This window comes from Microtus pennsylvanicus, chromosome 1, assembly GCF_037038515.1.
Source record: "Microtus pennsylvanicus isolate mMicPen1 chromosome 1, mMicPen1.hap1, whole genome shotgun sequence".
Lineage (NCBI taxonomy): Eukaryota > Metazoa > Chordata > Mammalia > Rodentia > Cricetidae > Microtus > Microtus pennsylvanicus.
Window position 1 is genome coordinate 175,196,367 of NC_134579.1, and position 144,179 is coordinate 175,340,545.

The 144,179-nt window shown below is 41.9% G+C and overlaps 1 protein-coding gene across 1 annotated transcript; it reads right to left on the reverse strand.

Annotated features, from left to right (window-relative positions):
* Positions 1–623: 623 nt before the first annotated feature.
* Positions 624–118,267, reverse strand: Ros1 (ROS proto-oncogene 1, receptor tyrosine kinase). The gene is made up of 44 exons (XM_075959247.1): positions 118,145–118,267; positions 106,985–107,029; positions 105,076–105,135; positions 103,489–103,515; positions 100,528–100,588; positions 97,105–97,253; positions 95,534–95,672; positions 89,899–90,100; positions 89,201–89,277; positions 87,745–87,867; positions 86,251–86,435; positions 85,098–85,195; positions 80,554–81,050; positions 78,750–78,962; positions 77,542–77,652; positions 76,167–76,345; positions 75,141–75,332; positions 70,430–70,530; positions 67,868–68,082; positions 66,913–67,073; positions 66,409–66,553; positions 63,640–63,902; positions 60,690–60,753; positions 60,163–60,365; positions 58,690–58,895; positions 57,206–57,489; positions 53,357–53,533; positions 45,701–45,900; positions 44,108–44,252; positions 43,159–43,391; positions 42,890–43,066; positions 37,813–37,981; positions 36,308–36,425; positions 32,399–32,589; positions 30,375–30,458; positions 26,385–26,520; positions 24,283–24,445; positions 21,514–21,578; positions 20,478–20,607; positions 13,451–13,548; positions 12,684–12,884; positions 11,579–11,713; positions 6,032–6,195; positions 624–1,015 (listed from the first exon to the last, which is right to left on the reverse strand). Exons 1-44 carry the CDS (start codon positions 118,265–118,267, stop codon positions 705–707), a joined length of 7,020 nt encoding a protein of 2,339 aa, XP_075815362.1. The 3' UTR covers positions 624–704.
* Positions 118,268–144,179: the final 25,912 nt, after the last annotated feature.

The window sequence follows — 144,179 nt, forward strand, 5'->3', positions numbered from 1 at the left end:
CTCATACACACAAAATAAAAAGTATATATAAAAATTTTTTTTAAATCACAAGATTACTTTTATGCCACCGAAGGGTCACAAAATGCTCAGCTTTGAGATTTAGAGGTTTCCACGGTCCTGTTTTCACTACACCTAAAGCTGCTCTTCTGAGTTTCCAAAACTAAAGAATATTTTACAGTGGTGATTAAAGAGATTATGTCAGTGGAATGACAGCCTGCGAGATGATTTCTCGTGGCTCGGGTGGCCCCCTCCTGTACGTGTTTCTCATCATCTCCTGCATCCTCTTTAAGGTCATCCGCAGGACAGTGGTTAGCAGACTCCCACCCACGCAGCCCCCATTCAGGTTCTTGAATGGACCTATTCCTGTCACTAACCATTTGACAGTGATGTTTGTACTGCATCCCAGACAGGGAAGCAGGCAGTACTTTAAAGGGAAGGGCTGCCCAGGAGACGGACCATGGTATTTTCTTCCCAGACTTCAAGAATTTTTCTGGGATTTCCAAAGACAGGAAGGTTCCTCTCATAACCCACTAAAGATTGGGCCACTGGTAAAGGAAATGCTATGAATGAAACCAAACGGCTCTTGGAACCAAGATCAGAATTCAGAAACATCGCTGTATCCATTCAGAGCCATAGACTACCGCCACACATTTATTCCTTTCTGCGAGTGTCTGTCTCAGGGCTGTTTCTCTTATGGGATGCTGTTAATCAGACACGTCTCTTTGTCCAGTGTGAGTGAGACGGGCATAGTTCAAGCCTCCAGACCTGCCAGGAGGGCAGGAAGCCACTTGCGGTTCTTGGCCGAAATCTTTGTCTGCATCTAGTTGCTCCTCATCTTGCTTCAGACCACAGGACCCAGATTCCTTCAGGCCTAGAGGACTCTCAGAATTGTCTTTACCTTGGCTACATTTTGTGGCGAGTACCATATAGCTTAATCCTTCTTGGTTCTTGGTTTCCATCAATGCAACTGGCATCGTGTCATCTGAATTCGAAGCAACCATTTTATCATCTTCACCTGTGAACAAATATGGAAGTTATGGCAGTATCCATCTCACACCTAATGTTTGTAATGATAATACAAAGGGACAACTTCAACTTTATATTGTTGCTTAACAAACTTTGAGGAGGACAGCTAAATGCTAGAAAGACAAAAGTAAATAGGACCAGCTTCCTGTCCTTCAATCTATGGCATTCTAGAAAAAAAAAGCAGACATGTCACTGTAAGTGGTTTGTCCAATTACGTAAAGGACTGGATAAAATACCACGACACCCCAGAAGTGAGACTCAACTGAAACGTGTACAACAGCTCACCGGCCTTATGATAAAAGTTCGGATCCCCAGGAAGCTCCTTGTCTACAATAGCCTTTGACCTTTTCACCGGACTTAACCCTACAGTTTCCTACCTACCTTTAAAAGCTTAGTCCTTTATATTTGGTGATTGACCTACTTGCTTTCAAACTCTATGCTCCTTTTCTCCTTTTGTAAGATGTGCTCCTGCTATGTAGACCAGATGAGCCAAGAACTGAAAGTGATCCTCCTGCATCAGCCTCACACGTGCTGGGATTCCAAATTGTATACCACCACGCCAGGTTACTGGCTGCTTGTTAAGATAAGAGATAGACAGTCTGCCAGAGGTAAGGCATGCACTGCTTAACCGTAACACAGAGTCATTGCTCTCCAGGGTTCACACTCTGAAGGAAGGAGACGGGCAGTTAACCGATAGGCCCAACCGCAGGTGACAGCAGTGACTGTGAAGAGCAATGGGCAGAGCAAAGGCCTAGAGCAGCGGTTTTCGACCTTCCTAGTGTTGTAACCCTTTATACAGCTCCTCATGCTGTGTTGACCCCCCCCAGCCATGAAACTCTCCGCATTGCTGCTTCCTAACTAATGTTGCTACTGTTATAAATTGCAATGGAAACATGTGGTATGCAGAGGGTTGTTCAACCTTCCCCAGGGGTCACAGGTTGAGGACAGCTGGCCTCGAGAGCCCCAGCATGGAAAGGAGCTGCCATTTTAAATAGTATTCACAAAGTATCCCTGAATGAGGTAAAAATCAGATTAAACAAGGGAACTTTCCGTGCGTCTCTTTCATCTTGTTTAGTGTTTTCTTGTTGTACACAGCAAAGGTGGTTGAGCCTAGGGTGTCAATCATGCTACCCAAGTCGTCCACACTGAACTACATCCCCGGCCTCCCGTAAGGGTTACCGTGAGTTTCCCAGGCAAACTTGAACTCTCAGCCCTTCTGCCTCAGCCCCCCAAGCGTGGGGGTTACAGGACTGTGCCACTAGGCCTGCCTCCTCCTTTCGCCCTCTGTAGGCTCAGCTGTGTGGTTACTCTAAGGGCACTGCCAGAGAGAGGAACGAGGCTTCCAAGGCAGGAGTATGCTAGATGAAACAGCAGCAGGGGGCCAACACAGCTGGTCATCTTCTGCAGTGCAGGCAAGGGAAAGATGCACACCTGGCCAAGTCGAGACGCCAGGTTGGAGGAGGAGGATGCCATGAAGTATACTAACAACATGGTTATTGTTCATGTTGACACTTACAGAGTCCTTATTATGCACTGAGCAACACTAAGTGATAGTCATGTGTTAACTTATTTTTGCCAATTCATTAGGCACAGCTATTGTCTACATTTAACAGGTCAGGGAGATGAGGCATGAAGAAACTCAATAATGTGCTCAAAGTCACACAGCTAGAATGAGCTTGTGTCCTGATGTGTCTCTCTGCATCTCCATGCAGTGTGAGAAGCAGTGAAGACAGTAATCCTTGAGAGGGATGTCAAGTTTGGCTGGTACCTACAGGCTGAATACCCAGAGACAACCCAATTTCTACTAACTGTGGCTATCACCAATTGTACTACAGACACTGAAAGCTTGCTGTTTATAATAATAGCAATAGAAAAATCAATGAATAGAGGAAATAAGATCCTTAACATTAAGTTGTTCAGTGGCCCCAACGGACTAAAAAGCAACTGCTCTTCATTAAGATGGTTTTCAGAGGCTTGGGGAAACCACACAACAACTCCTATGGGTCACACCTTTCAGCTCTTGCTAGCTGCTTCACTGACATCCACTTAATCCATCCAATAGTATATTGGAACACTTCCACCAAGCAGAAGTTTAATTATCTTTGTTTTGTTGATAGTGAGGGCAAAAATGATCATTTATATGAAGCAGATAAATTTCTTTTTGCAAATTATGCTTCTGTGTGCCTAAGAAAAACCATTAACCAACTTTGTTGGTTCAGAGTGCTGGCAGCAATATTTAGTAACTTGACCCTGGCAAGCTTTTAGCAATTAATACATCTTGTTGCATAAAGAGCTCGGGAGAAGTGGTGGTGATGGGAGAACGTGTTTTGATACTTTTGTTTAAAAAGTATTCACTATAAAATCTACAGATCAGAGCTAAGATGGATATTCTGAACAAAAGTGGTAGGCACTCGGCAACTTCTTTAGAGGGGAAATATTAAAATAAAGACTTCCGAGTAAGACAGGGCATTTAGAGGCGAGACATTCGCCGGCTGACTGGCTATGTTTAGAACAGCACAGGGGCATTGAGATTTCTTTCCTGTAGAACTCTCTGGGCTGGTGAGGTGATGTTTACACAAGCGTGGGGATGAAGTCACTGGGATATTTTTACTAGGTGCCCAGATATGTTACTAATATCTCTCTCTCTCTCTCTCTCTCTCTCTCTCTCTCTCTCTCTCCCTCCCTCCTTCCCTCCCTCCCTCCCTCCCTACCCCCCTCTTTCCTCATCCTTCTCTCTCCTTCCCTCTGTCCTTCCCTCCCTCCTCCCCTTCTACCTGCTCCCCCTTCTGACCTCCTTCTCCCCCCATTAGGTCAGTAGGACCAGAGGATAGGCATTATTGCTATTATTGCTGTAATCATATGTTGCTTCATTTAAAGATGGAAGAAGCTCTTCCAATGATTTTCTTGACTTATTATATATCTTCTACATTGACAACAAAGATGGACACTTCAATGCCATGTTAAATATGCTCATCAGTCTACAAAGCAGAAAACTATTATTTAATACATTTCTCTTGTACTTAAAAAATTACATTCAGCCAGGTGGTGGTGGCACACGCCTTTATGCCCAACACTCGGGAGACAGAGGCAGGCAGATCCTTGTGAGTTCGAGACCAACCCGGTTTACAGAGCGAGTTTCAGGACAGGCACCAAAGCTACAGAGAAACCCTGTCTCAAAAAGAAAAAAAAAAAGAATTACATTCAGGTCTTCAGGTTTGCCTTCCAAAAACTGCTCAAGGATTTACACTTTTGCAAATATGCAAAGCCCACTCTTCACTCTGTTTCTTCTCTCTCCCCTGCCTGTCTTCTTCACAGCCTTAAAATCACAGCTTTAGTGGCTCCCGTATTTCTTTCCCTTCCTTAACTTCAAAGAGAAGAATGCTGGTTCTCTTTCACTACAGTTAGACTTCTGTCAGCCCAGATTAGTCTCTGCATCATCATCGTTTATTTCCGGTTAAAGTTCTCTATCCCATCATACTGAATGAGCGTGTCCACCTCTCTGATTTTATTAATAACGATACTTGTTTCTTTTTGTTTCTTTGGACAAAGTCTTACTGTGTATCCCTAGTTTTCCTGGAATTCCCTACATAGAACCAGCTTGCCTTGAGTTTGTGATCATCTATGCCTCTGCCTACTAAGTCCTGGGATGGTAGGTATGTGCCACAACATTGGACTTTATTGCTAGTATTTATGATTCCCATTCTCTCTGCCAATACTTAGCATCTAAATCTATTTAGTATAACTGGACCAAAATGGTGCATCATTTCTAGAAAGCAGTCAAGGATAAGTTCTTTTGTTCGGCCTGGTTGTATAGCCTGTTAGTTGTAGTGTAATCCAGAAAGTATTGAAGCTGCCTTGATGTCAGCGTCATTTGCTACCTCCCTCAGCCTCTAATGAACCATTCATAGGTCTATGAAAACCTTTGGTAGAGCCTCAGGAAGAACTAACCTCTCAGGTCCATTGGGGCAGCCTCTGTGGTTTTTATAAAACACTCTTAAACACTGGAAAGGAATGATCCTATGAGCAAAAACCTGAATTTTTCAAACACAATGCAAGTAGAGCTCAATAGAAATTAAAAATAAATAACAATTGTAATCTTATCACTCTCAAGATAAGGCAAGAGGATCGTTTGTAATTCAAAGCCATCCTCAGTTACACAGGAGTGTGAGGACAGCTTGGGCTACGTAAGGCCCTATCTCAAAGTTAAAAGAAGAATTAAATAAACAATAAAATACAGGTCAACAATAAGATGCCCGTACTCTTCTGGAAGGCTGGCTATTTCTGTAACATTCACCCACTCCTTCCTTCACTGGCTACTCGCTGTTCCTTGGGTTTCTATGACAACACTCCATTGCGGTTTTCTTCTTCCTTTTCTGTCTTCTATCCATGCCCACCAACTTGTTATGCCAGTCCCTCATATTCATGCATACCAAACTACATATTTCAGCAAGACATACGAAAATGAAAGATATCCATCAAAGTAATTAGAATGCATAGTAATTGGCAGGGAGGAAAGGAAGTAGAGCCAGAGAGGAATATGGAGACAAACGGACTAAACAAATACACGAAATAACGGAGAAGCCCTGCAGAGGCCAATGATGATAATGTACCATAAACAGAGAGTCTCTAATTATCTAAAGTAAACTCTGCACTTGGAATACAACTGATGAAAGGCAGGGAGACCATGAATGGACTGGAGGGAGAGAGCCTAGCATGCAGGGAGGCCATGAATGGACTGGAGGGAGACAGCCAACATCAGGGAGGCCATGAACATGCTGAAGGGAAACAGCCTATCACGCACACCTTTTTGGCTACCTTAGATATGCATGATCTTCTTAAAATTTTAATATACAATACAAGGCATTTCAAAGAGGCTCACAACAAACAGGGTAATAATAGTGTCCACATATTATTATTCTTACCTACCCTACGGTGCTTTCTGTGTGCATTCCATTGTGATCTCGTTCAGTCACACTGGGGAAAAATTCTGAAGAATCAAGCTTACCTTCAAAGCCTTTATTGATGACTCCACTGGCATGTGCTTCTTCTCCACACTGAGAAGTATTATTTAAGGAAAAATTTCTGAATAACTGAAGCTGGTCTTGAATGTTATGGAAAGTCGGTCTTTGGTCAGGTTCTTGAGCCCAGCACTGGGACATTAAATTCCACCTGGACATGTGGGTAAAGATGGGAAAGGACATGATGCCAGGATGTCGTTACTAATATTCCAGGGAAGGACATGTTAGAGAGCCTGAGTTCTTTCCATTTCCCCATGTTTAATGCAAATGAACAGAGTGAAGAATTGTTTGTAAGAGTGGCTACAATACCCAGGACATTTCTTTTGAAAAGTTGACATTATCTCAGTACTGATAACTCAAGCTGAGAGATAAGTAAATGGATGATTGGAAATGTCTACTTAGCACATCAAGCAACTAACACCTTTAAAAACGATTAAAGAAGCAAAGATCACTTTTTTAAACTTCACAGATAGACATAACAGAGACATCCAATGGCAGAATGAGAGGTGGAAACCATATTTGAGTCTGGGGCTGTTCCTTATACACTGCCACGATTAAATCAGACCCTCTCAGTTCCCCAGACATTTGTAATAGGTTGGCTGAATTGCCTTTTTCTGAATGACTGCCGAAGAAAAGTCTGTAGCACTTGTAGCAGCATACATACATTGACTCATTATTAGACACTTATTTTACACCAGCAGAACATTAGGGGCTGGGGTTGCAGCGGTGTGGCTCCTGTCTTCATAGATGACATGGATAGCCAACGAAAAAGAGTGACATTTTATCACGCTGCAACTCAAATGAACAGGGAGGAAAAGGGTAACTCTCCAAATATTGTCTATTCTTAGATCTTTTTTCAGAGTTCCCACCTAAAAGAAGACAATTACTTCTTTTAAGACAGTGAGGTATATGATCTGCTTCAATCCATCATTTTAAACCATCTTTTTAAGTAATGGTCACATTTCTCTATAATAATACAGTTTGTCCTAGGTCTGGGCTATTCCCACTGCAAACAGTATCAGTGTATCTGGAAAGAAAGAGGCGCATTGCTGTGCAGTGGCACCATGAGGGATTCCCCCTAATCTTCAGGGTCAAACTGGAATTCAATCCAGAGTGACAGGCCTCATCCACCCTGTTTACAACCGCAACTAACAAGGAACCAAAGGACTCTAGCTAGCTCTATTACTTCCATTATTGGTTTTCTAACTGGCAAACTTTCTGGGTTTTTTTTTTTTTTGGGAATTTCATTTATGAGTATCATGTATCCACTATTTCCATCCTTTCCCCAGCTCCTTCCATGCTGCCCACTCCCTCTCAACAATTTTATAACCTTTTCTTTTGAAATTATTTTTGAGACAGGTGTAGTGTATCCCAGCACTTGGGAGGCAGAGGCAGGCAGATCTCTGTGAGTTCCAGGACAGCCAGGACTACGTAGAGACCCTATCTTAAAAATTATTATCATGGTTACACATGTGCATGCATGCACATGTACACACACACACATACACACACAGCTACTGGGTTCATTCAGCATTGCTCATGTGTACATGTGTTTAGAGCTGATCACTTGAGACTGGAGAACTCATCTCTGAAAAAAAAAATTTCTCTCCCCCTCTCTCAGCAGTCATTGATTGTCTGAGCTCTTTATCTAGTGATAGGACCTTAGAAACTTCCCCAGTCTGTGTTCACAAATCATCTGTTTGTGTTGCATTGGGCAGGCCCTGTTCAGACAACCGTCTTGTTAAGAGACCATGGGCACAGCTTCCCTGCCATGTCTAGAAGACACTATCTATAATTAACTACCTGCTTTTTTTCTTTGCAGACCTATGAAGCAGATTAGGAACGAACAAAGGAAGGGATTAGAAGACACACTAGTCATTGGAGCAGGGCGTGTTCCAAAGTCAGGGAATGCACTAGAAGGGGGAAAAGCATGTGCAAAGTCCTGCTTGTCGCAGTACGCAGAGACAGTGGCCGCCGAAGCAGAGAGGGGCCACATAAAACTGCGACAGCTAAAAGACTAGAGCCCCGCATAGCAATAAACTGGCAATGGGATGAAATGAAGAGGCTTTTAAGAATTTAATACTCCTAAGAAAGCTTTACTTAGGTCTTTCAAGTAAATTAACAATTACGGCTGTGGCTCAGGGGGTGGCTTCTTACCAACGCTCATGTCAGTGTTTAGGACTGTACATTACACACCTCGAATACCCAGGCCTAGATGCATCTTCTGTTTCACGGGTTCATTTAAATTTGTGGGGATGCTTGTTTTAATTCTAGGAAAGTATTCACTATACTTGGAGTAATTCATTTGGCTAAGAACTGGGCTTCAAATCCCTTCACTCACTATGTGGCCCTTTGATCTTCTTTCCGTCTTTGGCTTTGTTTTGCCCCCCCCCCCTTTTTTTTTTTTCTAAAAAAGCATGAGACTCATTAGCTGTGTTCGGTATTACTGTTCATGCATATTAAAGTCCTTGGATTCACGAAGCCATTGAAGTTCGACAGAGGAAAATGTCACAGCATCTTCTACTTTTAAGCGGTCAAGTGTCTGTATTTAAATAATACACCTAAAACACAAACTTCAAAAATCCCTCCTTTCATTGTGTCCAATCCCAGAGAGACTTAGAATCGAGCTGAACATTTTTAAGAGCAAAACGATATGTTATGATTCCTCAGCCTGCCATTGGTGTCCCCTACATTTGAGGGTCTCTCCAGTAAGGCTGTCACGGTGATGTGTCCATCACGGGGAGGGGAGGAGCGGGGGAGAGCGGGGAACGCGGTGGGGGGGGGTGCGGTGCAGGCAGCAGAAAGCTCTTACGTGCAGCAGCTTTCCCTTTGATCCTGTTTTTTCACAGGTGTGGTGGTCGGTCACAGTAAAAGCTAGAGAGAACACTGTTAGCCTTTGCTTTCCATCCCCCCCCCAGCCCATCCCTCACACCCCCGCCCCCTCCACCTTACACCTGAGCCTTCGAACAGATCCCTGGAATGCTCTGAACGCCACATTCCAGCCATAGCTGAGGAAAGCAGGCATCCCGAGCTCCCCCGACCCAGAAAGCAAGCAGTATTTAGGTGGTGGGCGGAGGTGCAACGTGGCTCAGCTCAGACTCTCAGCCTCTAAGCTGGGCCTGTGATCTCAGAGACGCGCTTCAAATAAAACTTAGTTGCCATAGACTCCAAGGAGAGTAGTTAATCTTTATCGTGACAGCTTAAGGCCATGGCCAGATTGAATGGCATGAGAGCTCCACTTCCCGGTACACCTCGTTTCCATGGCGGCTGTTAACTCTAGCCAGGGCTCTGCAGAGTCCTGCAGCTACAAGTATTGCTCGCCTTTTTATGATGCTCAAACGAACTTCAAAACCATCAGTGGACAGTCTCGGTTTCAAAGAAGGATATTTTTATAAAAAGCAGGTACTCGGTGATACTGCAGGGGGGTATTTATTTTTTGTGCTGTTATTTTGTTTTGTTTGTTTCTTTTGCTAATATGTTATGGTTGCTGACTTTGTATTTTTGCGAGGGTTTGTGTGAGTCTTTGCATCTGTGCTTTCCTCTGGATCTCTCTTTTTCTGTTCATTTGCGTCATACTATTTGGTTTTGTTTGTTTTTGTCTTATTTTATTACTACAGTTTTTAGATGCCCATTTGTTTCTTATGAGAGAAACCAAGAAGGGATGTGGACCTGGGTGGGTGAGGAGGTAGGGATGATCTGGGAGGAGTTAGGGGAGGGAGAACCTTAACCAGAGTATATCACATGAAAAAAAAAATCTATTTTCAGTTACAAAAAGGAAAACAATAAGGTCAATAATGTATTCAACCGAGAAGTTAACTTAAGATAAAAGTACACAAAATGTTATCCTTTCTCCACTCCTCATAAGAACATTCTAGTGCTTCCTTCCTCCTTGAGTATCTAGCACCTTTGAGGAGAGCAAAGCCTGAGACGCTTATGCTTTCTGTTTCATGGCACATCTGTTTATACTCCTCGCCATCGTCCCAAAGCAAAACATGGGAACAGAGTAAGACTGTATAATTCAACCATCCATCCCTTAAAGCCCATCCAAAACTACTGCGTGATTCTGATGACTCGTGGTGCCTACCTGGTGGAAAAGAATAACATAAAAGTTCTACCCTGGTGGAAATAAATAACATAAAAGACAAAAAAAAAAAAACAAAGAAAAAAACAAACTAGAAGGAACTTATGAGTGCTTGAGAGGTCAGTTTTTCAGCTGTGGAGTTAACATTTATTTGACGTTTAGACATCCTAGTTCCTCCCTCAAGCACTAAATAAAACGTTTCGTATAAATTCTTTAAGCTAAAGAATTTCCCTGTCTCCCCACAAAAGGCTCATGAATCGGTTTGAAGGTGCCACTATCAAATGTGACCACGTGTGTATTCACCTAAAAGGTTTAAAGGCTGAATCAGAAACGTGTGGTGATTTATATCTTCTGGCCAGAAGATTGAAATAATGCAGAAACATTCACCAGTGCAACGTCCAACCAAGGTGCCCAACTCTTAATCATTCTTTGGCTCAAGGCTAAATAGTCCTGGAAATAACACGGCACTGTCAAGGCAGTGCAACTGTGGTGTGCGTTTGCATACTGCTAATTCCTTCTGCATTTGTCTGGACCACACAGTTTAGCACTTTATTACATGCTGGCTGGCCATCTCACTGCCGCCTCTAACATCTCATTCGGAGTACATTCCAAGATGCGCAAGAGCTGTGGCCCTGATGTAGAGACATCTGTACACATGATGTTTGGCTTGGCAGCGTATGCAATGTTTATACTTGCTGGTTATTTGTTGTTGTTGTTGTTGTTGTTGTTGTTGTTTTTACAATCTTTTATGTAAAACACCTCTTGGACAAAGTTCCAAGATGATATTTCTGTTGACAATGTCCACGGGAAGTGAATTTGTATTCACCATAACTGAATGTTTTTTCTTCTTTAATTGAGCTCAAATCACTCAAATCACAGTTGAAGGTAACTATTAAAACTCAATAGTAGGCAGAATCGATTGAACCAAGTCACTCAGTAATTTTGTATTAACTGTATAAACAAATAAATTGGTAAATCAGTATAATTTTAGTAATAGTAAAATCTCATTGGTCAGTATATGCTATATCAAAAAGACAATCTAACTTTTAACTAATATATTTCTATTTAATAGAATATTTTAAGGCACAGATCAAGATGATAGTATCCAAATAAAGATTCTCAAAGTAAAATGAAGCACAAAGAGAGAGAGAGAGAGAGAGAGAGAGAGAGAGAGAGAGAGAAATCTTATATTTATGTATTTGTATTTACTATGACTACAAAAATATTATACTCGCCAAATTTTTCTATTGAAACAAAATACGACATGCAGACATAAGAACAAAGCCATGCTGTATTAAGTAAATTAAATCCCTGCCTTAGTTTATATTTTATGTGGGATGTACAAATATATAAATCCCAGGTTTTCTTTTAACAGGCCATGCCCGTGAGCCCTAAGACTGCGTGTGCACGTGTTTCTGTTTTGGGGGTGCTTATGCTAACATGATTAACTTACAGATCATCAGGACAATTTCTTGGTGGCTCCAGTCTCCCTCCTTCTTGCACATAGTTTAAAACATCAAGGTTGGAATGCGCTGGATAAGGTTGATGACCAAGAGTTAAAATCTCCCAAACCAGAATTCCAAAAGACCTAGGATGTTAAGGGGTTCTCTTTAATTATATTTATTATAAACATCAGGTTTACAGTAGCTTCTCCAGCATCACGATTCCTGGGGCTACAGGGCCTACTTTGTGATTGGCATTACTGGCCTTATAAAAAGCAAATAAGAGACTTAAAAGGAGGTTGGTATTAAGAAAAAGTAGAACAAGACACTGTGGATGAGCCACATTTCAAAGATGGTAGACAGGCTTAGTGTGGGGCACACACAGGAGACCCAGGCATACATGCCGGCACATGCACAAGCACGCATGTACACAGAGACAGAAGCACACCAGAACACATACAGACACATGTGGAGGTGAACAAGAAAGCTTATCACCATTTCCTCCCTCTGCCCTGAATCTGAAGAGGATAAAATGATGGCAAACATAGAGAAAAAAAGTCATGAATAAAAATGGATTGCTTAGGGCAAAGTTTCTTCTCCTATATGATTTTTTTCTCACTGAAAAAAATTTGTAAATTTTTAGTACCTCTAATCAAAAGTTAGGAATAGAGAGCAAAACTCAAATATCAAGGGACCCAATGTCTACATTTTTCTTAATCCATGACTTCAAATATATCTATAAACTACAGATGAAGCATTCCCTGTAGAGAGTACCAGGGCACTTTCCTGAACATTACTGATAAGTACAATTTCTGCTAGTCACAAGCAGACACACCTTTGGCGTATAGCAAAATGCTTTAAGTAAATGCATCTATTTCATGTAAAATTTTTAAATAAATGATAAAAAGTTATTGAGAGAGATATATAAGGAACTTGAGAGAAATAATAGTTCTCCTTGACTAGCAGCCTCAGGGGAATCATTAATCTCCCTGTACACACATCATACACACCAAGGTGGGGGAGAGAATAAACAAAATAATTTGTAAAAGAGCAGAATCATACATTCTGATATTTGACACTTTTGCCCCCATTTTTCTGTGGTTCTGTGTAGCTCACCATACATCAGACTGAGAAGTGAAAATTCCATCCATCAAGTTTTCTGGAGCCATCCACCGAACAGGAAGCAGGCCTTCCCCTCTCTTTCTGTAATAATCGTTTTTATAGATTTCCCTTGCCAGTCCAAAGTCGCCAATCTTGACTACTCGAGGGCTGGTGTAGTCTTTCACAGATACAAGGCAATTCCGAGCTGCCAGATCCCTATGGGAGAAGTTACATTTGATAAACAGCATTCTGGACGTCACACAAGTAATGCCAGGAGGTCTGAGAAGAAGGGAGACGTCTGATGACTAAAGCTGATTGACAAGTGGACAGGATCGAGAATTACTTAGAGACAGATCTCTGAGTGTGTCTGTAAGGAAATTTCCATATTTGGTTGCTGAAGTGTGAGAAACTTACCCTAACTGTGGACAACTAAGGTGTAGGGTCTCACATTAAATGAAAAGGAGAAACCGGGCTCAACACCAGTGTTCATCTCCCTCTGCTTTCTGAGCACAGACTCAACATGATTGGCTGCCTCACATTCCCGCTGCCATGGCAACCCCACCATGGTGCACTGTTTCCTCAAACTATAAGCAAAATAAACCCTTCCTGTCTTCTCTAAGTTTCATTTGTTGAGCATTTTGTAAGCAATGAGAAAAGTAACTAATACAGAGACTTTTTGCAGTAATGCTGGTCCTTTGAAGGAATGAAACTGTTTAAATCTCTAGAGTGAGCTACCCAAAAGTCACGATTGTCATAGCCTTGTATCTACAATATCATAGTACCTGTGAATGAAGTGCATTTGCTCCAAGTAGACACAGCCTTTAGAAATATCTACACACACTTCTACAAGGTCAACCAAGGTGAGTAGAGGGCCATGAAACTGGAAGAGATGAAGGAAACATTATCAGTACTTTCCCACTTGGCAGGAAATACATACACATTACACATATGCATGGATATCTATGAATATACATGTCTATATGAATGTATACTCTTGTATAAGATGTTCTAAAGAAATTTTTTTACGGTTTTAAGAACCCAAGAGGAAAACAAACAGCTACGTAACATGGAAGCAAACTGTATTTATAAATTTGAAATTTAGCTCTGCTATCAATTATGTGAAGTTGCTCATTAATTAAGCAATTTTCTTGCATGTGAAATGGGAATATTGTGACAAACTTTTCAAGATTCAAAATAAGACATATATACAATATTGTCAACATACAATAAGCACTTAATAAACAAATGGCATCTGATCACACAGTGGTAGCAATAGTCTATTGAAAATAATCTATGCTAGCTAGATTAATGATTGGTTCAATGACTTTGATTACATTAATCAGGACAATGGGCCTGTTCCATATAGGACCTCCCACCCTGTAAATTATTAGCAAAACTATCTTTCCAGATTACCTTTTTCATCTAAAAAGAGCCAGCAGAAATATAGATGAGGTTATACTTTTTGAAAGAAATTCTAGTGAGGGGAAAAAAGCCAGTCAAAATTTTTATTAGTAGCATATGGAGAAAATTCAAAGTTCCTGCCTGGAGGCGGCAGTCATACATTGAGCCTTTCCATATCCCTGCAATTACCTTGGTCCAGGCCTTTATCATCCCTAATCTGATGTATTCAAAGACTCCCCCGTGTGTCCAGCCTCTTGTCTTTTCATTAGCTCCTTTGTTGTGCCTAACTTCCTGTAGAACCCATTATCAGATGCTGGGCACAGCCTCATGGCAGCCCCAGGCTGCACCAGGCTCTCTATCTGCCCATTCATTTCCCCTTTGCTTCTCCTCTCAGAAGCTGGACTTCAGTTTCTCTGAACTATCTGTCCTTCCTTAGATCTGCTCTGTGTTTTCTAACCCTCGGCTAAATTTTCCCTGCTGTTACCTCACTAGAATAGACCCTTATTCTCGATATCGTCCACACCCTTCACATGCATCTCAAAGGACTCCCGAACTCAAACAACCTTACAGTTTGTCAGTGACTCATGCAGAGGTGCTGCCACGTGCTGTCCTGCTGCTTTGCTCGGGACATAAAAGTGGAGGTCGTCTTCATATTCTGGGACAGAACACCACCAAGGTGCCATGTAAGACTACCTATCTCTGATTGACCGGGCTCTGGCCTGCTGTTCTAAAGTAATCTTTATTAGGATTATAAGAACTCATGAGAAAAAATATACAAATACAAATAGTGATATACCACTATATCTGTAGATTTGAAATATAGTTCTACTGTTAATTCTTTGACTTTGCTTAAGTAGGCAATTTTCTTATATATAAAATGAACATTGTATGACTGACCTTTCAAGATCAAAAATAAGGTGTGTAACATTGCTTATATATAACAAGCACTTAATCATATCCCTTCCAAATCTGGCTTAGGTCCACCAGATACCTATGTCATGGCCTATGTCTGAATCCTGCAGGCATTCCTGACTGGCTAGTTAGCTGCTGTGTGAACAGAACTCTGTTTTGCTATAGGCAAACCCCACTTTACTTGTAAGCACTTTATGATTCTCTTAAACCTCATACTGGTGATTATTACCCTGTTCTCTTCTGATAAGATATCCATGATACACCTGCCCACCTGCCTGCCTGAATCCCCAACCATGCCTTTTATCCATTGTAAAAGTTGGGACACCCCACCATCCCATATTTGGCCTCCTTAACTTTAGATGTTGCCATTACCTGCCACTTGTTTTGTCTTTTTTTTTTAATTTATTTATTTATTAAGGATTTCTGCCTCCTCCCCGCAACCGCCTCCCATTTCCCTCCCCCTCCCCCGATCAAGTCCCCCTCCCTCATCTGCTCGAAGAGCAATCAGGGTTCCCTGTCTTGATAAACTCTTGTCATATTAAAACTTTACCAAGGTCTATCCCTGCAAGTGTTAATCATTCAATGAAAAAGTAGTTGTTCATCCTTAGCTATCAGGGAAATTTAAATCAAAAGGACTCTGAGATACCATTTTATACCTGTCAGAATGGCTAAGCTCAAAAATGCTAATGACAGCCTATGTTGGAGAAGACATAGAGTAAGGAGAACACCCCTCTGCTGCTGGTGGGAGCACAAACTTGTACAGCCACTTTGGAAATCAGTATGGCAGTTTCTCAGAAAACTGGGACTCAATCAATCTACCTCAAGACCCACCTATACCAATCTTGAGCATACATCCAAAGGATGCTCAATCATATCACAAGGGAATTTGCTCAACTATGTTCATACCAGCATTATTAATAATAGCCAGAAACTGAAAACAACCTAGATGTCCCTCAACCAAAGAATCAATAAAGAAAATGTGGTACATTTACACAATGGAAAATTGCTAAGCTGTACAAAATAACATCATGAAATTTGCAGGCAGATGCATGGAACTAGAAAAAAATCATCCTGAGTGAGGTAACCCAGACCCAAAAAGACATACAAGCCATGTACTCACTCATAAGTGGTTATCTGATGTGAAGTAAAGAATAACCAGGCTACAACCCACAGTCCCAGAGAAGCTAGATAACAAGGAGAACCCTAAGAGGGACACATGGATTTTGCTGGGAAGGGGAAATAGATGAGATTTCCTGGGCAAACTGGGGATGGGGGTGGAGAGGAGAAGATGGGGGTATGAAAACATGAGAAATTGGGTTGGTCAAGTTGGGGATGGTATGGAGAGGGAGAGTAATGAAAGAGATATCTTGATAGAGGGGGTCATTTTAGGGTTTGGGAGAAACCTGGTGTTAGGGAAACTCCCAGGAATCCACAGGATGACCCCAGCTAAGACTCCTAGCAATCATGAAGAGGGTACCTGAACTGGAATTCTCCTGTAATCAGATTGATGACTACCCTAATTGTGATCACAGAACCTTCATCCAGTAACTGATGGAAGCAGATGCAGCCATCCACAACCAAGCTCTAGGACAAGCACCTGGAGTCCAGCTGAAGAGAGGGAGGAGGGATTGTACAAGCCTGGGAAGGGGAGGTCAAGATCATGACTGGGGAACCCACAGAGACAGCTGACCTGAGCTCATGGAAGCTCATGGACTTTGGACCAACAGCTAGTGCACCTACATAGGACCTACCTAAGTCCTCTGCGTGTGAGTGACAGTTGTGTAGCTTGGTCTGTTTTTGGTACCATTAGCAGTGGGATCAGGACCTGTCCCTGGCGCATGAGCTGACTTTTTAAAAACCTATTCCCCATGCTGGGATGGCTTGCCCAAACTTGATGCTGGGGAAGGAGCTTGGTCCTGCCTCAACTTAACACATACTTTGTTGACTCCCTAGGGAGGCCTGTCCCTTTCTGAATAGAGATGGAGGAGGAGTGGATGGGAGCGGGGAGTAAAAGGGAGGTGAATGAGGGAACAGAAAGAGAGGAGGGAAGGCAAACTGCGGTTGGTATGTAAAATAAATGGAAAAAATAAGGGAAGAAATGAAAAAGATAGTTGTTAATGTTACATCACCTGCCTTGATTTTGTCCAAAACACACATTTACTTTGATATGATTTGTTTGTGATTTTCTACATTAATAAGATCCTAGGCTACCAAATTTTTTTTTTAAAAAAAGCAAAGACAAACTTAGAAAACGCTCGATTCAATGCCGCTGCTTCTATCATGATGTCTTTGAATACTCGTGTGTGGAGGTGACTGGTCACGAGGAAACCAGCACAAATGACAGAGTGACGGTAGTATTGTCATGTGGGACAGAGCACCCAACAGTGTCTTGTCTTCCATGGTGAGAGTAAGATATGCCCTGGAAGACATTCTGCTCAGTCAGAAAAAAAAAAGGTGGGGAAGAATTGCAGGACCCCTGAAAACCGGCGTTACAACTGATCACTGTGACATACCCCTCTAACCTCAGCCCTCAGGAGCCCCTGAAAAACATATAAGTCGCATCACACAAACTGAGCACGTTACACTTATGTGTTTAGGAATATATACATATACATAAATTATGTATATGCATGCAACAGCAATGAAAAAAAGAGACCATGAATTTGAAAGAGAGAAGGAAGAGATATATGAAAATTTTTATGTGGAGAAATGGGAAGGGAAAAATGTTATTGATTATATTATAATCTCAAAAATGAAAAGAAACAATTAAAAACAAATATGGGGCAAATGAAGAGATCAGTGGATAATAAATGCAGGTAGAAAAATGTTGTCCCAAAAAGTTAAAGACACAAAAAAGCAAACCTTTACCCCAAGTGCATGCTTTCCTGAGTCAGAAAAGAGCGGTCACATGATGGGTGGTAAAGAGCTCAGTATGGGCAAGAGAGAAGCGAGACACCAAGATGAACAGGAAGAATGTCTGAGATTGACAAACGTATGGCTAGCCTGGATCAAGCACCTGCATGGGCTCCTGGGAGGATGGGCCCAAGAAACAAGTGCTCAGATGCCTTTCTAGGAAGGGCACAATTCTGTCAGAGAGTAAATAGAAAAAGTAGATGGAGATGAAGGCAAAAGACAGTGCTTATGAATATTCCAAGATCGGAAAAAAATAAAATAAATGCCGCAGTCACAAGACTTGGCTGACTCAGCTGCACGTCAGGATGAGAAGTCATGCAAATGAAAATCTGTATGCTAGTAAGAACGGAAATGTGGTCCCCACGAGAGAGTGCTACAAGCTCTCCTGTGTGTGATGTGGGAACAGTGGGGCAGGGATGTGGGGAAGTCCTTGTTAAAGTTTCTTCTACTTTAGGAAGTGAATAGATGTCCCTTCAAGAAGAAGTCAGTGCGCCTCAGTATAAGCAGAGTATTTGAGACACCGGGTAAACACCAAAAGACATGAAGACGTGGAGTGTGTGTGAGATAGCACACAGCCTCCTGGTTCTCATGCTACCCACCTTGCTGTAGGCTTTGTTCAACCTCACACTGCTTAGTTCAATTAGGAAAAAAAAAGTGTTTTAAATCTATGAGCGCTTTGCCTCTTGTCTTCTCACCAGAGGTATAAAGCAGGATCCTGCAGGAAGATCACTTCCTGGTTCTGCCCAACATGCTAGAGTATTTCCAGGATCTGCCCTGTGCCAGGCACTGGGAACGGAAGGATGGATCAACCGGAACCACACTGGGAAGGCTGAACTATAGAGCAGGGGTTTTAGGAGTATCTAGGTGAGGGGAGCAAACAGGACACTGAGTAGATGGAATGAGCAAGGATGCATGAAGCCAAAAGTTTTGCTTCAGCCAAAATGTTGTGATGCCAAAGGAGAGTACCAAGGAAGCAAGGCCTCTAAATCAACAGGTGGATGCACATATGAAGTCACAGAGACCGAGACTGCAGTCAGAGGACCTGCAAGAGTCTGCACCAGATGGAGGTCCTAGAGTTGAAAGGGAAAGTAGACATCTGCCCCCATCCCTAATGGAGATGCTATCTCCAACTCGAACCACTGGAACATAAAAGTTTACTCTTCTTCAAGGGAGTCTCACTGGAAAGACAAACTACTCTAGGCTCCATGCCCAGCAGTAGATGGCCAACAGAAAACAGGGTCAACAGCATCTTTGAAGGTTCCTTGTCTTATAATGTCATCTCAGCACTTTAATTTATATGTTTTTCCTCTCTTTTACTCTACAGATCATTTGCTTATAGAGTGTGTTGGTGTGTGGGCCGCTGCATCTATATCTGGTTCTTATGCCTCTTTGGACTCTTTTTCCTCCTGTTTGTTTTGTCCAATTCTGACCTGTCAGTTTTTGTTTTATGTTATTTCATTTTAATTTTATCCCTTAGGAGTCTCTTTGTTTTCTAATGAGAGACAGAAAGGGGGTAGATTTGAATGAGGGGGAAGGTGGGAAGGAACTTGGAAAACATAAGGAGGAAAAACCATGATTAGGACATATTATATGCCAAAAAAAAATCTACTTTCAATAGAAGAGAAAAAATGAACAAATTTTTTAAAATCCAAATAGCTCTGTCATCCTGAAGAATAGCTCAGCCTACCAAGATCAAGGTCAGCAGATCCATCCAATTGGAAAATTTAGTATACATCAAGATTTGAAATAAAATCTGGAATGGACAGAGTAGATGAAGTTGAGAGATATGTGTTTCTATTTCCCCACAAACTTCATGGAGGGGGGTGTGCTTTTGTTTATAAGAGTACTAAAACAAGGCTCAATTCTCATTCAGTACTAAAACAAGGCTCAAATATTAGCTCAGGGTTCCAATTACCCTAATCCAAGATGAAGAAAAGATGTACTTTCTTTCATACCACCTGCAGAGCTTCTCCCACCAGCCAAAGCTACTGCACACTAAACTTGAAGAAAACCAACAAGAAAGTCTAGCACACTGCTTTAGAGACTGTTGACCTGAGTTAGTGGAGGCTCACTGACTCTGAACTGACAGCTGGGGACCTGCATAGGACCGAACTAGGCCCTCGGAATGTGGGTGATAGTTCTGGGCCTTGGGCAGTCTGTGGGGGCACTGGCAATTATCCCCAGTGCATGAACTAGCTTTTCAGAGCCGTTCCCTACAGTGGGATACCTTGCTCAGCCTCAATACCGGGAGAAAGGGGATTGGATCTGCCTTAACTTGATATGACAGACTTTGTAGACTCTTCATGGGGAGGCCTTATCCTTTCTGAAGAGTAGATGGGGAGTTGGGTGGGAGGGAGATTGAGGTGGGAGAAGCGGGAGGAGGGGAAGAAGGGAGAACTGTGGTTGGTATGTAAAATGAAAAGAAAACTTTTAAATTAAAAAGAAAATGAGTGAGAGGGAGGAAGGAAGAAACAAAGAAAGGCAGGCAGGCAGGCAGGAAGGAAGGAAGGAAGGAAGGAAGGAAGGAAGGAAGGAAGGAAGGAAGGAAGGAAGGAAGGCACTGTGGCACAGGCCACCACCTACCGTAGTCCCCCGGGCTTTCCGCAGATAGCTTAAAAGGTCTCCTCCTTCCATCAATTCCAGAATGATGTACTGGGGCTCACTCAGCAGACAGACTCCCAGCTGCTTCAGAATGTTGGGGTGATTAAATTTGCTGAGAGGTGAAAAGTCACAAACTGGATGACACGATCCTTACAACAGTCCCAAGCAGTTCACCCAAAGTGTCCTTTCGAAGCCCTCGCAGACTCCCTCTAACAAGCGAGAGCTTCCCTTGCCTGACTCCCCTTCTGTATGCTTGCCTTAAAGATGGACCGTGGCAACCTCTAGTGGCCAGAGCATCTGTGAAGACTAGAAGGAGTTTTAGAAGAAATAATGTTTCTTTCTCATTATGGGGGTTTTATGATTAGGAAAGAAAGCAATTTTGACTAATAGTCTTCTTCAAAAGATGTTTAGAAGCATGTCTGTGTCATCGCAGTTATGACAAATATCCTCTCCCTCTTAGGGACACAACCCAGTTCTTCAGGCTTGGGCCTCATTGGTTTGTGAAGACCCTAGAGTGAGAAAGCCCCAGCCTAGTTAGAGGACCCAGCTTGACTCCCCAGGAGTCTCTGCCTCCCGCTTCTCCTTAAGACGTCCTTGAGCACTTCTCATGAGTGCTGCAGGCTGAAACCTTCCCGACAAGTTTTCTGGGCAAGAGATATTCTTGCTAACACCAGAACTCATAAAGAAACATTCCTCCTTGGTCTACTTGACCCATTATCCCTCAGTAAGAATAGGTACATTTTAAAAGCAAAAGAACCTCAGAATTTGCATGCAAAACACAGTCCAAATTAAAGATAAGAGATGGGAGGATCTTTTGCCTGGGAACTACCTACCCAGGCTCTGAAGACTGGCTTCTAGAAAATACTTAATGAGTAAAGATTTATTTCCTTTTAAAGTCTTTGTTCATGTTTATTTTCAGAATGATCTGGTCATTGGATGTTAAAAATCCGACACAGAGAAACGAAAGCTTTGTATCCACACTAGTAAGAGAAATTTACTGCATTAACTACGCCAGTACCTCATCAGGTGCGCCTCCTTCAAGAACTCGATCTTCTCCTGGTCTGTTGAACCCTTCTTCAAGGTCTGTGAGAAACAAAGGTGAGCCAGAAATCAGACACTGGGAGCCCAGTGAATAGTGGAGACAACATTCTGTTGATTGTTTTGTCTGTTTTGTTGCATTAGCCGCTCTGATATCAGGAACTAAATCACAGATATAGCATTGCATATAATCTGTAAATCCCCTGTTGGTGCTGTGTGTGGTCTCTAAAACTTCTGTAACTGCTTCTGTTCAATCAAGTATTTCTCAGTCCGGGTTTTGTGGGAGCCTAGTCTGTTTGGATGCTCACCTTCCTAGAGCTGGTTGGAGGACAGAGGACCGTGGATTTCCAACAGGGCAGGGAACCCTGACTGCTCTTAGGACTGGAGAGCAAGGGGGAGGGTAGGTGAGAGTGGGAGAGAAATGGGAGGAGGGGAGGAGGTGGAAATTTTTAATAAATAAATAAAATAGATTTATCACAAAAAAAAATAATTTCTCAGTCCGCTAGATAAAAGATTGAGAAACAAATATTTAAAGTCCCAATAAAATATAAAATATTTTTTATTTTATGTTTTCAATTAATTTATTGTTTATTTTGTGTATATGGCTCTTTGCCCATATATATGTTGGTACATCACGTGTGTACAGTGCCTGTGGCAGCCAGAAGAGAGTATCAGATCTCCTGGGCCAAGAGTTCTAGATGGATGTGAGAGGCATATGAGTTCTGGGAATCTGAACTGGATATCCTAGAAGAGCAGCCAACACTCTTAAAGGGTTACCCCTCTTTCCATATATAGAAGAATTTAACACTAATTTGGGCATTCAATGGGTCGGCATCTTTTCAGATTTTCTTGTCAACTTTCCCACTTTACTTGCAATCGCACCCTGGTTCATTTTTTGGAGGCTTGTAGTTCTTTACTAGTCAATAGATGTAAATGAATCACGAAAAGCTAGTCTAACACTCTCCATGAGTCTCATGTTTTAGCTCCAGCTAACAAAACATAAGAGAAAAACTGGTGAGATGGAGATATTTTTAGGAAAATTTCCCCTTCCTAAACCATGTATGTAGACCATTCTACCTCATCGCCCTGGTCTGAGTGATGCCTTCCTAATTCTTGGCACTCACATTGGTATTATGGGGTAGCAAGGAAGAATAAAGTAGAAAGGATTTCAGAAATGGCATAAGTACACCCGGCCAGCAGTCATCTCAGCACGTGAGAAAATAAATAAATACGAGTTTAATGGGTCCAGACTAGAGAAACTTACAGGACTTTTCAACTCTATCATTTGGAAATGGAAAGAATTTTAGCAACATAGATTGGCCATCCTTAGAGCAAAAGTCTCCATAAAGTAGTGACCAAGATATTATTTAATTATATGAGATTGCTCAGTCTTCTATCAGAGAGAAATGTTACCAGAACGTAAGATCATATGTTGTATTTCTCTAAAATGCATCAACTACACAATGGCAAGCATAGCTTATAGGCAGATGCAGTCTGTCTTCTATACCTATAAAGGCTCTATATTCTATCTCCTGTGTCTATATGAGTCTCTGTGTCCTATCACCCGTGTCTATATGAGTCTCTGTGTTCAGTCACCCATGTCTATACAGCATAGAGTCTGAAATCAGCCTCCATCCTCCTAAATGGTGGGAATATTGGTAGAGAGTAGAATTTCATGACATAGAATATTCAGACGTCGGTGTTTGTAAGTAAAGTTTAGTGGAAATCCTTGTTTGTTTAGAGGTTACTAAAGTTCTGTGAGCTTCAGGGGCAGAATTCAAGAGTTAAAGCAGAAAGCACATGCGCAGTAAGTTTGAGAATGTATGCTAAGTGCTAATCTGGATCCTGAGGGATTTACTGTACAATTCTAGTGTACGTAAAGTATATTGTTATTGTTGTTTTGAGACAGTATCTCTCGTAGCTCATATTGGCCTCTGTCTCTGTGTGAAGCCAAGCATGACGGTGAACATAATTCTCCTACTTCTTCCTGCAGTATTGGGAATACAGGCACGCACATCACACCTTTTTTTGCTACAGTGCTGGAATCAAGTCAGGGCTTTTGAAGTACTAGACAAGGGCTCTCCAAATCAAGCTATTATCTCAAACCTCCTCTTAGAGTACTTTCAATGGGAAATAAATCTCTGTTAGGTCTTACCTAATTAATAGCTTTAATAGTAACATAAGCTCTGGATATATTCTTTTTTAAAATTCTGCTGAAAATGGGGGAAATGATGGGTGGCTTTTGTAGCTAGTAACAGACTTTCACATTCTGCCATTCTTAAAATTTAACTTACTTTTCAAATGTTTATTTATTTTATTTTTTGTGTTTTGCCTGCATATGTGTGAGTATGACATGTGTGCCTGTTGCCATTAGAGGTCAGAAGAGGTTGTTGGGATCTCTTGGTACTAGAGTTACGAATAGTTATGCTTGTGAACCACCATGTGGGTGCTGGGAGCCAAACCCAGGTCCTTTTCAAGAACAACAAGCATTCCTAAGCACTGAGCCAACTCACCAGTCCCAAATTTATCTTATGTGTAGTTGACGTACTATTTGTACATCATTTTGCTATGCAACATGATGTCTGGGGTTATATATCCATTGGATAATGGTCAAACCCAGTGTATTAGCATATTCATCGCCTTAAACTCTTATCGTTTCTTTATTAGTAAACAGACTGAGATTCTGCTTTGAGACATGCAGCGCATCATGTTACTGAACTGCCTGGCAGAGCACCGAGATGCACATTACCTTCACGGCCACTTTGATTTCGCCACTTCCCACTCCTAGGATGTCCACGGCTGTGCCTTCATACACCTCTCCAAAAGCTCCGCTCCCCAGCAAAAGGCGCAGGCTCAGCTTCTCCCGAGGGAAGGCAGGAAGATTTTCAATCTCTTCTTGGGTTGGAAGAGTACTGTAAAATAACAATATGTCTGTTCTCCCTAAGAACCTTGTATGCTCCCTAAGGTGTATACATTTGTATTTGAAAGAAATCGAGCTATCTCAGCACTTGGCAGCACTGTACATTCTAATTTGGTAATGAGAAATTTTGTGCTCCTATAACCTTCCTATTCTATCAGTTTTTACACAAAGTCTGTCACTTTACTTCTGAACACCATAGTTTCTATGTGAAAATGAAAGTGAAAGCTTCCCCGAGGCTTCTACTGCAGCAGCTTCGATCAAAATGAGGAGTTATGAAATTCTCTGGGTTGCAGATCTGTGTAAAACCTGCTGCAGAGGGGCTGGAGAGATGGTTCAGTGGTTAAGAGCACTGCCTGCTCTTCCAAAGGTCCTGAGTTCAATTCCTGGCAACCACATGGTGGCTCACAACCATCTGTAATAAGGTCTGGTGCCCTCTTCTGGCCTGGAGACATACAGACAAAATATTGTGTACATAATGAATAAATAAATAAATATTTTTTTAAAAAAAAACCTGCTGCAGATGAAGAAAATAGCACCAGAAGCAGCTGGTCCCTGGAGCTGTCCCTTCGCCTAGCTCACCTCCCTGCTTCCATGACAAAGAAGACTGACTCTGACCAAAAGGCCAGCTCATCTGCCCCCGCGTGGCCTCCCAAAGGCCAGTCCTCACCTTGGGATATTATGGCATTGCTACTTAATCTACATTAAGTGCACTTTGAGTTTTGTTTTGTTCTGTTTGCAAGAATATTTTTTAAAAGATGATTTATTTATTTTTATTTTATGTGCATTAATTGGTACTTTGCTTGCGTGTTTGTCTCTCTGTGAGTGAGTGAGGGTGTTAGATCACCTGGAACTGGAGTTACAGACAGTTGTAAGCTGCCAAGTGGGTGCTGGGAATTGAACCTGGGTCCTCAGGAAGAACAGTCAGTGCTTTTTACCACTAAGCCATTTCTCCAGCTTCAGCAAGAATCTTAATTATCAGATGCACAGTTTATTTAAAAAAAAAAACACCTCTCCTCTGAAGAGCTGGTTTGGTTCGTTTCTGTATTATGCATCTATTTTAAATCCTGTTTTGTAGATTTCAGCAAGCAAGGCCTATGACCATAGGATTCTTTTTACAAAGAGCATGGCATAGTGTCTTGTGCAAAGAAATATTTAATTTCCTTAATAATAATGAAAGTTTAGAACTCATTTTCTTACAGGGACACTATAGGCAATCATCATACAGCTTCCATAATAGAATAGGAAGATACATGCAAGACTTTTAGGACATTCTCCCTTCTCAGTCATTTAGTCTTTTCAAAGTGATACATTTCTCCTTTTTTTTTTTTTACATTTCTCCTTCTTAAGTTGGTTTTTTAATTACATGATTAAGCAATAGAAGGCAATGTGTTTGTATTTCTCTTAAGGGTAACCATAGATGATGTGGGATGCCCCTCTGTGTGCTGTGAATATGTTTTCTTTCCATTGGTTAATAAAGAAGCTGCTTTGGCCTATATCAGGGCAGAATACAGCTAGGTGGGAAATCCAAACAGAGATGCAGGAAGAAAGAAGGCTGTCAGGCAGATGCCAGCAGCCTCTAGAGAAGCAAGATGTGAGGTAACAAGCCACGGCCATCGTGGTAAAAATAGATTAATAGAAATGGGTTAATTTAAGATGTAAAAGCTAGTAAATAAAAAGTGTGAGCTAATAGGCCAAACAGTTTGTAATTAATATTAAGCTTCAGAGTGGTTATTCAGGAACTGGCAGGCAGGAAAGAGCTGTCTGTCTACAACATACGTCACCATTTGTCCCAAGCCACATATGAGATTAGAAGCAAATGTTACTGACAGTGATGCCCAAAGAACTCTGGGAAATGTGCGATGTGTGGACACCCTTGATCCTGGGTCCACACTCAACCTATGCAATCCAAGAAGATGGCATGAGTCACATACTGTACTGCATAGCAGGCATTGGCCAGTCCCACTCCAGCCGCCAGACCTCGCAGCTCCGCCAACTCTTTGTTGTCTTCGTTGAGAACTGACAGCCCTTCCTTGGAAGCTTTGTGATTTTTCAAGCTTCTATACCAGACTGTAAAGAAAACAGACAATTTGCCAAATAAATTATTGGGGTTTTCCCCCTTAAAAATGTTGGTATGTTTTAGGTGCACATATGTGTGTGAACACTGTTGAGAGAGAATAACAACGTTTGATTTTAAAATACTGCCATAACAATGTTTTTAAATTAAATTTTGGTAAAATTCCATATAAAACCTATACAATTTATAAACTTTTAATTGTAAAGCTTACTGTATGTCTTACTACTACAAATAAATTTTGAAGTATCTTATTAAAATGCATTTCTCAAAATTAACTGTAAGCTAGGAACAACGTTCCAAAGCTTGCAGAATAACTGTTAATGAAGCAAACTTACTTCTGCATCCAGACAATTCCCACCATTCATCATACACCAGCAGACTTGAAGGAATGCTTCCAATACATCGGCGCATTTAAAATGTATTCAGTTGATCTCTGCCCAGGCTTTCAACTGAGGTCAAGTGTAAAATGTTTCCAGTGTGATGCACACGGTACAAATGTATGTGCATGCGTGTGTGCGTGTGTGCGTGTGTGCATGTGTGTCCAAGCTGGGGAGAGACTCAGTGGACAAAGTGCCTGCCGCACAAGCATGAGGACCTGGGCTCAGATCCCCAGAACCCATGTAAAAGTTGGGTGTAGCACATACATGTAACCCCAGTGTTGCAGGTGGAGGTCCATGACAGGCAGCTCTTGGAGACCAGCTAGCCAGACAGCCTAGCTGATCAGTGAGCTCCAGGTTTAATGACAGACTGTCTCAAAAATTAAAATGTATCGGGATAGAAAAAGACTTCTGACAGTAACCCCTGCGCTCCACATATACACATGCTTGCGTAAGTACACACACACACAGGGAGAGAGAGAGAGAGAACACAGCTGTGCAATACTTAGATTCTAGAATCATGGGTTAAACTCTTAGACATCTTCTGAAATGTTTAGCTGCCCCAGAGTTGAAGAAGTTCCACGTGCTACCTGGTGGACTCCTTAAAACAAAAGTTCAACTCTATTCAAAGTGTTCTTGGATACCTTCCTCCTGCACTACAGAAACAGAAATACGTTCAAAGTAATGCATATCTGTTGTTCATATACGTCTGTAGAAAATTTGCTCCAACAAACAACAGCCTTGGTCCTATCTACTTGTAGAATCATGGGTGATTTGTACTCCCCCCCCCTTTCACATTTTATAATGTTCACAAGACATTCTGTGATAAAGATTAAAATATAATTATGTCAGTAAGATCACCTGTTTGTGGTGTATATTGGTACAGGGGTCAAAATCAGCAGAAATGCTGTGGAAATGATTAACAAAATTTAAACGTTTACACAATGGTTTACAACAATATCCTGCAAAGTTGGAGGCTGAGGCAGCAGGAGCAGCCTGTTCCACAATTAGTCAGCTCTGTCTCAAAACAAAACAAAAGCAGCCAATAAAGTTCCTTGCGTATCTAAGACATTGGAGTTTCACTCTGTGACATTCCATCCGAGGGACCGCACAGGAGCGTCTCCAGCCCCTTTACTGAAGCACTTCTCCCTAAGCCTCACTTGCTCTCACTCTTGCATCCTCAGTGATGGAACCACCTCATTCTCTACAGACTCTGCTCATCTCTCATCAGTGAGCCTGAAAGGCCAACTGTGACTACCAATGCTCTTTCCATGCCAGGGTCGCCGGCATTTCGGGTCACTTATAACATCCTGCTGCAACTTCTCATGCAGATATGTCTTCCCACCATTATTAAAGAACAGTCTCCTGAGGTCACTGATTACAGTTTACAACTTCCCCTTTCCCTGGCACAAGGTTCATGCTGCGGATCAGGTATGACCTCTTGCCAACCCACAGGCTGCCAGGACTTATTTTTAAGCCTTTGTTTCAATTTTACAGAGCCCTCAGAACAATGAAATTCCTAACTATGAAATTCCTAACAATGAAATCAATAACTTAGTCTTTTCTCATGCACTCGCCCATTCCTACTGCTACAACCACATGCACTACTAAGAGAAGCAAAAACTAAATTAGCTTAGCTACTCCCCCCAGATCACCACAAATTCCAAGCACAATAAAGACCTTTAAGTCCTGAGAAAGCCAGATATCCACAGGATGTCTCAAAAGCACACAAAACATTGAAATGTTCTCATGTTCATCCACTAGTGTCATGGGTTCATGTAGTGGTGATGGAGAAAGTAGGCAGGCAAAGGAGAGATGAAGGGTTCCTCATGTTACACACCCGCCAGCAGGAAGCAGACAGGAAATCAAGCCAATCTGCCAACTGCCGAATATACCACAGTCAGACGAGTGACTCTGGAGGGACTGGCTTAGCGGCACAAACATCAGCTGTGTGATAGGCAGACTCCCTGGAACCACAGGTTAAAACCCTGGCAGGCTCCGCTGAAATGTCTAGTTTCCCCACTTAGCTAGAGGCGTCGCATGTGTTATCTGGAAGGATAACCTCAGTTCAAGTTCAAAGTGTTGTCTGAGACCTTTTACCTTCAGTCACTCTGGAAAAAGAATAGTGATTGGGAAAACTGAATTACATCATAGCTTTATTTCCCCAGAGAGAACGCAACCTTGTCACTTTCTCTTGCTTTATAAACACAGTAAGTCGCAGCTTCCTGAATATGTGCTGGGATTTCTTTTCTGGGATCATGCTCTTCTTACCATCCTGGGTGGTGGTGGGGGGATGCTTTTGGTATCAGCAGTAGATGGAAAACTAAGATATCTTCTAACCCAAACCAAGATACGTGGGGAACCGAACAAATGTGATGTTAGCATGTATTATGCAACAAGAACAAGCAAGAGTGTATGATCATGGTGATAACCCTCCAGGCCCAACTTCTTACCATCTATTGTGGGTTTTCTGTGTTTTTAACCATAATTAAAATAAACATTAAAAAGTGGTAGATCTTTAAGGAATATCATATTAACATAAAATTAATAATGGGAAACAGCTATCTGACATAATCCTGCTGCTTTGGGGTCCTTAGTAAATGATCAGGGATTTTGACTAAGCCTATCAGTTGTCAGAAAGCAAGAGTGAAGTCTCACAGACGAGAAATGGGTCTCCTTGAGAGGCCCCGTTCATTCCAAACTGAGCTGTCTGCCGGGGAACCAAAGCTATTCCAACTAGTGACTGTCACTGGCTTCCCATTAATCCTGCACTGTTTTTGTATTTTTGGCTGCTTCTCTTTTATTTATATTCTAGCCTACAAGCCACAGAACACTTGCAATAACTAATCAGAGCCATGTGCTATTTTACAGAAAGCTAAAATAGAGTGTCTTCACAAACAGTTGCATCTCAAGGATTCTATCAAATGTACACACTGAAGTATTTTCCACGAGATAGCTAACCCATGCTGTGGTCTGTACCCAGGATATTCTTCAAAGGTGCATATGTTACAGCCTTCCTCTTCAGCTTGAAGTCCTTGGAACACAGAGGTTAGAGCCTAATGGGAAGTCTTGTCACTGGGGACATGTTTTTGAAGGTGATGTGGTACACCAGCTCCTTTCTCTTTCCCTTCATTTCCTAGCTATGAGATGAGGACATTACTACATCATACCCCTGCCATGAAGGGCTGCCACATACCCAGAGCAAAACACCACTTACTCATGAACAAACACCTTCAAAACTATGAGCCAAAATAAGCATTTATGTGAAAGAATACAAATGATCCCTTGGTTAAAAATAAAAAATCATAGGAGTAATTGTGAAAAGACAGTCAAGGGAAATGCTGTGAACTTTATTAACCTATTTTATCAGCTTGTGTTTCATGTAGGAAATGAGATAAACTGAAAAATAAATCAGTCAGCAAGATCTAATAAACAATTTAATACCTGCTTGTAAAGTCTAGAATACTCACCAAAGGTCAGTGGGACTGTAGTGACCAGAAGTATACCAACTAGGGCAGTAAGTATAAAACTTGTTTCTGTTATCCAAAAACCATCTAAGGATATAAATGGGAAAAGAAATTTATTCACACAAAAGAACTAAAGGATCCCACTTCTTCCCAAGCATGAACACACTGGTTAGCAGGAGCCAGTTCCTCTGAGGTTTTTACCAGCCAATGGTTTAGCAGTTGGCAGTTAGAAGTCAACTAGATGAAGATCATGTACCCAGAAAAAAGTTACTCTTCCTTTTGTTATTTTGTCATCATCTTGCTGAAGCAACCCACCCAATCTATTTTAAGACAACTAAGAAAACATGTGTGCTTCTTTATAAGGAATTCGGGACAAAGGAGTCTTTATCTTCATATATTAAAGAAATAACAATTTATTATTTTGCATTATATGTCCACACCCATTTAACTCCACAGACATTAATCTAAGGAATACCAACATGAAAGTATGGCAAAATGTCTTTCATACGCTGTCCACAGAGGAAACAAATGTGCAGACCACAGCTTGGCTAACCCCAGTCTGTGGGGCAAACCTGAACGCAGCTTTTTAAAACTTACCATGAGCTAAGAATAATTTTTACATTTTTAAGATATTTTAGAAAAAAGAAAAGAGAGGGAGTAAAAAAAAAAGCAGAGGAAGAGGAGGACGAAGGAGAGGAGGTAGCTACAGAGAGCAGACAGAAGCTGCAAAACCTACACCATTTACAACTTGACTCTTGTCAGGAACTGTCTTGGCAAGCACTAACTGACTGGCTATAATAAAACTAAGAACGATGGCAGTTTGTCTTTTAATTTTATGTGTATGAGTGGTTTGTTCTCATGCACATATGTGCACCACATGCATGAAGTTTCTGTGGAGGTCAGAAAAGAACATCAAATCCCTGGGGGATCTGGAGTTACAGAGAGCTGTGAGCCACCCTGTGGGTGCTGGGAATCAAATCCAGGTCCTCTGCACGAGTGAATGCGCTAAACTGCCGAGCCAGCTCTCCTGGACACTTTTGATTGCAGTTTTACTTATGCGATTATTTGTGTGTGTTGCATATATGTATATGTGCATGTATTTGCTTGCCCGGGCACAAATTTGGAGGTCAGGAACAGCTTGTGGGAAATGGTTTTCTTCTACTACCATGGGAATGCCAGGGAACAAACTTACAGACTTGGCAGCAAGTGCCATCTTAATGACCAAGAATGACTGATGCTTTGTGTGAAATGTAGGTGTAAAATGCAAATAATTCATTTTGCCTACTGTATAGCAATTCTACATGACAATGGGTTCATTTAAGTTAGGACTGAATGAAAGGATGGTGGTAGGAAGGGGATGAGCGAGGGTAATGGGTAACCATGATCAAGATACATTATTTATTTGTGTGAAAATATCACAATGAAGCCCATTAATATTTATAATTAACATACTCTAGTAAGAATCTAGAAATAAAAGAGATGAGTAAGATTAAATTTTCTGTCATTCGTGAAGATGTAATTCAGTCACAGAGTACTTACTTTACACCTGCAAAGTCCAAAGTTTGATTCTCAAGTGCATGCACACACATACACACATACACGCATACACACACACACACACACACACACACGAAGAGAAAAAGAAAACTCCCAGCAGGATACACACAGTGGAACAGATAGATAAGAAGGAAGACAGAGTAGTCCTAAGACTCTTATGTAAGAGAGCACTAGGAAACAAATATGATGGTTGAATAGATTAAAGGCCAGATTATGGACAGTCTTGAAAGTCTATGAAAGAGAATGGAATTGGGATCACAGACATTCAGAGTGGCTGCTTATTTACAGAGAAGCAAAGTAACAAGATAAGAATGATGCTTTAAGAATACACCAGATAAACTGAACCCTTCAATAGTCTGTATGAATAGCTATTCAGCCACTATATCTGTGACTAATATTAAGATTATATCAATCTTTGCTACTAAATGTTTATGTAACAAACTAGTACATAGACAGATATGTTAATATACCTTCCACTAACATAATATCCTCACTGATTCCACTGTATTCTCCAAACCCAATATTATTTGCAGCCACTGCTCGGAACTGGAATGGTCCACTCAGGTTTGTGGACTTCCACGTGCAGATGCTACTGCAGGAGCCATTAAACACCATCTTCCACGGTAAACTCTGGTTCTGGGAATCACTTGAAGCACCCTTTCTGCAAAAGAAACCAGTAGATTAACAGTTGTCTACAGCACACAGGACAACATGCTGTTCTTTCTAGTCTCTCACCACTTAGCACGCACTTGACCCTTGGCCTTATTTCTGTTGTTTGATTTTCTGCAGAAGAGAGCACATTTATCAAAGTCTTGGCAATTCACAAGCAAACCAACTCCGTCCATCAGAAGAGTAAGGAAGAATCAACAGCAAAAGCTGATGGCCCTGTTCCTGCTGTTTAAAATGCAGGAAACTGCTGAACTTCAAACACGTAATTACTTCTTTACCTTTCTTTAGCTAGAAAGTTTGCACTTTTTTTCCTTTTCTTTTTCTTTTTTGATCTTTTTGCTCCTGCATGTATGTGTGGTGCATATGGACATGTGTGTGCACAGCTCTCCATGTGTAGCAAAGGCGAGAGGAAAACATGGGGCATTCTGCCTTTGTCACTCTCTACCTTACTTTCTTGCAACAGGGTCTCTCACTAAACTGGAAGGGACACTGGTAGCCAGCAAGCCCCGGAGATCTTCCTGTCTCCACCTGTCATAGTACTGCTATTAAAAGCATGCACACAGCCACACCTGGCCTTTATATGGGTTCTGGGGATTAACACTCAGGTCCTCATGATTTCAGAGTAAGTATTCTTACCCACTGAGCTATCTCCTAGTCTTTTTGTTTGGTTGGTTGGTTGGCTGGGTTTTTGAAACAGAGATATTGATGCAGCTAGGATGGTCTTGAACATATGATCCTCCAGACCTTTTGTTCCTACACTTTTGGATTACAGGCATAAATACCATACTTGGCTTATATTTTTAAATTTTTAAGTCTCCTGTATCACTTATAATTGACTTATGCTATATGTGGCTAAAATACAGAATTTAAAATTGAAAGGATAATATTATAATACTTCAATAAGCTGATTATAAACATAGTTCAGCCACCAAAGTTATCAATATATATGAGATTCTAAGATTCATTATTTCCTTTTACACTGGCCGATACGCTCCTCAAAGTCAGCCCACACTGATCTTCCTATAAAACAATAGCTGAGTTCATAAAGAATAAACTAGAATGGCTTTTAATAGCATCATTGACCAAAGGCAAACTCATGGTCTTCCAATTGCGTCCTCTCTATCAAGGAAGAACACGGGGTCTGAACCTTCTCAGGTCACAGCATTATGCCATTCTGCTTTTAAGGTTTGTGAAGCATGGGGTAAGTTATGGCAATTACATTCATTGTCTAATAAAAATAGCTTTGATTTTAAGCCATAAAGCCCTCTAGGAAGGAGTGAAGCAGCTACTGGAGGACAAAGGCAATGGAAACATTGACATAAGTTGAGCACCTTCTATTTAGAATGCAACATAGTGGAGTTCACTGTGTCTTTGGTCTCATTGAGTCTTCACAACAGCCCAAAGAAACAGAGAGACATCAATATTCCCATTCCACAGGTAAGAAAACCTTTCCAGGAAAAGTAAACCAGTGAGGATCTAAATACAGTTAGTAACTGGAATTAGTGATATCCCTCTATTCTTGCAATCAATACCTAGTCAACCTATGCATGTGACCTTGACTAGAAATAAGGTCATGGCACATGTCACTTAAAGATGAAAACATGCTAAGTGAAGGTATGTCATATTTCAATGTCTAGTACCCTTTTAGAAAAGGGAAGGGTGAGCCCAGATACATAAAATAGAGTATGAGATGCTGGAGTGAGATACATATACAAGTCAAGCAACACCAAGGAAGTCAGGCCCAGTACAAGAAGCTGAGACAAGGTGGGAAAGGAGTCTTCACTAGAAAGTCAGAAGGGAGTGCTTCTCCTTACACCCTTATGTCGGACTTTTTCTATGTGTGTTTTGTTTTTTTGTTTGTTTGTTTGTTTTGCTTTCAAGACAGGGTTTCTCTATGTAGCCCTGGCTGTCCTGGAACTCACTCTATAGACCAGGTTCACCTCAAACTCAGAGATCTGTCTGCCTTTGCCTCCCCAGTGCTGGAATTAAATGTGTAAACCACCATCGCCCGACCCAAAGTAAGATTTCTAGTCAGCTGAACTGTAAGAGGAAATTTCTGTGGCTTAAGTTGCCAAACTGGTGTACTTTCCCCACTGCTCTAACAGCTGAGGCAAAAGGATCACAAGTCCACGTAATAACCAGGCTGTAGAGCAAGTTCAAGGTCAGTCTAGACAACTTAGTGAGACTCTGATCTCAAGAAGTTAAAGGGTAACTTTTCATGTGACTCAGTGTTAGAGTTCTTGATTAGTGTGCTCTAGGTTCAGTCTCCAATACTAGGTATGGGTGGGGATGAAAAATAGAGTTTAACTAGAATCAGACTAACTAATTAGACTAACTAGTCCAACTTTCTGAAGAGTTGACTCAGTGACAATACTTCTCCTGTCCTATCGTGATAATACTTTAGTGCCAATAGTTGAGATCCAGGACAAGGGGATGCCTAATTAAACACTTACGGTCTTACTCAGAGGAACACACTAAGGGTCCTAGCAAAAACAATCCTGTGGCCTGGATGTTCCACACTGTTATAGTCCCAGGCCACCAAGATACTTTTACTAAGGACATATTTTACTGCGCATTAGAAACAGTGACAAAGTATTTCCTGAAGGTTTCGACTGAAAACAAAGCCAAGAGAATTTTCTAATGTGAGCAGGAAATTTTCTGAGGTTCTGGGGATGCCAGAATGAGACGAGGCAAAAATAGACCTAAAGCTCAAGTTGCCAGGACTATAATTATGGAAGTGACTTTTGTCCTTGGAGCCTCTTAAAGGATGGCTTCATAGTCCCGTGAGGGGAGTGTCTTGGGTATTTGGAACTCTCCCCTCGAGCTGGCATGGAGTTGGTCCTTTTGGGCCAGTTCCCTTGCTGAGCTCCTCAAACTGGCTGGGTCTGAGGGGACGCGTGCTTCTCAGCTGCTGGTTTTAGTTGACAGCACTTTCTCAGCCTCTGGAAACACATTCAAACTGCTAACCTCAGAGAGATAGAGAAGCCCATAAACCTATTGACATGGAATGATGATTCCAGCCCTTTCCGTAGACTCTGATTCTGAAGACAGTATATAGCTTTTTGCCCATTTTCACCTGAGAGCATTTAACTTATATATTATAAGTTATTGTATATATAAAATTTAGATATATTATATGATAGATGATAGATAGATAGATAGATATATAGATAGATAGATAGATATAGATAGATAGATGATAGAGAGATAGAGAGATAGAGAGATAGAGAGATAGAGAGATAGAGAGATAGAGAGAGAGAGAGAGAGAGAGAGAGAGAGAGAGAGAGATAGATAGATAGATAGATAGATAGATAGATAGATAGATAGATAGATAGATGATAGATAGATAGATAGATTAGATAGATATACATCAGAAGTTTACAGGTATTTGTCATCTGACACCCAACATTGGCTCAGCTTTATAAGCAGAGTGGATAGTAAGTAAATATCGGTGGCATAAGCTATGATGGAGCGGTTTCTGTGAAGTTTGAATAAGCAGTGGCAGATTTCTGAGAATGATGTGGTGTGTTTCATGATTAGAAGATCAAAACTGATGCTAGGAATTGAGCAAAGAACATAGTGAAACATACAAAAGTCCTTAAAGATTCATTTTGAAATATAAATGTACTTCGACAAAATTATCCCTTTTGACCAGCTTGTCATTAACTGCTTATCTCTTTGTGGTACACAAAACATTGTTTGATACATACCTGATCTCAAGGATATGGTACATCAGTCTGCTGCCGTTATCTTCAGCTTTTTCCCACTGGATTGAATTTTTACTCCCTTCTAGTAATTTAGGAATGCCTGGTTTGCTTGGGACTCCAGCTTCATGGGGATAAAAAGAGAATTGACTGACATATCAGAAATAAAAGATATTTGGCATTGACTCTCTTTCTCTGGGATACATTGAAAAAAGAGAAATGTTTTAAAGAAATATTCAGATGCAAAGTGTGTGTGTGTGTGTGTGTGTGTGTGTGTGTGTGTGTGTGTGTACATGTGTTTATGTGTGTAGATAGCAGAGATCAACCTCAAGTTTTGGTTTTCAGGAACCACCCACACTGTGATCTGGTGCTCACCCACTGGGCTAGCCCCAGAGATCCACCTGTCTCCATCTGCACTAGGATCACAAACGCTCTGTCATATCCAGATTTTCGGTGTGGGCTCTGGGGACTGAACTTGGGCCCTTGGACTCACGTAGCAAGAACTCTACCTGCCAGAGCTATCTCCCCAGCTCTGAAGCACAGATTTTTCAGTGAGTATCTGAAGCTTTCATTAGTGATAGGTTAGCTAGTTAGTGGGAAGATTAATCATGGATCTCATCTTGATACAGAATAATCAATAAGTACAAATTAAAAAACCATCACAGTTTTGGAGCATTTTGCCTTCGACCCTTGCAGGAGTCAATCTGGAGTTATGGTATTCAGAATGTTAACTGAAGAGATGTGTGGGGTTCAGTTTTGCTTTTTTTTTTCATTTTAGCATTTGAACGACAAAAGTTACTTTGTGACTGTTTCTTGAGCAGTCAGCTACCCCATTTCATATAGCTCTTGCTACGAAACACAATATAACTAGAGAAGATAACAGAAAACTGAAGGAAGAAATTGTTTTGCCCATCTTAGAATCCTAAAAGACCAAACCAGAGCCAGGCAGCACGCCTTTAATCTCAGCACTGGGAAGGCAAAGGCAGGCCTGTGAGTTCGAGGCCAGCCTGCTCTACAAGCTAGCTCCAGGACAGGCTTCAAAGCCACAGAGACAACCTATCTCGAAAAAATAAATAAATAAACCAAACCAGGACATTCTTGGTCCTTCCTATAACTACTCCTGACTCTTCTATTCAGTCACTTACACTACAGACATAGTAATGACCCTGTAGGGAGAACATCTGAGAAGGCTCAGAGGCTAAGAACACTTGCTAGTCATGCAGAGGACCCGGGTTCTGTTTCCAGCACCCACATGGTGACTCATAGTCATGTGTAAATCCACTTACAGATCTGGGAGACCCAGCACCCTCATCTAACTTCAGTACTTAGTAACTGCACCAAGTACACAGGCCGTGTACATATATACACAAACAGTAACATACATAAATTAAAAGTAGATACAATTATTTTTTGAAGAAAGTATTGTGCTTCTAGACTTGGGCTGGTAGAATTTGGAGATAATGTATGGAGTAGAGATGTCTGCGCTGCTTGAGGAGGATACTGATACCCACCTTTTGTCTTGAAGCTCTCTGGACTCGAGGAGCTGTTTTCTCCTGTCATATAGACCACCACCACGCGTATGTTATAAGGAGTATAGGGCTGTAGGCCCGCGATATTACAGACATAGACTGGACCTGGGCTGCATGACGCTTCAACGTGGAAAAACTCATTATCTTTCCACTAGAAAAAGAAATATACCAAAGATTTTTATTCTTTTTAGAAAATTGTGGACACAGGACTTGATTAAAACTTAAATTTATTTATGTTAAAAGTAAGAACTTGTTTATGGTGTTGAACTCCAAACAGTACCCTCAAAATGCATGGCACCATTGCTGCTTATGTCCGGTTGTAATTGGATGAGCAACCTGTTTTAGCATAAGTGCAATGTGGAGCACCCCTGACTGCAATGGGGAGGACTCAGAGCTGAAGCATGCTGCTCTTCCTAAATGTACGTACTAATGCTAAGGCAGGATGGCTAGGAATGGAAGCCAGAGGATAGGAGCAAGGGTGATTGCCTTCATTGCAGGAATTTGCTTATTTTAAGATCATGCTCTTATGTGTTTTGATTTTTAGTTGAAATCTACAAACAAACCAAAACCATTTGGAATGTTCCTCTAATGCCATCTTCAGATAGTGCCAGTGTGCTGTACACGCGTTCCTGGGAACCCTCGGTCCTCCAAGGAGGGAAACTCTCACCCACCGTGCACAGATAGATCCTCTGCAGCAATGACGGGTGTTAAATGCAGGAGATCTTGCTTCCATCACATTTTACACATCTGATGGTCTTTAAGTTCAGGTAGGTGAAGCTTTTTATACCATGGAATTACTTTTTAAAAATCCTTTCTATTTAGGACCTTAAAATCATCACTTGAAAATGGCAAGTGATTTTTGTTCAAATAGGAAAGACAAAGGATGTGGCATTTTGTCAAGAGTTCATAGTGTCTTTTCCTTGGTAGCATTTCCTAAGAAGGTCAGTTTCCATAAATAAACTTTCCTCTGCATCTCCTTTTTCATTCAGCCCTCATGAGGTCGCATCATGTCATCAGATAGGCACTTTACATTAGTTTCTATTAAGTTAGGATTACCTTCTATTGCCATTTCAGGAGGCAGACCACCATGTTACAAAAAAGGGGGGAGGGGAAAAAACAGAAAGAATGGAAACAGTAAGAAGTAGACATGCTATTCAAGGCAATGCGGTACTAAACTCGTGACTATGTCAGTTCCACTGAGACATAATGAAATGGCTTAATTAAACAGATGATTCAATATGCATTATGTACTCAGACTGAATGTGTGTGTGTGTGTGTGTGTGTGTGTGTGTGTGTGTGTGTGTGTATAAAAGAGAGAGAGGAGAGAGAGAGAGAAAGAAAGAAGAAAGGAGTGAGGGAGAGAGAGATTATTCCCAACTCTACTATAAACTTTAGCCAGTCAAGTCCTGCCTGCTTAATGATATGGTATATAATTTACCTTTAGTGACTGGACCAGGGTAACCCCACACTCTAGGCATCTAGAAATCAGCAGAGCTCCTAAAATGCAGGAGAGATGTTTACCAAGAGGACTTGCTGGAAAACTGGCAGCAGATTGGCCTTCAAGCAGGAGTGAATGTTCTGGGCAGGCCACCAACTTGGCAGCTACAGTGGGCTATCCCAGAAAAATCACAGTGAGTTGGAACCTTCCACTTGCCAGAAGTTAGCAAGCACAGGGGAGCAGGCTACCCCCGAGAGACTGGCTAGTTATTTGCACAGTTTAGGAGAGTGATTAGCCTATGGTATTTTACAGATCAGAACTTCAGAAATACATAGTTGAAGTAGAGAAACAAAAATTAAGGGGAAGAATACAGTTTGATGGGTTTCGATGAAAACAAGCCAAAGTAAAATTATTTTCCCCTGAGTTTAAATTGAATATGTTCTGTTTCTATACACTTTTAAGATATTTTTAAATTTTTACGTAATTTGAGACATAAATTAAAAAATTAGCTTGAGGGCTGGGATGTACCTAAGTTGGTGAAGTATCTACCTATTATATTCAAAGCCCTGGGTTTGATCGTCAGAATCATAATCCAGGCGTGGTGGTGCACACCTTAATCTTAGCATTGAGAAGGTGAGACAGAAGAATCAGAAGTTCAAGGTCAAGGGTTGTCTTCAGCTATATAAAGAATTCAAGAGCAGTCTGGGCTATATAAGAAAGACCTTGCCTCAAAACAAACAAATAATAAAGAAATCCTTAGCTTATGTTCTGGTTTCTTGATTTTACAAGCAAGGAAATTATGTCAGAACAACAAATTTTACCATGATGTTTTTTTTCATTTATAAAGAAAAATTAATTAGAGGGAACATCTTCTAATTAATCTCCCCTCACTGTTCATCCTCCAAGCATCTCAATGTGGATTTATGGGGTCATTGTCAATAATCTTGTCATTAAGAGACAAGTCTGAGTCACTCAAAAAAGATGGAGCTTCCAGCTGAAGGTCATCTATCCACCATCCAGAGCCAGAGCCCTCCACTCTGCCCCTGCACCTTTACTACAGGTGGTCACAAATGCAGAAAGAACAGCTTCATGGTGCACTTTTCAAAAAGCGGGCTCTTACTGTGGAGAGCCCTGGATAGTCTCAGGCTCAGCATCCTGCCTCCTCCCACATGCTAGAATTAAGAGTGTATTATCACACACCCAGTAGTTTCATGGCTTTCTAAGTGGCCTATGAAAAACCTGTACTGGAAAAGTCCGGGAACAGAGGAAGTATACAATAAAAGCACCTCCTGGAAGTCAAGAGGACTGGACCAGGAGGGCCCTGTCTGCTGCCCTCTCTGGACTTTGAGGAATGGGATGACTTAATGACTCATGTTCCTTCCATGGAGAACACCCAACTGGGACTGTTCTAGAGATGTGTCAGCCCTGGGGTTCGTCTGTGCCGAACTGGTGGCATCCGACTCAGGATAGTGTCTATCCCAATCTCTGTCTCCTCATCAAGAAAGGAAGATGCCGGGTCATTACTACCCCTCACATCTTCCCCAGTCTGGGAAGCAACACTACCATCCTTCCCCTTGACGTTACATGAACTGCATTAAGCTTACTTAAGTAACTTGAAAAGCAAACCATCCTCCAATGTCTCCAATTTAGCCTTACTGCTGTGATGTCACCATTTTAAATAGATAACAAATCATTAAAACAGATTTGATGTGTTTTTTTTGAAAAAAAAGCTTTAAATTATGATCTTTCATTTGACCAACTCAATATTGGTTGCTCCATTTTCTGTCTTATCCAAAAAAAATATAAAAATCACAAAAGTATATCTTATATGGTAAAATTTTAAAACCTATGAAGAGAAAGAGACCATGAGATGGGAGGGAGGAACTTTAAAGAAATAGTGGAATGCATGTGACATATAAGTAGAAGGGGTTCCTGTTGGGAAAGGAGGGAGACAAAAGAAAGTCACTGGGGAAGAGCAGTAGAGGGGATGAATGAGAACAAGATAATTCTATCAACATTTCAGCACATATGGGGAAGGGCTACGTGAGGTCCTTCTCCCTGCTGGTGAGGTATCACTAATCAACGGTGCTAGGGTAAAAAAAAGCTCTTTTTCTCTGAGGGTAGAGGCACAGGTAAGTCACCATGATCCACTAAATAACTCCACACCCTATACATGTAAGAAATTCTGATTAAACTCAATGGGTTATTAAAACAGACATAAAAGGATGGAGAATATGTCAGGAGAGGAGTGGGGGATAAGGGAGAGGAACAGGAGGGGAATGTGATCAAAATACACAACATTCTTATATATTAAAGTGTCAAAGAATAAATTATAAATTTATTTTTAAAAATAAATGGGAACAATTTCACCTTTCAAGAGACAGTGAGATTGTGACAGTTCTAATTTGCTTTAAGCACCCCCCAAACAAGATATTTCTAACCAGTCTTTACTAAAGAGTCCACGTAAGCCCACACATATGTAGGCATGCACACCAATAGAGAACAGTAAGAACGGCAACGAGCAATCACAAAGAACTCACTGTTCTTGGTGCAACCGTGTGAAAGTCAGCTCGACCCTCCTTAACGGTGCCCAGTTAACTGACAACTTAAAAGTCAGTTTAGGTGCTGATTTAGCAAAGCACGAAGAATTTTGAGTAAAATAAACATTTAAACTTTATGAATTATCAGAAAACGAGTTTGGGGATAAAGCAGCTTTAAATGTTATTTCTCTTCTGTCGCTGCACTCTACTTAGATGCCGTAAGGACACATCTAAACAAGGCTTTGGCTTTTGTTCATCCATTTATTATATTGTTCACAGAAAACCCTAAATTGTGGATGTTTAAGCCTGAAAACATATAAACCAAGTTAACTTCATTAATAACTAATATTTTACTTGATATTTAAAATGAAGTTAGTAAGATAACTTACATAGTTTTACATAGGTTCTTGTACTTCTATGTGTATGGATACTTTGCCAGATCTATGTCTGTTGGCCATGTGTGTGCCTGATGCTCTTTGGATGTCAGAAGAGGGGGTCAGATCCCCTGGACAGTTGTGAGTCACTACGCGGGTACTGGAAATTGAACTCTGGCCTTCTGAAATAGTAGCCAGTGTTCTTAACTGATGAACTATCTCTCAAGACCCTAGGTGAATTTTTTGGGGGGTGGGGTGTTGACAGGGTTCCTCTGTGTAGCCTTGGCTTTCTTGGGATATATGAGTCTCCTTAAAGACATTTCTTCTCACATATATTTAGTGTGGAAGGAGATGTGAGAAGGTACACATGTGCCAAGAAGACTTGGGCGTGGAGACCAGAAGACAATTTGTGGGAACAGGTTCTCTCTGTCTACTTTCTGAGTCCCATGGATCAAACTCAAGTCTTGGTTCTTGACCATAAGCACCTTTACCCTTGAGCCACTTCGCCACCCCTTAAGAGCAAATTAAACTTTGGACACTGTTTTGGACAGAACTTTACCTGGATAGCTTAATGCTCTCATGCCAATCTAAGCCAAAGAATATTGGCAAGCCTTGTTGGTTTATACAAGAGAACACTCTGCTCATGAAAAAAAAATCCTTCCAGCCTATTGCACATCACAAAATAAGGATTTGCATCCAAAGTCTACCTTCTGGAGTTCAAACCAAAATCTGGTGAGGTTAACATTGGACGGAGCTTTCCAGTCTAACTGCAGACTAGTGTTGTCTGGAACCAAGGCAAACGGTTTCTCCGGTGTGTCAAACATGTTAACGGTGACAGCATGACTCTCGGTACACCACATTTCCTCCGAGTGGCAGGCCAGGACCTTTTTGTTTAAAAAATAAAATGTTAGTCTTTTCAGAACATGTGCATGACTGTGGCGACTAGAAGTTCCCAGGACACTCAATCTCTCAATACCTTCAACACATAGAGTTGTCCACCAGATAGCTTAGTGACAAGGAGAGCAAGCCTGCCATTTGGAAAATCACCCTGCCTTAGAGGTGTCTCAGGGATCGGAGCCAGGTGCGACATGAGCAGCTGATAGCGAACTGACTCTTTGGGTCCGTTTGACCTAGGCGATTCTGTCCATAGTATGTGGAGACTGGTGTCTGACAGCACAGTTGCGTTGATGTGACAAACTGCCCCCGGCACTGAAATAAACAGCAGCAAAGGATAAGGGACATGGCAACAGCACCAGGTGGTGGAAATGAGTGAGAGAGTCAGTTGAGGAACGGTGCTGTCATGTGAGCTGAACGAGCCACAGAGGTCCAGAGGAAAGTTGGCCTCTTACATAATGGGAAGTGAGCAGGCTGTCTGAAAAGATGTTGTCTATTTTTGCCTGGTGACCAAATCGTTCTCATTGACGCCAGCTCAAGTCTACAGCAAGTGATGAACTACGTAATTCGGGAAAGCTTTGTGACGATCAGCAGACACGGCTGAAAGAAAGGAGCGCCACCCTGCAGAATTTCGATCTCTTTTTAAGACCGTGGAGTTGTATTACCCTAAGCCTCAGGATGCTGAGCGCATGTCATGTTACATCTTGGTTTTCCTGTCTCGCCACATGTGCAGAGACCTAGGAATACATGGGAAGAGAGTGACACTCTGTGGTAAAACTAAAGAATGTGTTTTTGGTTGAACTGCATTTGATGCTTCACCTCCCGGTCACTTTGTGCTTTTCTTGGACATTACTCAGCCCTGTCAAGGGCTAGAGCCAGGGTCAAGTCACTGACGTGTTTTTCCCCGAGTTTACTGTTCTTGTTAAACTTTAAACACTCCCATAATGATCATTACTTGGTATTCAGATAAAAAATACAGACACATATCATGGAATTCCACACTATAAACCCACAACAGCCCATAAACTCACCTCCACTTTTAGTTTTTCCCTGAATCTCTTTTCCCAGAAGTAAATGTTCTAAAGGATCTGAATAGTAATTCTTCACAGCTACCTGAATCACATATGTTGAAAATGGCTGCAAACCTTCAATACGGGCTACATTCTCCTGTGATTCCTGTAATTGATTTTTTTAAAATAAGTATTTAATTCTTGTATGTCATAGAAATGACTGAAAACAGTTGTCCTGGCTGATTCATGATACTGCTGTCTCACTATTACAGGTTTGACATGTTTGCCACTTCCATGAACAGGTGACAAATGACTGGCAGTCAGCTCTCAGCAAACGTGAAATGACTCACTTCACACAGGCAGTGAGATCCAGAAGAGGGCAGTAGTTCCTTACGTTCTCATTGCACTGGGATGTGGGAACACACATTTGCAAACTTAAGTGACCACAGCAAAACATCAAAGAAAGGCAGTTAAACACTCTCAGAAATGAAGTCTAACGGGGTAAATAACATCCCTGGGGTGCTGGTTCTCAACCCTGGCTGTGCTTTAGAACCATCCAAGAAGGTTCTGAGCACACTGTGCTTTGGTGCTGCTCTCAGCGATTCTGATTGGGTTGTCTTGGTTGGGAGTCACTGACTTACACCTATCTTAATCAATTTACAGTCAAGAAACTAGAGTAAGTCTAATAACAGAAAGGTCCGGCATCACAACATAGTCTGGCCAGCCAAATGACCCAAAGAATGTTGTGTGCTTTATGATAACACATAGTATCTCATGCCCAAAGCTGATGATCAATTTCCCCTCTTTGAATTGATTAAATAAAGTGAGTAGAAAGCAAGCTATTGGACACAGATTATTCCATTACTCTGATCACCAACACCAGTATTGAAGTGAATAGTGACAGTTCATTCATCCAAAAAATAGCTAGATCAACGCACAGCGATATGTGCCTGCAATGCCATGACTACCGGCATGAGGCAAGGAATTCTGCAGCAAATTCAAGGTCATCCTTGGGCTTAGGGTTATGGGACTAGTGTCCATCCATCTAAGACTATACAGTAAGATGATGTCTCAGAGAGACAGAGAGAAACAGGGACAATGAGAGAGACTTAATGTATACTCTATTCCACAGCAACTAGGGAAACCATGACAAATTACAAGCAGATGTGTCCCTAGAGTGTGTGTCACAACACACAGGACAAACAGACAACAATATTCTATATATTTATGGTAGATAAATGCTGTGAACAGACACATAATAGTCATGTTCTCTCTGCCTAACTCACTCCTTGCTCTTCTGTTGGATAGCTAGGTCATGGGAACAATCAAGAAGGGGACCAAACAAGAAAGTTACCATGACAACTCATATCTAGTGTTAGTAAATATCCCTATGTTTAACTTACTTCCAGACAAGAAGACTAGATACTATATGCGTGTGTATGTATATATAATATGTATATAATATGTGTGCACATATATATGTATATATACATATTGATCAATTGTTGGCTGGAAGAGTTTTGAAATGGGCATCTTTGTCAGAACACATGGTTGAAAAGGCTACATAAGGAAAGCACATTTTATAAAAACAAAAGCAGCCAGTTCCAGACTTACCAGCATTCTGTGTTTCCTGCTGTGGTTGTTTGTCCTATCAGCTTCTGTATAGTAGACCAGGTATGTTGGTGTAGAGCTGGTGATGCCATGCCATGTAAGCTTTGTCTTGACTGGAGGTAATTTGAGTGTGAGGCTGGTGTTTGAGGCATTCAATATAGTTGCCTCTACCACGTCTGAAGCTAAAGACAGATACGCTTTATCTAAAATAATAAGAAAAAAGACACATGTAGAGAAAAAAATAAAAGTTTTATCTAACAGTGGTAACAGCAAGTGTTATAAACAAATTGGTAGAGTATACAAAACTTTGATTTGAAATGATAAATACGAAATGCTTTTAGTATCATATCCACTTTGAGAAAGCAAAAATGGCATGTCTCCTGACCCTGACAATGCAATCTATCCTGGATCCTCCTAGTTTTCTCCACGTTCACGTGTGTGATGCTGTTTAGGATAACACACCCAGAAGAAAACTTGTTTTCTGAAGTTCAGTTGCAGCTGGGACAATCATGAAACACAATCTTGGCAGATGTCTGTCCTGTGAACCTTCCAAAGTGGCGTTTGTCTCACTGATAAGGAAGGGCAAAATTGCTATAAGACATTCCTGTGCCTCACCTTCCTCCTGCAGAAGATGCAGCCAACATGTCACTGGGAGCAGGAGCAATCTTGTAGTAACTTATTAGAAGACATGCTAGCAAATTTGAGGCTGGCTGGCATGGTGGCACATGCTTGCAGTGTTAGCACTCAGGAGACAGAGGCAGAGGAGGTCAAGGGTTTGATGCAAACTTCTGTGTATGACATGCTATTACACTCTTAAACTCACTGTGGCGGTGACCACATGCACGAGATCATCACAAAATTTGACAAGTTGACCCTTTGTCACTAAAGTGGGAGAGGCACATAGGGTCTCTTTAAGGATTTGTATGCAAATAGTGGTTGATGAGAAAGACATTTTAGGCAGTGGTGGCGCATGCCTTTAATTCTAGCACTCAGGAGGCAGAAGCAGGCTGATCTCTGAGAGTTGGAAGCCAGCCTGATCTAGAGAGAAATTTTTTTGGTGATATGATCACTGATAAGTATACGTGCTTCTGTAAACAAATTCTTAACCCACACATCTGTAAATAATGCTAATGAAATTTATTATGTTACAAAAAACAAACAAACCAAGCTGGGCAGAAGTGGTACATGCCTTTCATCCCAGCACTTGGGAGGCAGAGGCAAGCAAATCTCTATGAGTTAGAGGCCAGCCTGGCCTACGGAGTGAATTTTAGGACAGACTCCAAAGCTACACAGAGGAAGCCAGTCTCAAAAAAGAAGGAAGAAGGAGAAAAAAAAGAAAGAAAACAAAGTAAAATAAAGAAAGGGAAAAAAAGAAAAACAAAACAAAGTAAAAAGACATGAAAGTAGAAAATAGGGGAGGGGGTCGGGCAAGATGGCATGCTGGGTAAAGGTATTTGCTACAAACCTGACAACCTGAGTTGGATCCCCAGAACCCACAATAGAAGAAGAGAAAAAAAAATCTCCTGAAAATTGTTCTCTGATCTCCACATACCCACCATGGCAAACATGCACCTGTATTTACATGTGTGTATGCATGTGCACACATGTGCACACACACAGCCACACGCACACAAATAGTATTAAATAAACAAACTTTTAAAAAAATTATATTAACTAGTAGAAGGTGATTAGGTGGAAGAAGAAGGGAAGAGTAGAACACTGGGAGAAGGAAATGGGTGAGTGTGATCAAAATATGTTATGCAGGGCTGGAGAGATGGCTCAGTGGTTAAGAGCATTGCCTGCTCTTCCAAAGGTCATGAGTTCAATTCCCGGCAACCACATGGTGGCTCACAACCATCTGTAATGAGGTCTGCTGCCCTCTTATGGTCTGCAGACATACACACAGACAAAATATTGTATACTGTATACATAATAAATAAATAAATATTTTTAAAAAAGAAAAACAAAACAAAATATAACATAACCCAAACCAACATTATTTATTTAAAAAAATATGTTATTCACATGTATGAAAATGCCACAATACAATCCATTGTTATATGCAATTAATATGTGCTAATAAAAACATTAAAATAAAAAATAGCTCTAGGTCAGTTTGGACTTCAAAATCCAAACAACTCAAACACTCTCAAAGGGAAGAACCAGGTCATAAAAACAATCATATCAAGCAAAACCCAATATCCAGCAGTGAATCAACTCCTACAGCTCAATCAAGGTCCAGCATCCAGGACTCACTCACTCATCCACCCAGTAAATCAACTTTTGTAGCTCAATGTCCAGCATCCAGGACTCACTCTTCTGGCTCCAAAGGGTTTGAATAGCCCTGCCTCTCTGTCTCTACCATCCATAGCACACACATAGGGTCAGGCCAGCTCCATCTTACGTCTGCCGCCATCCTTGGTGGTTTTACCAGTCCTGGCATCTCCAATACGCTAAAATCTCCACTGCAGCTAAGGCTGCACCTCCACCAGCAGCATCCCTGGTCTTTCTGTGTTACAAGGTACCATGCCTCAGCGGTTCGTGACCCCTTCAGTCCTGCAGTTCTGCAGCCAATGCCAGTACTGCATGGAAGTCACACATTGCCAAGCTTGATGGCAACTTGAGATGAAGACTTGGTCCCCACTGGACAACAGTTTCTGTGTGCTGACCCCAAGGAAATGCTCCCCAGATTCCATCTCAGTGATACTGGTCTCTTGTTAATCACAGTTGCCTATTCAGCACCAGCTGGCTAGCATCTGTTAGCCTAGAAAAGCTAAGACTCTGTTCCACAGATTCTTAACTCAAGAATATCACACGCTAGAGTCTTTGCTTCCCTTTGACACCCCACAAAGCGGCCTCCATCACCTGCACCTCTTATTAGGGTTCAGGCATTATGCTGGCCCGTGCCCCCGTCAGCTGGCAGGATGCTTTGCCAGCCCCCAGGCAAACACCTAGCCGACCTCAGAGTCTTACAGCTGCGCATGCTCTTGTCAGGCAAATACTTAAGTCAGCCTGGGGTCCTACATATCACTACGTCATGTGCTATGTGAGTACATCACGCGTTGCGAGGATGTGTAAGGTTCTATATGCACGCATTCTCGAAGCGTTCTTTATAAGCAAGCTCTGCCTTTGCCTTGCTCTCTTACACACGAGTGGACTGTCACGAATCCCCCTTTTATGCCGCTATCAATAGACTCCCATGTGGGTTTGTTGTATGCTGTGGTTCGTTCTCGCCTCTGCTAAACTACAACACCTCTCTTGCAGAACAGTACAATGCGAGCTGAGCATTCAATGGCCTTTTCTAGCCAAAATTCCAAAATACCCCAACAGTCCCTTCCAAAAAAAAAAAGAAAAACATGGCCAGGTGCATCAAAAACACATCTCACTCTCGGCTGCCAATTTCTGTGTTAGTCTGCTTCTCTGCTGCTGTGATATAACACTGGCCAAAACCAATTTGGAAGCAAAGTGGGGATTACCTCTGCTTCCACTTTGCCAGTGAGATTGGTCACTGAGGGAAGCCAGAGCAGGGACTGGAAACAGGAACCTGGAAGCAGGAACTTGAGCAGAGGCCATGGAAGAATACTGCTTAATGGCTTGCCCCTCATGGCTTTCTCGGCCTGCTTTCTTATACAGTCCAGGACTGCCTGCCCAAGAGTAGACTATCACCCATAGTAGACTGGGCCCTCCCACACAAATCATCAATCAAAAAAGTGCTCCCATAGACACATCCAAAAAGCCCGTCTGGTAGAGGCAATTTCCCAGTATTGAAGCTCCCTCCTCCCAGGTGACTCTGTCAAATTGACATAAACTAATCATCACATCATTGCGGCCTCTAAAATTATGTTTCTGCTATATACAGTTGGCTGTAATTTTTGATCTATTCACCTGGCAGGTATCATGTAAATGTCTTCTAAAACACAGCATCACTGTGCAACATGTCAAGCACTGCAAATGTGATTTTATCTGAAACCTAAACCGCCTTACACAATTCCATGGCCCGCTGTCTATCAGAGTTGGCAACATATCTCCTGTCTACTGTTCTATCTTGCCTTTTCACTCTGCAAAGTTATACTTCACTCTGGTCACATTGCACTGTCTGCAAGCTATCGTGGGGACTCCTTCAGCCAATAGCCTTTAAGATACCAACCCACTTCAAGTGTGGTCTCACGTGTTATAAAGGCAGACAAAAAGCATGTACAGCCCTCTTTGCTGCTGGATTCGGTTCCAGTTCCCAGCACACACGGAGGACTGCAGAACAGTACCCTTACAGTGAGTTTATCCCCAAATGAATAAACCTTCATTATACTCCATTCAGGGTTATTGTGAAACTCTTTGGTATGACTATACTGTGCTAGTTGTCACCTGTCTATTCTCTGATGCAGGCTCCCTCCACAGTCTCAGATGACATTCCCCATGCATTGTATCTCCTGGGAAGCCCTGTTTATCCCCTAATGCAGGTGAGAGCATTGCTTCTGTCCCCATCATACTCCCCGTTTCCTTCCACCATATTAGACACATTCAGTTTGACTTGAATGCTTTATTTCTTATCCACCAGCAGAATGTGAATCTTCTGATTCAATCCGGACTTGCCCCAGTGTTCCAGAAGGAAGCATGACACATTTTAGCTGCAATCTTTACTAATCAGTATTTTCAAACTATGAATGCATCCTTTGCATCTAAAAAAAAAAACTTGAGAAAAATGTCTACGCACTAAATATTTGATCAAACCCAGTCCTTCACTTCCTTGGGATGGTTACTCCAGCTCTTCTACAGAGAGAATTGCCTAGTTCACAAATGTTTGCCTACTGTTATATCTCCTCACACTCCACATTTCAAATAAATGTTATATATCATCGATCATAAGCTATTGGGAATGCTTATGGAAAACGATACTGCTGTGTCCGTTCTAGTTATGAATTCCAGAGCACAACAGACTGCTCAGTTAGATTCCTGGATTCCTGGGACATGTGAGTATAAGTTGAGGATACTGGGAAGGATTTGGAGGAGTTACATAATGCTGTTCACTTGTGCTGACTTCTGATCTAGATGAAAAATGGGATAGCCATATTAGGAAAATTGAGCGAAAATTGCCTCAATAATTTATGTCACTTATTTTTATTCATCTAATATGGAAGGCATATGGAAATGTTGGAAATGTCATTTGGTATAGAAGGAAAGATTCCCTCTCTCGTTTCCTCCCTTCCATTCTACCAGTTTTCAAATCCTATGCATTTTGAAGCCAATACCTCAGGAGCAAAGAAACTGGTAATTCCCTAAAATCTCCAGCAGATGGAGGTAAAGTACCCTTCCCAAAAGGACCTGCAGTGTGGTGAAGAGGATGTTTCTTCCCAAGCTGATGACTGCATCTAATACTGTGAAGAGTTTCTGTAATAAAAACTCATGCTACCCTTAGGACCTCTGCTGTTAGGGATGCGTTGGGGCTGTTATTTAGCATCAAACAGAGATTTCATGTTGTTTTTCCTAATCAGCATTATTTTCTAGTACTGTTTGGGGTTCACAGTGAAATTGATATAAAATTGGAAAGGCCTCTCACATATGTCCCAATGCATGCATAGAGTCCCCATTACCAATAGCTTATCAAAGCAACACCTGTTTTACAATCAACAAGCCTACAGGAACACAGTATTACCTAAAGGCCATAGCTTACATCAGACTTCTCTGCCGGGCTATTTGATGAGTTAGAAAATGTCTTAGGATATGAGCCCACTCTTACAGTCTCAGACGGAGGCATTGCACTGCCCTGTGTGCTCCGTCTCTTCATTCCTTCTTCCCTCCTCCCCTAGGCACCACTGATTCCATCACTGCCTGCCCCAGTTGTTTCTCAACTGTTGGGAAAAACCCTGACCCAGACCAACTTGGGAAAGAAAGGGTTTATTCGGCTTCGAGGTTACAGCCCATTATTTGGGAATAGCAAGTCCGAAACTGAAGCAAAAACTCGTCAAGGGACACAGCTTACTGCCTTCTTCTGGCTCACTGTCCTGCTTGCTTGCTTCTCGCTAGACCCACCTGCCTAGGGATGGCACCACGTAAAGGAGGCTGGGCCCACCTACATCAAATAGCAGCTAAGAAAATGCCCACAGACTGAAAAGGGGTGGTGGATACCGAGGGGAGCGGATGTGGGGAGCAGCTGAGAGGCATAGATGAAGGAGAAAGGGTCATCAGGAAATAGTATATGGGTGTGGGCAGGACTATTTTCAATAAAAGGAGGGGGGGGAAAAAGAAATGCCCCACGGGCCAGTCTGGTGGAAATAATTCCTCAGAGGAGGCTCCTTTCCAGGTGACTCCAGTTTGTGTCAAGTTGACAAAAACTAACCGCACAACCATGGCCGTAGTTTATACATTTGGGGAACATCATGCTGGCGGAATCGTTTAATAGGAGACCTGTTCAGTTTGGTTTCTTTTACTGCCTTCCATGCGTGTGTGTTCTCTCCACATCTTTTCATAACTTCACAGCTCCAAATATTTTACCTTTAGATTTGTACTCCACTGTTAGCTAACTTTTGTGATGATTATAAGGCTCTTTTCCCCCAACATTATTTGTTATAAGTATTACACTTTCAGCACTGTTTTACGTTTGTCTCTTTCCAAGGTCTCCAGCTGGGTTACTGCTTATCCGTCTCCCAATGCTGAACGGCCTAGATTGTGGTAACTTTGTGGAAGTCTTCAGGTCAACTCATGCTTGTAACTTTATTCTTTCCCTTTGATATTATGTCAGCATCTTTTGTGAATTTGTTTGTCAATGCCCATAAGATCGTTTCCTGGGTTCTGAGGAGACTGCTTTGAATCTATGGGTCAAACTGGGGAAAATGGCATCTCAACTACATATTCATCTCTACATTTATTTCACTTTTCTTCAGGCACTCCCACCAGAATTTTGTAGAATTTTTCATACAGGTCTTGAACATATTTTGTTAGACTTACACACAAGTATTTCATTGGGGAAATGATAATACATTATCATATATTGGGAGACCTTTGCCAGCTCTTCCAGATTCTTTCTGGAACAGTGGTCATGCTGCCTCTAGATGAACCAACCCATTGTTGTTTCTCTCTTCCCAGTCAATATGCTCTTTATTTTCTATACAAGATGAAAGACAAGTGAAGTAGATATAAAACATATACACACATGCACAAGCACACATACACAACATGAGCAATGAAATTGCCTGTTGCTATCATTGTGAACTAAGAACGACATTCATTCTTGTTTTCCCTCAACTACTTCCCTCATTACATAGGACTGAGTTTCTGACCCAAGCCATTTTCCTTCTTTCAAAACAGCTACTTTTAATATGTCTTACAAGTCCAGTCTACTTACCATATTGAATGCATAATACAGGATAGTTCAAAAACACAACACTTGCCTTGAAAGATAGCAGAGGCTTTATGCAATGCTTTTGACACCACCCAAAGACCTAAAACAGACAGAAGAGATGAAGGACAGGAGGAGAGAACAGGTCACGGAGTCCCACATCTAATGCTGCCTACTGCAGACCAAGCTGTCCTCATTTGTGTGCCCAGGTAAACAGAAGGCATGCTGACAGAGTGTGGAGCTGAAGCAAGAGCTTAACACAGACACTGAAGGGACAGACAGCCTTGGCGAAGGAGATGAGCGTGTTGTCAGGACGACTCTGTTACCTGGAAAAGGCTGCAGAACTGAGCTGTAAGCCAAGATATGCTTGCTCCCAGGAGCCTTAACCTGAGAGATCACAGCTCCACTTCCCTTCTCTGCTTGATAAATCTGTGTGTTGTCCTTTGTTGTAATGATCCAATACACAAATTCTCCGTCCACTGTTAAGCTAACAATTCTTTTTCCTGTTGATTCAAACCAAAGCAAAAAATTAAAGGATAAAGGAATCACATGACATAAAATTAGATCTCTTAAGTTTTCTCCTCTAAATAATATATAAAGTTATTTTTCTACAAGAAAACTGCTAAATGTTAAATATTACAATATGAAAGTGCCTATTACATGGCACTTGGCTCACTAATGTTTCCTCACTTTGTTTCTGGACCCAGTGAAGTCAAAGTAAACACTGTCATTACCAGTTCTATCTGAATACACTGCTCACAGCCACAGGTTAATTAAGAGCAGAGTGAGTGTAAAAATCTGCCTCCGACATGAGACACCTTTCTACAAGTTAGTGAACACCCAAAAATAACACAGGCAATTCCCGTTGTTCTTGATTGTATACCAGGACCAGATAGTAAGACCCTGCTGTTGAAGACAACAGACACATAGGTTAGGAAATACAGAGGAATCCACTAGGGTTAAGGGAGAGCCTTTCATGGTACTGCCCAGGAGGACACCCTGAACGCTCTAATGTTGACCTACAGCTAAGTACACCCACTGCTACAACAGTGGCACAGAGGTTATGGGGTAATCAACCGCTTTCTGAGTGGATCTGAGGCCTGCTCCAGAGGAAGGAATCCATGCCTGGTACTGTTAGCCTGGTCAAAGCCCACCGCCAGAAATTCTTAGGCCTCTGTGAGGAAATGTCTTCCTTTGTGTGGGAGCCCACAGTGACTCTATTTACATCTTGGCTTAAGGTCAGAGTTCAAGCTTGTCAAGGCCAAATAATAAGATGTTTGACCAAAGGTGTGGCTACTAGACATCTTGTTCCTCAAGACCAAATAACAGGATTTTTAACTAAGGGTGTGGTTACTAGATGTTTTTAATATTAAGGAAGTAATTATACTTGTTTGTTCCTTGTATCACTGGTGAGGAAGTCTTTTGCCCTCCCCTTTTTGCTTTGGGTATAAAAGGACAATGAGAAATAAACTAACGGCCACTACAGTACTCACTGAGAGCCCTCCCAACTCTGTCTGCTGTCTTTTGTCTCTTTCTTTTCTCAGTCCTCACCCCCTTTTCTGGCATGTTTGACAGGTTGGCTGGTTCCGACATCTTTGTTTTGCTAAATAGATATGTTATCAAACTGCTTCTAAATAAATTTCTGTTTATACCCATAGGTTAGTGCTTCCCTCAGCCTTTGCTAGGGAAGTCTCTATATGCAGTGGGCAGCAGTTAATGCAGAGACTTAACAACTGTCAAAGTGCTAAGAATGAGTCATTATTGAATGCTTTGATATCTAATTGGGAAATCCAGTACAGGACCCCTAATACACACACACACACACACACACACTCAGCTCGGGGAACATCAAGTGTTGACAGGTTTCTGTCCCACATGGTCCCACAGCCATTCAGTCCCAAAGAAATACACAGAGGCCTACATTAATTATAAACTGGTTGGCCTATTAGCTTAGGCTTCTTATTAACTAACTCTTACATCTTAAATTAATCCATAATTCTTGTCTGTATTAGTCAAGTGGCTTGGTACCTTTTAACTTGCTTCCTCTGGGTCTGGGTGATGACTGCAGACTAAACCTTTCTTCTTCCCAGAATTCTCCTATTCTGGTCACCCTGCCTATACTTCCTGCCTGGCTACTGGCGAATCAGCATTTTATTAAACTAATACAAGTAACAAATCTTTACAGGGAACAAGACCATTGTCCCACAGTAATCAAGAAAGAGGGGAAAATGACACTGTTTATACACACAAAATTATACTAAATGGGAAAAAGTAAATCTGTCTCTGTGACTCCAAATTAAACAGCAGAAAGCCATCAACAACAGATGGCACATACAGGATTCATGGCCTGGCTCAACATTTGCATCAATGGCTTGGGACAAATGCATAACACAAATCCTCATCACATTATAGATTATATAGGATTTTTCACTTTCACTAATGGGTTTAGATACAGGCTTGAAATTCAAAGCTATCACCACCACATCAAGAAAAAAAGTGGTCACATAATGAAACAAAACTCCTAAATTCAAATTGAAGAATCAGTTCTATAAAGTCAACAGATGAAAGCCATCTGGCTTAGCTATGTGTGCAGAACAAACTGCGGGCTTCTGATGTGGTAAGCACTGCAAATATATGATACTAGTTTCAAGGGCCATCATCCTTCAGGCGTTTTCCAACTTTGCAATAGAGTTCATTTTTTTTTTGTATTTTGGAGATTTTATTTTTTATCACATAATCCTTTATCTTGTCACTAACATCCTTTTCCTACAGGTATTTTGCTTGCAACTTAAAGCTTCTGATTTTGCCTTTTTAGGGAATTTCTCTGGGTGTCAATGTGTGTGTTTCTAGGTCTTTGTATGATTCTTGTGATTTTTTCTTTGTCACTTTGGTTCTTTTTTGTTTGTTTGTTTGTTTATTTATTTATTAAAAACTTTCACCTCCTCCCCTCCTGTCTGTAACCTGACCAAATAGGTTATAGTAGCTGACAAGTGGCCTTTGAGTGACTCACCTGTGTCTGTCATCATCACGCCATTGTGGCATTACAGATGTGTGTTGCCATGCACTAGCAACCCAAACTCAGGTCCTCACAGTTTCAAGGAAAGCGTTTCACTGATTGGTCAATGTATCCAAACTGTGTGTGTGTGTGTGTGTGTGTGTGTGTGTGTGTGTGTGTGTGTGTGTAAATGCTCATGTATGTACATTGTATGTACATGATTCACTCAATAGCCAAGGATTCCCTTGAACTTTTGATCTTCTTTATTCTACCTCCTAAGTACCTCCAAGCACCTCCTAAGTGCTTGGATTACAGGTATGTCAACAGGTTTGGTTTTATGAAGTGCTGGCTTCATGTATGTATACATGAGCATGCACTTTTGTGTATACGTAGAGGCCCAAGCTCAATTCACTATGGGTTTTCTTCTAGTAACTAGCTGATCTTTAGGTTAATCAAATTTTCAATGAGGATTAAGATTATAGTTTGTTTGTTATTTTGGATTGGTTTGGTTGGTTTGGTGTTGTTGGTGCTGTTTTTAGATGGGGTCTTTCTATGTAGCCCTGGCTGTTCTGGAAGTTACAATGTAACTTCTGGCCTTGAACTCACAGAGATCTGCCTGCCTCTGCCTCCCAAGTACTGAAGTTAAAAGCATGTGCCACCATGCCAAGCAAAGATTATAATTTTAATTGTTAGTTGTGGGATCAAATTTTATAAACCCAGAGTTTATCAGTTAGACTGTCTGGGATCATCCTGTCTCCACCTCCCCACTGCTTGGATTACAGGTGTTCATCAGCATCTGCCTTTAATGTGGGTACTAGTGATTCAAACTCGGGTCCTTGTTTTTGTACAGCAAGCTCAATACTAACTATGCCATCTCCCCTTCCCCTGAAAGTTCTTTCTAATGGATGGGAAGGGCTGCTGTTATAAATTAAGATACACATGCTGAGATATAGCTCAGCTGAGACTGCCTAGCACACACCACTGGGTTTGATAGCCAGCACTTCATAAAACTAAACTTGGTGACACACATCTGCAATCCAAGCATTTAGGAGGTAAAAGAAAGAAGAACAGAAGTTCAAGGGCATCCTTGGCTATCGAGTACATTTTTGGCCACCCTGGGTTACCTGAAACCTATTTTAAAAAGAGGAAGAAAAGATATATGCATGCATTTGCACATTACCAAGGATGGCAGGCACCATGGTGATTTTCCAGCATTGGCATCCTTCCAGATCCATGGCCCAGATCTCTTGTCCTTTGGTAAAGTATATCCGTGGTCTGTTTGGGTCAGAGGTATCAACAGTCATTGCTCCACCTAACTCGGATTCAATCACATTACAAGAACATTGGCTCCTTCCACTCGGGTTTGAGGCCTTGGGTTGTAGAATGTGGTGCAAGGTGTGATTGCTAATATTGCAGTAGAACATCCGATGGCCCAGATCTGAAACTTCTGTCCAATACAAGCGACTGTAAGGAAGGGGTGGGGGAAGAAATCCTTTCAATTTAATGAGGAAAATATGTCACTTCAAATATGAGTTTGCAATGAAGATTTCATGCATAATAATGAGAGGACAGATGAAACCTTGGCAGTAAACATGTCCAAATATCAAATAACTTCCTTCTGAGATGGAAGAGGTCACAAGAAGTTCAACTCAGTGTTGCTCAATTTTTTTAAATAGCATATTACAGCCAAAGCCCTGGGCGCAAATGGCCTTGAACTCATAGTCTGAGCACCTTCAGTGACCATCAAAGGCTATAAATTCTAAATATATTTTCATATTTTTCAGTATGTCTTTCTCCGCACTCTCTTCCTATTCCTGTTTCTTAAGGGCAATAAGCAACCTAGTTTTCAAAACGGTCTATTTCCATGCTTATGGCACAAATAAAAATACCCTCTCCAAGCTGGAAAATTGATACTCCATTGCTGAATGGAGGTCCTAAGACTACACTATAAAGATAGGAATTTTATGAAGATGGATGAACCTAGAAGCGCTTTAGCTCGGCCACAGCTGCTGGCCATCTGTGCTGGCCATCCCCCCTTTGTCTCCATCTACTTCTTGTCTTTGTCACCTGCAGCTGTTATAAAATTCACTGATATAAAAATTTGCTATGGCTGTCCTTCTGGCAATTAGCCCATCTGCAGGCTAGTCAAATTTTCAACATGCATTACAATTATAATCTTAATTGTTGGTTGTGGGATAGAAGTTTCTGGAGCCTTCATGAGAATTCTATTTCTGAGCCTTGTTTCTTACTCTCATTTTCTAGATTTTGAGCTGCGGGGGGCAGGGGGGAGGGTGTTACTAAATCACTGTGGTTGGCCTTGAACCCACAATGTTCCTGCCTCTGACTTCTGAGGAATGGGGATGACACATATGGATTACCAAACTTGGCTCAGAATTATTTATTGTAATTTAATATATCTCCCAACCTTGCAATCCCAGTGCCTGGGAGCTGAAATAGGAACAATAGGGGGGAATTCAGGTCGTCAGCAGCTAGCTACATAACCAGCTCGATGTCAGTATAAGTTACATAACACCCTCTTACAAAACTAAAGTAAAAGTTAACCATGAGCCTTAAAGCATCTATTTCCCCTTTATTAGCTTCTAATAGTAAACAAAGATATCACATCAATATATATCTATTTCATCACAATAAAGACATTCGTACCTTAAAAGGGGATACACAGAGAAAGAAATGATTGCTGAACGCCTTTTGCAAATCTTCAACTCCCTAGGAGATTTCACCTTGTATTCAAGATCAACCCTGAATATCCGTGTTCCGTCTTGAGATGCTTTCAGTGCAAAGTAGAGGTGCCTTGCAATCCAGTCCACTGCAATAACTGCAACATCAGAAACCAGAGCATCCTGGAAAAGCTTAACACAGGGTAGAGAGCAGAGAGCACAGCTAAGAAGAGAGCTGATCCTTTCTGTTTGGAGATTCCTGTGCCCGTTCATATCATTACACATTGAACTGCTCTGGAACCTCCAGCCTCGCTCCTCAGGCTCTGCGACAATCGTAACTCAAGCCGTATTCTCTCACTATTTATTCATCTAGTTTATTTCAGCCACTTGGCTTAAGCTCTGATCTTCAGAGCAGGAGGGCTAAAACTCCTCGTCTTCAGACACAATGATTCATTCAGTTAGGGACTCGAATGCCAAACTACCTTTTGAATGTTTCCATGTGAGTTACTCCAAAAATAAGAACCAATCACCCCACCCTAAACCCCTTTTTCTCTTGCGCATCACATTGTTAAGGATGTCCACTATTAACCCCAGGAGTCATTCTGCTCATACGTGGATCCCCCTTCATTTTCTTCTCCTATCACTACATGGGGAGCTAGTCTCTGAAAATCCTTCCAAAACTTGGCATCTCCTTTCTCATTTCATTGACTGTCACCTAACTCCTAGGTTTCTGTAGTTTCCACTGCTGAAAAATAGAGCATTCTAAAGCATAATTTGAAGTTGGAAGTCATAGTGCACATCTGCAAGGCCAGTACTGCCCAGGTGGAAGGAAGGGAACCAGGAGGTCAGTGTTAGCATAGGTCGCACAGTTAATTTGAGGCCCAGTCTGGGCTATGCAAGACTCTGTCTCAAAGAAGAAAGGGGGGGAGGGGAAAGGAAAGGAAAGGGAAGGGAAGGGAAGGGAAGGGAAGGGAAGGGAAGGGAAGGGAAGGGAAGGGAAGGGAAGGAAAGGAAAGGAAAGGAAAGGAAAGGAAAGGAAAGGAAAGGAAAGGAAAGGAAAGGAAAGGAAAGAAAAGGGGAAAGGGAAAGAGAAGGGAAGGGAAGGGAAGGGAAGGGAAGGGAAGGAAAGGAAAGGAAAGGAAAGGAAAGGAAAGGAAAGGAAAGGAAAGGAAAGGAAAGGAAAGGAAAGGAAAGGAAAGGGGAAAGGGAAAGAGAAGGGAAGGGAAGGGAAGGAAAGGAAAGGAAAGGAAAGGAAAGGAAAGGAAAGGAAAGGAAAGGAAAGGAAAGGAAAGGAAAGGAAAGGAAAGGAAAACACCTGCGTGAACCCATTCTGTATTTATGAGTGACTAAATGGCCACACATTTACTACTATTTCAATCATTCTCATCTTAAAGGCTCACCCACCGGCCAATCATCTTAATTACATCCTTCACATCAATAGAATCTCAAAGGGAAATACCTTGGAGCTGGAATGATTGTGCAAATTCAGGAGGAAGAGTGAGTCTCCTTGTGCAAAATACCCCATTTCATCATCTGCCGTGTACCCCACAGTGCTGACGTCTCCCTCCGTGGAAAACGTCCATGCAACTTGATTTTGATCTATATCTAGAAACACGATCTTATTGCCAAGAAGAGATATAAGATACGGAAATGGTTTGATTTCTGCAAATGAAAAATAAGTATAGAGTGCCCATGAGAAACAAGCTTCAGGTCATGAGAAATCAGCCGTGCTGAAATCCATGGGCCACTTCAGATTCGTCTTAACACATCAGGCTCGATGAAGACTCTCAGGCCCTTTGAGTCTGAGTTTCTTCAAACTACTTTGACATGAATATGTATGTATGTATGTATGTGTGTATATATATGTGTGTGTATATATATTCTGATCTTAACTTTTAATCCAGAGCTGCCGTTCCTTTTCCTAAACATACCAACAAAAATGTATACTTTCCAATCGTTATTTACAGATTTTTAGGTAAGAAATACCTGATGTTTTAGACATCACTGTATCAGAAAATGGTCCTGGCCCTTTGGATGTGAAGACACGAACCTAAAGAATAAAGAAAGGAAGGAAAATTTTTAAATGTATAGATGTTCTCAGTAGCAGTTGACTCAGAAGCTGATAATTATACAACATTCATTGTCTATACCTAATATGCATTATAGTTTAAAAGCATTGCTTACATCTAAGTATATTGTAATAAATAACTAAAGCTGAAACTATTGACCTGTACTCACAGTTGGTTTTCTATCAAAAAAAGGATGAAGAATAATAAATGTCTCCATTGCTTGGGAAAGGTCTGGGGATTTCTTGAGCAACCCAGATACTATGGATATGCGGATTAATTTGTTGTGTCAATAATTACCCAATATGTGTACAACTAATCACTAATTATTATACCTGAAACACAAAAAATCTTTACTCGTCAATTAAATATTTTTAAATGAATAAAAAGTCATCAACTATTTCCTAGATCAGGTTATATAAAATAGTTAACAGATATAAATCTATACAAATTATGATAAGTTAAATATACTCGACTTTCTAACAGGAGGTTTAGAAGAAGAAAATGATCAAGTCTCCTTATATTTAAAAGTACGTGTGCATTTCACGTACAGTCTCTTTGGGTCCTCGCTGCTATGTAGGAGGGGAAACTGGATCAGGATTATGTGGAAGCTCACAGAGCGCACAAGTGGGCACTGCAGCAGAGCGATGGCATGTGTGTCCTCCTGAGACCTGTCTGTCTTCGCTTTCACTGTGTCATGCTACATCCTAACAGGAAAGCTTTTGTTTTAACTTTAATGTATTTTATTGTGTAATAAATCATTTCCATTTCCAAACCTTGTATTCGTAAAATTGCCTACAAAGAAAATTGGCACCTAAGATGATGGCCTCAAAGTACTCTATCAAGAAAGCACCAGAGAACAGGTTGTTTATTTTAATTTTTTTTTATTCGGGGTTTGGGTTTGTTGTTGTTGTGTTTCGTTCTTGTTGGTATTTTTCTGAGACAATATTTCTCTTTTTAGCCCTGGTTGTCCTGGAACTCAATCTGTAGACCAGACTGGGCTCAAACTCAGAGATCCACATGCTTCTGCCTTCCAAGTGCTGGGATTAAAGACATGTGCTACCACTGCCCAGCATCTTTAATTATTTATTTATTTTCTTTTGTGGGTGTGTTTTAGTTGTGTATATGTGTATGTACCACATGCATATGTAGTGCCCTTGGAGGTTAGAAGATGGCATTGGATCCCATGAAATCACCTAGGTGGTAGGAACTGAATGAGGGTCCTCTGCAAGAACAACAAGTGCTTTTAACTGCTGAGCCATCTCTTCAGCCCCGCACCAAATTGTTTTCTTATATTTCTAACACTAAATGTATTGTACTATATTACATAGTAATGTCTGTGTATGCATTTATCAATTCATGCAGTCTTTACTTCTGAATGAGACTGTGCTAAATGTATCCAGATAGCTCTTTTTATGACTCTATACTGACCGAAATTTGAAGTTACATATAAATATTGACAGACACAGCTAGAATATGTATCTAATTGGAGTATTTAGTAACATCAACAATTAGAAATTAGTATTATTTTTAATTTTATGTGTGAATCTTGATTAGTATAAATATAGAGACCTAATAAATTATTCCTGTAATTATTTTATTTAAATTTAAATTCTATAAAAGATCCATAGGAAACTAAAACATTCAAAGTAATCTCCTAAACATTTCTCCCCAGAAGATGTGGAAAATAAATGCAAATATGTACAGTTATCAAGAATACAGTAATGTATGAGGAAATTAATATATACATATTCATATATACATATACATATGTATAACAGGGTTTCTCTGTAGCTTTGGAGCCTGTCCTGGAACTAGCTCTTGTAAAGCAGGCTGGCCTCGAACCCACAGTGCGTGCTCAGTCAAAGACAACCTTCCCCAAATAGAGAAAGACCAGTCTTTAATCAAGGGTATACAAGTAGCTGCACTCCCCTGCTGAACCTCCAAACAAGCTCTCAAGCCATATATTTAAGTTTAAAAAAATCATAAATTTAAAATACCAGAGTGTCACGGTATTAGAATACTTTCCTGACTCCTCGTCTCTTTCTGCTCTGTTCCTACTACCACTACCACTACTACTACCACTACTACTACTACTATTAGATTACTGCTCTGAGATATAAGCTCTGTCAGTCCTCACTTCTATTTACACATGCGATCCCTAGTCTGGGCATTTGGGTCATTCACAGAGACGCTGCCACAAGCTGCAAAAGACCACAGAGGCTGCATGGGGCGTACCACTGCCTGGTCATGTAGCCTTGGGGGTGAGTTGACAGATCCAGCGATCAACTGTGAAAATGAGCGCAACATAACTGATCATGGTAGGTAGGTTTTGAGTACATGAATACAGGCTTTATCCTAAATGTGAATACTCTGAGTGTAAGACGATTGTCAAGGCATCCTTTACCCAAGCTGTGCTGTCTCTCCTGTCTACATCTGCCAACTGCTTGATTCCTCTGAGCACAGCGGAACTGAATTACTAACAAAGTAGACATATATTAACTCAGTCTTTTAATTAACCATCCATTATACTATGATCATTCACATCCCAGGGCTGGGAAGATGGCTCCGTCATTAAATTCTGGGCTCACAACCAAACTATCAAGATTCATCTCCCAGGAGCTGCAGAAACAGCTCAGCAGTCAAGAGCACTTGCTGTTCTTTCAAGGAATCCAAATTCAGTTCCCAGTACCCACAGGGAGTGTTCACAACTCCCTATAACTCCTGCGGCGGGGATCCAACGCTTCTGACCTCTATGGGCACCTACACACACATGTACATATTTACATGCAGACATACAAGAACATAATTTAAAATAATAAAGATAAATTCTAAAAACAAACATACGTATCCCTGTTTCTCTTTCGTACCTGGAAGGCAACAATATACCCAAGATTGATGGCCTCCAGCTGAAAAGACAACACCGAGGGCTTCACAATGACAGAAATCCAGTCTTCGGTTGTTTTGTTGGCATTGTTTTGTTTAGATATATGATAGAAGATTTCAAATTTGGTTAGCACTCCATTTTCATGCTTGGGTTTATTCCACCTAAACTCTACCGTGACTTCATTCTTGTTGCCATATCTTCCACTTGGCAAAATAAATATTCTGGGGTTCTCTGGTGCTGATGGAACTGAAAAGGAGATGCACAGAGAGTGTTGGATATAACATAAGGCTGACTTTTATCACCCATGATCATGGTATGGATGTCTTGGCAAAAAGTATTGCTCATTCTAGATAATTGAAGTACATCACTCTCATTCTTAAGGCTATTTAGAAGAAGAATCTACAGATTTCTTCAGAAGCTCATCTTGATATTTTAGCAAGTCTCCATGATTTCCTTTCAGTCTACACCATGTCCTCTTACTACTATGTAAACTCATCTTTCTCATCTCTGTGTCCCAGACAGATGAAAGGTGGACTGGTTATCCCTAAGAAAATACAACATTCACTCTCATCCTGACAGTGTGGTTTGGCCAATGTCAGTTATTAAGAGGCGAGGCAATGACCCTGACTGCCCTTCACTCTGTTCAGGAGGTAAAATACAGCATGTAGGGACTTTGGCTTTCATAACACTAATCCTCAAGGAAGCAGGAAATGGTAGAGATGGCTAACAGGTATCCCAAGACTATGGCTTTGGCATCTTCAGTTTTGCCAGAGTTGAACCAAGTCATGAAATGCCAAATCATTCTATTCCACAAATTTCTCTTCCGTCTTGAAAGTCCTCTGCAAGGTCTCAGGGCTCACACCTTCCCCATGTCCAGTCCCATTGCTTCCTCATGTTCCTCACTTACACCTCTACTCCACCCCCAGTCCTTAGTACACTGTACTTCTTTATGGTATGAAACCTTGTGGTGGTTTGAATAAAATTAGCCCCCATAGGTTCGTATGTTTGAATGCTTATTAGGAGGTGTGGCCTCATTGGAGGAAGTGTGTCACTGTGGGTGGACTTTGAGACTTCAAAAACCCATGCCAGGCCCAGTGTGTTTCTCTCCCCCTCTTGCTTGTGGATCAGGAAATAAAGCTCTAGCTTCAGGGCGATGCCTGCCTGGTTGCCACCATGCTCACTGCTAGGATAACAATGAACTAACAATGACTAAGACCTTTCAATCTCTTCTTGCTTGGTTTTCTTTTTGTTGTTGTTGTTTGTTTGTTTGTTTGCTTGCTTGCTTGTTCGTTTTTCGAGACAGGGTTTCTCTGTGTAACAGGCCTGGCTGTCTTAGAACTCACTTTGTAGATAAGGCTGGCCTCGAACTCACAGAGATCCACCTGCCTCTGCCTCACAAGTGCTGGGATTAAAGGCGTGCGCTACCACCCAGCTTATCTATCTCTTCTTACTCCATCTCTCAAAATCCAGCCAAAGTCTTTGCACTGAAAGGCCTTCTGTATCACATCAATTCATGTACCTCTCCCTCTTCTAGGAATATTTGCCGTCTCTTGACAAAGCTGAAGATTTTATATGACTGCTATAGGTCATGCTACTCAATTCAGTTATCATGGCCTCATTTCTATGATACTAGAAGCAGATATGATCATTTCCATCCTGTTTTAGGGACTCCATCAAAAAAAAGGAAAAAACTATATTTGTTATTTAAGACCTTCCCCAAATCTAGTATTGAAGTGCTTAATAAAAATTAGTGAGCCTGGATAATTGTTTACCATGTTGCAAATATTCTGAAGTATGGGCCATATCCCATTATTCTTCCATACTGTTCCCAGTGTCTATCAGATGTTTACCACAGGCCCCTAAGAGATCCCTAAGAGATACAGTTCAAACTGATTTCCACATAATTGCACCACCAAAGCTGGAAGTCCAAGACAATCTTAGAGCACACCTGGATCCAAATACTACCTGAGGCAGAATGTGCCCATGTTCCACTATGTTCCTGCCTTGAGCCTTGTGTATGAATATTATTGAATAAATCCTACCATTAAACGTGCACTGCTGAGTGGATCTCTCTGTTTACTGAACCATCTGTTCTATTGGACGTTTATAGAAGTGAAATTAATATGATGCTCTCCTTTACCAATATTTGCTAAAATGACCCAAGGAGATTTCTGGAACTCCAGTAAGAACTTTGGATTATGTCTCACTTCTGCAGCTAAGACTCTAACACCTGTCTGGGTAGAGATCCAGCATAGGTGGGGGGTGAATGTTTAACAAAAGTGTGATGCCTGTAAGCATGCTTTGTACGCCTGCGGGGATCTGTCTGGAGCTCTTTTTCAAATATACCCCCAAGAAGCAGACCATCTGGACACCAGTTACTTATGCTCAGGATACTGGGTTACCAACACCCCTAATCCCTGCCGCTCTGCAGAGGCCAGTCACCTGATGAGGGGTTTCACAGACTTCTTGAAACGGGTTTTTGCCTCTTAAATATCACTACAGTGGAGCCAAAATAGTTCTTAACCTTTCAAGTATTCATCTTTGGGAATATATTTACAGGCTTCTTTTGATGATACTATTCTAAATTCCAAGAAGTCATTGAAAGGTTATTGAATCTATACAACTCCATAAAACTCAAAAACTTATTTTAACTATTATTGCCTATTCATTTCAGATCAGGTAAAGTAACCAGCATCTTTTTTTTTCTTTTTTTTCCAGCATCTTATTATTGTTTAAAAAGAAAATTTTTTACCTGATTCAGGTGCACGAAGAGATAGAGATGTTTTTTGGCCCTTCCCCCAGTAAGTATACGGAGTGACAGAAAAGTTAAATAAGGCATAGGGCTCCAATCCTTCCACAGTAAACACGGGTAAGGAATGCTGTTCAATAGCCAGGAACTACAATAAAAGCACAACACATTTTTAGAGGAAAGGTTATTGACTTTTCACTCATAACTAACATTTCTAAATTTTGGTTTACTTCTAAAACCAAGACTTGAAATCTTGGAAACGTAAATGTTGACAATTGTTTTTGCTATGTCTTTGAGATAAACCAGTTAAACTGTAGCCAGCATCACAATTAGCACGAAACAGACGGCTGTATAAATGTTCTCAGGCAAACGCTTAATAACCAAATGTTACAGGAAAGCAACCAAAGGGATGTGTTTGGCTCAGTGTACAAATCGCATATACACACACTGCTGGCACGATGAGGAAGCGCCTTCGGGAAATGGTACTGAAGCAGCAACTCTAAGTACCTTAGAATGAGCACTAAGTTCCACGCTATAGAAAACTATGCCCCAGTCCACGGCAGGGGGCTCATTCCACAGGACTTGGAAATTTGAAGTGTGTCCTTCAATCCGAAAGGAAGACTCCTGAACAGAATCTGGGATAACCTTGGGAGTAGAGGAAAAGTTTCCTGTGGAATGAAAAAGGAAGAAAGAAACAGCGAGAAAGCTAAGGATAGATTCATGGAAAGCCAGCCGAAATGCCTAGACTTGGAATTAAAACCGGGTGTAGTGGTGCACGCTCGCAGTCCCACCACAAGGTGGAGGCAGAGGCACTGAAGTTTAAGGGCAGTCTGGACTACAAAGGCTCCCTAGATAGGTCAATCTTGGCTACATGAGACCTTGTCTCCAAACACATGTCAATTTTTTTCCTTTCTTTTGAAAGCATCTTGCAAAATTATCTTTAAATTTTTCAGGTTGTACATTTGAGTTAAGAATAACTTTGCTATAAACAAATAAAAAACCCACTAATATTTTTTCCTTAAGAAGTATGTTAAAACAGGAAGAGTATCTATCAAACTATCTGTTGAAGATGGGTGGTCGTGGCACATGCCTTTAACCCACCACTCAGGAGACAGAGGCAGGCAAATGTCTAAGGACAGAGTGACTTCCAGGATAGCCAGGGCTCCACAAAGAAACCCTGTCTTGAAAAACCAATATATATATATATATATATATATATATATATATATATATATATATATATACACACACATGTATGTATGTGTATATATGTGTGTGTTTGTGTATATATGCATGTGTGTATGTTTATATACACACCTATATATGTGTTTATTTGTATATGTGCTTCATATACCTATATATGTATGCACATATATGTATATATACATATTCATATACATATATGTGTGCTTTGCATATATATGAAGCACAAAAGTGAATTGGTATGGATAAAATGCTGTACCTGGCAGAGGCTTGAGGGATGCCTGTATAATCGTGAACTGATTAAATTTCGCTGGCTCCAAAACAGACACACTGGTTCTCTGACCTATTTCCTGTGCCGTAATAATCTTAAAGCCATTGATCCAGAAGAGTCGACCACTGTAGTACACCAGTGCATTCTGGGAAATTTCAGAAAGACTCCAGGCTGCAAACTCTGTGATGGTAGAGTCCCCAGCACTGCAAAAACAGAAAGCCACAGAGTGGGCATTTGGAGTTTGGGGAAGTCTGGTCAGTACAAGCACTCACAAAATTATGTGATCCTAAATAAACACATGTGTATCAGTGAATATGCAAATAAGAAAAAATATTTGCAACAAACAATTTTCCATGTTTTTACAGTTACACTAAATTGATTTTTTTTATTTTTCTCTAATTGCCAGACTTACACCAAATTTTCTTATTAACATAATACAGCAATTGCAAGAATACACACTAGTTTCAGGCTTGAAAAAATCTTTGTGCTTTGGGTAACACATAATACAACCGGAATTCTCACTACTTCACTAGCAGAGCGTTCACATCTGGTTTTGCCCCATGTTTCCATAACACTTGCAGTTGCAAAAGAAAAACTTAATGCCAGATTCTTCTAAGCCTTAGAAAAAGAATTGCCATGTAGAAGAATGAAAATAGATCAATATCTATCACCATGCACAAAACTCAAGTCCAAGTAGATCAAAGACCTCAACATAAAACCAACCACACAGAACCTCATAAAAGAGAAAGTGGGTAGTACACTTGAAAGCATTGGCACAGGAGATCATTTCCTAAATATAACAACAGCAGCACAGAGAAACAATTAATAAATGGGACCTCCTGAAACTGACAACCTTTTGTAAAGCAAAGGACATGGTCAACAAGACAAAACGACAGCCTACAGAATGAGAAAAGATCTTCACTAACCCCACATCAGACAGAGGACTGATCTCTAAAATACTCAAAGAACTCAAGAAATTGGTCCTCAAAAAAAAACAAAAAATCAAATAAAAAACGGGTACAGACCTAAACAGAGACATCTCAACAGAGGAATCTAATATGGCTGAAAGACACTTACGGAAATGTTCAACATCCTTAGTCATCAGAGAAATGCAAATCAAAACAACTCTGAGATTCCACCTTACACCTGTAAGAATGGCCACGATCAAAAACACTGATGACAGCTTATGCTTAAGAGAACGTGAGGTAAAGGGAACACTCCTGCATTGTTGGTGGGAGTGCAGACTGGTAGAGCCCTTTGGATATCAGTATGGTGATTTCTTAGAAAATTAGGAAGCAGCCTACCTCAAGACTCAGTAATACCACTTTTGGGTATATACTCAAAAGATGCTCAATCATACCACAAGGACATGTGCTCAACTATGTTTATAGCAGCACTGTTTGTCATAGCCAGAAACTAGAAACAACCTAAATGTCCCTTGACCAAAGAATGGATAAGGAAAATGTGGTACATTTATACAATGAAGTACTACACAGCAGAAAAAAATGACATCTTGAAATTTTCAGGCAAACGGATGGATCAAGAAAACATCATATTTAGTGAGGTAATCCAGATCCAGACAAACAAATATAATATGTACTCACTCATAAGTGGCTTTTAGATATAAAGAAAAAACAGACTATAATTCACAACCCCAGAGAACCTAGAAAACAAGGAGGACCCTAAGAGAGACACACATGGATATAATCTACATGGGAAGTAGAAAAAGACAAGATTTCCTGAGTAAATTGGGAGCATGGGAATCATGGGAGAGGGTAGAAGAAGAGGGGGAGGAAGGGAGAGGAACAGAGAAAAATATATAGCTCAAATATATATATGGGACCAAAAAGAAAAAACGTTGCCATCCAGAAAAAAGTCACAAAAAAAGGTATAAATTTGCCACCTGTGCAAAAATGCTCAAAGGGTGCATAGATGGAGTCGGAAGGGCTTGGGGCCAACAAGGACATCAGTAACACAACAATAGAGACATGAGTTAGGGTTTTAGCACAATTGTAACATTAAAAAAAGAAAACCTATTTGAAAGGGTTAGAAAAACAGGTAGCCAAAAACCAAAGAATTTATGGGCATTTACCTAGGATGGAAGGCTCCGCTTACCTGAGTGTAGTAGCCACAAGAACCCCAATCCACAGAGGTGCAAAGCAATTTTGTTATTAACATAGGTGCCATAAGCTCTGTCCCTGGCCAGGAAGGGCATCTTTCTCGTCTACCTAATAACTCCACTCACTTTCTCCCCTGAAATCAGTTCACATGAAACCAACAAGAGGAGCCTACATGCCCACTTGATTATGATGCCTCTGCAGATGAATGAATGAATTGGCCAGCAGTACAGGTTGATACTTCAACAGTAGGTAGGTCTGCATGCAAATAATTTAACTTCTCATTTAACCTTCTATGAAATATGAGCATAACAATACCAAAAATTCTGTGTCTAGGCGAAGCCTATCTCCTCTCCTCAGGGCAGTCTCAGAAAATAAAGAGACATATTAGGAAAGGCAGCATTCTCTTCAAGCCTTCCAGGGACCGTCTTACCTCCGTCCTCGAAGCACAGCTGTGTACAGATGAATACACTGGTTGCCCTGCACCAGCCAGTACAGGAACCCATCACTGAGGTCTAAAGTTAGGGCGATAACCTAAATAGAAAATAAGGGAAGAAAATGTACCCGGCCTGAGGAAACAGCTCAGAGTCGAGTTCTTGTCTGGCATGCTTACAAACACTGGCTCAACCCCCCATGCTGCAAAAACAAAGAGAGAGAGTCAAACACAGACCTAAAGCATACCTTTGTGAGTAGGGCAGACTCCGACTACAGGCTTATTTTCGAGGACTTTTACCTTCATGAAATATCAAAATCGTATTATTTATGGAAATGTGCACAGATTTCCTGCAACTCTTCAAAAGGCAGGAATTATTCAGTTTTATATGCTTACTTCTGAGGATTATCAAAGCGGGGTTCTCAGTTAAGCAGCACCCCAAAACTGTCAAAGAATACAATTCCCAACCCACTGCAGAGCTGCTCGGTCTGACATGGAATTTCTATCAAGCCTAGCCTAAAACTAGCTGTAATGTTACACTCATTAGCCCCACAGGGAAATGACTTCTGTTGGTGATTAAACCAGCTGTTCTCCAAGAAGACTGCACAATAGAGGTTTTGTCTTAATTATTAGGCTGCATCCTGTCATATTATGATCTCTGGGTGTAAAAATGAATCTCTAAGATGCAATAGATAATTGATAGATAGATAGATATAGATAGATAGATAGATAGATAGATAGATAGATAGATAGATAGATAATAGATAGATAGATAGATAGATAGATAGATAGATAGATAGATAGATAGATAGATGATAGATAGATAATAGATAGATAGATAGATAGATAGATAGATAGATAGATAGATAGATAGATAGATGATAGACAGAGATACATACATACATACATACACACACACACACACACAAACAGAGCTGGGCGGTAGTGGCACATGCCTTTAATTCCAGCACTCAAGAGGCAGAGACAGGAGAATCTTTGAGTTCGTGGCCAGTCTGGTCTACCAAGCTAGTTCCAGGACAGTTAGGACTGTTACACAGAAAAACTCTCCCTCAAAAATAGCAAAAAAGAAAGAAAGAAAAGATACATACAGAATGTTCATATGTTATAATTGGATAATCGAGTATATAAGGCCTCACTTTCAGGTAAAATTTAAAAACCACCCATTATTACTCTTTGTCTTCTATTGAAACCTGTATCTTAGTTTCATATCTGTTTGTCTAAGTGGCTCCTGAGGAAAAATTGTTCTAGGAACTAGCGTGCATGAGACATAAGGAACCATTGACGGGACCTTTCTGTTGCTGGTTGCTTTCTTTGGCTTTATAGATATTATCTGTTCTCAAACAGCTGAGAATAGTGGAGTTGCCTACAGCACACCTAGATGCTGAGAGCCATTGTAGAGGATTAAAGTGGTGGCGGCACCCTTAGCAAGCTACAGCAGAACTAGAGAACAAGGAGAGGCGGGATGATGGAGCACATCCGTGATCCCATACTTCTCAGAAAGAAGGAGGGAGGGAGGATACAAAGTAGCCAGGGCAGAAGGGAGGGGACAAGAGGGCCAAAGGAATTGGAAAAGAAAACAAGAAATCATGAGTCATCCAATATTTAAAAGAATGCAGTAAGAAGTCCAAGAACTAAAAAGCCCTTCCTGACAGTTTGCCCTACTACAAAGGAACCATCTTAAAGGACTTTCCTATAGGACCTTGCTAGTGTCATGTCATCACATGTGGCATCTGTCCTCCAGAGAATTCTACTGATTTCCTTCTCTAGGTGAAAAGTACTTCCCAGGCTTTAAAATTTAAATCCTGCTTTTATTTCCTAATGCTTCAGGTTGTACTGTTTTTTTTCCAGTTGACACGAAATCGGGTCAGTTTTATTTGGTTATCTATTTTATCGTGTGTGTGTGTTTGTGTGTGTGTGTGTGTGTGTGTGTAGCACATGTATGTGTGGATGTGTGTGGATATTGGTCAGATGTCAATGCTGGGTGGCCACTTTTAGTCTCTTCTTTTTTGGTTTGTTTTGTTTTTGAGAAAGGGCTCCTCTGTGTATCCCTGGCTGTCCTGGAACTCATTCTATAGACCAAGCTAACCTTTTTTTTTTTAAGATTTTATTTATTACGTATACAGTGTTCTGTCTTCATGTACACCTGCAGGTCAGAAGAGGGCACCAGATCTCATAGATGGTTGTGAGTCACCATGTGGTTGCTGGGACTTGAACTCAGGACCTCTGGAAGAGCAGTCACTGCTCTTAACCTCTGAGCCATCTCTCCAGCCCCCCAAGCTAAGCTTTAACTCACAGAGATCTGCCTATCTGTCTGCCTCTACCTTCTGAGTACTAGGATTAAAAGTGTGAAGTGTGCGCCACTACCACCCAGCTTCCTCCACCTCACCTTATTTTTTGAAACAGGGTCTCTCACTGCACCTAGAGCTCACCCTCTGGCTACATTGGCTGACCAACAAGCCCCAGGGTTCTCTTGTCTATGCCCTCTACCAGTACTAGGCTACAGCTACACACCTCTGTGCCTGGCTTTTCCTCCTAGGCTGGGATGAAGTTGTTTCAGCTCTTTGTCTGGTTATTAGTAACAAAATACACTAGAGCTTTCTAAACCACAAATTAATTATCTCTGTTTTAACAAGAGATTCGACAGGTCTTTTGCCCAAATATAACAGTGTCCAGTCATGAGTAACTCCTATGTGTGGTCATTCTCATCCTCTGTGTCTGTCCATAGTCCTGTGTCTAAATTAACTAGACAGTGTCCCATAGATGTCTGTAACAGTCATCACATCTAGTGTAGTCTGACCTAAACTGAAGTTTAATGCTCTAAATTGAATTTGTCAAATACAAAAAAATAAATAAATTCATGTTAGATGTATCTCTTTTCTTCATTATATAATAATTGTGTCTTTCCTGACTTTATCATTCTGTTTGCTCTTTGTTTCCTGATTGCTGTCTGAGGTGTAATTTGTTCATGCCAACAAGCCTCGTTCTTGCTGCCAGTTTCCCTGCCATGATGGTGATGGTACTCTTATCTTAGATGTATGCTCAAAATAAACCTTTCCTTCTATGAGAAAAAAAAATTGTTTCTTTCTACAGACAATTCGGTGACTATGTTTTCTTATGTCTACTGATTGGAAGCAGCTTGTGGCTGTGATAAATCCAGAAGAGACATAAATGAAAGGTGGGGCGGTCTATAGGTTTGCCCAGCCAGCGCAAAAGATGATTCAGTTGGTGATGTACCAGATGTACAAGCATAATGACCTAAGTTTGGATCCCCAGCCTCTATGTAAAAGCCAGGGTGTGCCGGTGTGCATCTGTAACATCGGTGCTAGGGGAAGAAAACACGTCAATCCCTGGAGTTTGCTGACCAGACAGCCTAGCCAAATTGATGAACTCTAGGTTCAGCGAGGAAACTGAGTCTCAAAACCTAGGGTGCAGACACCTAGAGGGCAGGACCCTGTTGCTGAAGATAACACACATCTTGGCTGCGTGAGCAGGAAAATCAAGCTGGAACTAAGTTGGAAGCTTTCTCCTTAAGAGCTAACTTTCATAGTCCATGAAGGCTTTCTGCTAGCTGCTTAGGGAAAAGGGTATTAACAGTCTTACCTCCTTTGAAGCCTAGTAACTAACTACAAGACAAACCTGCCAAGCAAGGTGTGACTGCTCATGCATTAGTGGTACTACTGCTAGAGCGCAGGGGGTAACCAACTCTATGACCGCATTTGAGGGCTACTGCGCAGGAGAGTATCCATGCCCAGTTTTGAAAACCTAGTTCAAACCCACATCAGGGGAGTGAATACGCTCTAGAGGAGGAAATGAATACAGTTGTTTAGCTTAATTGAGAGAGCATCAAATTTCCTTCTAAATATTTTTGTTCATGTCTATAAACAAAGACAGCTTTCAACCTTCACCACAGAAGCCTCTTCCTGCTTAGCGATGGCAATGTAGATGCCCAAAGGGCTAAGAATAAGTTATTGATGAGTGCTTGGCTCTCTACAGGACATACATGCAGTCTCCTCTAAGGCTCAGGTAACACTGCAGAATACAGGTGGTAAGAGTCTAAGGGCCAGAAGACGGAGTGAAGGGGCAAGATGACATCTTCTGGGTGCTATTCATGAACTCACTGCACTTAATGATGCCTACACTCAGCCCACACAAGAATGGTCCCATCAATAGTCAGGCGTGGATGAAGCAGAAGATCAAAGGCCCTACCCCTCATTGCTGGGCTATTGGCTACTCTAGAGTCAGAAAGCGAAGGAACACTGCCTGCAGTTGTGTATCCACTGGCAACCCCACTTGGCTCCAGTGCATAGTTCCAATCCAGGGATCACACAGATGGTCCTGGTTAAACAGCAAAACCAAAAGTCATAAATCTAAGGAAGAGTGGGGATTGATAGGGAAGGGAGGGAAGTATGGGAGGGAGGCAGTGATAGGAATGGGTTGTATACATGAATTAACATTAAAAAGCTGCCAAGGCAAACTACAGAAATCATCGTATTATATTCAAACTTAGAAATTAATCAGTTCTGACCAGCAAATAAGGTTTAGAGAAATGCTGGTCATATAGTGATCTTACTCTAACAGCATTGCTATTAGACTCCCTCAGCTACAGTAAGTAGCAGCAGTATTACCATTGCTGTAGAACGGCGCTATTTAGCATCATCAAATAATTACATCCTAATTCTTATTTTGTCACCTTTTTCCCAGACAGCCAGGGCTGAGCCTGTAGTACAAGAGGACTTTCTCCATTTAGTCTGGTGCTCTCAACCGAGTAGAGGGTCGTCCAGTACAGATAGCCACCGACAGAATCCACAGCCATGTCGTTCACCAGCAACTTCACGTGAGCAACAATGTCTGTGTGGCCTGTCAACACAGACTGCCTTTGGATCTAGGAAACATGACAGTATTGCCAGGTAATTACTTTCAAATGGCATAATTATTTCTGGGTGTGTATTGCAAATGTTATTAAGTTCTTTCACTCATTTATATGTCCATTTACTCATTCAACCATAAATATGTATCAGCGCTCTATGGTTGCTGGGTAGAGAGCTCAGCCTTGGAAAATAATAGATACAGCTGGGTTGCTGGGTAAAGGCCTAAGCCTTGAAAAATAGCAGATACAGCATCTGCCTCAGTAGAACTTTCAAAGTCTTTTCATGTCTGTGAGAAGTAAACAAAGTTAAAGCATTCAATATTCGTAATTATAAATTCAATCAAAGTACCCATGAATGCCTTAGTTTTTTTTTTCAGAGTCTCTCTAGATAGCTATGTCTGGCCTAGACCTCAATCCAGACCGCCCTTAACTCAGAGCTCCATATAGCCCTAGGATGGTGTCTGGGACTGCAATTAAAAGCATGAACATGCACGGTGACATTCTTGGTATTTGACTGGGAGCTGGGAATGTAGCTCAATGAAAGAACATTGCCCAGCATGTTCAAGACTCCTTTCGTCCCCTTGACTCCACAAAAAGAGAGATTTCCTTAGACTAACGGGAATATGCATGTCTTCACAGAGGACGAGGCTTCTCCTTGCTCCTCTTTACTACATATTTTCCTAATTTTAATTCTTTACAATTATTTAGTACCTGTTGCATGCTAGGCACTGTACTTTTTCTTCTTAAGATATTAGTTACCATGGTTGGAGAAATGGCTCCATGCCATGCAAGTCACCGAAGTGAGCGGGCATTGCTTTAGAGCACTCAAGACACCAGGCTCTAACTTACCACATATGTCTTCCCAGCCCAGTAGAGAAAATGGCCCAGCCATTCAAAGGCCAAAGCGCCAGCTCCTGCAATGCTCGGTATGTGATAATTCTCTGAGACATCCATCCCGTTCAGGGGCCGCACATAAACATTGCCTTTGGTGTCACTGTAGTAGAGGCTGTTGTTATACCAATCCATATCTCAAAACAAAGACAAACAAATGGCACTTATCTTCATGTGTGCTAAGAGAAGCAGGGTGAGTCAATCACACTGATGCCTGTAAAGTATAGCATTGACATGGCTGTTTGTGAGAACTTAGGGTCTGTCAAACATTTCAGCAAAGGCTGGTTGTGATGGTGCAGGCCTTTAATCACAGTACTTGGGAGGCAGAGGCTGTCTGCACATTTGAGGCCAGCCCCATCTATACAGTAAGATCCAAGGCTTCATAGTGAGATGCTCTCTCTCTCTCTCTCTCTCTCTCTCTCTCTCTCTCTCTCTCTCTCTCTCGCTTACACACACACACACACATACACACACACACACACACACACACACACACATACACATACATACACACAACACAAAGAATATTTCAAGTAACTCCCAAATCTCAGTTCCTGGAACCAGGAAGAGGAACAGATTCACACAGAGCATCTGCCTGACATTGTCCCAAGGGCTTTGCTACCTAACTGGACTCCTAAAACAGTGATGACAGATTGAACTGTCATTTTCTTAGATTCCATGAGATTGTCTATTCTGTCTGAGACATCAACGATCGAAGAGAGGGAGCCAAGTTTCCCACCAATTCCAGGTCACACTCTTTCCACTGGTACCGCACTGGCCTTCTCAGTCCAGCTCCCTCGTTGGGTGGAAATGCTGTCGTAGCTTAAGAACCGAGTTGAAATATAAAATAAGTAGGTAATACAGAAGAGATCACCTTTGGGCAAGATCACTGTCACAGCCCTTTAGAAAGAACACTTCTAGTAGTAGTGCCCTGATTTAGCCTCACAGGTCTCTCGCCAACAGGACTTCCCGGGACTCTGTTTAAAATGATAAGCAGCAATCTTCTTGCTTCAGTCTCGCATCAAAGTCATGGAAAATCACCTAAGAGCTGTCTTAGCAGAACAAGACAGGTCGCTATTGAAAGACAATGCTGATAAATTAAAACTCGTGAGCCTCAATTAAAGCCCTTCTGAAGTGGACACAGGACATAACCTCACGTTTTATGTAATAAATAACATCCCTGCCTGAGAGCAGACACTTTCTTAACAACAGTACCGACAGGATTTTCCCTTCTTTGTAGCCCTGGTAGCAAGAACTCGGTGCTTTCCTTTTGCTAAGTCACCTGGCAAGGCACCAAGTAAGGACCTACACCTGGGGGGGTGAGCATGTCTACCTGACACGTTTCCTACGTCAGAGGACAGGAACTCTCCTGGGCCAAAACTACTGAGTGGTTTGCTCCAAAGTCCATCTTCCTTCACAGCCATGATGAATGGTGGCTCAGTAGCTACGTGGTAAAATAAGAAGAAATTAGTAAGAAATTTCACACAAAGCCTAGCTTAAGGCAGTGTCTCACTATCTAGTACTAAATGGCCTGGAACTCTCCATGTAGACCAGGCTGGCATCAAACTCATAGATATCTGCTTGCCTCTGCTTCCCAAGTGCTGGTATTAAAGCCCATGTGCCAACATGCCCAACTAATGCATACTTTTTTTAAAAAGTAAACTATCAACACATTGAAAAATACTATAGAATATTACAAGCAATTGCGTCTGTTAGTAGACTTATCTATCCTGTTAAATGTTCTTCTGAGCTTTATATAAATATTTAAAATCAAATGTGAAGAGGGATGGATAGCCATGCTGCCACTGAAACAGTGTCTAACAGTGCCAGGCCAGACACGCAGGGTCATGCCACAGTCTGTCACAATGGCTCTCAACCTTCCTAACACTGAGACCCTTTAGGACAGTTCCTCATGTTGTGGTGAGGCCCCAGCATAAAATTATTCTTGTTGCTACTTCATAACTGTACAGTTGCTACTGTGATGAATCCTAATGTAAAATGATATGCAGGATGTCTGATATATGACCCTGTGATAGGGTTGTTTGATCTTGATGGGGTCGTAACCCACAGTTTGAGAGCTACTGGTCTGTCACCACAGCCGTTCTCACAGCCCACAGCTACTGTTTGCTATGATCTCATTCTGAGGACCCAGCAGGAGTTGTGGTAAAGACTATATAATGGGTACTATTGTCCTTCCATTTCTTTGAGCCAAGACGATGAAATTCAGTGTAACTCATAGGCCCCTCAACATCTCTCTCCAAGACCGTCAGAGATGAGGAATATTATGTCTTAATAAACTAAGAAGAAATAAGTGAAGAAGTAAATTACATTTCTTCAAATATGTCTTGAAGTATACAAGGTATCAGGTAAGAAATACAAATATCCATGGTGATTAATTTGATTTCCTAATCTCAGATTAAAAATTCACCCTCAAGAGGTCAGCACAGCTCGTTCTTGTCCCTTTATAACGTTTGAAGTAAGCACTCACAGGACACTCGGGCTACGGCTCTCCTCCCTCCCAGACCCACACCACATTCTTACCTGGAACTAGGGTGGTACCCACTGAGGGCTCTGACCAGGGCCCTGGGCCTTTGGGAGAGCTCGCTCTCACAGAAACTGTGTATTGGGTCGCACTCTGCAGCTCAGGTACGTTCAGCGTGGTCCCACTTATGTTAGAGAAAACTCGAGTGGCTTTAGGAAGGTCTTGAGTGAAAACTTGCACCTCATAAGTCCAGTTCTGCCAGGCAGAAGGGCCTAAGGGATTAGATGATGTCACTGACCTGGATAATACCACAAGGGCAGACCAAGGAATTCTGAAAAATTGATCTCAAATACTGAGTAATTAGCAGCCATGCTTACTCGACTAACAGAGTTAGGTGACGGAAGTGCCCATTCCTCCCCATGACACTTTCTCTGCGCTATTAAAGGAGACGGTATTTCCAGCAACTAAAGCCATGACAGTGTACTGTTAAAGACATTTTTACTCGGCCGGGCAGTGGTGGTGCACGCCTTTAATCCCAGCACTTGAGAGACAGAGGCAGGTGGATCTCCATGAGTTTGAGGCCAACCTAGTCTACAGAGTGAGTTCCAGGACAGGCTCCAAAGCTACATAGAGAAACCCAGTCTTGAAAAACTTTAAAAAAATAAGTTGAAATTTCACCATGTAGCCCAGGCTTGCCTTAAATATTAAAATCTCCATGCCTTAATCTCTCAAGCACTGAGATTATAAGCACGTGCTACCATGCCCAGCTAAGACTGTCGATCCTTCTACATGGTAGACTCTGTGTCATGTAAGAGAGGTTCTCTATAATACTACCAAGCATAACCAGGCTCTTAATAAAAATAATTAATATCCAATATAATTACCAGAAGCCAAATCAACTTGGGGGGGGGACGACCTGCCAATTTATTCTCAATGTGCGTGTGAGAGAGAGGCAGGGAAGGTTTCCTCATGTGTCCTAGGTTGGCCTCAACTTCTTACCTAACTGAGAGTGACTTTGAACTTCTAATCCTCCTACCTCTACCTCTTGAGTACTGAGACTGTAGGTGTCTATCACCACGTCTAGTTTATGCATCGCTGGGGATTGAACTCAGGACTTGGTGCATGCTGGGCAAGCACTCAACCAACGGAGCTACAAGCCCAGCCCTCATTCTCAGCTATTTTTGAGATATGTAGCAAATAAGCATAATCAGTTTGTCATACAGTAAAACTTGCCCGAGGAGGTTACTAAATCTTACTGCCTGAAGATGATTAAAGGCTATGGAAAGACAGTTCATGGGGCAAAGCTGTTCTCTGCTTCTGTTTGAAAAGTCGCACGAGAACACAGCTTCGACTGTGCATTTACATCTGGTCTACAGCTGCTTCCACAGCCACCCAGAGTTAAAGACCATCTGTCCACAGACTGGGATCATTTACCCTTCTTTTAACTGAAAAGCTCCAGAGCCAACTTCCTTCCGACCACATGTGTTGTATTCTGTCTACCCAGAGATGGAGAGTCAAGCTCAGAGAGCTTCAGGGAATAGCCGAAATTCATGCAAGCCCCTCAGCCCAAGTGTGTCATCCTCCTGCCTCAACTCCATGAAAACTAGATAGTCAGTATACCTCATAATAGATGTCAAAAATGGCAGGGCTATTCTACTGGGATCTACTGATGGAATATAAAGACCATCCTACTGCAAGGCTAATAATAAATGCAAGAAAAATGTAAAGACACTAGAAAACACTATTCAAGCTAAGTAGTTGCCGTTGACTGAAGACTCGATGCAGGCTCTCAAAACTGAATCTCTATGCTGACTTCTCTCCTTCCCAGCTGGCCACTAGTCACTCTGCACACAGCGTACTCACTGGCTCCTATGGCAAGAGCAGGAGGCCTCCATTGCACAAGGGCTTCTTGAGAACCAAACAGCACTGAGAGCTCCTGTGGATGGCCTGGCAGAGGGTATGACTGGATGGATGAGCCAAAGATGACCAAGTTACCAAAGCCAAATTCTTCTATGTGACTCAGGTCACATCCGACGATGAACTCATTGAAAGACAAGGAGTCCTGCTGGAAAATGGCCTTGCCATCTGTAATGAGGAAGTCGTTGTTTTCACAAGCAAAGCTCTTCACGTCCTTAAGAGGGGCCGAAGGCAGCACCTGATGGAAAGCAGAGCCGTCCAGAAACGTGGACATGAAGACTTGCATGGTGTCGTTGAAATAGATGATTCGCTTGGACTGTGGCTTTACGGCAAAGTCCTTGAGCGTGCCGCTCTCCACGATGCGCACAGCTTCCGTGTGCCTGCCAGATGGCAAAGGGAGATTGACTCTGTAAATGCCATCTCTCAGGAGATAAAAGACGTACCTGACAGGGGACAAAAGAAGATGGGTGTAATTCAGCGAAAGGGTGGCTGTGTGATGTTCTAGACTAACTTCTTTAGCCTATTACAAAATCAGTTTTTCAAAATCAGTACCACGTATCCCAGGACTTCCCAAAGTGCAAAATGATAGAGGCCAAAGGTGGAAATATGCACAGCTGATTACAGCTGGAAATTAAAGACTTGTGCACTCCATCCTGTATGATGATGCGTGATCTTTTAATTCCTACAAGGGGCCTTTCGAAGAATCAGAGTTAAGACTAAAAAGTATCTGTAAAGATTTCAGGGGAAGCATAATATATACAAATCACATAGTTGGGGCTGGGGATATGGCCAAGTGAGGAAAGTACCCTCCAGATAAGCATGGAGACCTGAGTGTGGATCCCAGAACCCATGAAGAAATCAAGCACAGATGTGTACACCTGCAACTTCCGTGGGTCTGGGGATGCAACTCCTGCAGGATCATTGGCAAGTAGGTCTATCAGAAAATGTGGAGCTGCGGGTTCAGTGAGAGACCCCGTCTCAAAAACACAGATGTGATAGAGAAATGCACCCAGCTTTGACCTCCAGTCACTCCGTGTGCAGGAACAGATAAGGGTGGGCACTTGCACACATACATGTGCACACACACACACACACACCACATGAATTTCTAAAAATGTTTCCTCTAGAATATCCAAATTCTTAAGCTGAATTCTGTCAATAAATTTTTCTCTTGCACTGAGAATGATAAACAGAAGAAACAAAACACTTAAGCTCTTTGCATTTTGCTACAACTAACTGATCTATTTTGTATCTGGAGTCATCTAAACTTTTAACAAAATTTGCCTACAAGTAGGTCAGGCAATTATAATAATATATGTTTCATTTTGCAAACAATGGAGAATATGCAACAAGTGACCAAAGTGACTGAGCAGAACAACCCAACTATCAGGAGAAATAACTCAATAGAATTGAAGATAGAGATGTAAGGCTAAGGGCTGGGAGGTGACTCAGCTGGTAACGGCACTTTCTATCCCTTCTGAAGGACAGGATTTCTATTCCTGATACCTATATCAGGCAGCTCACAAAGCCTACAAATCCAGAGGATTTCAGGCCTCTGACATCTGAGGCCACTTATGCTCAAATATACACCCACATACACACATGAAAACAAAATAAATATATGTTAAAGATGTAGGCCCTATGTGGAATCTAGTGATCTTCTACTATGGAAAAAGAAAAGATGCTATTAGATATTTTATGGACAATAAAATATCAAAGTAAAATTGTAACCAGTGGGGCTGAGAAGATAGGTGCAGCAGTTAAGAGCACTGGCGGCTCTTCCAGAGGACCCAAGTTCGAGTCCCAGCACCCACATGGCAGCTCACAAACATCAGTAACTCCAGGACCAGGGGACCTGATACCCTCTTCCGCTCTTCTGTCGGAGCCTACTGATGAATCAACCCAGGTGCCTGGTGGAGGGCATGAGGGTTGAGGAAATGGCAGATGAAAGGAAAGAGACGGAGACATAGGAAAGATTTGGGAGGTCTGTAGGTCAACACCAAACAACCCAGAGCTTTTTTCAGAACCTGCTTTTATATATATTCAGAGCAGAAGGCAGGATGAAAAGCCATGGAGTCAGTTAACCACCTTCCTGCACTGTCCTTGGGAGAGATCACAGGCAGGCTCGCTGTCTGTGGTGTGAATCCTGCTAGCAGCCAACAGTTTCCTTTTCTATCCATATGCGAACTTCGACTGGCATTCACCAGCCCGTGTCTTAGTAGGTAACGAGTTCTTTCCCATGGGCTTTATCATAGCTTCTCACAACCCTCAAGGGGACTGAAACAAGCAAGCTTGAACTCAAAGGACTTATAAGTCAGAATAGGCTCCAGATGGAAACTGAGTCACTTGTGGGCCACCACACTCTTCCTGGCTTCCTCAATAACCAGGCATAAATTGGTGCACAGACATATAAGAAGCAAAACACTCATACACAGAAAATAAATATTTTAAAAATTGTAACTGGTATATCTAAAACAGCTAATTTGTTGATTAAGAATTTGTGAACATGAAAATAGATGCTAGTGGGTTCATACCATCCAAAATATCTTGTCAGAACCCCAGTGCAATGTTACATTCTAAAGTACATGACAACTGTTAGGACCTCTTCCTTGTCATTATTCAGTCTACGATCATTCTTCTTGATGATCTTCCCAAATCTTGATAACTGCAACCACATTCCAGCCTCAGGTAAAACCCTGAGATGCAAGCTCATTTTGAGATATGAATCTATGTTGTTTGCCCACTCCAGAAGGAATGGCTCTTGTCTGTCTGCTCTACCAAATTCAAAACTGTTAAAAAGTATTTGGAGAAACAGAACATATAAAAGAAAAACTGGATTAATGAAGCATAGTCCTCAAACAGACAGGGAAGAAAGTGGAACTCCTACCCTGCTCACTACATGAAAGGAAAGAAGGAGAAGAAAGAAGAGGAAAGGGAGCGAGAAGAAAAAACAGACCAAAGTGAGAGGCAGAATACAAAGGATGGGAAGAAGGGAAGAGTAGAAGCTCCGTAAGGGCATGACACAATGGTGGGAAAGTAGAACACCATTGTGAACGCCAAGACAGCTGTAAACTGCCGCACACATCCAGTGTCCTAAGGACACAGACCTGCTGGAAGCTGCCTGCTGGTTTTTATAGAAACTTCCCTGTCAAAGTAGAAAACGATCAGAAGGGCCAGATATAGAGGGTCCTATCCTGGCTCACTGAAAAGCAGTGCGGAAAATCGTTGGATCTGCTTGAGTCTCAGCCTCCCTGTCTAACAAAGGTAACTACCACAGTATAAAACGATTATTGAAAGGAAGATTTTGGTAATACATAGTATAAAAAAATTGGTGTAATCCTAATTATCATGATCTTTTCTGGTCATATTTCAAAATCTAAGCACAAATCCATTTTATTCTGATGGAGAAAAGGTATGTTTGAAAGGCTGATTTGGTAAGCGAAGTTCATTATCCACAGAATGATCATATTATGTAACTGCCAACAGCAACAGAGAATTCCACAGGACCTTACACCCTCACAAATAAGGGAAATAGGATCTGGAGCAGATGAGACCGCATGCATTCAGGTGGTATGGTTATAAAGTAATAACTAAACTTTTCATTTAAAACTTGAAAAACCAAAACTGCTAGAAGCAAACAAAACAGCAGGTAGAGAAGAATTCTCTAAACAGAACAGGAAATGACCCCAAGTATCAGCAGCTGAGACTACATGATGTCCCTACAACAAAGCAAAATGTTTAATCTTACCCATATTGGGCATGTTCATTAGTAAAAAAAAATGTTGTTATTTGGTCATATTTAAGACCAAATAATCCCCAAACTAACTATGTTTTTTTGCCGAAACACATTTATAAACATCTGACATAAATATCTTCGTCTCATTTCAGAATTCATTTCATTCCACATCTCATTGTCAAAAGCAATGCCACAGACTGGCTTCTTGCTAGGGATCTCAGTGCAACTGCACAGCCCAGCTGAGACCAAATGTGGTTCTTTTTGTTTTGTCTTTCTCATCAGGGAAAGGGAACCTTACAGTTGAGATGTGTACCTGTTCTTAATCACCAAATCCTGTCCCATAAGGGAGGATGGTAGTAGCCTACTTGTAAAACGGCCTCTTAATAGGCACAAGAGCCAGGCCAGAGGATGAAAGGGAGCTGAAAGGCTCGGCCACAAAGGCACATAATGAAGCAGCTTCTCACCATGGCAGCTGAAGGGAGCAACGAGATATTGGTTCCTATCATGAAGTAGTGTCAAGCACTGGACTAGAATCATGGTCCCAAGGTCTCTAACGAAAGGTCATTTCCATGTAACTATAGTTTGCTGTGGAAGAGGAAACAGCCAAATTTGAAAGCAATTTTAATTACATTGACCTGAAGCGAGGTGCTCAGTTGAACTCGTCGGGTATTATAGGGCTGTACTGGAAAGCAAACTTCACAGAAAGTTTTGCCAAGGGAAGAGAACCCATATTATTTACAAGGTTAACACTTACCCGTTATAAGAATCAACCACAACTTTTCTAGGTGCAATAATAGATAATGGAGTAATTTCCTCAAAATTTGAGCAATTTTCTAAGTCGCAAGCATATACCTAGAAAATCAAAAGTACAGCAACAAGATTAATGTCTGTCTGCATTCATCTTGGCACCAAGTGTTTCCTGAGCACTTTGGTACTTGGAGTTGTGATGATCACTGTGGACTTTACGAAACACACAAGAAAAAAGCACTTAATGGGTAATTTAATAGGTGCACAGCTATAATCCCAGAGCTGAGGAGTCTGAGGCAGGAAGATGGTGAATCGCAGGCTAGCCTGGGCTATACAAAATAGTCAGTATGGGGGAGAAAAAGGAACTTTCCATTTTATGTCCTAATAAGTTTTTATTTCTATTAGTACCATTAATATGCAAATATGATGTTTTTTGTTTTGTTCTTGCTTGTTGATTCGTTGATTGGTTGGTTGGTTTATGGAAGTACCCAATTATTTTTAAAATTTGTGCTATATACAAGCTTCTGAACTTCAGTGGGACAGCAGCCTTTGTTCATTTCAATAAACATGCACTTATAAAATGAAAACTTGAAACACAAGTTTAAGTTAAGAAGACTGTATCTTCTTAAAGATTCCAGTACTAACATATTTTCAGAGGCCTATTAAAATACACCAGGTTACCATACAGTTAAAGATGCAGCAGACTTTTTCTTATGGTAGATAGTCTTACACAGTCATGTCACAAATACAAGAACTTTCTTAAAGTAGATAAATTATCATTAATAAAAACTTGCTGGGTAATGTGGGATTCCCCTCTGTATGCTGTGAATATCACTGGTTAATAAAGGACGGCTTTGGACCTATAGCAGGGCAGAACTTAGCTAGGCAGGGAAAATAAAGCTGAATGGTGGGAGAAAGGAGGCAGAGTCAGGGAGATGTCATGTAGCCCCTCTGGAGACAGACACCAGAACTTTACCGGGTAAGCCATAGCCACATGGCGATACACAGATTAATGGAGATGGGCTAGATGTTCTTGTATACTAGGTCCATGATTCATTGTTGATCTAGTATCTGAAATAAGTAGTCAGTGAAACAATGTCGTATTTACCACCAAATATGAATGTTAATATTGATAACTAACTATATTCATGCAGACTAACCAGTTTATCCATGATGAAATACATCCTCTGGTAAAGCCAATCTAAGGAGATGGAAGAGATTAGGCCTGAGCCTCTGTAAAAACTTCTCAGATCAGACATATCAGACATGTTGGCTGCCTCCTTCATCCATATGGAAGTTCCTTCTGAGAAATAAACCACCTGCTGTTGGACATGGACTGCTATCCCTAGAAGAGTCAAGCAAGAACATACATATGGTTAAATGTCCACAGGAACAGAAAGACTTAGAATGAAGTGAATTTGTCTTTAATGTTTGTTAAAGTCAAATAGAAGTTCTTATAATTTAAAAATATTCTTCTGGGGGCTGGAGCAGTGGCTCAGAGGTTTAGAGCACTGACTGCTCTTCCAGAGGTCCTGAGTTCAATTCCCAGCAACCACATGGTGGCTCACAACCATCTATAATAAGATCTGGTGCCCTCTACTGGCCTATAGTACATAAGTAGGCAGAATACTTTTACATAATAAATAAATAAATCTTAAAAATATATATATTCTTCTGAATTCTTCTAGTATATATAACATATCTGTGCAAATATGTAGAGTATATTCATAATGTACATAAAATACTTGAATTTTAGAATAGTATAGTCTGCAAATATTCAAGATAGTCAATTCTCAAAATATTGGGAAAACTGGGGTAAAGTAGATTTGGTGTGGGGCTATTTGTTTATTGCTGAAAGACTCCAGAGCCTCAGACATGTTTAAGCATGCCCCCTATCGGTGAACTACATACCCAAACATGAAAGCTTTTTTGAATCATTTTTTATTGTTTGAAAGTTTCATAAATGTTTTTTGATCAAATCCACCCCCCATTCTCTCCCCCACCATCCTCCACCCCAACCCCTAGTCCCTCCTAGCTTCCTGTGTTCTCTGTTTTCAAGCCCTCTGAGTCCACACAGTGGACCAGTGTATGCTTGGGAATGGAGTCATTTGGAAATATGGGCAGCCTCTCGGGGGTCACTGAAGAAAGCTGACTCTCCATCTCCCAACAGCCATCAGTTGTCAATAGCTCCTCAGTCAGTTCTATCTGACGGAGTTCATGTACCTTCCCCTCTCCATGCTGGGTTGGTCTGGATTGATCTCGCAGAGAACTTGTGTGTTTAATCACAGCCACTGTGAGTTCAGATGTACATCTGCTTAGTCCTAACAAGAAAATAGTTTCTCTATAGTTGCCCTGTAGTGTGCTTAGCACATTTCAGCACTAGGAAAGCTATCCAGAAAGGATAAAGCTTCCAGGTCTTTTCCCAGTTCCATCTCTCCGTGTTCGGGTGTTTTCAGACACAGTATCTTTTTTCAAGTTCCTGAGGGTAACCAAGAGCATTGGCAATATCCTGTAATGTTTGGGGGATCTGTGGGATCCCCATAGCTAGCATTGGCTTCTGAGAACAAATTTTAATATTCCTCTCCTAGAAAATTCCATCCACAATTCCAAATATTTCCTTTTATGGTAATGAGGCATGCTTCTGTTAGACTGACCTGTAATATTATGGCGTATGGTATCTGACCAAAGGCAATGTGCTTCATCTACCAAGTACTTTAAGGATCTCTTTCTTAGAGAAGTTTTTCTGGATAAAAGGAGCCATTGTTCTTCTTCTTGAACTGAAAGACATAATTTATAGGCAGACTGAGCAACAAACACATAGCAACAGAGTAAGTTTCAGTGCTTCAACCTAAGGGAGACAGCTCTTTGAAAGACTCAACTGAATTTTCTGAAGTTACTTAGCAGTATTGCATGTGTGGAATAATCTCCCAAAACCCATGGTTGGAAGTAGAAAATATGGTGACAATCAAGTAGGTCTATGTGAACTTGTCATGTGACACATTATACCATCCTTGTTCCAATAGACATTAAACTGTTATCCCCAGTCAAGACAATTTCCCTAACTATTGCAATCCAGCCTCTATCAAAGTGGCTTGTTACATAACACATGTTATGTTGAAGGTATTGCCTTTAACCTCTTCCCTTTCAAGCAGGAAAACAGTTCTTCAATTTGAAGGCTACAGACCTCTGATTGCTACCCTGTTCCGCTGAAAACTGGTGCAAGGTGCATGAGTGATGGACGCTTTCAGGACCATTAATGAGTGGTATGCAATAACCACATAGCAACCTTAACCCCGCTCTATATTTAACTTTCCCTTCGGGCGTGTTTCGTGCCTGATAATAATACCTCTGTTTTCCTAGAGTCTAGGAAGAGCCAAAAATATAGGCTGATGATAGATGGCATCCAATACTACAGGCATAGCTGTGTGGAGATGGGAGCAAGCAGTGCTCAAGCCATGAGATGGGGTTCTGCTGGAAGCTGAAAACAGGCCAAAGGAATTTGGAACCCTTGACTTAGGCAAGACTCTAATTCATTTCTCAAATATATATACTGCTTCTTCGAAAGCATTTGCTCCTACAAATACCAGTAGACTTCAGCCCCTCGAGGTAATTCTTTAAAGAAACAAAAAGAATACTTTCAAAAATAGAATAAATACACAGGAGGGATTTTCAAAAGTTAATATTTAATTTCTTAGTGTTCATATGTACTTAAAAACATTAAAGCAGACTGGGAAAGTGTCTGTTGTGACAATGCACAAGAGAAGCAATGTCAGGTTAGGAAAGTTTATGTGTAAATCCTAAATTTGTGAACACGAATGACCATACCTAGTGATCTGAATGAAAACCAAGAATTTGTTTGAAGCCATCTTTCTTACAATGCTTAAGTTTTTCATTCTATTTTTTAAGTCTCAAAATTCTAGTATCAACTGTCTCTCTAACCTTCTATTTACCAAATATGTAGAATAACTTGAAATTTTAAATTATCAGTCACAAAAAAAATCATGCATAAGAGGAGGGATCTTGAGGTCTACCAGATGACCACTGAACTCTGACCTTTACCCCAGTCAACCATTATCCCTGTATAACACGGAGGAGAAGGCTAAACCATACCTGCAGGGGATGGAGTGGTAATTACAGATTCTGCTTCTGGCCCTTCACCAACTTCATTTACTGCTGCAATAGAAAACCTATTCCAAAAACAATTTGGAGAGATGTGTTTCACATGGCATGTTGTGAACATGAGATAAATATAGGAGCACCAGAGCGTCTATTTAAAGATGTGCATAGATCTAGTTACCCGGTGTCACCGCTCAGCCCTGGGATGGCCATCAATCACATCCCTGTTTTCATTCCCCACAGAACAGTTCAGGGTCACTGAGGTCAAAAGCTCAACTCTGCTATCTGCATGACCATTTCACCCCCTACTTGAAGAACTCTTCGTTAATGCCAGTGACGCTAGCCATAATAAAATAATCCTCAGTGGTTAATAAAAAATACCACTAACAGAATTTTACCTCCTTCGTTTTTTTTAATATTTCATGAAATAAACAAATCACAGCTATGGTATTTATGTTATTATTGTCTCATACTTATAAGGGCCATTTAATATATTGAAAACTTTCTTGCTTAAAATGGTGTGATTATAATACACATGCAAAGTTGAGAAAAATTACAACTTCAACACGACAGAATAGAGTCAGTGGTGTGTCTCTGAATACACTTAATTGATTTTTAGGCAGATTTCTTAACTAATCATCCTGCCTGCATTAATAAAGGTGTCATCTCTACCTGTACCGCTTAGCTCTTACCTGTAGGTGGTGTTCGGAAGAGTGGAATAAAACTGGAAACTGGTTCTCTGGGTCCCTGAATCTAACTTTTGATTTTTACTGATCAGCCTTAAATTATAACCCAAAATAGGTCCACCTGGGAAGTGGGGTGGAGCCCAGCTGACTTCCACGGTGTCAGGGCTTGAGCTTTCAATTTTCATGACGAAGGGTGCAGTTTCGGGAACTGGAGAGATAAAGATGGCATGGGTGAGCGTCAAAAGGGCACATTTCTGTACTCTTGGAATAGAATAATAGGGAAAAAACGTTTTGATTAATACTGAAAGCACAGCAGAAGAATGGGAGTTAGAGATTCTGAGCTGCAATTCTTCCTCTCTAAACCATACCAGCTAAGTCCTGAGCCCTACCGAGAACCTTGCATCCTAGCTTCCTCCTTTTTAACTTAGAAAATAACACTGGATACAGGAGACTCAAACCAGACCTATATTCTAGACAAAAAGCTGGAAAAAAAAAAACAAACCAAGCAAACAAACGAAATATCCTCTGGAGACCTATCGAATGGTGGAGATGGAAAGGAAGCACATTAGAAGACTGGAGTCTGCACAAAAGACAGTGAATGATTGACACGAGCTCACACGGCAGGCCCAGGGGCTCTTTACTCCCTCAGCTATGGCCTGACTGGTTCCAGATGATGATGTGGCTTTGGATAAATAGGAACTAGAATGATCTACTTCGCTTGCATTACTATCTTCTCTGACAATTCAGATGACACCTCCTTCACAGCCCTCTGAAGTCCCGGCTGACAATCACAGGATGAGGGAAGCACAAATTACGTGATTATTTTTTTATTTATTTATTTACTCACAGCCTCTAGCAGAAAAATGAGGTGGCAGCCCAGCTTCCATACATGTCTCCACCTACTTGTCATACCTTAGTCCCATGAAATACTCTTGTTTCTACTCTTTGCACAGAACGGTGTCTTTTGACATCTTTACTCTTGAATAGACCCCCCTCTTCCTTCTGAACACTTTTGGCAAATGTTCTGCTCACTACTGGTGGATTAGAGGTAGAAGAAGTAAGACTGTTCAGCCCTCAGACTGGGTTATCTTTAGAAGGCCTTTTCATGGGTCTGTTGCCTGCCTCAGATACAATCCCTCCCAAACTCCCAGACTATCATGAATGAGCACAAATATCTCTGTGTTTCTCCTTGCCTCTGTGTACTCAGTCGCCTGTGTGAAGAGCAAATGAATTAGAATCAGGATGCCAACAGCAACACATTAGGGTCTACACTCAGTGTGATCTGTTCCACTTAAAGCAAGTTAAAAGTCACCTACACTGCAAGATATGATCATTATCCAAATATCACACACACACACACACACACACACACACACACACACACAATCCTCTTTAGAAAATAATACATTGCCTTATAAACACTCCTTTTGGTTGGGGTGTGTCTAACTTTGGAATAGCCCCAGGAAAAAGACTCTAATATCAACTAAAATCATATAACTCTTATGCCCAAAAAGAATATGACCGTAAGCCAATGGGCATGAACGTAAGTATATGAGCAGCGCTGTGGCCAGAAATGTGCGGGAGAATCTGACAAACAAGATGCTGTCTGTGCAAAGGCCACCAGAACAGGACACGGGAAACTAGAGAATCCTTGAGCTTCCTCATCAGCAGAAAGTCCAAAGGATGGCGAGAATAATTTCTCTTTTTTATTGTTTTGATCTGACTAGCCGTGGGTCATGTGTTTCTCCAGTCCCAGGAAACAGGAAGTATATGAAGTACGGCTGGGGGAAAGAGGTCTGTGTGTTGGATTTCAGTCTGGACCTTCTCAAGTGTGGCCCTGGACCAGTGTGTCTGACCTTGGGTTCTAAGAGGAAACGGTCAGAGAATAATCAGCAGAAATGGTCACACAATCTCTGAGACCTAATTATCAAAAAAAAGGACACTCATCAAGGAAGGAGAAATGCCCCCAACTTATTTCATCAGTTCACCGGCTCTCCTTAGACCCAAAACCAAGTTCAACCCGAGAACACGGCTGTATCTGCATGACAGGAACATGCAATCCATCTGACCTGGGGCAAGTCTCCCCAAGTTGCCTCAGTTAAGTCTGGGAATGATGGCTCCAGACAACTCTCCCTGAATGTGCCCCGTATTTTATAGCCACCCTGAGTGCGCCCTGCACCTGACACCCTCCCTGGGTATGCCCAACATCTGACACCCTCCCTGGGTGTGCCCAGCATCTGACACCCTCCCCAAGTGTGCCCCCACATTTGATACTCTCCCCAGGTATGCCCCTCATCTGATACCCACCCTGAGCATGCCGTTTTTTAAACCCATCTTTGCTGAAATATTAAGTATTAAAAGACTCTCCTAGCTGCTCTCTATCTATAGGCTTCCAATCCCTCATTGCTTCCATACAGTCTATTTCTCTTTTTAAAGACTGCAATGACTCCTCTGCTTCAGAAGCTTCTATAACCCTAACTGCTTTTTCAAAAAGTCTGAGTGCTGTAACGTGGCATTCAAAATCCTTGGCACTCAGGACCTGGTCTAATCCTCCTGCTTTCTCTCCCTGTGCCATGTGCTTCCAGCAAACAAAGTGCTCTCATCCCCTTCCCTGCTTAGAACGTACTCTCTGACTCTGTTCATGCAGATATGGGGTCTGTCCTTTCCTTCCTCATCTTGTATCCGAGTCAAAGAAAGAAAGGACGGGAGGGAGGGGGAAAGGGAGGGAGGGAGGGAAGGAGGGAGGGAGGGAGGGAGGGAGGGAAGGAGGGAGGGAGGGAGGGAGGGAGGGAGGGAGGGAGGGAGGGAAGGAGGGAGGGAGGTGAATCTGGGGTCATTCAGAGATTCATCAGTCTGACTCAAATTTTGGTTTTAGTAAATTGAGGGTTTTAATTAAGAAGAGGCTGGCCATATTTAATCTCCTCTTCATTGAGCTCAGTGCCTTCCAACCTCATCAGCCACTTCTCAGACACACTCAGCTAACTGCTGCTATTGATCTTTGCCTCCACTCTTCCTTCTGCCTGGAAAACTCATTCCTCAATATTTGCATAAATTCTTCTCTTACGTCATTCAAAGCCTTTTCAGAGAGTCCTTTCCTGATCACCCAGACATCCAAAATTGGGTCCCACCCTCAGGCATTCCTTACGGCCTGTGTTTCTTTTTCATGTTTGCATTTACTCCTCTGTACACCTGCCCTGCTTTCTGGTGCCATGTCTACTACCCAGGAATCAGTAAATATCCCTGTCTCTGACCCTTCCTTTCTCTACAGAGTGATGGGGGCCTGTTCCTTAGCAGCGGCCATGTCACTGCAGTGCTCAGTTAGACAGAGGTAATAATTCTAACCCTGAAAGAAACAGTGTGGTCTCCCTATCTTTCCCTTGCTAACAAACTTAATAAGAGGCAGCGAGATCTGTTGTGGAATATTCCTTTACGCTGTGTGAAGGTATGTCACTGTGATTGGTTTAATAAAGAGCTGAGTAGCCAAAAGCTAGGCAGAAAGAGGTTAGGTGGGGCTTCTGGGGACAGAGAGGTCTCTGAGGAGGGAGAGAAAGGAGGGTCACCAGTCAGACACAGAAAAAGCAGGACATGAAGGAGGAGAAATAAAAGCCACGAGTCATGTGGCAACATACAGACTGACAGAAATAGGTTGTTTTAAGTTATAAAAGTTAATCAGAAACAAGCCTAAAGTAAGGCCACGTTTTCATAAGAAGTCTATGTGTCATTACTAGGGAGCTGTCAGTACCAAGGAAGACTTACTATGGATGTCTGTTCTGTAAATTCAAGCTTTCCTTTAAGTGGGTTGATGGCTCAATTCTAGCACATGGTATGAAAGTGCAAGTGAATCTCTGTGAGATCAAGGCCAACCTCGTCTACTTTGAAAGGTCCACAAAAGTGCTACCCAACCCTGTCTCATAAAAAGAAACAAACAAAAGGTCTCTTGAAAAGTTCTAAATCTTTCTAAAATATCCAGTGTCTCCTAACTATGGGTTCCTTGAGGGGAAATAGTAAACATTTTCTTACACCAAGAAGGAAGGGCACAGCCACAATCAAATCAGAGCCAAACCAAACTTCAACACCATGGAAAAAGCGCTTGGTGTTTGGTTCTCACTCACAGTGCTCCAGGCTCAAAGGAACCTGCATCCCTTCTCCATCTCTGCCTTCTGACTACACATAGCTCGTCTTCTAGTCTCAGTCTACTCTACTCTACAGACGCTGTTATCCTCGATGGTCCCCGCATGATACTGGCCTTCTCACAATATAAAGTCTCTGTAGCAACCGGGCTGAACTTTCACTAACAACATCCTGGTCTCTCTTCAGGGACTTGGTTCATGCCACGTGAAGCCAAGCTTCAACTTCTCTCCTTGACCCCTTTCAACCTAGAGTTCTACTACAACTAAGGTTTGACTGTCCCTAAAGGCGTCTCCTGGTCTTACAAAGCACCAAGCCTCGGTTGTTCTTCATGACCCTCATCCTGTCATCGCCCGGGATACTCTTACACATGTCCAAGTTCAGTTGCCAGAAGAGGTACGACCTTGGTTGCCTCTGTTCCACTGCATCTTTGTGTGACCCTGAAGAAACACTACCCAGAAGATTTCACCTCAGCAATGATGATCTCTTCTTAACCACCACAAACGTTTGAGACCAGGGTACCAGAATCAATGACCCCAGAAACAGAGGTTTCACTTTAGTCCCCTGTTCATCACAACCAACTCTTCGGCTCCAGTTGGCCAGAGCCACAAATTCTTAATTCAGAATATCACATAAATAGCACTAATAGAGTCTTTGCTTCCCTCTGAAATTTCACAAGCCATGTCTTCTTTGTCTGTATCGCTCTCAACGTCTTTATCTTCCAAGCTCCCACAAAACAGCTCACTGAGCTCTGAACACTCAATAGCTTTCCTAGACCGAAGTTCTAACTCCTTCCACCATCTTTCCGAAAACAATAGCTTCCCTAGACCTGTCTCTAGGCAACAACATGGCAACAGTCAAGTCTCTAGTACCAGTTTCTGTCTTAGTTGGGGTTTCCATTGCTGTGATAAAGACAATGACAAAAAGCATCTGGGGAAGAAAGGCTTTATTCTGGCTTCTAATCACAGTCTGCCACGAAGGAGTCAGGGCAGGGACCCGAGGCTGAAAGGCATGAACTAAAGCATGAACCATGAAGGAACGTTGCACACTGGCTCGTTCCCCTTGACTTGCTCAACCTGCTTTCTTACACAACCCAAGAACAACCTGCCCTGGATGGCCTCTCCCACGGTAAGCTGGGCCCTCCCCCATCAATCATTAATCAAGAAAATACTTGAAAAGAAAAGGCCAAACTAATGTAACCAATTCTTCAGTTGAGGTTCCCTCTTCCTAATGACTCTAGCTTGTGTCCCGTTAACAATAACTACCCAGAAACCCTTATTTATGTGTTTAGCAATGGCCATGTTTCCCCTCTACCAATGTAGGTTTGACAAGAGTAGAGGTCATAGTTCTGATCAATGAGGAATTCTGAATATTACCTGGCACACAGTTAAGGACTCAAAGGCTAAATGGAATACCAAGGGAATCAATTTCTTTCGTTGCTTAAAACAAAAACAAATTAAACAAAAACTTCAAAATAATGTTCTTACTTCACAAGTGGCATATGTATGCCTACCTCCATAAGGATGAGTCCTGTAACTGGGACTTGGTGGGGAATAAAGATGCAGCTGGGCTGTGAAGATCCAAACCACTCGGAAAATATATTCAGTGAACGGATGCAGGGGCTCCACCACATATGAGAGCTTGGGCACAGTCTAGATCCAGGAGAAAGCAAAAGTCAGCATGCATCCAAACACATGGCCCACTGAGACACAGAGTTCAGATTAATTTGGGTGTGCCTTTGGAGATAGGGCTGCCCAGATCCTGCTGCATGGGCAACAGCCCAAGAGCCGAGCTTCGAGACACCAGTCTGCATTAGTCACAGCATTCTCTCCTTCAGGGAAAGCTAAGCATTCGGTGACTCAGCACTTAGCTCAAGGACTTACTTGAATTTTCCCATGTTACTACACTTGGTACATTAGGCTATCTTTTTTACTGCAAGTGCTCATGCTTTCCCAAAAGGGACCATCCTGAAAGCCTACTGTAAGCCGGGCGATGGTGGCTCACACCTTTAATCCCAGAACTTAGAAGAAAGAGACAGGTGGACCTCTGTGACGTTGAAGACAACCTGGTCTACAAGACCTAGTTCCAGGACAGGCTCCAAAGCCACAGAGAAACCCTGTCTCAGAAAAAAAAAAGAAGGAAAGAAAGAAAGAAAGAAAGAAAGAAAGAAAGAAAGAAAGAAAGAAAGAAAGAAAGAAAAAAGAAAGCCTCCTATAACCCGCTCTTCTAAATTAGAGACCCCTTCAAGAATCTCCCTCCTGCCCTTCACCCTAGTTGGGATCACTTTACAGGTTGGTATGGATAAAAAGCAAAAATGGTTCTATGATGCCATGCTGACGGAATTATATATGTGACATTTATACTTTTTCTTCATAAAGGGTTTCCAGAGTAGCAGAGATTAGGTTCAGTTAATCCAGCAACTGCGCTCAATTGTTGCTAGAATGCATTAAGGTCAACAAATCATTTTCTCTATCCACACGAGAGATTCCTTAAACCCCCAGTAGAAGCTTGAAACATCAGATAGTACCAAACCCATGCAGGTACTATAAACAAAGCAATGCCAGTCCTGTGACAGTCAGCTCAATAACCTTCCTAGAAGCTGTGTGACAGATGACTGTTGTGTACAGTGCAGAAAACTGAACCTAAGTGTGACTGGCTTTCCAATGAACCAGAGTGAGATGACCCGGTAGTTCATCATGCTCCTCAGAATCTGGGATTTAAAACTTGCACTTCATTTTAGTGATGGTGGTGGCATCGGTGAGTTTGTCTTGGTTTGGTTTTCAGGCAGGGTTTATTTCGTAGTTCATGCTAGCCTGGAATTTTCCACATAGCCCACACTGGCCTCAAACTCACAATACTCCCACCTCAGCCCACCAAGTAGTGAGATGACAGCCCCGTGCCACCACACCTGGCTTCAATCTTTATTTCAAATACTTTTCCATTTAAAAATTGTAAATAGTATCTGAGCACGGATGACTGACTAAAGCTTTGGAAACTGAAACCACAGGGAAGGATATCTTGGAGCTTTGAGTAATTTGGGGGACAAAAATGTCTTTGTTTAGATAAGAAAATAGCTTTGCATACCTCTGTGTATGTCCAGCTTCCTGGGAGCCGGTCATATTTCCACTGGATGATATATTTTACTCCAGAGATGTTGGCAGGGTCCCATCGTAATGTCACGCTGTGAGTGCCAATGGAAGACGCAAAGGGTGCTGTCGGGAGGTCTATACTTTCTGGAAGGAAACCACATGTCAATCACTAGTCACTCTGTGGATGGGTGTGGCTGTTTTGTCTAGGCCTCTCCTGCTAAATAACACATCTGAGTATAAATTATATTCAAAGCAGCCTGTCTTTTTTTCTCACAGGAAGGCAACATGGTGTTCTGAGACTGTCCAGTCTTTTCTTACGGCCCCATTTTCTTACAGGCGAAGGGAGGAGAAGCCAAAACCTTGTCTGTGGTATAGTAGAAGCATCCAGGGCATGGTACCCCAAGGCATTTTCAATGCTATCGCTGTGGATCCTGACACTATGCCTTCTTTACTGTAGACGGCAGGGTGTGTTACAGAGCAAAGCCAGCTTTGTGAGATGCTGGGCACCAAACCCAAGGCTTCATGTGAACTACATCCTCAGCCCCAGCAAACTATTCTCATATGCACCAAGCTATTGCTTTTACCCCCAAAGACTACATGTTCCCCTGGTCTGTGTTACAACACATGTCATGGCTTCTCAAAACTGGGGTCGCTGTGGTATACATTTAGTAGGGACTTCATGAGTCTTTGCTAGATTTCTGCAAGGTATATGCTACTAAAATGACATTATCTTATTTTAGTCTTTTTATTTTCCTAAACTCATGATGGATTTAAGACTTCAAATTTCATTTATTGAAAAAGCACTGTACTGATTGTCAGATTGGTAAGGAGCTTAAAATTATTAAATGCAAATCCTGAGAACCTCACTCTCGCTCTCTGGAAGGTGATTAGTGGGACAATAGTAGGATTTTCATCACTACAAATAATGAATATGGACTAATTAAAGCTCCTTTCCAAAATATAGAAAGCTTAAGGCCATTGTCATCTCAGAATGACACAGAACTCAACACAACCCCTCTCTGTTGACATTCATTTGGGGCTGTTAAAACCGCACAGGCAAAGCCCGGCTCCACCTTCTTTTACAGTAAACCCTTAAGTATCCGCCATCGGTGTAGGTTGTAGACACCTGGAAGAGGTGTCCAGCGATGGCGCTGGCAGTGAGGAAGATGGCCAGGAGGCACAGGAGCCAGAGTTGTGTAAGCACCGATAAAAAAAAAAGTTTCAAAAGCACAGTGATGCATACAGAACAACACCGGCGAAGCGGGGCCGTTCTAAAACTTCACTGAGAAGCAGCACAGTTGAAGCAGCGTCGCTCTAAATGAGCTTCATCCTACATCCGGGGCTCTGCCACCACAGCAGGGAAGTAACTACAGTTGATGGTCTCTACTATCTCCATGACCCCAGGCAACTATTTAAACACTGCACTCCAATTTTCCCATCGGACAAGTGGGGTTAGTTATCTCGTTTACTGCCTGTGAAGACAAAGGGAGCTGGTAAATTAAGGAGAACAGCAGTGCCATACTCAAAGATGCTGAATAAAAATAGCTATTGTGGTGGGGGACGACTCAGTGGGCAAAACGCTTGCCATGCAAGTATGACAATGTGAACTCAGAACCCGTTTAAAAATGCTGGACGAAGCGGCATGTGTCTTGTTTTGTTTTGTTTTGTTTTGTTTTGTTTTGTTTTGTTTTGTTTTGTTTTTGAGACAGGGTTTTTTTTCAGTAGCTATGGAGCCAGTCTTGGAACGTGTTCTGTAGACCAGACTGCACTCGAACTCACAGAGATCCGCTTGCCTCTGCTTCCCGAGTGCTAGAATTAAAGGCATGCGCCACCACCACCCAGCTGGCATATGTCTTAATCCTAGCACTTTTACAGGAAGATGGAAGATAGAAACGGGCGAATCTTCCAGAAACTCACTGGCCATGGTGTACATAGCACAGTGGGGGGAAAAAAGAAAAGAGACCCTGCCTCAAAATAGGTGGAAGGTGAAGACTGACTCCTAGCGCTATCTGCTGCCCCCTGTACAAGCACCATGACGCATGTGCATCCCCATACACACACACACACACACACACACACACAGATTAGTAGATTGTTATTTTGATGCATTGTTAGCCATTAACACTTCCTATCACATAGAAACGAGTATGACTCATCTAAAATCAAAGAACAAAGCCCAGTCAGAATTAAATAAGTGCATTGATGCACTAGAGATGGACCTGTGGGGGGAGGGGGGATAAATGCCTTTACCTAGTCTTGACACATCATTTTTTGAGCCAAATAGCACAGATCCAAAGCCAAGGAGAAATTTAAGTAAAAGTTGATTATCTTATAATCTAGCACAATTATATAACTGTCACCCAGGTAATAATATAATTACAGAATATAAGAAAGGGATGTGAGTCCGGTTTGCACTTTTCAGTTCTGACATTCTTGGCTTCGGTAAATTTGCCATAGCTCTGTGGAACAGAGGAATTATCTGACCATTTGCTCTGTTAGACATCGTGACTTCAGAAGTGTGTGTCCCAACTGCTTAGCAGATGCTTGAGACAGTGGCACATGTTCCAGGCCTGGTGGTTCACAGCTGCCATCCCAGCACTCAGGAGGCTCAGGCAGGCTAAAGATTGCCAAGCCTGGAGGCCAGTTACTCAGTGAATTTCAGGCCAGCCTAAGCTACAGGCCGAGTCTTTCTCTAAGCAGCAATAACAAAGTGCACAGAAGATCTGCCAACATGGCAGGGAGGATAAGGGTGCTTGTTCTCCAGCCTGATGATGTTGGATGGAGGCCGCTTGTTGGTTCCCGGCTGCTTATCCCCGAAATAAACACTCAGAAACTATATTAATTAAATCACTGTTTGGCCCATTAGTGCTAACGTCTTATCAGCTAACTCTGACATCTTAATTTAACCCATTTTCTATTAATCTGTGTATCACCACAGGGTCATGGCCTGCCAGCAAAGTTTCAGTGTGTCTGTCTTCGGCAGCTCCATGGCTTCTTCCTGACTCTACCTCCTTTCTCCCAGCATTCCATTTAGTTTTCCCTACCTAGCTGTGTTCCCCCATAGCTCTGCTATAGGCCCAAAGCAGTTCCTTTATTAACCAAAGATATTCACAGCATACAGAGGGGAATCCCACATCATGATGACCCTAGTCTGTAACATGTTTTTTTTTTTTCACATACAAATGTTTTGGGTTTTGAGACCTCTGCACTCCAGGCTGGTCTTGAACTCACTGCAATCCTCCTATCTCAGCCTCCTGGGTGCTGGAACTACAGTTGAGAGCCACACTAGCCTTATATACAAATATTTTTAATGCTGTTGAGATACAGCAGTGTAGGTTCTGTGAGGGGAGCTCCCTTATCCTTTCCTAAATCCCCTGGCAGCAGCGATTACTTCATGATGTCAGCAGTGTTTTCTCACCCAGCACTTCCTCTTCATAGGTCCCCTCTGCAGTACTGCAGCCGACCTCACAGGCCTCTCTCTGTGGAAGACAAGGGGCATGAGTCAGTCAGTGCCTTGGAACTGTGTTTACTGACAAACTTCAACCACAATCTGGAACATAAGTGCCTTATCTATCTTTATAATTGGGGTGAGGTGGCACATGCATGTCATCCTAGCCCTTTCCAGGCAGAGGCACGAATTCAAGGCCATCCTTAGCTACTCAAAAAGTTTGGGGCACCCTGAGCTTTATAAGAACCTGTCTCTCCAACTCAGCCAACAGAGCAAGTTCCAGCACAGTCAGGGCTAAACACAGAAAAACCCTATCTTGAAAAACATACATACATACATACATACATACATACATACATACATACATACATACGAGAGAATCTTTCTCAAAAACCCGAGAGTGAGAAAGAGCACAAGCATTTAAAACCATACAGTAGCTCTGGTGGGTTTTAGTGACCTCCAAAATTGTGTCATCATCAACACAATGTGATTTTAGAACACTTTCCTCATGTCAGGAAGAAACCCAACAGGGTGCCCTTATATATTTCAGTTTCTTCCATTTCATTCCATTGACGGTGACTCTTGATTTACTGAATTCATTCCGTGGCCCTGTCATTTTATAGTTTGAAAAAAACTCTGAGTTTAATAGTTCACTTTTATTTTTACCATCTAGGTTAAACTTTTGATGAGCTGAAAACCTAAAATTCCAACCCAACATAAATGCATTTGGTTGTCTATTTGTTGTGCGATCTCTACTCTTCCTTAGAATTAAAAATTAACTACAAGTTCCACAATAGCCAAGCATTCTACTGAGTATCTTCGTGCCAATACTGACGTTTAAGATCTACAACAATCTAACCAGGATAGTCACCTTATCTCCTTAAAGCAAAAAGAAAACAGAGTACATATTTGAGGACTGAAACCCAAACTGCCTGCCGCTCTTAACAGGTGCATCGGCCTCCGCCACAGAGAAAAGAAAACGGTGAGAAGAAAGCACACATAGTAAAACTCCAGCAAGGCTGTGCTCAACCTCTTCGGTGTCCTTGAGTTTATCATTGCGATACCAAGAACAGCCTGCTGTCAGTTTCCCAATGATGGTAGGTACCACAGCACAATGCATCTGCCCTGGGAAGAAGAGCTGGAACGTGCAAATATTAACTTTGAGATGTTTGAGCTGTGCACTGACAGGAAGTAGAGTCCGATAACCCCCAGGTTGCTTAGTTAAGGATTAATTCAAATACCATGGTGTGGGCCAGGGATTGTTTAACTTAAAGGTCCGTGTACTTGTCACATCCTCCCTGGAAATTTGAGGAAAGCTCACTTAATATATCCACCGACTGTGGAGAAGATACAAACCAAAAGGCAAGAAGAGAATTACATAAAATAAAGGTTTTTTTCCTCCAAAAAAGAATGAGACTTTGTTTAGAAATATATATTACTTGGAAATATAGGCCAATCTGAAAAAAAAAGATGAATGCGACTCAGAGTGTTGGCAAAGATTTTGGTGAATAAAAGGGATAGAAGGGTTCTCTTTGGGGGTTGGCTTTGTTCTGTTCCAGTTTTATTTTTGGACCTCTGTAGGCTGGCCTCAAACATGTGGTTTCACCTGCCTCTGCCTCCTACATGTTTGGAATACAGATGTACCTCACCACAGCTGGCCTAAGAGGTCTCCTGCAATGTGCTGTGATTGTGTATAGTGGAGCACTCTGTGTCTGGAGAAAGAAAATACAATCTTGTGGCCCAGCTGCCAAGCAGAGTCCCATCCCCAGACCCACTTGGTAGAAGGAAAGAAATGATTCCTGCAAATCATCCTCTGACTTCCGCGCACGTGCATGAGCACATCCACCCACCCAACACAAACACCAAATGAATAAGGAAGCCTAAAGAAAAGAAAAAAGAAAATGCTCTTTGCAGGGATATCCCAGAATGCATTCTTCTCTTCTTTCCTCCCTATGAGACTCAGCCTTCCCTTGGTCCAGGATAGGAAATTACAGTCTTCTAGTTGAGACTCAAGTTACAGTCTAGGGGGCTAGAGAGATGGCTCAGTGGTTAAGAGCATTGCCTGCTCTTCCAAAGGTTCTGAGTTCAATTCCCAGCAACCACATGGTGGCTCACCACCATTTGTAATGAGGTCCGGTGCCCTCTTCTGGCCTGCAGACATACACTCAGACAGAATATTGTATACATAATAAATAAATTTAAAAAAAAATAAAGTTACAGTCTGTCCTTGGACTCAGGTTATACATTTGTGTAGATTTCTCCTATTCAGACAACTGAGAGACAAGCATATTTGCTATTGCATCTTAACTGAATGTACACGCACACTTGTTTTGTGTACACATATACCTTAAAAGCTATTTAAACTGAACACGGTAGTGCAGGCTGGTAATGGCACTTGGCAGTAGAGGCAGGAGGACCCGAATTCAAAGTTATCCTTAGCTACAGACAGTGTTCGAGTTCAGTCTGGCATACATGAGATGTCTCAAAAAGAAGGAGGAGAGGGGGAAGGGGACACAAGCTACTTCCACAACACTTACATTGTAATAACTGTGGACAGCGAACTCTACGTGATGTGAAGGACGGAGGATGTAAAGACACACGCAGGTCGTGTGCATATAGTACTGCATTCTCAACGAGGGATTTGAATATGTAAGAGTTTGTGAATTTGGAGAGTTTCTGAAGCCTGTTCCCCTTGGACACTGACAGATAATGGTTTATGTATACATGTAAATTTGTATGTATCTCCATACATATTAATAAAGACTAACATATACGCATGGATACATCAAACGGCAAATGTCTATGCCAAAATGAGATTAGACCCTCATTTATGACTGAGAAATTCTTCATCTTCCTTTAGTAGCCTTTGGAAGTCTAAGAACTCACCCTTGGGTTTGATTATATCTTCTTCATAAGGGATTATGAACTCACCTCAGATATGGTGGTGTAAGTATCATTCTGCATAGAAAATAAAAGGAAAGGGAAGTTAATGTCCTGAACCTTGCAGATAACTTCAGTGATTCGGCTGTGCATTTCCTACAACTGAACTTTTTTCCACGGCAGATAATCAGCAGTAAGACAAACAAGTGGGGGCTGGAGAGATGGCTCAGAGGTTAAGAGCAGTGGCTGCTCTTCCAGAGGTCATGAGTTCAGGTCCCAGCAACCACATGGCAGCTCACTACCATCTGGAGGGGGATCTGATGCCCTCTTCTGGCATAAAGGCATACATGCAGATAGAGCACTCATACCTAAAATAAGTAAATCTTTTTTTAAAAGATGAATAAGTAGCAGTTGATATAGTCAAAATGGCATATGCCTGTAATCCCAGCACTTGGAAACTGATAGAGGAAAATCTCAAATTCAAGAGCAAAAATAAATAAAGTTGAGCCTGTTGTGTGAATAGCTTTAAAATTATGATATTTGGCCAGGTGGTGGTGGTGCATGCCTTTAATTCCAGCACTCGGGAGGCAAAACCAGGTGAATCTCTGAATTCCAGGCCGGCCTAGTCTACAGAAATAGTTCCTGGACAGGCTCCAAAGCGACACAGAGAAACCCTGTCTTGAGAAAAAAAAATGATATTTGTGTCAGTAAGAAAATAGTAAAACGGGTTATCCACTAGAAAATCTCAGTGAACTGGGAGAAGCCTGTAATAGACCAGGCTAGGGAATTTTACTGCAGCTCAAGAGAGACAAATTGGAATGAAAACCAGTTGGAGCTCTAACTAGCAAAGGCCAGCAATTTCCTCGGCCCACATTGGTGGCTTCCTGTATGGTTGCCTGGCAACAAATGGTATTCCCACTCCTGTGCTCAGCAAGAATCAGTCCCTGCTTTGTGCCCACCCTGGTCAGTGGAGGAGACGTGGTCTAGAAAAGATGAGTGCTTCATGCCTTGTAGGAACTTACATCGTGGCATCAATGATATTAAACACTTAGCTAGACAAATAAGTAAGTGGCCGTTTGTAATGGTATGTAAGAATAACTCAGCCCAGATGACAAACACTCCATTTGTAAAATTACATTCTATAATGCACACAGGCACAGGTGGAAACAGGCATAAATAACTTTTATAACTGAGGTCTACAAGGCAAGAAAAATTATGAAAATGCACATAGGAAGAATTAATTGTTTATAGAGACTCATGATGCTTGTATCCCAAGCTAGGTTCAAACCCTAAGTCACTCCTGTTTCTGCCTCCAGAGTGACTGGATCACAGTTATGGGTTGCAAACCCAACTTTAACATCCTCAAATAAGTGTCATCATTATAATTTAGCTCATTAACAGAAAATGATATTAGGAAGGTGGGCTGTGTGGTTCAGTTGATAAATTATTAGCCCAGGTTCAACCTCCCCGTGTCTCCTAAACTGATGTGGTGGTATATGATTGTAGTCCCAGCACTCCAGGAAGAGAGAGTAGGAAGATCAGAAATCTAAGGTTGTCCTTAGCTACGTATGAGTTCGAGGCCAGTCTGGGCTACCTTGGGCCCTGTCTCAAAAATACGCAACAATAGTTAATACTTACACACTTTAAAGCACACTTTTCCTGATCTACAGAGCTCCAAAACTGACATCCTTGGATGCACTGCAAGAGATAACAAGACACGGGCGTGAATAAAGAATTGTGAATTTTTGGTTACTTGAGAGTACATAGTAAGAAAAGTACCACTTTGTATTTTAAAAATACAAACGCATTGGCTAAGATAAGCCCCCTGGACTCTCCGAACGGCATATTTACAGACAGGGCACAGTGTGGCTGGCTGCAAGAGTTCAGGACTGCAAGGCCGAGTTAAGTCCTGCGCAAGATGGCACCCCAAGAGCACCCAATACCTTATCCCCTGGGTAGACATCAACCAGTTATGTCCAGGACAGCAAGACATCAAGTGTATCCTGGGTCTCCAGTTGTCCTCACACAACCAACAAGACTCACAACCAGGGACTACAACCAGGCAGAATGTCAAAGCTGGTAGATAGACCATTTCTTAATCTGTTCCCTTCTGGCTGCTTTTATGCCAAAGCTGCCCTCAAATGTCCTCCTACAGCTGTGCTGGTCTCCTGTTGGACCGCTGGCCCATGGCTCCTGCTTCATCTCTGTCTGTCACTCACCCAGCCCGCATGCTGCTAACCCCTATAACTGCCTGGCTTCCTAACAAGCTCCACCCAAACCTGCACTCCCGCATCAGACACCCAAACCTGAGTCACTACAGATTCCCCGTATGACACACTGAATCCCTCATATCCAAACATTCTTCCATTTGTATGCTTGAGTGGCCTAAAACAGGAACCCAGACACGTTTTCTTTCTCTAACTCCTAACCCTCATATTACAAACAAGGCATCCCCAAGTCCTACTGACCCACCTGGTCACTAGCCAAGTTCTCTCTGGCTCCCTATTCACCATCTCAGCTGTCTGATGCACCCCTTCACAACGTGCTAAATGCTCATGGAGGACCACTCTCAATTGCCTCTTTGAAAGAGGCCATTTTTCAAACCAAACATATACCAATGTGCTACTTCTATGATGGAGTATTATTTTAGTTATTTTCTATTGCTGTGAAAAGATACCACAGCCATAGAACTTTAATCGTAGCACTCAGGAGGCAGAGGCAGAGGCAGATAGGTCATTATAACATGAAGGCTATCCTGGTCTGTATATCAAGTTCCAGGATACCCAAGACTACATAGACCCCATTTTAAAAATAAAAACACTTGGTCATATCATTCATTCATTTGTTTGTTTGTTTATTCTTGTTTTGTTTTGTTTTGTTTTTTGAGCTCAAGATGCTCAGCTGTTGATCCAGTGCCAAGCCTGCCTACTGCCATACTCTCCGGCATGATGGTCATGGGTCCTAGCCCCCTGAAACTGTAAGTCCCAAATAAACTCTTCTATAAGTTGCTTTGGCTGTGGTATCTCTTCACAGCAATAGAAAATAACTAAAATAATATTCCATCATAGAAGTAGCACATTGGTATGTGTTTGGATTATATTGTGTCAGAATTCTTGATTTTAAAAGTTGATGCTGACCACTTGCACGATAGTGGAACTACTGTTGCAGAGGTGACCAATTGTTCTCTAATTGGACCTAAGGCTCACTCCGGACTAGTCTATAGCTGTAAACCCGGTCAAAAACCCATGGTGGAAGAGATGCCAGGCTTTGTGCAGGGACTAAACACTGTTTGTCAGCTAAACTGACATCATTCCAAGCTGCCTTAGAAATATTTGTGTTTACATCCATAGGCAAAAGTGATTCTCAACATTGACCACAGAAGACTCTTATTCCAGCCAACAGTGAATACAGAGATTCATGGCTGCCCAATAGGCTAAGAGTACATAACAGAGACTTGCTCAGTCCTGAACAAGATAGTTACACCAATATTCCCTTTTTAAAACCAACACAAACTGTAAAGTTCTTGGTAATAGAACTAGTTACTTACTGCCTCATTCAGATTGTACGGTGGGCCAATGTCAAGCTGTTTGCCCTGAAACAAGAAGGGACAATTAATGTCATCAAGAGCACCAATACCCCAGAGTGCACCATTGCACTGGTTTTTAAGTTTCATGGAATTCACTTCTTCTCATTGTTTGCTGATTGTAGAGTGACTTGCCAAGTGTTTCCAAGTCATTTAATCTGGCATGGAGCTGGACAAAAGGCTGATGCAAATTACAGATGATTTGCCTAGGATCCCACAGCACCTACAAGGATGGGGGTGAGAGTGTGGCGAGGCAAGGATGACAGAACCTCATGGAGAATTAAACAAGCCTGGGGATTCAGTGACTGATCCAAACAGAGGTCTCCTGAATTAGAAAAGAACTAATTTCAATTTTTTTCCCTTCTCTTTACAATTACTCAGTAACTGTAGGGAAACATACAAATTTGGAATGTCATGTTTAATAAAATATAAATTCTCTCTTTAGTTCTCACATACTTGAAATTTTCAGGGTGGCATTTATGGAGCTAGTGGATGTTCTCAACCTGTGGGTCAAGATGCCTTTTCAGGGGTTGCATAAGATTATTCTGCATATCAGATATTTGCATTACGATTCATAACAGCAAGCAAAATTACAGTTATGAAGTAGCAACAAAAATAATTTTATAGTTGGGGGTCATCACAACCTGAGGAACTGTATTAAACTGCATTAGGAAGGTTGAAGAGCACTGGGCTAGAAAGATGGCGCCATTTAAGAGCATTGGCTCTTCCAGAAGACATGGTTTTCGATTCTGAGTATCCATATGGTGACACACAACCATCTGTGACTCCAGTTCTCAGGAATCCGACTCCCTCTTCTGGCCTCTGCAAGCACCAAGTGTAAACATGGTGCAAAGACACATAGGCAGAACACTCATACACATAAATAATAAGATAAAAACAAGAAAAAAATGAAAAGGAAGCTTTTGTTGCGGGTGGAGAGACAGCTCATTGGTTCGGAATGCCACCTGTGCAGAGGACCTGAGTTCAGTTGCCAGCACCCACATCAGGCTTCTCACTAGCACCTGCAACTCCATCCTCAGGGGATGAAGCACCTTCTTCTGGTCTCCACAGATGCCTGCACCCACATGCAGATAACCACACGGGGACACTCACACACATACAAATTACTTTAAATGACAAATACTGTCTTCATGCTTTTGTTTCATTTTGTTTAATCTTCCTGGTTTTGGAAACAGGGTCCCATGTAGCACAGGATGGCCCTCCAACTTGCTATGTAATCTTGGAAGGCACAAGAGGATAGTGACTCAGAATGTGATTGAGTTTAGTTGATTCTTGTTTTGTTCCGTTTTGTCTCATTTTTCCCAGTGCTTGGAGTCAGATCCAGAGCATCCTATATGCACTTAAGAAAGTTTTCTGTGGTTGGTTTGTTAGTTGGAGTTAGGAAATGGGTTTTTTGGTTTGTTTTAGTGGTGGTGGTGTTTTAAGAAAAATAAATCTTCATTTATAGGAAGATTATAAAGAATGGCAATGCAGGATCCATAATGCTCAGGTCAGTGATATCACATGAATATGAGCCACTTTGTATTCATGCTCTGCTCTGCCGACTGATTAAAACCATAGGCAGAGGCAACCTACATGTACATTTCTATTACTGATTGGTCCTGAGCAGAACCTCTGTGATTTGGTTTGACTTGGTTTTGTCTGGTCTAGTGAAACAGTATTTCTCACGTACCCTAGACTGGCCTAGACTCTTCAATCCAACTGCCTCACCTTCTGAGACAGGAGATACAGGTTTGCAACATCCTATCTACCCAGAGAGTGTCTACCTTAGGAGTTTGCTGAAGAAGGAAGTTCACAGGGGCTTAGTGCAAAATTTTGAACAACTACAGGCAACTAAGGAATGCAGAGAGAGGAAGGAAATAGACTTCCCTAGGGAAGAGCACAGCATTGGCTATTCAATACCAAATGGTCAGCCCTGAGAACATATGAATACAAGTGGCATTATATGAATTGAGCAGATTGTATCTCTGTATTCGTGGATTTACACTATATATATAGTCAGATATATATCACAACAAGCAGAAAAAAGCCATGTATTTGAAAGAGAACAAAAGGTTGGGTATATGCGAAGATTTAGGGGAGGAAAGGAAAAAGGGAAATGATAAAATTATGAACTCAAAAAATTAAAAAAATTTCAAGAGAATAGTTTTCTAAATTGGGTGTGGTGGCACATACCCTTGATACCAGCACTCAGGAGGCAATGGCAGGCAGATCTCTGTGAGTTTGAGGCTAGCCTGGTCTACACACTAGGTTCCAAGCCAATCAAGACTATAGTGAGACCATATCTCAAAAAGCAAAACAAAAAAGGTTTATTGATATGAAACACTGAGTTAGAGATGTAATCAATATAGCAAGGGACATAGTATTCATCCTTGGCTTCCAATTCTATAAACAAAATATGTCCCTGGAGATGATAAAAAAAAAAAGTCCTGAGAAGGATGAAAGTGTGGTTTAAGCGTTCAGTATGGCCTCTGAAGATACGGTGCTATCACAGGGGACAGCCCATTCCTAAGATAATGGTATACCCTCTCCTTCCCATGCATTTCAGGCTTCTTTTCAGGACTCAGGGAAATGCCTGATGGGTAACTACTGTTCAATACTTACATGCAAAATGAATGCTTAAAAGCAGACGCCCCCAGTTCCCCCCCCCCACACACACACACACAAATTCAAAAGCTCTAGGAGTTCCTGTTGTCTTTATCCAAGGACTTCACGCTGTGAGGTTAATTTGAAATCAAACTCAAAATTGAAAAGACAAACATTTTCATCCTTGGTGATTTATACTCGAAAGGAAGACGGGAGTTTATTTTGCATAACAAGTAATAACAACACTTTGTATTCACAGAGAACTCTGACATTTAAAGTTAATTTTGTAACCTCCTGAGGGGGTTACGTGGGTTTTTATTATTGCTGTTTTGTTTAGCTTTGCTCTGTTGTTTTGGCATTTTTTATTACACTTGTCTATTAATTTGGTGGAGCAGTGGGGTGTCTTGGGACAGCATGCCTGAACATCAGAAGATAACTTAAGGAGTCAGCTCTGTCCTCCCATCGTGTGGGCCCTGGGGATCAAACTTGGGTTATCAGACTTGGCAGCAAATGTCTCTTAACCACTTGCCAGCCCTGGTTTTTTTGTTTGTTTGTTTTTGTTTTTTGAGGTAAAGCCTCAGGCTGGTCTTGAACTCACTAGGTAGTCAAACATGGTCTTGTTCTCCTAATCTCTTGCCTCCACCTCTGAAGTGCTGGGATTATAGGTGTGAGCCACCATACCGCGCTTCCAAATGTTTAATAGGACTTTGCTTCCATGGACTTGCTCAAAATGAAGCTTTGGTTCCTATAGGACGATTAAATCCTAATCACACAAAATCAGGTGAAAGATAACTGATTCATAATTGATTATTTTCCCATCTCTTCAAAATTATGTTAGCTCATAAAGACAAAAGAGAAGATGCTGAGTTGAACTTGTGTCCATGTTAAACACAGAGACAGGAGAAGATTCCTGATGGCTACAAAGCCATATTGCAGCAAGCATGAATCCCTGGAACCGCTAGAGAGGAAATTCAACCAGCTGCACAGACGCCTACCACGAGGCCTTGGCAAGCCAGCCTTTGTCAGGTCTGTGGTTTTCAGAGGGAGTGAATTATGTCGGCATTTTCTCAACCTCCATTCACTCACCCTCCATCCCCGTTGCAATCACCACAGCTCACAGTCCTAGAATCATCCCTACAACCCAGGCCAGGCACGTTTATAGTTGTCTTATGTGAAATCTCAATAGCTGTTCTCAACAACGCTACATAACATGCACTGTTACTAACCCAGTTTTATAGCCGAGACCCAAAGTTTAGAAACCGCTCAGGTTCCGGTTTCAAAGAGCACGGAAGTTGTGATCTCTGTGAGCGTGCACAAGCGTTCTCTGCGCTTTGGACCTTCAGCGGTCCCTGCAAAGCTCCAGCGAGCTAGCTACCTCCAACACACAAACTGGGTCCCACATCACAGACCTCTTAACCCAACACCTACTCCTTAGCCTCAGCCTTGTCTATCCTGGCACTTGAGCTGGAACTAATCGAAGTCTTGACTTCCTCCCTTACAAACGGAACCAAGCAGAATGGCCTGCATTTTACCTCATCTTAACATAAAGTTGCTCCTTAAGAGATGTGTTTGACTTAGTATTTCTCATTTCACATCTAAGAAGAATAATACTTAATCCGGAAGCCAATTATGAGCTTCATACCTACAACCCCAGCTTTCAGATTACTAAGACAAAAGATTGCTTCAAATTCCAGGCCAGAGAATGAGATCCTGACTCAAAAAAAAAAATTAAGCTAAGCCCCCCTCCACAAAAAAGGGAAAAAAAATAACCAAATAAGGTTCAACTCATAGCATTCTGATAAGATTCAAACAATGTACTTGTATAATACAATTTTTTTATGTTTTTACCAATCAATTAAAAAAAATGAATGACTCGGTGGTACAGTACTAGCCTGCCATATACAAGGTTCAAGGCTCAACCACAGCACTGCCAAATAGAAGCACATAAATTTAGATTTTTTTTAAGAATTGTAAAGTGTTGGAAAGATGGATCAGTGGTTTAGAGCATTTACTGCTCTTGCAGAGGACCTGGTTCTCAGCACCCACAGAGTGGCTCACAACCATCTAAAGTCCCAGTTCCATAGGGTCTGATACCCTCTTTGGCTGCCCCACAGCACCAAGCACTCAGGCAATACACAGATATATACACAAAAAATTTAGCTGGGCGTGGTAGCTCATGGCTTTAATCCTGGCACTTGGGAGGCAGAGACAGGTATATCTCTGTGAGTTTGAGGCCAGCCTGGTCTACAAAATGAGTTCCAGGGCATCTAGAGCTATACAGAGAAACTCTGACTTGAAAAAAAACTGAAAAAAAAAATCACAGTTTAGTGCAAACTCTTAGGAACTTCTTGACATGTGCGAGTTTGCGATATGCAGCCTTTCAAACAGACTCATGATTAGTTATGCAATAATCTCAAACAATTTCTGATGTGCAGGGCTAAAAAATATCATTTTTGATATTTTTAAATAACTTATTTTCTTAACATTTATAATTTGCATTCTAATCTATAGTGAATATCAACCCCAGCTTGCCTGCACCTTTATAAACCATGAACTTTTCTGCATAAATATTTGTATCTTTATCAAGCTAACAGCAGAAATAAATATTGGTTTCCCTTTGCAGTTCTGTTTGGTCTGAGGCTGACTATTATCACATGCATTTTAGCAGCTTATAGGGTTTTTTTCTTTAATTTTATTAAATTTATTGGAGGGGGTTGAGCAAGTCACAGGACACGTGTGGAAGTCGGAGAACAACTTGCAAGAGTAGTAGGTCCTCTCTGTCATATGGTTCCTAGGGACTGGACCCAGGTCACTAGGCTTGACGGAGTCCTAGGGAATGAACCCAGATCACCAGGCTTGGTCCAGTTCTAGGGACTGAACCCAGGCCAGGAGACTAGGCATCTTTGCCCACTTAGCCATCTCGCCAGGCCTAAAGCTCTTTTTTGTGATTTTTCACATTCTTATTTTAAGTGCTTTTATTTATGTCCAAGTTGGTTAATTTAATGTAATAGCTTTTTCCATACTGAAACTTTCTCTATGACCCAAAAAGAGGAACATTGATGTACTCACTCATAATTGGTTTCTAGCCATAAATAAAGGACATTGAGCCTATAAAAAAATTATTTTGAAACAGCAAGCATCTTTTTACAAAGGAAACTTCAAAGAGCCATTTATTATTTTTAATTGACCAGGTTCTTGCATGTATTAAATTTAAAACATGAGCGGTTATCAGTTTTGCCGGTTTAAATATTCCCCACATTTACATTGTCAGCTTCTGCCAGTCTCTTGTAGGAGAGAACAAACAGGGCAAAGGAGCTTATGAATTCAGGGGTTAAAGAAAAACATGCTTTAGAGATGTTGTATTGTAGCAACTGAGTTGTTTTTGTTGTAGAATAGAATTGTAAGGTAATAAATAAGGAATCTCACTCAAAGATTACATATATTTAAAAAACTTACCATAAAATGTTATATAGGACAAATGATACATATTTTAGGTAAACAAACTATATTTATGCTTAAACTATAAATCTTTGATGGTGTTCTTTTTGCTATATGCAATAATAGCAAATTTTATTAAAAACAACTTGCAGATATCACTGGAAAAATAAAAAAAAAACTTTCTCTATGTCATTTCTGTATATTTTCCTAATAGACAGAATAATTGAAGTTTTAAATAGTTAAATTGTTAGGGAGTCTGGATCTGTTTTAGATTTTTTTAATTTAATTTTTTTTTCTAGACTGGGTCTCTCTGTGTAACAGCCTTGGATGTCCTGGAACACAATCTGTAGAGCAGGCTGGCCTTGAATGCAGAGATTCAACTGTCTCTGCCTCCCAAGTGCTAGGATTAAAAGTGTGTACCCCTGGTGCCTGGCCCAGGCTTTTCTAAGATTTATTTATTTTACTATGTGTATATGAATTCTTTGCCTGCATGTGTGTATGTATACCATGTGCATGCCTGTCAGATTCCCTAGATCTAGGACTACAGATGGTTGTGAGACACCATACAGCTCATGGGAAATAAACCCGGGTCCTCTGCAAGGAAGAGTGCTCTTAACCACAAACCACCTCTCTAGCCCATGTTAGGCTTTTCAAGACATTCCCACTTCTGGGCTTTTGGCATAGCCTCCTGTAAATTTGGCTACTGTTTTAATGAGACAAAGTAGGGGCTGTTTGGTTTTGTTTTTGTTTTTGTTTTTAAATGTGCTTTGGTTTTTGTTATTTGATTGCTGGTATCTCAATCATACCCTTTATTTACAGCTCCGAGAAGTTATTTGAACCTGGTGGTTAATGAGGGGATTTTTTTAAGTGCTTGGAACTTTATGGGGCATTATGGTATACAGCTATAATTTCAACACTTGTGAAGTAAAACCCAGAGGACTGGGCATTCAAGGTTGTCCAAATACATGGGGAGTTCAAAAGCCAACCTATATAATCCCCAACTCATAAAAAAAAATGGTGGGTGGGGTGGGGCTCTGTTAGTTTGAATCTTTATCTATAAAGCTGGGCATGATGGTGCCCAGCTACAATCCCAGCACTTGGGAGGAAGAGTAAGAAAGTAATAAAGTCAGTCTGGTCTATATAATGAGTTCCAGGCCTATCAGGACCACACAAGACCATGTCTTGGGGGCTGGAAGGGTGGCTCAGCAGTTACGAGTATTTGTTGTTCTTGAAGATGACCTGGGTTCAGGTGTCAGCACTCGTGTGGTGGCCTCACCATCATCTCTACCACCAGTTCCAGGGGATCGACACCCTCTTCTAAGCCCTACAGGGGCTGCCCCTGCATGCATGCTGGCAAAACATTCACACACATAAAATAATCTTCTTAAATCTAGCCAACACTTTTAATCCCAATGCTTGGGAGACAGAGGCAGGCAGGTAGATCTCTGAGTTCAAAGGCAGCCTAGTCTACAAAGCAAGTTCTTGGGATAGCCAGGGCTACACAGAGAAACTGTGTCTCAAAAAGTAAATAAGTAAATAAATTAATACATAAATAAATAGCCTTTTAAAAATGCTTAAAGTCCCCGTCACAAGAAGAACAAAGAATGGATTTCCATCTTTATCTTTACTCCCTATGTAAACTATGTACATAGCTTCAGATCTGGATTATTTTCCGTTTTCTGCCCAGTCTGTTTCTACGTGAAAACAAACTGTGAGCATTTCTAGAGGTTGCACTGAATTAGGGGACGAGGGTTTTACTCTGTAATCTCATTAGGATTTATTTTTCTTATTTTAAATTATGGGGTAGGGGAAATTCAAGTGTGCACTTGAGTACCGGTGCCTCAAAGGCTAGAGGCGTCAGACCCTCTGGAGCTGGAGTTACAGGTGGTTGTGAGCCACCCAATATGGGGCTAGAAAACAATCTTAAGGCCTCTGCAAGAGCAGTACATGCTCTTAACCAGAAAGGGGTCTCTCCATCATCCACCTGACCCAGTTATTTTGTTGTTGATGTTTATGTTATGTTGACATACAAAAAAGGTACTGATATTTGCACGTGTTTTTTTAAACAGTGCAGCCTCCTGAGCCCTGGTTTCTAACCGTCTTTTAGTTGGTTCCTTTGGAACTTTATAAGTAAATTTTAAACTGCATTGGCATTATTCTCTAATTTGTCCAAAGATGAAACTACGATACAGTACTTGAGCAACTTTTAACTGTCTAATGATCAAAATTTTGACACTTCAGCACACTACAGCTTCTGTGAGGGCACCGGTCACAAAACGGGTTTCCTTGAGTTCCCAGCTGCAGCCACTGCAGAACTGCAGGTGCATAGTTTCCCAGGGACTCTACTGAATAGGACTGATGCTGCTGAGTGAACACTTCTGGTTCAGTTCAGTTGTTAAATCGTTGCTAAAGGTGAGAAAAGCGTGATGAAACCGAGCCTTTATTCGCTGCTCTACCCTCAGGACCTACAGCGAAATGCACTTCTACAAATCCTTTGCTATGAATCTTTGGGGGTTTTGTTTGTTTCTGAGATATCCAGTGGTATTGGAATTTGCTATCTTTTTTCTGCAGAACATGGCATCTAGAATTCAAATACAAGGCCATTAGTATACTGAGCTCATATATAAGCTCCCTCAGTCCATGTGAATCGCCCCTGCTCAGCAAGAACTCAAGCTGGTCCTTTCATACACACACACACACACACACACACACACACACACACACACACACACACTTCTAACATTCTTCTCTGTGGTTGGTTGCTTTCCCCCACACTTCTAACATTCTTCTCTGCGGTTGGTTGTCATCACTGTCTGCTTCACTGCATGGCCCAGGGTACCCTGGAGCTCACTCTGTAGCCTAGGCTGGCTTCAAACCTGTACCGATTCTGTATCTGCTGGGACTAGAGGCATGAATCATCATGTCTGACTTCATCCCTGCATTCTTTTATTCAACAACGTGTCTCGGGGCGACATGAGATGGAAAATGCCTTAATGTCAACCAGTCATCAAAATCTGGAAATCAAAGATGTTCAATGCAGCAAATGTCCACATGAAAGGGGGCAGCAGGAAATAACCAAGTGGGGTACATCATGCCACAGAGCGGCTGTGTTCACTTGTCCATCCACCTGCTGCTGCCCCTCCCACACCTACGTGGGAGGCCCAGCTCAGAACACTCTTATTACATTTACTGGTCAAACCAGCAGACTGTGTCTCTCGCAATTGCCACCTCAGGGGCTGTGCCCTCCTCTGTAGGTGGTGAACGGAAGGCAGCCCAACAAAGGAACGGACTGTCTGTCCGAGCTGCCAAACCCTGAGGGCATGGGGCCCACACACAGAGAACAATAAGGAGAGCTAGAAACAAAATGAAGACGGTCATTGTTTTCAGAACTTCAGTCAGTTTCAAAAGTAAAGGAACGGGCAACTTGCTGGGGTACACCCATGTCAGAGCACTCTAAATACGCTGAAGAGCTTGTGTCCATAGAATTGCGGGATATAGAGGGAAATTCGTAATATAATGTGAAGTGAGACGGGTGTATGTAAAATTATATGTACGCTTAAGCCAGTCACAATGGCTTGCTCCTGTAATTCTAACCGTAGGCAAGCTGAGGCATGAGGATTGCCATGAGTTTGAGGACAGTATATGCATATATACATATACCAAGATATATTTGAAAAAAAATCCAAAAGAAAAATAATCAGGGGTTAACCAGTCTTCATTCTTTTCTCTTTATCATATAAACAGTATGAAATGTATAGATATGAACCTCTACTGCAACATATTCATGTTATTATCAGAAAAAAATAAAAGAAATCTCTTTTAGGGCAGAAAACAATAGCCCAGGTTGGCATCCACTCCTGGTCCTCCTGCCTCAACCTCCCTCACAGCCTCGGACTTCCATGCTATTTTTAAGTTTGTATTATAAGTACAGGAGCTAAAGCAAACATTTCTGCATCAAAGACAGTAAAATCTTGGCAAAGATTTCTGTAACTATTTTTGAAATGGTACTAACTACAATTTGCCCAAGCAATGATCTACTGCTTTACTTATATTTAAACATAAGTATGTAATACACACTTTTCTAATCTTCCAGAGAACTCTCCATCCAATGTATTAGCATAAGAATAAGCACAGTGCTTAGCTACTTTATAATAAAGCTGCAAAATGTCATACCCAAGCTGTCATGCTATTTCATCTTTGGGGGCGGGGTAGCATTTTGTTTGGTTTGCTTTAGTTTGGTTTGGTTTTTAGAGATAGGGTTTCTCCATATAGCCCTGGCTGTCCTGTAATTCACTCTGTAGACCAGGCTGGCTTCAATCTCATAGAGATCCGCCTGCCTCTGCCTCCTGAGTACTGGGATTAAAGGTCTGCACCACCACTACACAACTATGTTATTTAATCTTTAGAGAGGAGGAATGCATGTCTTTCCAGCTACAGTATTTGGCTTTTCAAGTTAATTCCTAAATATATAAGAGTTAACTTGATAGGAAGTTTTAAGCACAACTAAGTTGCTATTGAAATGATATCATATAATACATACAAAAGGGCAACAATAAGAAAATTTTTTCATGTCAAAACTGATTAGTCAAACCTGGCAAACACATAGGTAGAAATAAAGAGACGCAAATAATCTTGTCTCTTGATAGAAAATGTTGTACCTAGCCTCTGCACCTGCTCCCTGGTCAGCAAGCCATCCACGGTACCACCAACTGTTAACCAGGAACTGGAAAGTTTACAGTGTGCCAAAAGCCCATTTTATATTTTAACCAAATATTGTTTTATAATAAATTACTAAGTGGAATATTTTACAGTTTGTAAACTTGGTTCTATTTAAAGATTATTTAACCAATCCACAAATTCCCCCAAAAAGATCTAGAGCGTGATGACAAATAGTTAAAATATGCAGCATATGTTTTGGAATTATATATTCTCTTGCCTTCAGTGAAAAAAAAAATAAGTGGAAATCCTTGCTATCTTCTCATGCAAAAAAAAGGTGTCATGAGGAGAAAACGAACCTCAGTTACCAGGAGATTGTGTTCCAGTTCCTGCGAGCACGAGCATCAGGTCAGTGAAACTTACCAGGTTCGTTACGCAGGATGTCAGGCAGCTGCTCAAAACTGTACCCTGTGCCACAGAAACCCAGATGCAGCCGAGGATCACAGCATTGGCAGGTTTCGGGGTGAGCCAGCCGGGGCTCTTCATCCCTCATCCAGGCTGGCTTCCTACAGGGCTGGTGTCGTCATGTCTCCATCTTGCTATAGGAATTCTTTAGGCTTCATCACTTCTGTCGCAAGAGGGACTAGCTGTTTATCTGTTTTCTTTTTGCGATGTTAAGAGTCTCTTTCCCTCTTAAGAGAACATTGAGAGCCGTTGGTTTGTACCTTTGGATCTTAGATAGCTCGGAACATCACAGTGTGGCTATTTTACAGTTTAGCTTAATGCCCATAACGAAAGGCATGCACCGGCTTAAGGTTAGCTCTTAGGAGAGCTCTCCACACGGAAAGTAAACAGTGGGTCTGCAGATTGCGCCCCAGCAAGCAGGACCACACAAACTTGATGCAGAATGCTTAGGTGTGTCAGCCACCGTACTGCTTTGAGGTTGGCTAAGTTATTCAGGAAATTGGGTTTGGACTGTGCATGCTTGGCAAACCGTAGCTTACAACAAGTATTTTAAAAATTGGAAGCCTCAGTAGTGAGCAATGAGACAGAAAAGAAAATAGGAATGCTTTGAAATCAAGCACGTATTTTTTTTTAATGAAAGAACAAACAAAGCCGAAAACGAGTAGACAATTTCTCTGAGGGTGAGTTCAAGACAAGGAAGTTTGTTTTAAAAAAAAAAAAAAAACTCTCAGGATTTCACTACATATTAACTAAAATACTGCCTTATCAGATCTCTTGAGACAGAAAGCAACCACCATAGAGATCTAAGATACTTACAAGTGTAGCACCTTGGGACGGAAATACTGTAGGGCTGGTGAGCTTATCACTCAAAGTTCATGTGAAGCTACAAAAAAACATTGAACTCTGCAAACTACAGAATTCAGTCATTCAGTCATTCTGGCTAGATTACCAAGGGTTTCTCTAGACCAGCGCTCGTTCCCTCTTTGTCTCTCTCCTCTCCTCTCCTCTCCTCTCTTCTCCTCTCCTCTCCTCTCCTCTCCTCTCCTCTCCTCTCCTCTCCTCTCCTCTCCTCTCCTCTCCTCTCCTCTCCTCTCCTCGACAGAATTTTCTATAGCCTAGGTTAGCCTTCAACTCACTATGAAGCTGAGGATAACTGAACTTCGGGTCCTTCTGCTCTCGCTCTGGAACGCTGTGACTACAGGTGTCATGTACCACCACATTCGGTTCTTAGTGCACTGAGGATCAAACCCTGGGCCTTGAACATGCTGGGTAAGCACCCTACCAGTCCCCGGAACCTACACTGTGGAAGGAGAGACTCAGCTCTCACAAGGTTCAGGGGATTGAAGCTATCCATAGCACTAGTAGTGTTCTCTTTAATAACCATCTGAGATGTCAAATAAGCTGCCTTGTTGTCTTCAATCAATAAGAGCAAATATCATTTAACCTTTTGCAGGGGACCCAGGTTCCCACGCTACACAAACAAGAGACTTGGCCTGCAGTTGAGCGTCCTTTTGGTAAATGTTGACTCTGGGTGCAACAAAACTTGAATGGGTAGTGATGGCTCCCATACTTAGCCACAAAATTTTGTTGTCTTGAAAAAAACGATTGAGCCTGCTGTTCACCTGTTGTTTGTTAGACTTCTGCATTTTCAGAAATGGAGATTAAAGAATGTGCAGCCACTCTGTATTTCCACCCTAGGAATCTGAACAGCTTTCTGGAGAAAATAATTTTCTCCTCTCAGAAAAGTTGTAGCTAGGGCTCTTGCAGAGGACCCAGGTTCTGTTCCCAGCTTCCATAGCTCAGGCGTCTGTAGCTCTAGGTCCATGGGATCTGATGCCCTCTTCTGGATACCATGGGTATTGCATGCATGTTCTGCACATACATACCGGTGGGCAAAATACTCATACACATAAAATTAAAATGCATAAATCTTTAGTTTTCTTCACTTGAACCACTAGTGCCTTTTGTCCTGTTAGCATAAGCAACACTTGTAATTTTTTTCTGGTTTTTTGAGACAGGGTTCCTCTGTAGCTTTGGAGCCCGTCCTAGAACTAACTCTTGTAGATCAAGCTGGCCTCGAATTCAGAGAGATCCACCTGCCTCTGCCTCCCAAATGCTGGGATTAAAGGCATGCACTACCACTACCTGGCTCACTTGTAACTTTTACTTCGCAAAAAAAAAAAAAACAGACTTTCAAATGTGGCCTGAAAACTCAGGACATTGATTTGTTTGACTAGGGTATGAAAAAGAAGTGTTGTAACTTAAACACTGTGTGTTTGCTCTGGATTTTGTGATCTAATGAGCACATGAATCTGCGTGTGTGTAGGAGTACTCTTACAGACATTTGCTGCATTTATTCTCATCAAGAAAAATCAGCCAGGCATGCTGGTACCTCCTGTAACCTTGGCACTCAGAAGGCTGAGGCAGAGGAGTATTGCCACCAATTTTGAGTCAGCTCATACTACATTGTGAGTACCCAACAAAGCAGAGGTATGTAGCGGGCGGGGGGGGGGGGGGTGAAGAATTAAAAAAGAAAAAAGCCAGGCATGGTGACATCGGCCTATAATCCCAAGGCTCAGAATATGGAGGCAAGAGGATCAGGAATTCAAAGTCAGCTTTGACTGCATAGTGAGTCTGAGGCCAAGCTGGGCTACATGAGACCCTGCCTCAAAGGGGGAAAACTGATCAGAAACAATCTAAAGGTAACACTGTGTGGTCTATTTGTCTGAGCTTCATACTACTTCTCCATGGGAGTTGACTTAAATTTCCTCCCAGCTTAACCGTCTCTGAGCAATCAGACCATTCGGTGCTGAGAGCCTTGAAGGGGGACAGCTGGCAAAGCAGGAGCTGTGCGGTCTTTAGAAACCACAGGGTTGCCGGGGATGCAACAGTGGTGGCAACACATGCCTTTAATCCCAACAGTTGGGAGGCAGATGCAGGAGGATCTCTGTGAGTTTGAGGCCAGCCTGGTCTACAAGTAAATTCCAGGATTTTTACACAGAGAAACCCTGACTCAAGAAAAAAAAAAAGAAATAAGGAAGAAAGAAATAAAGGAAAGAAAGAAAGAGAAAAGAAAAAGAAATCATAGGGTCACATCTGCTGCATTCCACTGGTAACAGAGAATTATAGACCTGGCCAGATTCTGGAAGAGAGAAATATGAGAGAGAGGTGGGGGGAGGAGGAGGAGGAGGAGGAGGAGGAGGAGGAGGAGGAGGAGGAGGAGGAGGAGGAGGAGGAGGAGGAGGAGGAGGAGGAGAGAAGAGAGAGAATGCTCCTGTCTTATTGATAAGGTAAAGAGAAGATTCTAGAAAAACTATACCTTAGAGGACAAGTTGCCAAGAGCTTACAATCTTCTACTAGATCCTAAGAGCATCTCCTTGGGGTAAAATCTTTAAAATGGGCCTCTGTGGAGAAGATTCAAGATACAAACAATAGTACCATAGCAACATTAATATTGAGGCTGACGAGATGCTTGGGATTAAGCACACTTGCCTTCCAGAGGACCAAAGTTTAGTTCTCAGCATCCTGTTATTTATGCTCCAAGAGATATATCACCCTCTTCTGACCTCCAGCAGGCACAAAACAGATGCATACAGAAAAATATAAATAAATATATTCTTAAATGATACTAATATGGTTGTTTGACGGACTCTAGACAGTGTAGCCCAAGGAAATAAGTAAAGGAAAATAATGGTGATAGAAAACTAGAGATACCCCAGAGGAAGTCATGCCAACGAGGAAAAGCCACACTAGCCATACATGGAATATATACCCATGATCCCAGTCCATGGGAAGGGGCAGCAGAAAGATCAGGAGTATAATGTTGCCCTCAAATACATACCAAGTTTCAGACCAGCCTGGGCTACAAGAGACATGAAACACATTTTTTAGAGATATTCAGACACAGAAAATGCTATGGTAAATGCTGAACACTGAAACAAACTCAAAGAATTTTGACAATTTGCCAAAACATAGAAACGAGTAGAGTGAAAAAATCAGAAATGACTGTAATCTTTCCATTCAGGGTTATTCTATTCACACTGAACTATTTTTTTTTCAAATTTTTAGAAAAGATGTATTTGGACAGATTGAATTGGCTGTATCAGAACTGTAGAATCATGTCAGTATTCTAGACAGGAGACAAAAAGCATCTCACAGTACTCTGGTTACTGTGTATTTCAGTTGCTAGGTTTGGTTCTATATTTATGCTGGGTATAGTGCTCGTCGGTTATCCCAACCTGGAGCTTGCGGTAAGAAGACAGTGAGTTTGAGGACAGCCTGGGCTACATAGCTTACTTTGAGACCCTGTCTGAAAACTCCTCCCTCTACCCAAACAAGTACCCAAAAGGCAGAAGCAGGCGGATCTCTATGAGTTCATGATAGCCTGGTTGACTGCAAGTTCAAGCCCAGTCGGTCTACACAGTGAAGCACCATCCTTCAGACAGTCAGGTCTCTCGAAAGTTCCCGGTATCCCTTGCGTCTTCTGAGGCTGGGCTGCTGCAAACCCAGAGCTGAGTGGTCCTGCCGCGCAATCTGCAAGTCGCCTCTTTCTGAAAGAGAAGGGATTCTGCCCAAAGACTGTGTGTTAAATAAGACAGGCCAGGTCTCCTGAACTATTTTTTTTTTTTTTTGGTTTTTCGAGACAGGGTTTCTCTGTGGTTTTGGAGCCTGTCCTGGAACTAGCTCTTGTAGACCAGGCAGGTCTCGAACTCACAGAGATCCGCCTGCCTCTGCCTCCCAAGTGCTGGGATTAAAGGCGTGCGCCACCACCGCCCGGCTTCCTGAACTATTTTTTAAATAGGTCTCTTACTCTGTAGTCCAGGCTCACCTAGAACTAACTATGTAACTCAGGCTGGCCTCAAACTCAAAACAATCCTCCAGCCTCAGCTTCCAGAGTGCTGTGGTTACAGTCTAAACCGCCATGTCCAACATACCAGTTGCTTTGTGATCTGTTGATACAAAGCAAAACAAAGATTGTCTATATCATAATCCAAACGGAAGTAGAGCACCTTGGTTTACAGGAAATTTACTCTTTCTGTAAAGAAGAAAAACTTTTATTCTTCACTCCCTATCCGTTCATAACTGTTGAATTTTATATCGTGGACATTTATTACAGACTCAGAAACTAAACCAAAAAGTAATGATTTGCAATAAAGGTATGTTAGTGCATGCCTCCAATCCCAACACTTGTAGAGACAGGAAAAGAGTTCAAGGTCATCCTCGGCTCCACAGTGACTTTGAGGCTACCCTGAGCTACGTAAAACCTTGTCTCAAAATAAACAAAAGCTTCCTTCCAAGTGTACATTAAATTTTTTCAAGAAATAAGAAAAATAAGAATATTTTAGATTTCTGTTCTTAAAAATGATTGCATCTGACAGCCTGGTGATGGGGTGCACACCTTTAATCCCAGCACTCAGGCAGAGGAAAGCTGATCTCTGTGAGTTCAAGGCCAGCCTATTCTACAAAGCAAGTTCCAGGACAGCCAGGACTGTTACACAGAGAAACCCTGTCACAGAAAAACAAACAAGAAAATTATTGTACCTGTATGTTAAGAGTTCATAGTCTGTCTGTGTAAATAATTTATTTATCAACTTATTTTTCTGATAAGCTTTGGACATATATTCCTGTAAAACCTATAATGTGCAATACCTTGTAAATATGTCCACCTATCTTAGTGTTCAATGTTGCAATGAATATTCTTTAATTTTAGGCAGGGGCCTCACCTGCTCCTAACTTCTGAGTACTGGGATTAAAGAGGTGGCCACCACGTCTGACCATAAATATTCTTTTTTTTTATTGATAAAAGGAGAATAAAGAAAAGAAAAAAAACAAATTTCCACCTCCTCCCAGCCTCCCATTTCCCTCCCCCTCCTCCCACTCTTCTCCCCCTCCTCCCACTTTTCTCCCCCTCCTCCCACCCCTCTCCCCTTCTCCCCCACTCCTCTCCCCCTCCCTCTCCAGTCCAAAGAGCAGTCAGGGTTCCCTGCCCTGTGGTAAGTCCTAGGTCCTCTCCCCCTCTGTCCATATCTAGGAAGGTGAACATCCAGACTGGCTAGGCTCCCACCAAGCCAGCACATTGCGTAGGATCAAAACCGCGTGCCATTGTCATTGGCGTCTCATCAGCCCTCATTGTTCGCCATGTTCCGAGAGTCCAGTTTTATCCCATGCTTTTTTGGTAACAGTCCAGCTGGCCTTGGTGAGCTCCCAGTAGATCAGCTCCACTGTCTCAGTGGGTGGGTGCACCCCTCGTGGTCCCGACTTCTTTGCTCATGTTCTCCCTCCTTCTGCTCCTCATTGGGTCATTGGGAGCTCAGTCCAGTGCTCCAGTGTGGGTCTCTGTCTCTATCTCCATCCATCGCCAGATGAAAGTTCTAGGATGATATGCAAGATATTCGTCAGTATTGCTCTAGGATAGGGTCATTTCAGGTTCCCTATCCTCAGCTGCCCAAGGAACTAACTGGGGACCTCAGCTTGGGCACCTGGGAGCCCCTCTAGGGTCAAGTCTCCTGCCCACCCTAAAGTGGGTCCCTTAACTAAGAATTGTGGTTCAGTGCTCCCCTATCCAACCTTCCTTTATCCCTATCCTCCTGTTTCCCCACGTCCCTCCTCCTTTCCTTCTACCTTTTCTCTCCCCATCTCCCCTTACCCACATCCCACCCCACCCCCAAGATCCCACTTTTCTCCCCGGCAATTTTGTCTACTTCCCTTATCCAAGAGGATAACTATATGTTTTTCCTTGGGTTCACCTTCTTACTTAGCTTCTTTAGATTTGCCTATTGTAGACTCCGTGACCCCTATTTATGGCTAGAAACCAATTATGAGTGAGTACATCCCATGTTCATCTTTTTGGGTCTGGGATACCTCACTCAGGATAGTGTTTTCTATTTCCATCCATTTGCATGCAAAATTCGAGAAGTCATTGTTTTTTACCGCAGCGTAGTACTCTAGCGTGTATATATTCCATACTTTCTTCATCCATTCTTCCATCGAAGGGCATCTAGGTTGTTTCCAGGTTCTGGCTATTACAAATAATACTGCTATGAACATAGTTGAACAAATGCTTTTGACATGTGATAGAGCATCTCTTGGGTAAATTCCCAAAAGTGGTATTGCTGGGTCCAGGGGTAGGTTGATCCCGAATTTCCTGAGAAACCGAAACACTGACTTCCACAGTGGTTGCACAAGATTGCATTCCCACCAGCAATGGATGAGGGTGCCCCTTCCTCCACAGCCTCTCCAGCAAAGGCTATCCTTGGTGTTTTTGACTTTAGCCATTCTGACAGGTGTAAGATGATATCTCAAAGTTGTTTTGATTTGCATTTCCCTGATTGCTAAGGAAATTGAGCACGACCTTAAGTGTCTTTTGGCCATTTGAACTTCTTCTGTTGAGAATTCTCTGTTCAGTTCAGTGCCCCATTTTTTAATTGGGTTAATTAGCATTTTAAAGTCTAGTTTCTTGAGTTCTCTATATATTTTGGAGATCAGACCTTTGTCTGTTGCGGGGTTGGTGAAGATCTTCTCCCAGTCAGTAGGTTGCCTTTGTGTCTTAGTGACAGTGTCCTTTGCTTTACAGAAGCTTCTCAGTTTTAGTAGGTCCCATTTATTCAATGTTGCCCTTAATGTCTGTGCTTCTGGGGTTATACCTAAGAAGCGATCACCTGTGCCCATCTGTTGTAGGGTATTTCCCACTTTCTCTTCTATCAGGTTCAGTGTTTTCGGGCTGATATTGAGGTCTTTAATCCATTTGGACTTGAGTTTTGTGCACGGTGATAGATATGGGTCTATTTTCATTCTTCTACAGGTTGACATCCAGTTGTGCCAGCACCATTTGTTGAAGATGCTTTCTTTCTTCCAATGTATACTTTTAGCTCCTTTATCGAAAATGAGGTGTTCATAGGTTTGTGGGATAAAGTCCGGGTCTTCTATACGATTCCATTGGTCGACTTCTCTGTTTTTATGCCAGTACCACCCTGTTTTCATTACTGTAGCTCTGTAATAGAGTTTGAAGTCAGGGATAGTAATGCCTCCAGAAGATCCTTTATTGTATAGGATTGTTTTGGCTATCCTGGGTTTTGTGTTTTTCCATATAAAGTTGATTATTTTTTTTTTTTTTTGGTTTTTTTCGAGACAGGGTTTCACTGTGGCTTTGGAGCCTGTCCTGGAACTAGCTCTGTAGACCAGGCTGGTCTCGAACTCACAGAGATCCGCCTGCCTCTGCCTCCCGAGTGCTGGGATTAAAGGCGTGCGCCACCATCGCCCGGCTAAAGTTGATTATTGTCCTCTCCATGTCTGTGAAGAATTTTGATGGGATCTTGATGGGGATTGCATTGAATCTATAAATTGCCTTTGGTAGAATTGCCATTTTTACTATGTTGATCCTCCCAATCCAAGAGCAAGGGATGTCCATCCATTTTTTGGTATCCTCTTCAATTTCTTTCTTCAATGCCTTAAAGTTCTTGTCAAATAGATCTTTCACTTCCTTGGTTAGATTTACCCCAAGATATTTTATGCTGTTTGTGGCTATCATGAATGGAGAAGCTTCTCTGATTTCCCTCTCTGCTTCCATATCCTTTGTGTATAAGAGGGCGACTGATTTTTTGGAGTTGATCTTGTATCCTGCCACATTGCTAAAGCTGTTTATCAGCTGTAAAAGTTCTTTGGTGGAGTTTTGGGGGTCGCTTATGTACACTATCATATCATCTGCGAATAACGAAAGTTTAACTTCTTCCTTTCCAATTCGAATTTCCTTGATCCCATTATGTTGTCGTATTGCTATTGCTAGAACTTCCAGCACTATATTGAAGAGGTATGGCGAAAGTGGACAGCCTTGTCGTGTTCCTGAGTTAAGCGGGATGGCTTTGAGTTTCTCTCCGTTTAATTTGATGTTAGCTGTCGGCTTGCTGTATATAGCTTTTATTATATTTAGGTATGACCCTTGTATCCCTAATCTCTTCAAGACTTTTAACATAAATGGATGTTGAATTTTGTCAAATGCTTTTTCAGCATCTAATGAAATGATCATATGGTTTTTTTCTTTCAGTTTATTTATATGCTGGATTACATTGATAGATTTTCGTATGTTGAACCAGCCCTGCATCTCAGGAATGAAGCCTACTTGATCATAATGGATAATTTTTCGGATGTGTTCTTGGATTCGGTTTGCCAGTATTTTGTTGAGGATTTTTGTGTCGATATTCATGAGTGAGATCGGCCTGTAATTCTCTTTCCTGGTTGAGTCTTTGTGTGGTTTTGGTATCAGGGTAACTGTAGCTTCATAAAAGGAATTTGGTAATGACCCTTCTGTTTCTATATTGTGGAATACATTGAGAAGTATAGGTATTAGGTCTTCTTGGAAGATCTGGTAGAATTCCGCATTGAAACCATCTGGCCCTGGGCTTTTTTTGGTAGGGAGGTTTTTGATAACAGCTTCTAGTTCTTCGCGACTGACAGGTCTGTTTAGATTGTTCACCTGGTCCTGGTTTAATTTTGGTAAATAGTATTTATCTAAAAAAGTGTCCATTTCTTTTACATTTTCCAGTTTAGTGGCATACAGGCTTTTGTAGTAAGATCTAATGACTCTCTGAATTTCCTCTGTGTTTGTGGTTATGTCCCCCTTTTCATTTCTGATCTTATTAATTTGCAAATTTTCTCTCTGCCATTTGACTAGTTTGGATAGGGGTTTGTCAATCTTGTTGATTTTCTCCAGGAACCAGCTTCTTGATTCATTGATTCTTTGGATTGTTTTCTGTGTTTCTATTTTGTTGATTTCTGCCCTCAGTTTGATTATTTCCAGTCTTCTACTCCTCCTAGGTGAGTCTGCTTCTTTTTTTTCTAGAGCTTTCAGGTGGGCTGTTAAGTCTCCAATATGTGCTTTCTCTGCTTTCTTTAAGTGGGCACTTAGTGCTATGAACTTTCCTCTTAGCACTGCTTTCATAGTGTCCCATAAGTTCGAGTATGTTGTTTCTTTATTTTCATTGAATTCAAGGAAGACTTTAATTTCTTTCTTTATTTCTTCCTTAATCCAGGTATGGTTCAGTAGTTGACTGTTCAGTTTCCATGAGTTTGTAGGCTTTCTGGGGGTAGCATTGTTGTTGAATTCTAACTTTAATCCATGGTGGTCTGATAAGACACAGGTGGTTAGTAATATTTTTTTGTAGCTGTGTAAGTTAGCTTTGTTACCGAGTATGTGGTCAATTTTCGAGAAGGTTCCATGAGCTGCAGAGAAAAAGGTATATTCTTTCCTCTTTGGGTGGAATAATCTATAGATGTCTGTTAAGTCCATTTGCTTCATTACCTCCATTAATTCTCTAATTTCTCTGTTAGGTTTCTGTCTGATTGACCTGTCCATTGGTGAGAGAGGAGTGTTGAAGTCTCCTACTATTAGTGTGTGCGGTTTGATGGCTGCCTTGAATTTTAGCAATGTTTCTTTTACGTACGTGGGTGCTTTTATATTAGGGGCATAGATATTCAGGATTGAGACTTCTTCCTGATGAATTGTTCCTGTTATGAGTATAAAATGTCCCTCTCCATCTCTTCTGATTGATTTAAGTTTGAAGTCAACTTTGTTAGAAATTAGTATGGCCACACCTGCTTGTTTCTTAGGTCCATTTGCTTGATAAGCCTTTTCCCAGCCCTTTACTCTGAGTAGGTGCCTGTCTTTGTGGTTGAGGTGTGTTTCTTGTAGACAGCAGAATGTTGGATCCTGTTTTCGTATCCAATCTCTTAGCCTGTGCCTTTTTATAGGTGAGTTGAGCCCATTGACATTAAGTGATATTAATGACCAGTGGTTGTTAACTCCGGTCACTTTTTTAGTAGTAGGGTTTGTGTGTTTCCCTTCTTTGAGTTGCGCTGGTGAAGGGTCTCTAGATGTCTGAGTTATTGAGGTCTTTGTTGGACTCCTTGGTTAGTGATTTTCCTTCTATTATTTTCTGTAATGCTAGATTTGTGGCTACGTATTGTTTAAATTTGTTTTTATCCTGGAAAATTTTGTTTTCTCCATTTATAATGAACGAAAGCTTGGCTGGGTATAGTAGTCTGGGCTTGCATCCATGGTCTCTTAGTTTTTGCAGTACATCTATCCAGGACCTTCTGGCTTTCATGGTTTCCACAGAGAAGTCGGTGTAAGTCTGATAGGTTTACCTTTATAAGTAAGTTGGCCTTTTTCCTTTGCGGCTCTTAATATTCTTTCTTTATTCTGTATATTTTGTGTTTTGATTATTATATGGCGAGGGGATGTTTTTTTTTGATCCAGCCTATTTGGAGTTCTGTATGCCTCTTGAACCTTCATAGGTACATCCTTCTTCAGGTTGGGAAAGTTTTCTTCTATAATTTTGTTAAGTATATTTTCTGGACCGTTGACCTGCACTTCTTCTCCTTCTTCTACTCCAATTATTCTTAGGTTTGGTCTTTTTATTGTGTCCCATATTTCCTGAATGTTTTGTGATGAGAGTTTGTTGGACTTGCTGTTTTCTTTGATCAGTGCGTTTATTTTCTCTATGTTATCCTCAGAATCTGAGATTCTTTCTTCTATCTCTTGTATTCTGCTGGTTATGCTTGTTTCTGTAGTCTCTATTCGTTTACCTAGATTTTCCATGTCCAGCCGGCCCTCTGTTTGTGTTTTCTTTTTTGCCTCCATTTCAGTTTTCAAGTCATGAACTGTTTCCATTATCTGCTTGATTGTTTTTCCTTGCTTTCCTAGGGTCTCATTCACTGATTTACTCAATTCCTCGAACTTTCTGTTATACTTCTCATCCATTTCTATAAGGGCGTTTTTTATATGCTGTTTAAGGATGTCAATCACTGTCATGAAGTCAGTTTTTTCTACTTCTTCTTGATTAAGGTGTTCATGTCCTCCTGTTGTGAGGTCGCTGGCTTCTGGTGGTTTCGTGTTGTTTTTCAGATTGTTGGGTGAATTCTTGCATTGGCGTCTCCCCATCTCTTCCTCCCAATATTCTCCTATGGATCTTCTTTTACAGGATCAAGTCTTCTTGCTGACTGATGAACCTTCCCAGTGATGTCACTCCCCAGTGATGTTTCTCCTGGAGTCCAGTTCAGATCTCCTTGCTGCTTGGTTAGCTCGCAAACAAAGGGCCCACCATGCTTGCTGCAGGCAGGCTATGGAGACAAAGGAGCTACCGCCTTCCCCTTTGCACTCACCTTCGGGTTCAGTCCCAGCGCCCAAGCAGGCTGAGCAGGGAGGCGCTCTGCCACCCAAGAAGGGAGGGATGGAGGGAGACGGGGGTGGGGGGATCTGGATGTAAGCTGGATGGGATAGGAAGAGAGAGGAGGTACCGGGCAGTATAGCCCCGTAAGTTGATCAGGAAGTGTAGGCGGGCTGTTCCGGGGTGCCGCAGCACTCACTCACCACAATGATGTTTCACTAAATGCCCTGATCGAAACTCCGTGCTGCTTGGTTTGCTCGCAAACAAAGGGCCCACCCTGCTTGCTGCAGGCAGGCTATGGGGACAAAGGAGCTACCGAGCTCCCCTTTACCCTCCACTTTGGGTTAGGACCCAGAGCCCAAGCAGGCAGAGCAGGGAGGTGCTCTGCTACCAAGGAAGGGAGGGGGGAGGGAGACAGGGGGTGGGAGGATCTGGATGTAAGCTGGATGGGATAGGAAGAGAGAGGAGGTACCGGGCAGTGTAGCCCCGTAGGTTGATCAGGAAGTGTAGGCCCATAAATATTCTTAATTCATCTATCATCTTTTTGTGAGGCCTACCCATGTGATATTTATATAAATACATTAACACATTTGTTAAAATTGAGGAAGAAGTACCTCTATTATAATTTTTGTTTCTGAAAATAATTACTGTAGTGGTAATATTCAGTTCTTTTGTTTGTTTGTTTTTTGAGACAGGGTTTTGCTGTAGTTTTGGAGCCTATACTTAGCTCTTGTAGACCAAGCTGGCCTTGAACTCACAGAGATCCACCTGCCTCTGCTTCCCAAGTGCTGGGATTAAAGGTGTGCGCCACCACCACCCAGTTAGTAATATTCAGTTCTTGCTGGATCCAGAGATAGTTCTTGACCTTCAAATGCACGCAGTAGAAGATGGAGTTAGGTGGTATCCTGTACTTTGTTCCTCTCATCGCCTGCAGCTGGTTCAACTGCTTGAATAAAGACTTGACGTTGGGTTTTTTTTAGCCATTTATATTTAATGAAGAGATCTCATACCCACATACTTTCAGAGAGCCCTGGACCACTTAGGTACGAATTGTGTCAGCAAAGGAGAGCAAAACACTGTATTTTAGAGTCTTTATGCCTTTGTGATGATTCAAGTCCAGTTTGTCCATAGAAGAACTAGGAAACGGACCAGAGTTACAAAACACCTACCTGTCTTTTTTCAGGTCCTCTATCTGAATCTGCAACCCATTTGAGACAAACCTTTCAGTACTCACAGGAATGAGGAAATTTCACAATGCAAAACAGTTGCAAAATCTTTCCACCATAGAACAATGTATTGTTTACTTTCCTGTCCAATGACTCTTCTTGTAGTTTAGGTTAGTTCGCAGGGGACAGAACGACAGAAGAGAGCAAAGCAGGGGGCGGGGATCAGGTGACAGCGCTGTTGAGAAAGCTGGCTAACTGGCCCATTACTACCTGGGGCCAGAAAGAAACTGCCTTGGGGCGTCTCTCAAGGTTTCTATTTTTAAAGTTATCCACGGGGAGAGGGAGGTCTGCACTAGAGCTTTTGCAGAAATCAGCTTCTTTGCTTTTGTGTATAGAAGTTTAATTTCTTTCTTTTGAAATCTACACAGAACTCCCAGTTCTCAGGGCACTGTGCATTCTGGGTTGGCATAGAGCTGCTGGTTGTTGGTTTTGAGTCAGGGTCTCAATGGAGCCCAGCCCACAAGTTTAGGGTGTACGAGGTTTACATAGCAAGTTCCAAACAAGCCAAGGCTACCACAGCCTGACTTTTATTGTAAAAAGTACAAGTGAAATTTTAACTTTGGATGTATGTAGAGATATAGCTTGTTTGGTCTAATGTCTGGGGTCCGTGAGGCCTTAGGTTCTATACATACAGGACCACATAAACTGGGGGGGGGGGGGTGTATGAGCACACACACACACATACACACCACACACACAATACTTTATAGTCTGTGTGTGTGTGTGTGTGTATAATAATTAAAATATTTGGCCTTATTGCTTAGAGTTTACATTCAGAAAAGAATCAGTCTCTCTCAAGTCTAAATGGATCAAAGACCTCAACATAAAGCCAGCCGCACTGAACCTTATAGAAGAGAAAGTGGGAAGTACACATTGGCACAGGAGACCACTTCCTGAATATAACCCCAGCAGCACAGACACTGAGAGAAACAATTAATAAATGGGACCCCCTGAAACTGAAAAGCAAATGACATGGTCAATAAGACAAAACGACAGCCTACAGAATGGAAAAAGATCTTCACTAACCCTACATCAGACAGAGGTCTGATCTCCAAAATATACAAAGAACTCAAGGAATCGGACACCAAAAGATCACATAATCCAGTAAAAGAAATGGAATACACACCTAAACAGAGAACTCTCAACAGAGGAATCTAAAATGGCTGAAAGACACTTAAGGAAATGTTCAACATCCTAGTCATCAGAGAAATGCAAATCAAAACAACTCTGAGATTCCATCTTACACCTGTAAGAATGGCCAAGATCAAAAACCCTGAAGATAACATATGCTGGAGAGGTTGTGGGGAAAAGGGAGCACTCCTGCATTGCTGGTAGGAATGCAAGCTGGTACAACCCCTTTGGATGTCAATGTGTCGATTTCTCAGAAAATTAGGAAACAACCTTCCTCAAGACACAGTAATACCACTTTTGGGTATATATCCAAAGGTTGTTCAATTGTGCCACAAGGACATGTGCTCAACTATGTTCATAGCAGCTTTGTTTGTCATAGCCAGAACCTGGAAGCAACCTAAATGCCCCTTAACCAAAGAATGGATAAGTAAAATGTGGTACACTTACACAATGGAGCACTACACAGCAGAAAAAATAACGACAGCTTGAATTTTGCAGGAAAATGGATGGAGCTAGAAAACATTATTTTGAGTGAGGTAACCCAGACACAGAAAGACAATTATCACATGTACTCACTCATAGGTGGTTTTTAAACATAAACCAAAGAAAGCCAGCCTACAAACCACAATACCAGAGAACTTAGACAACAATGTGGACACTAAGAGAGACTTACATAGATCTAATCTACATGGGAAGTAGAAAGTAGTAAAAGACAAGATCACCTGAGTAAATTGGGAGCATGGGGACCTTGGGGGAGGTTTGAAGGGAGGAGGGGAGAGGCAGGAAGGGGAGCAGAGAAAAATGAAGAGCTCAATAAATATCAATTAAAAAAAAACAAAAAAAACAAAAACAGCAAGATAGCAAAAAAATCAGTCTCTCTCTCTTTCTCTCTCTCTCACACACACACACACACACAGAAGTGTATGATAGGACTCACATAGTCCATGCTGACCTCCAATTCTCTTTGTAGCTAAAGATGACCTTGAACTTCTGATCCTCCTGACCCTACCTCCTGAATCCTGAGATTAGTGGTGGGTACCATCACACCCAGTGTCTGTTGTGTTGGAGATTGAATCCAGGGCTCTGTACATGCTAGGCAAGCATACTATCTCATGAACATCTGCAAATCAAAAGGAGAATTTTTTTTCTATTGTATGAATTTTATACTTTTGAGAGATAATAATTTTTGAAACTCTAGCCTCTCCTGAACAGAGAAGGCAGTGTCCTAGGCAGAATGGGTAAGACATGAAAGTGGAGGTTGCTTGAGTAGAGCTGTGGTTGAGCTGAAGTAACCCTAGGATCACAGAGGACCATGGAGTTTGATGTGGGAATTTGTTTATCTCTGGAATCAAAATGGAAAGAAATGTGGCTCCTTCAACGATTATGTTTCATAAACATACACTGTCAGTCTTTGTGTCGGGGATTAAGGTGAAGCTTCTGAGCTTTATTGTGTATTTTTCAGATAGCCCACAATTTAATAAAATCTTATTTTTTATGAATTTCTTAAAATGTGTAAATAGGCAAATAAACCAGATGTGGAAGTATCTGAGTATAATCCCAGCCTTGGGGAAGTGAAGGCAAAAGAATCAAGAGTTAAAGGTCATCCTCAGGTACATATCAAATTTAAGAGCAGCCTGGGCTATATGAGACCTTATCACACATATGTACACACACACACACACACACACACATACATTCACATACACACACACACGATCACTGATATCCACATTCGGCCAGGTGTGGTCATCCAAGCCTTTGATCTTGGCACTAAAGACAGAAACAAGTAAATCTCTGTGACTTCCGAGCCAGCCTGGTCTACATAGCATTTCCAGATCAGTCAGAGACATGTGCACAGAACCTTTATTTTCTGGTGAGCTTTGGCCCACATATTAAACACTCTAACGTAACCATAGTCTCCTGACCTACTATGGTTTTATGCTTCAGTACAGTGTATATAACACATAGCATACAAGCTACTCTGTTACTGACACACATTTTTAGTTGATTTCATATCTGCACTCACAGAAATTCACTCAAAAACCTCGCTCATTACATGCTTGTTTCATTGGTTTATTTTTATTTGAATACTCGTTCAAGCAATACAGGCATGGTTAGTTATAATCGGTAAGAATCTTTTTTACACCAGACTGTGGCGACACACACCTTTAATCCCAACACTTGAAAGGCAGAGGCAGGCAGATCTCTGATTTCAAGGCCAGCCTGGTCTCCAGAGCAAGTTTCAAGACAGCCTGGGCTACACAGAAAAACTCTCAGAAAAGAAAAAAGAATCTCCATATTGTTTGGTTTGTTTTGAGACAAGGTTTCACGTTGTGGAGGCAAGCCTTGAACTCAATGTGTACCTTGTTTAACTGAGGATGACCTTGAACTCGTGATCCTCCTGTCTGAACCTCCCAAGAGCCAGAGTTACAGGTATGGACAACCATACCTGAGACACATTCAACTTCTTACTCAGTGGGGCAGTGGCTGGGGGTCGGGGGCAGAAAGACGTAATAGACATTTTCCAGGCTCGATACAATAACAAATTCCCAAAGTGGATCTACTGGGAAATCCGAGTCCAGCAGGTTTTCCCAGCAGCTTTCTTCCTTCCTTCCTCATTCTTCTGTGAGGGAGTTCGCTACCTCTTGAGTTCTCGGAAAGCCTTCTGGGTGGGTTCTGCATGATATCTTCCTTACCAGGTCTATGTTCTGTCCTGCAGTACCTCTCCTGAAACAGACTTAACCGCGTAGGACTGTGGCTGGCTCTCCCCGGCAAGAGCACCTATCCGGAAATACGCAACCGCCTCCCCCGTGTATCCCGTCAGCACCCCTCAGATTCAAGTAGAGTAGCAAGCAGAAGTGCAGCGACTCCAAGTCTAGGGATCTGAGTCCAGGCCATGCTGAGGCATTGTTGAGATTTTAAATGGAGGGAATAAAGAAAGGCAATGTCAGAGAACATGATAAATATTAACTAGAGTGCTGTCCTCCGCCTCAGAGGCCTCTTGCTATGAATTGGCTCGCTTCACTTGATGCAAGTGTTCAGCACGCAAGTCCCACGTGCCATCCCGCGATAACCCGGACCTAAGAGCGATGCACACCTGCTCTATGAAGCTCATAAAAGCAAAAGGTGATCTGGGGAAATGGAGAGGCCAACAGGCCGCAGAAACCAGCACTGAGATGTAAACCTTCCGCTAATGGCTTACACTGTGAAGCATTAGAAAAATGACTCTGTTTTCAATATGGGGCATAACCTAGTGGTGTGAGTCAAAAATAATAATAATCATTCGGGGGGGGCAGAAGAGAAAAGAAGACTAGAGAACAAACCATCTAAGAAAAAAGAAGCAGGACAGCAAGATGGCTCAGTGAGTAAAGGTGTGTGCTGCCAAGCGTGCCAACCCGAGTTCAACACCCAAGACCTGGTGGAAGGAGAAGAACCACCCGGAAGTAGTTCTCCTCAACCCCCAAACACATGACTTGTGAACACACATGGAGAAAGTAATAAATGCATTTTTAATTAATTTTTGAGATTTTATTTATTTTTATTTTATGTGCATGAGTGCTTGCCTGAATCCACTCATGGTCCGTGCACCACCATGCCAGCACACAGTGCCTGCAGAGGCCGAAAGAGGTGCAGGACTTACAGACAGTTGTGAGTCACCATGTGGGTGCTGGGATATGAACCCAGGTCCTCCGGAAGAGCAGCTAGTGCCCTTAACCACTGAAACACCTTTCTCAACCCAATAAGTGTAATTTTTAAATTAAAATAAAAAGAAAGGTTGGGCAGTGGTGGCGCACACCTTTAATCCCAGCGCTCAGGAGGGAAAGGCAGGTGGATCTCTGTGAGTTCGAGGCCAGCTAAGTCTACAGAGCAAGTTCCAGGACAGCTAGGGCTTTTACACAGAGAAAGCCTGTCTCAAAAGAGAGAGAGAGAGAGAGAGAGAGAGAGAGAGAGAGAGAGAGAGAGAGAGAGAGAGAGAGGGAGAGGGAGAGGGAGAGGGAGAGGGAGAGGGAGAGGGAGAGGGAGAGAGAGAGGGAGAGGGAGAGAGAGAGAAGAAAAGACAAAGCCTCTTGAGGCCATCACATCTTATGTATAGTCTGACCTTAGAAACACTGGAATCTGGGCACACAAAGCCCAATCTGCAAGACCACCCCTCCCTTCCTGCTGTAACTCGGCTCAGTGAAAGTGGTTCTCAAAACCATTGCAGGTGAGGAAAAGTAGGCTTTTGGCAGCCAAGTGGCCCAGCTGGAAGTCAAACTGATGTACCTGTAAATCTCCAGTTCTTTGTGAAAGTGCTGACTTCCCTACTCTCTCCAGTCGTCTCCAAGTGAACTGAGTCTACAGTTTATGGAACTAAAAGTCAGCCATAGAAACTTTGATATGTAAGTTCCGTTCTTATATTCTGCGTTCTTCGCAGCATCCTTCTCTCTCACTGTAGGCTGCAGGGATCATATATAGAGATATAATCCCATGGCTTACAGTTCTATTAATGTGTGCTGTCTTATGGCTCTTAGTATATTTACAGAGTTGTCCGACAAGCACTACTACCAAATTCTGGAATATTTCCATCATCCAAACAGAAATGGATTTCCATTAACGTTACATTTCATTCCATCTCCTGCCAGTCCTTAGTAAGCAGTATGGAAGTATATACTGCAGACATTCCATATAAGTAAACTATATAATGTGTGCCTTTTGTGTGCCCGACTTCTTTGACTGAGTATAATGTCTTTTCAAATTGTTGTTTTTTTGCAATACCTTTATTGGCTCTTTTTTATTTTAACTTTATGTTATCTGTATTGGTGTGAGGGTATCAGATCCCCCAGGAACTGGAGTTACAGACAGTTGTGAGCTGCCATGTGGGTGCTGGGAATTGAACCCTGGTCCTTGGAAGAACAGGTAGTGCTCTTAACTGTGAGCCATCTCTCCGCCCCCTCCCCTTAAATTTTTATTTTTATTTATTCTGTGTGTTCAGATATTTTGACATGTACGTTGTGTGCAGTATTTGCATTCCTGTGCCCAAGGAGGCCAGAAGAGGGCGTCAGAGTCCTTGGAACTGGAGGTATGGATATCTGTGATCCACCGTGAGGATATCAGGAATCAAACTCAGGTCCTCCGGAAGAGCAGCCAGTGAGTGCTCATAGCCACTGAACCATCTCTCCAGTCACCAATATAAAATCTTTAAGGTTCTTTCATAGAGCCGTGCCTGTATTTCACTCCATTTTATTGTTAAAATATTTTTTCTTTTTTTTTTCTTTTTGTTTTGTTTTGTTTTTATTTCCTTTCTTTTTCTCCAGATTGACAGGGCTCGACTGGCTGGGAGCTTTCCTGGTTTGCACTTGTGGGGTCCTGGGAAAATATTAATTCCAGATATAATGAGACATGGTGTCATCTTATATTGGAACACAGCTCAGAAGAACATAGAAAATCCACTTCTTTCTGTCATGAGCTTTGGGGCTTCTGTTCAAACAAATGTTGTAAGAAACTGACTCACATGGTAACTATCATTGGATGATGCCTTCCTTTAACTGAAAGCAATCATTCTCTTCATTTTTACATAATCAGCAATATGTGTGATGTCCATATGTACTCGCTTTAGGATATAATTTAGTGTGTGATCTCCAGGAGCACAATAGCAGGGTTTGTGAACACCGAAGGCCTCAGCTCCACAGGGTGGCAGTGTAGCATCCCAGGGACTCAAGAACAGGTAAACACCACTAATAAAAACCCGTCTGCTCGGCTAAGGGCTCTCCTAGGAGTACCAACTACCCCTTCCTACTCCAGTCACAGCCACCCACAACTACTGCCATGTCCCCAAACTCTGCTCTGGACAAGAAACTGAAGTGGGACCAAACAATTGAGTGACTAATTGATTCAGGCCTTTCACAAAACATTTTAATTTCTTTCCAGCAGAATTATAGAAGCTTAGAAGCCTTAAAGTCACAAAATAGTTTCCAGCCTTCTGTCAGAGATCACGTATTTGGTATTGCGCATGTGCATCCTCAGGATACTTAGGTTGTGCATACCCCTACACATCCCCAAACAGGATACTTAGGTGGTCCCAGCACATGAAGAGCCGGGGACATAGCTCTTATTGTTAGAGGATTTGTAGCATGCAGGAAATCCTGGGTTCCATTCCCAGCATCATATTAAACTACAATCACAGAACTCAGGAGGGAGAGGAAGGAGGCTGGGAAATTCAAGGTCACTCTTGGCTGCACACTAAGTTTGAGACCAATTGGGGCTACGTGAGACTGCCTTAAAAAAAAAGATTTTTTTTTTTTAGATTATGTTTAATTGGGGCTGGAGAAAAGGCTCAGTGGTTAAGCGTGACCTGCGCTCTGTCAGAGGACCTAGGTTCCGCTCCCAGCATCCACAGCGTGACCTACCCCCTGTGTAACTCCAGTCCCAGGGGAGATGAGATGTCTTTTCTGGGCCTCCAGAGGCTCCTGCTGAGGCATATGATACAAGCACACACACGTACACACACACACGCACGTGCATGTCTATCGAGACATAGCACTCATGTGGGAAGCAGAGGAAAGTTTTCAGAAGTCAGTTCTCTCATTCCAGCCTCATGGTCTTAGCTTGGTGACAACTGTGTTTACACACTGAACATCTTACTGCCCCGGATTCTTAAACTGTGAAAAACATAATCTTAGAACAACCTCTCATTGAATTCTAAGCACCTTCTACAACTTTTTTTTCTCTTAATTTTGGGACGGGGCTCACTATGCAGCCCTGGCTGGCCTGAAATTTACCATATAAGACCAGATTGATCTAGAACTCCCAAGATCCACCTGCCTCTGGCTCCTAAGTGTTGGGAAGCAAGCCCTGCCCACTCCACACACACACACACACACACACACACACACACACACACACACACACACACTAAGGCAAGCGGGTCTTTCTTCTGCCTCCAGCCTGAGCCTTTTCCTTTTTATCTCTCTCCCAAAGAGATAGCCTCTCCTCTCCCCTCTCTTCTCTTCTCTCTCTCTCTCTGTTTCTCTTTCTCTCTGCCTCTGCTTTTCCCCCTTCCCCCTTTCTCTTCCCCTCCATAACCTACTAAATAAATATCCAACCTCACTCTGTATGGCATGCCTCTCTGTCTCTGTCTCTCACCTGCCACACAGCTCCCTACCTGGGGCCCACTGCCGGCTGCTGCCACTTGGGGAACTGTGCCGTTTTATTTTTACCATTACACTTGAGTCACCATGACCAGGTCCCTTCTATAGAATTCTTAATAAATGCCTACCCTCAGAGAAAATGGTACACACGACTCTGAGTTTGCACAGGCTCTGACAGCATGGATCCAGTGTGACAGATTGAGAAACGTGTGTGTGTGTGTGTGTGTGTGTGTGTGTGTGTGTGTGTGTGTGCATGTGCCAGAGACATGGGGGGAGGGGAGAGGAAGAAGGGAGAGAAAGAAAGGGAGGGAAGGAGAAAGAGTATTTTCTCTCAAAAAGAAGTCTAAAAACAATGTATAACTTTTTTTCTGCCAACAGTTGGAGCCGGAATATTTACTTTATTTTTTGCTGATTTGTTTGCTTTGGGGTTTGGTTTTTGGAGATGGAGTCTCTCTACATGTGCCTGCTGTCCTGGAACTCACTATGTAGACCAGGCTGCCCTTAAACTCAGGGATGTCCTGGCCTCTGCCACCCAAGTGCTGGGATTATAGTCTTGTGGCACCTCATCCAGCTTTAGAGTTAGGAGTTAAAATGATTTTAGTTTGTCTAGTATCTAAAGGTGCAGGGAGAGGACCTCAGAAGCCTCCTTTCCTTTCACGGGGACAAGGGCAACCTTTGAAAGACCAACGCTCTGTCCTCTTTCTGCATAGAGCGTCAGTTCAGACTTTACCGGTCTGCACAGACCCAGCTCGCACCAAGTAGCAAAGGCTTGTGCTGTGTTTCTCTTCCCTGTGGATCACAATGGCTGTGGACCTGGCCTCCAAGGGTTCCCCGTGCTCCACCTGTTTGCCTCTCCAAGTCTCTGCAATTCCTCTTAGCCGTTTGTGTTCCTGAACGTGGACTTGGACATTTCTCACAGTGTTGCTGAAATCTGAGCACAGAGAAGCCCTCATCTTGGAAAGCAGGAGAGAATACCCGCTTTCTGTTTGTTGGGTTTGTTCTTCTGATTTGGTTTGATTTGATTTTGTGAGGCAGATCTCACTTTTTGCCAGACCAACCTAGAAATCACCCACTCTGTGCCTAATGAAGGCCTTGAATTTTCTATCTTTTCACCACAGCCTTTCAGGGGCTGGGGTTACAGAAGAACATCACCCCATTGGGTTTACAAGTTCAAATTCTTTTCTTTTGTTGTGGTGAAGAAATATGCTTCGAGTTTATTTGCCAGGTTTACATCTCCTCTGGAGGTTGCTTTATTTTACTACCCTTTTCTGTCGCTGTAACTAAATACCTCATAAAAGGCAATTTAGGCAAGAAAGGGCTTGTTCCGGTTTACATTTGTGTGTGGGAGGGAGCATGGCAGGAAAGCCAGGGCAAAAGAATCAGGAGGCCAGCTGGTCACACTGCATCTGCACGCAGTCAGAGCGGAGTGATCGTGAAGGGAGACTGGGCTAGGAGACCTCAAGGTCTGCTCCCAGCTACTTCCTCCGGCATTCACAACCTTCCCAAACACGGTTTTCACAACTCCAAAGTGCTGTTGTTTGCTTTTAGCTCTTCACCCTTTAGGCCTTCTTGTGGGGGTGGGGGAGGTTCCCAAATAAATAAAACAGACTTATTACTACTTGTAAACGCCCAGCCTTGGCTTGGCTTGTTTCTTTTTTTTTTTTTTTTTGTTTTTTTTTGTTTTTTTGTTTTTCGAGACAGGGTTTCTCTGTGGTTTTGGAGCCTGTCCTGTAGACCAGGCTGGTCTCGAACTCACAGAGATCCGCCTGCCTCTGCCTCCCGAGTGCTGGGATTAAAGGCGAGCGCCACCACCGCCCGGCGGCTTGGCTTGTTTCTTGTCAGCTTTTCTTAACTTATCCCATCTATCTTTGGCCTTGGGACTTTTATTTTTTTCTTTTTGCTTTTTTGCGTTTCTTTTCCTTTTCTTTTTTTCTTTCTTTCTTACTTTTTTATTTTATTTTATTATTTTTTTTGGTTGTTTGTTTTGTTTTTTGAAACAGGGTTTCTCTGTGTAACTTTGGGGCCTGTCCTGGAACTCACACTGTAGACCAGGCTGGTCTTGAACTCAGAGAGATCCACCTGCCTCTGCCTCCAAAGTGCTGGGATTAAAGGCGTGCGCCACCACTGCCCTGCTCCCTTTTCTTACTTCTGTACGTCTTACTTTCACTCTTTCTCCATGGCTGTGTAGTGTGTAGCCTGGTCTGCGTGGACGGCTGGCCCCTGAAGTCCTCCTCCTCCTTCTCTTGTTCCTTCCTCCTCTCCTTCCTTTTCTTCGCTCTGCCTGCCAGCCCCACCTATCCCTTCTGCCTTGTCATTGGCCTTTCAGCTCCTTATCAGACCAAGCAGGTGTTTTAGACAGGCAAAATAACACAACTTCACAGAGTTAAACAAAAGCAACATAAAAGTAGCACGCCTTAAAATAATATTCTACAACACCAAAGTTTCTTCTGAGACCCAAGGTCTTTAGCTGTGAGCCCTATTCAAAGATACATCTATCAGAAGTTCTCAGCCTGTGTGGGCCACAACCCCTTTGATGTTGAATGAACCTTTTACAGACAATTCATAAAAGTAGCAAAATTACAGTTATGAAGTAGCAACAAAAGTAGTTTTATGGTTAGAGGTCACCACAACATGAAGACCTGTATTAAAGGGTCGCAGCACTGGGAAGGTTGGGAACCGCTGACATACACCGTCCTGGCACTGGAGGCATCAAGAGGAGCAGACTAGCTGGTCGCTTTGCAGCCAGGAAGCAGAGCCAGGTTAAAATCTTCAGGCTGGCCTCCACCTCACAGCAATCCCCCCACTGTAGCCATCAGAGTACCGGGACTGCACCAAACTCGTTTTGGTGTTCTAAATGTTCACTTTTAAAACTCCCTGTGCTCCAATATACATGGCCCGAAGACCAAAGGGGACAGAGAAAACAAGAGCAGACCATGGGGGTAAGGAGGAAAATTTTGTATGTTTCTATGTCATATGCAGCTCTAAACCTAAAGATATGAATATGTGTATGTACATGTGTGTCTGTACATACGACATGAGAACAGGAGGAGCAAGGAGGATGGGGAAAAGCAATGGGTAAGGAAGGATGAGCAAAATGTAAAGATGCGTACACATAAAAATACCATGTACCTGCCACATTAAAATTGCTTTTCTTTTCTTTTTTTTTCTGAGACAGGGTTTCTCTGTGTAGCCCTGACTGTCTTGGAACTTGTTTTGTAGACCAGGCTGGCCTCAACCTCATAGAGATCTGCCTGCCTTTGCTGAGGGCTGGGACTAAAGGTGTGTGCCACCATGCCCGGCTAAAATTACATTTAAAATGACAAGTAATTCTCGACCTGGCAGAGGCAGCCTTTGCTTTCATCCCATCAGAGCTATGAGAGGTCAACATGGGTTGACATTTTTTTCTACAAAGAAAAAAAATAATAAAGTCATTTGCCCTAGAATTGCTGAAGAAAAATATACAGTTAATACAAAGAATGTTTTCACTAGGTAGAGAGAATTGGGAGAGGACTACAGACACGACTCAGCGGGTAAGGGTGGTAAGTGCTCTTCCAAAGGACCTGGGTTCAAATCCAACCCAACAACGCAACCCAACATTGTCTATAACTGCAAGATCTGACACTCACACAGACATACCTGCAGGCAAAACACCAACACATATAAAATAAAAGTAAATAAATTTTTAAAAGAGAGAGAGAAGGAAAGAACTTTGGGAAAGATGAGATGTGCCAAGAATGCTCTATAAACCAAGAAAAACTGGCCCAACCAGCTTTTCCTGTGCAAAAGAATGGAATTGAGGAGTCTAATTACAATATATTTCCTCAAGTGCATGCTCATCACAAATTTCAAACCAAATTGTATCTGCATTTAAATTTTTATTTGTATCATGATATAATAATTGCACATAGCTAGCAATGTTGCTAAAGCAAAATCAAAGCTATGTTTTGGAATCACTGGAAGAACACATTTCAAATTGTTGCCTGGGGGAAAGGAAATAGAAAGATCTGTCTGGGTGTAGCTGGTCACTCTATAGTCCCCATTTGAGCTATCCTGTCTCAAAACAGGTAGGGGTAGAAAAAAGTCTAGTTCATTCTTTATCTGTGTCATTGTGTGTCGATGTATAGGTTTTTGTTTAGGTTTTTAAGATTTATGTTTTATTGTTTTTATTTATATGTGTGTGTATTTGTCTTGTGAATATATGTTGTGTGTGTGTGTGTGTGTTTGTCCACAAAGGCCAGAGAGGTGTTGGATCTCCTGGAGCTAGAGGGAGTGGCCTGCAGTGGGTGCTAGGAACTGAACTAGGGTCTTTTGTGAGTGACCAACCCTTGTGGTTTGCATTTTTTTTTTT

Coding starts and splice junctions, on each gene's coding strand:
- Ros1 (XM_075959247.1), bottom strand. CDS start 118,267: ATGAAGAGCCCCGGCTGGCTCACCCCGAAACCTGCCAATGCTGTGATC. Junction 103,516..105,075: donor AAAAGTGTGCTTTAAAGTGT/GTAAGTATTAAC, acceptor TTTTCTATGCAG/AATGATACTTACACCACCAT. Junction 36,426..37,812: donor AGAGAGCTTCAAGACAAAAG/GTGGGTATCAGT, acceptor ATCCCCATGAAG/CTGGAGTCCCAAGCAAACCA.